We start from the raw sequence: 144,179 nt of genomic DNA on the forward strand, positions 1-144,179 counted from the left end.
TCCTTTGTATCCATGGTTATCCATGGGCTCTTAATTGCTTAGCTCACTTTGTTTGAAATGTTTGAATTGTTTGAAAAGATTTTCGAAGAAGAACTTTAGCTTGTAAATAAGCGTAGTCTTTTTGAATTTGATTTGAAAAAGAGGTGTAAAAAGTAATTTGAATTAGAGCAAGCAATTAGTAGCAACTACCCTAAGTATGAAAATTCGTTCTTTTAGCTTTTCAGGCGAAAGGATCTATCCATGCCATAAGAGGGCAGGAAGCCTTTTAATTGGATGTGAGGGTCATCGAGAAATCGTTCGCCATAAGACTGTCCCTTGCCATAAAGAGGGCAGGTAGTTTGAGGGAAGGACAGAATAGTCATATAAGGCATCATGCGAGGATACCTTAGCAATTGGGACAATCATCATGTTTTTACCGAGGCAACTTCGAGGGACAAAATTGATGATGATAATGAACCGAGGGCAACATTTGTTTTGCTTTAGGTATCCTCGGAATCGAGGGACTTTGACTATTTAGCATTAGCGGCAACATAATTATAAGGCAACAGGCAACAGAGGCAACAAGAGAGGTTACCCTAAAGGTGCGTGTGTGGCACAATCAGGTGGTTCAGTTCGAATATTTAATCTTATAATTAGTGATCTAATTTAGTTCAAGGCTTGCACTCCCTAAGATTACTAACCACAGCAGAAAAATAAAGGCAGAATGAAAATCCTACGCTATTACAATAAACACCTGCGGGGATGGGGGAAATTAAAAGGCGGAAAGTAGAGGCAAAAAATAAGAGGGATCATTAATTAATATAAACATCTTTGAATGCCTTGATCTTCCTCGAACCCTCGATCGACTCTGAAAATGAAAATAATAGGGGTGAGTGTATTATCAGTTCAATGGCGGATACGATTAACCCTAATCAAAGTAAAAAGATAAAAGAAAAAGAAAATAAGTATAAAAACTTAGCTATGATAGATAAAGTCAACAGTCGGAGGTTGTCTCGAGCATTGACTCTGATCGTCTGAGAATTGACAGAAAAATAATAGGACATGAGTGTATGGACAATTCTTTGACAATTGAGGCTATCCCTAATTTAATAAAAAGAGGCAAAATAAAATTTAAAATAAACTAAATCAAGAACTTAGCTTTTGATTTGATATGGCGCGTAGTCGGAGGTAAAATCCTGTTGCTAACCCTGAAAAAGTTTGATAAAGGCAAAGGCAGGAAAAAGAAGTGAGTGCAGAAAGAGTCCATTGAATTTTGAGGTCAACTCTGATAACCTTTTTATAATGCAAATAAATGCTTAAATAAATAAAATAACAAAGTCGGAACTTAGCTTTGTGAAGGGCATGGCGCGTAATTGGAAGGCATCTGATGATAACCCTGAAAAAATGCACAAGGGAATATTTTTCAGTGTAGGGCAAATCCTCGTAAACCCTGATTAGGGCACAAGTTAGCCATGGTTAATAGAATAAATAAAATCGAATTAATTAATTATTGGTTTTCAACCTAATTAATTAAATCGACGAAAATAAAGTTTCAATAAAATATCCTAACCCTAATATAATTTGATGAAAAATATTAATTGACTAAATTAATTTGAACATTTAATCGGAAAAAAACATTATCAATAACTACATCCAATTAAATATTTCAAAATAAATGTTTTAAAAAGAAGAACATTTAGAAGAAATTTTATTTAAAAGAACAACTAAAAGAAATTATTAAATAAGATAAAATAAATAAACAACATCTAAACTAATAGTTATTGAATAAATAAAAAGGAAAAGAATTGGGAAACTTAGCGTGAGTGATCCAACGTTGCAGGTCCCTGAAAGTCCATGGTAGTCTTGCACACTAGTGAGCGTTAGATCCATCTTTAGGGAGATCTGATGGTAGCTTCCTGAAGGTGTATGGCGAGACTTTATGGGTGTGGCGTATTGGATCCGTAAATGAATAATGTGGCAAAAATACATGTCGCTAGCCAGGATCAAACCAACGACCTGCAAGCCCTCTCTTGAGTTACCACTGGGCCATCTGCATACTATTGTTAACCAAGCGCCAGAATAACATAATATCTAAAAAACAAAACATCAAAATTTGAACCGGAATCGCGCGCCTTGGACTTCGTCTTCTTCCTTCAGACCAGTAGGTTCTGCTACGAATCAGCTATGGCTTAGCTACGACCTGCAATTTCACCATCATCAAAATAACAACAATAAATCAACCAGAAGGTAGCCATTCAACTCGGTTTTTCCTCCTGGATCCGGTGGTTCCATTCGTTTTGCCTAATTCCTCTTGTATTAACAACCCCTAATTTGCACCTTGGGAAACCTAACAATGGTGAAGTCTCGTCCCTGTACCTGCGACATAATTCAACCATCCAGAAAGCTTCTAAACAAGATTATGAACACAAAAACACAATCGAATTCAATTAATAACGCATGTATATATGTAAACGCGAATTGAAGAAAAGCCGGAACCGGGAACGTCAATGTTACGCTCCTGGATGTCTTGTTCGATCGTAAGCGTTTGGGAATGATCAGAAGGCATCGATAAACATGTTAGGATGCTTCGTTGGGCTTTAATCCTACTGCAACTCAGAAAACGGCCTTGACTTTTTCCACCCTTTTTGCAAATTCGGTTAGCTCCTCCATGCGGCCGAATCCTCTCCTTGCATCCGAATAGCCTCTACTTATGTATAGGAATGAATTAGGTCATCCAACTTGAATCAAATCTTGATTATTTGTCACATTGATACTTGATTGGATCTTGTATTTGATATTTCTAAATTGGTCCAAAATTATAGCATATCTTTCCACTCTTATATCCCACGAATTTTTGAATCAAATATGGAATGATTTGATGATTGGATTCAACTCCTATAATATCTTTAGCCAAACATTTGATATTCTTTTAATTTTCATGAATTAAATCACTTTTAAATGAATAAAAAATTCATATAAAATCAAATTAACATCAATAATTCGTGGCCACTTAAATTGGATGTCTTGGATAACTTGAAGATCAAGATTGATTCTTAACAACTTAGGCCCATTTGCAAGAAAATCCATTTTGAAGTCTTTTCCTTCACATTTTTTCCTTTAAAATCGACCAATTTTGACAAGGCATATCTCCTTCAATTTTTGAGGTATGGATGAGTTCTATGACTTTTTAGAAACCTTAGAGAGTCCTCTAACCAGTGTCTTTGGTCTCACATCAAAATTATTTTCCATGCTACTTGTGTGTCCTTTTGAAAAAAGTGACTTTTTGTTGACTTTTGAAAAAGGACCTATAATGTTTTGGTCCATATCTCTCAAATGGAGCATTTTTAGACTTGGCATGTGAGAGACAAAGTTGTAGAGAATCAAATTTCCTTCAAGATGAGCTTTGGATGGAAAATTTCTGATGTTCCATGTGAAAGTTATGGCTAGTCAAAGTTCAGTTGACTTTCTCCTATGAAAACCCTAATTTAGAAACTCTTTGAATTGTTGATTTTTGATCTTTCCTTGATGAACCATGATCAGTACTTGATCAAATGGTGAATGATACTTCAATATGAGGATCTTGACAAAAAGTCAGGAGTTTTGACTGTACTTTGACCATAGTTGACTTTTAGGTCAATTCAGTCGACTGTTGACTTTCTGAACAATTGAGTGATCAATTCTTTAAGCTAAGCCTTGATACTTGTCATAGAGATAATTTGAGATATCATAGGCCATATGGAATGTCTTGGAGATTTTGGTTCATTGATTTTCCTTTAGAGCAACAAAACCCTAATTCTCTGAGCCTTGTTTAGGAGAGGGTGCCTTTGAGCTTTATACCTTGATTTGAATTTGAATAGGAGAAATAGTGTGGGCAAATTTTGGGGTATGATAGTTGCCCCTGTTCAATCTTCTTATACCTGAGGATGTAGATTGGTTTGTGCGCTAGTCGGAATCTGAAGGTAGAAGAGGATTGAACACTAGAATACCCAGAAATTTGCCCTTGCTGAAGTAGGGAGCTTTGTCGGAGATGGGCTTGAAGATGCCATCCAGGTGTATGATGGGGATGGGCTTAAAGATGCCATCCAGTAGGTCATGCATAAGATTATGTTTAAAGTGTTTGAGAAGTAGTTGTTTGAGTGTTGATCGTGTCATTACTGTTCGTAGTAGACGAATTAGATCTTTGAGAGTTGATCGTGTCAGTACCGTTCGTAATACCTGAATTAGATCTCAGAAAGGGTGATTATTTCCGAACTATCTCTGGGGAATACCCGGAACTAAGTATCAGAATTAAATCTTCGTCTTGATTATTTCTGAACTATCTCTAGAGGAAACCCGAAATTAAGTATCAGAATTAAATCTTCGTCTTGATTATTTCTGAACTATCTTTGGAGGAAATCCAAAATTAAGTATCGGAATTAAATCTTCGTCTTGATTATTTCTGAACTATCTTTGGAGGAAATCCAAAATTAAGTATAAGAATTAAATCTTCGTCTTGATTATTTCTTGAACTATCTCTGGAGGGAACCCAAAATTAAGTATCAGAATTAAATCTCTATCTTGATTATTTCTGAACTATCTCTGGAGGAAACCCAAAATTAAGTATCAGAATTAAATCTTCGTCTTGATTATCTCTGAGCTATCTTTGGAAGATATCCAAAATTAAGAGTCAGAAGTAAATCTCTGTCTTGATTATGTCTGAACCATCTTTGGAAGATATCCAAAATTAGGTGTCAGAACTAAATCTCTGTCTTGAATGAGTGTCAGAATTAAATCGTTGACTTGATTATATCTGCACTATATCTAGAAGATGTATAAGTAGACTGCAAAAGGAACATTAGTTTTATGCAATGTCGTGATGCATGCATTGTAATTTTTTTTTGAAATGAACGAGAGTGTTATGCATATGTAATGAGACGTATGTATGTTATGAATTCACTATGATATATGATGTATGAACATGATTTATGCTATTTTGAGAAAATAAATCTATTTGTCTTTGTGATTTTGATGTCTGATCTTATTTGAAGATGCTCAGCTGGGAATTTATGATTCTTGCTTGGGGATGATCAGTAACTTGATGGACCCTGATTGGGGACAAAAGTATTAGTAACCCATGTTGGAGAAGAGCAAAGTGTTGGAGAACCAGTGGTGTTGAAGATGTAAACTTTGTTGGGGAGCCATGTCTTTGTCGGGACGAGAGCATTTGAAGATATCTTCTTAATGATTACTCTGTGGGGATATGATCTTGTGAACCCGGCTTTGTGGGGAGACATGGGTGAAAGTTGCCCCCAGTATTATAGTAACTACCATTCTTGGATTTGAGACACACCACTGAGTATTGATCAAGATGTCAAACTGGACTTTCGTAGATTTGCCCCTGCTAGTAGGAACTTTTGGAAAGATTCGCCTCGCGAGGAATTTATGAGATGTGCACTATGGGCGTCATGTCCCTAGTAATAATAGGCCCAGGATAGCGTCCCATGTTGATTGGGAAGTAGCTTCAGATCTACTTGGATGCATGCCCCTGATTTTTTTGGCACCCTTGAGAGATTCTCAGAATCTTGACTTGATTGCCCCAGATTAATTGAGCAAAACGTGCCATGCCCCTTGTATACATAAGAGACATTGCTTCTGAAGTGATTTTGTCTGTCGGAATAACTTTGATTCATTAGTTGTACCATGTGCAAATTCTTCCTGATGCTAACATTCGAAATTATGTAGCAAAATTTGTTTAATAATGAATTCATGAGATGCAATGCATACGTTTGTCTTGAGTTTTTTTGAAAAAATATTTAAACAAGAGATGTAAAAGCGTGATATTTGTAAAAACATGCTATTTTTGTAGAAACGAAATATCGACTCAGCATTTTAGTAAACCTTAAGGAGTCGGGATACCTTTTTGGTGACAGTATGCTTTCGAACTAACCATGCTTCAGTTAGGACTTTCAAGGGTTGTAACGTGGCTTGGTTCACGGTTTAAGAAACAAAGGATAATGGCTCAAAAATTTATTTGTACCCACCCCTCTTCGTGATGATCTTCAGTCCTAAGCTCAGTTAATTCAACTTATGCATTCAGGTTCCAAGAGACTTTTGGATTTGCACCTTTGATAATGACGATGGTTCACAAGCAAAGAGAGTTTTTGAGATGGCAGTCACTTCTTCCTTTTGGTAGTCACAGCATTGTGTTGTTCAGGAATTTATTGACTTATCATTTTTTCATCTTTTTGATATCCCTAACTTTTGCCTGAACTGTCTATTTTGAGCTTACAGTCAGCGGGATGCCTTGATTTTTGCCCAAGTCTTCTTTTTGATTTTTGACTTAGCAGGCTTTTCTTTGTATAATAATTTTTTTTTTGAAAGATATTGATTGCCTTGCTTAATGATTGATGAGCCATCATTGGCTTTTGATTGACATCTCCAACACTTCTTTGATGTGTGCGGATGGACGCTTATGATTGAAACCTTTGTTGAAAGGTGTACTGAATGATTCTCTTAAAATAGAATGCACAGCCAAATTAACTGAGAACTACTCTGCCCCAGGTTATGATCAAGGGTTTTAATTAGTACAAGAAATAAACTTCTACTTCTTAGGCTCAAAGGGGTTGACGAGGGATTAACATCCTTATATCTCCACTGTTTAGGAATCGAAACAATGCCTGTACATCATCAGCATAGTCCGTTCAAAAGCATACTGTTGTTAGAACAAGATTTGTTCTGATCAATATTCTTAGTTTTGATGATAACAAGGATATGAATTTTGTATGAGATAATGTGATACTCTAATACTATGCAATTTCCATTTCAGGAATTATAAAAAGAGTATGCACAAAATCAGCGCAAGAAGCAACTGACTCAGAAGGTTCAACATGCAACATCAGAACATGGTCTGGCAAGACATCAGAAGATGGTCAAGCAGAATCAGAACATGGGTCTATGGAAGCATCAGAAGAACTTGAGATCAGAAGCAGAAGCACTGAAGTTCTCATGGTATCACGCTCAGAAGCACTTCAAGGTCAGAAGACAAGAAGATGCTCTACACCAAGCTGTTTGACTCTGATGACATTCAAACGTTGTTTACACAAACATCAGATCAGAAGCAAGTACTAGACTGGCAGGCTACGCTGACTGACAAAAGGAACATTAGAAGCTATAAAAGGCAATGTCAGTAGACACAGCGGAAACAAGGCTCGAGGTAGTTGACAAAAGAGTGAAACATTAAATGCAATGCTGTACGGATTACGCAAAGCATTAAATGCTCCCAACGGTCATCTTCTCAAGTGCCTATAAATATGAAGTTCTGATGAGAAGCTATGTTACGAATTCTGAATACAACACTTGCGCATTAAACTGAAACGCTGTCAAATTCAAAATCTCTCAAACTTCATCATCAAGCTCACTACATTGCTGTTGTAATATCTTAGTGAGATTTAAGCTTAAACTTTAAGAGAAATATCACAGTTGTGATTATAGCTTTTCAGAAGCATTGTAATACTCTTAGAATTTGTTTACATTAAGTTGTAAGAACTAGAGTGATCAGGTAGATCAGAATACTCTAGAAAAGTCTTAGAGGTTGTCTAAGCAGTTTGTTCCTAGAGTGATCAGGTTGTGATCAGGACACTCTAGAAGACTTAGCAGTTGGCTAAGTGGAAAACCATTGTAATCAAGTGTAATTAGTGGATTAAATCCTCAGGTGAGGTAAATCACTCCAAGGGGGTGGACTGGAGTAGTTTAGTTAACAATGAACCAGGATAAAAATCATTGTGCAAATTGTTTTTATCTTACAAGTTTTAAAGCTACACTTATTCAAACCCCCCCTTTCTAAGTGTTTTTTCTATCCTTCAACTGTATGAGGTTGCGGTATCATTTTCGTCACCCTCCCTTAAAAGGCCTACAGCTTAGCAGGAGTTGAATATCACAAAACACATGCAAAGTAAAGACATAATTTAAAATGAGTGATAGCGAAATAAATAATTCAAGACAAGCATATGCAATGCACTAATGATGATTATTAAAACAGATAATGTCTATCATAAGTCGAATGTTTAAACAAACATAATAAAAATTGCAAATGAAAGCAAAGCTAATGATTAAAAGTTCATCCATTTAGACATTAATCAGTCTTGTCATGACTAGGCATAGGAGCGGTGATCACCACAGGAGTTTCGGGAGGGTTGAATTTGATTTCCCCGTTATCAATTAGATCTTGAATCTTATTCCTCAATGTCCAGCACTTGTTTTTGTAATGTCCAGGGATGTTGGAATGGTACGCGCACCTCGCATTGAGTTTATAGCCATAGGTGTTAGAATTCTTAGGAGCATCCTTCAAAGTAATCAACCTGATCTTCAATAGATGTTGTAATGTTTGAGCCGACGGCATATTTATTTTGGTGAATTGACGCTTAGGTGCATCTGGCTTGCGTCGTTGTTGTGGAACTGGTGTAGAGATTCAGAGTATCCGGGGTTCGAGCTTCCGGAACGTGTATCCGATATGAATGTTTCAGAATGTCCAGGGTTCGAGCTTCCGGAATGTGTATCTGATTGGAATGTTTCAGAAGTCTGGAGGTCAAGCTTCCAGAATGTTCATCTGATTGGAACTTTCAGAATGTCCAAGGTTCGAGCTTCCGGAATGTATATCTGATTGGAATGTTTCAGAAGTCTGGGGGTCAAGCTTCCAGAATGTTCATCTGATTCGGATTGATTTGTTGATGGTATTTTTCTGACCAGTTGGTCGACATTAGAAAATAGTTTGGTCGCGTCTTTGTCTGAAAAATTCTGACTTTTGTCGTTGAACGTCCTTCTTTGAGAATCAAGCTCACCATATCGAGTGGGTTATCGCCTCTGATTCGGGATACTCCTGAATTGGAAGGTACGTGGCCAGAGGAAAATAAATCCTCTTGCCCCTTGTTAGGTACTGAGTCTTTGAATTGGAGGGTGTGTGGCCAAAGGAAAATAAATCCTCTTGCCCCTTGATTAGGAATTCGGTCCTTGATAAGAGCATTTGAAATTGTGCGCCCTAAATTCCTAAGATCCTTGAAAGGGTTAGTTAAATCATGTTATGCGTATGATGTCATGATGTCATGATGTTATGTAATGCATCAGGAAAAGCGTAAGATAGTAAAGACGAGTGAGTCCCACAAGAAAAACCTGCAAGAAGACCAAAGGGTTAGTAGCAAGCACAGACAAGTCACACACGTATCCTTAGGTTTACAGGCTTGCAAAAGGTTCGTAGGTAAGTACCCCCCACTGAAGTTAAGTCGGTTCAACCTGTCCTATATAAAGATCGGGTTCTATGGAGCTCATATCATTGACCTTTCTCGAAGGCACTTATCTCAGTTCGGCAATCGAATCACCGACCGAGAAGGTCCTGAAAGTCCAGTCCAAACAAAATCCATTTTATATGAGATTATTATCCATCTCCTTGTTATAAATATAATGGTTTTGTCATGTTCGGTATTTTGGTTATATGTATCAATGAGCCTACTGACTGCATACTGGTATTACATTTTAGTTTGTATTTTGCTAATGTTATTACTGTTTTAGATACTTTTATACATATTGGTTTTAGGCCTCCTATTACTAAATATAATTATGAAGATATTATTATATTGTTTTGTAGATAAAGTAGTATTTACAGGGTCTATTTATAAAACAAAATTATTTGAACTAAATGTTGGTAAATTAGTGTTTGCAATGGTATGGTATGTATATGAAACAAAAAGGCTAGAAGAATGCTTTATTCCTTAAGTATGGTGATGTAATACGGTGAACTGACTTTTTATCGAAATGTCGCGGTTAAGCAAGAGTCGCCACCGACTTTTATTTTATCCAAATTAATTAGAAAGGCTAAAAGAACAGGAATAACCTTTTAAATAAAATAGGGTTCGGGGGTAAGTTATACAAAGGGAAGGTGTAAGGCATCCTTTGTATATAAGCGTAGTCTTTTTGAATTTGATTTGAAAAAGAGGTGTAGAATTTGATTTGAAAAAGAGGTGTAAAAAGTAATTTGAATTAGAGCAAGCAATTAGTAGCAACTACCCTAAGTATGAAAATTCGTTCTTTTAGCTTTTCAGGCGAAAGGATCTATCCATGCCATAATGAACCGAGGGCAACATTTGTTTTGCTTTAGGTATCCTCGATGGGCAACATTTGTTTTGCTTTAGGTATCCTCGGAATCGAGGGACTTTGACTATTTAGCATTAGCGGCAACATAATTATAAGGCAACAGGCAACAAAGGCAACAAGAGAGGTTACCCTAAAGGTGCGTGTGTGGCACAATCAGGTGGTTCAGTTCGAATATTTAATCTTATAATTAGTGATCTAATTTAGTTCAAGGCTTGCACTCCCTAAGATTACTAACCACAGCAGAAAAATAAAGGCAGAATGAAAATCCTACGCTATTATAATAAACACCTGCGGGGATGGGGGAAATTAAAAGGCGGAAAGTAGAGGCAAAAAATAAGAGGATCATTAATTAATATAAACATCTTTGAATGCCTTGATCTTCCTCGAACCCTCGATCGACTTTGAAAATGAAAATAATAGGGGTGAGTGTATTATCAGTTCAATGGCGGATACGATTAACCCTAATCAAAGTAAAAAGATAAAAGAAAAAGAAAATAAGTATAAAAACTTAGCTTTGATAGATAAAGTCAACAGTCGGAGGTTGTCTCGAGCATTGACTCTGATCGTCTGAGAATTGACAGAAAAATAATAGGACATGAGCGTATGGACAGTTCTTTGACAATTGAGGCTATCCCTAATTTAATAAAAAGAGGCAAAATAAAATTTAAAATAAACTAAATCAATAACTTAGCTTTTGATTTGATATGGCGCGTAGTCGGAGGTAAAATCCTGTTGCTAACCCTGAAAAAGTTTGATAAAGGCAAAGGCAGGAAAAAGAAGTGAGTGCAGAAAGAGTCCATTGAATTTTGAGGTCAACTCTGATAACCTTTTTATAATGCAAATAAATGCTTAAATAAATAAAATAACAAAGTCGGAACTTAGCTTTGTCTTGTAAACCCTGATTATGGCACAAGTTAGCCATGGTTAATAGAATAAATAAAATCGAATTAATTAATTATTGGTTTTCAACCTAATTAATTAAATCGACGAAAATAAAGTTTCAATAAAATATCCTAACCCTAATATAATTTGATGAAAAATATTAATTGACTAAATTAATTTGAACATTTAATCGGAAAAAAACATTATCAATAACTACATCCAATTAAATATTTCAAAATAAATGTTTTAAAAAGAAGAACATTTAGAAGAAATTTTATTTAAAAGAACAACTAAAAGAAATTATTAAATAAGATAAAATAAATAAACAACATCTAAACTAATAGTTATTGAATAAATAAAAAGGAAAAGAATTGGGAAACTTAGCGTGAGTGATCCAACGTTGCAGGTCCCTGAAAGTCCATGGTAGTCTTGCACACTAGTGAGCGTTAGATCCATCTTTAGGGAGATCTGATGGTAGCTTCCTGAAGGTGTATGGCGAGACTTTATGGGTGTGGCGTATTGGATCCGTAAATGAATAATGTGGCAAAAATACATGTCGCTAGCCAGGATCAAACCAACGACCTGCAAGCCCTCTCTTGAGTTACCACTGGGCCATCTGCATACTATTGTTAACCAAGCGCCAGAATAACATAATATATAAAAGACAAAACATCAAAATTTGAACCGGAATCGCGCGCCTTGGACTTCGTCTTCTTCCTTCAGACCAGTAGGTTCTGCTACGAATCAGCTATGGCTTAGCTACGACCTGCAATTTCACCATCATCAAAATAACAACAATAAATCAACCAGAAGGTAGCCATTCAACTCGGTTTTTCCTCCTGGATCTGGTGGTTCCATTCGTTTTGCCTAATTCCTCTTGTATTAACAACCCCTAATTTGCACCTTGGGAAACCTAACAATGGTGAAGTCTCGTCCCTGTACCTGCGACATAATTCAACCATCCAGAAAGCTTCTAAACAAGATTATGAACACAAAAACACAATCGAATTCAATTAATAACGCATGTATATATGTAAACGCGAATTGAAGAAAAGCCGGAACCGGGAACGTCAATGTTACGCTCCTGGATGTCTTGTTCGATCGTAAGCGTCTGGGAATGATCAGAAGGCATCGATAAACATGTTAGGATGCTTCGTTGGGCTTTAATCCTACTGCAACTCAGAAAACGGCCTTGACTTTTTCCACCCTTTTTGCAAATTCGGTTAGCTCCTCCATGCGGCCGAATCCTCTCCTTGCATCCGAATAGCCTCTACTTATGTATAGGAATGAATTAGGTCATCCAACTTGAATCAAATCTTGATTATTTGTCACATTGATACTTGATTGGATCTTGTATTTGATATTTCTAAATTGGTCCAAAATTATAGCATATCTTTCCACTCTTATATCCCACGAATTTTTGAATCAAATATGGAATGATTTGATGATTGGATTCAACTCCTATAATATCTTTAGCCAAACATTTGATATTCTTTTAATTTTCATGAATTAAATCACTTTTAAATGAATAAAAAATTCATATAAAATCAAATTAACATCAATAATTCGTGGCCACTTAAATTGGATGTCTTGGATAACTTGAAGATCAAGATTGATTCTTAACAACTTAGGCCCATTTGCAAGAAAATCCATTTTGAAGTCTTTTCCTTCACATTTTTTCCTTTAAAATCGACCAATTTTGACAAGGCATATCTCCTTCAATTTTTGAGGTATGGATGAGTTCTATGACTTTTTAGAAACCTTAGAGAGTCCTCTAACCAGTGTCTTTGGTCTCACATCAAAATTATTTTCCATGCTACTTGTGTGTCCTTTTGAAAAAAGTGACTTTTTGTTGACTTTTGAAAAAGGACCTATAATGTTTTGGTCCATATCTCTCAAATGGAGCATTTTTAGACTTGGCATGTGAGAGACAAAGTTGTAGAGAATCAAATTTCCTTCAAGATGAGCTTTGGATGGAAAATTTCTGATGTTCCATGTGAAAGTTATGGCTGGTCAAAGTTCAGTTGACTTTCTCCTATGAAAACCCTAATTTAGAAACTCTTTGAATTGTTGATTTTTGATCTTTCCTTGATGAACCATGATCAGTACTTGATCAAATGGTGAATGATACTTCAATATGAGGATCTTGACAAAAAGTCAGGAGTTTTGACTGTACTTTGACCATAGTTGACTTTTAGGTCAATTCAGTCGACTGTTGACTTTCTGAACAATTGAGTGATCCTTTGAGCTTTATACCTTGATTTGAATTTGAATAGGAGAAATAGTGTGGGCAAATTTTGGGGTATGACAGGTGCATTTAAGGAATGGTTAATTGAATATTACATATTTTCTTGTAGTGGTGATGCATACTCCATTACAAATCTATTATGATTAATTTGTTTGTCACGTCATTGCTTGTATAAAAACATTTCATTGACATGAGTATTAATCGATAACATCTATATAACATATATGTATTGTAGTTTTACGACAAACTTGCTTTTAGAATAAATAAAAAATTATATTTTCATAATATTATTTTTACGACAAATTGGTGTCTTTTAGGAACAATTATATTTTTAGTTTTTTACATATTATTTATTTTGAGAATTTTAATGATAATTATTAGTTTTTGATTTTGAGCTTAAGGCCCTTTTATAAATTTTGGGGCCTTATATTTTTGGGACCTATATATTTGGGGCTCATTATTCTTAGATATTTTTAGACCCCCTCATTAAGTGGGCTAGGGCTCAATTTTTTTGGCCCTCTAATTTGACACCTCTAATTTTAACCCAATTTTTGCGATTTTTTTTCTCTATTATTTTAGAAGATCAAGCATTAAAAAAATGTTAAATATAGATTTCTTATCTTTGTTTTATTCTTAAATTAATGGTACTTTCTCACGATGACGTAGTTGCAACGAGTTTTTCGGAAAAAACAAAAATTGAGTTTTTTGAAAAAAATAAAAAATCGAGTTTTTCAAAAATATGAAAAAATCGATTTTTTCAATAAATACGAAAAAATCGAGTTCTTTCGAAAAACAAAAAAAAAACGTGTATTCGGAAAAAAATCGAGGTTTTTTGGAAAAAAAAAGTTTTCGGAAATACAAAAAACATATTTTTCGAAAAAATGAAAAAACGAAGAAAATGAGTTTTTTTTTTGTTGAGAAAACGAAAAAAAAATAGAGTTTTATGGAAATATGATAAAATGAGTTTTTTTTTTTTCGAAAAAATTGAAAAAAAAACGAGTTTTTCGGAAATATAAAAAAAAACAAGTTTTTTCAAAAACATGAAAAATTAAGTTTTCAGTAATACGGAAAAATAGTTTTTCAGAAATATGAAAAAATGAGTTTTTTCGAAGAAATGAAAAAGAAAAAAAAAACAAGTTTTTTTCAAAAAAGCGAAGTAAAAAAATCGAGTTTCTGGATATATGAAAAAACGATTTTTCCTAAAAAATTAAAAATTGAGTTTTCGAAAACACAAAATATCAAATTTTCCAGAAATATATAAAAAGGAGTTTTTTTGAAAAAAAAAATCAAGTTTCCGAAAATATGAAAAAACGAGTTTTTTCAAAAATATGAAAAATCGAGTTTTCAGAAACACGAAAAAATTGGATTTTCGGGAAATAAGAAAAATCGAGTTTTTTCAAAAAAACGGAAATAAATTTTTTCGGAAACACCATAAATCGGGGTTTTCGGAAATATGAAAAAACATTTTTTTCCGAAAAAAGAAATTTAATTTTTGAAAACACAACAAATCGAGTTTTTCAGGAATATGAAAAAACGTGTTTTTTCGGAAAAAAATGAAAAATCGAGTTTTTTAGAAATACCAAAAATTTTGGTTTTGTTTGAAAGAAACGAAAACATCGAGTATTCAAAAACACGAAAAAATCGAGTTTTTGAAAAAAAAAATAAAAATTCGAGCTTTTTTGAAAAAACGGAAAAACAGAGTTTTTTCAAAAACACGAAAAAAATTAAGGTTTTTTTTTAAAAAAACTCAATTTTTTTAAAAATATGTAAAATTGAGTTTTTTCAGGAATACAAAAAATTAAATTTATTTTTGAAAACGTCAACAAAAGTATTATATGAAAAATATTTGAATATATTTAAATTAATTTTTTGAATACATTGGATGGGATTTATTTTTTAATTGATGAATTGAATTTTTTTAAAGAAGTTTTAATGGATTATTTGATCCATCCATTAGCAATCGAATCTATATCCATTCAATCTCTATATTTTGCCATCCCTACTTCTCGGATCCAGATCCTCTATAGTTTTATGTCTCCTGCTTCCATCATGCTGTAATCTCAACCTTCCATCTCTCTTTTTTTTTCTCTCTCTTTAAAACTCACTTAATTTATTTATGATTTATCTATTTTTGATAATTTCTTGTCCATAAGCATGAGGGATGGCAGAAGACATTAGCAGGAGAAGATCTGTTTCCCTACTTCTCATACTTACGATTAACACTTAATTTATTTCACCAACTGGTAATTTTACTTCATATAATAATATATAGATGGCACTTAATTTATTTCACTAGCTTATATTACTTCAAAAAATAATATATAGATATAAATTTCAAATTTCAAACAAGAACAAATATCACATGTTAGTTATTTTTTACTTCCAAACATAAGAAACTACTTCTATAAATATAAATCAAACAACCGCTATAATTTTTCAATTGTGCACATTTTCCATCAGCCTTCGAAGACATAACCACTGGAATATATTTTATTTACAACTATATAGTAACATAACAGACCTGGCCAAGGCTGAAGTTTAGTAAATATGTTGTATTTCTCGACTCTACCAAGTAATACTCTTCCAAGGACACAATCTCCTACTCAAATTTCAAAGTCCTTTAGTAAAAAAAAGAAAAGGGAACCTAACCTAACTTTTGATATTACAATCTTGATGGCTGTCTAGTTTTCCCCCCTCATTCAGCTTACTCTGGTGGAACAATTTGAAATTTTCAAAATACCAGCCAGAATATAGATACTTATTTAGAGCAATGTTGCTGTAAACCTAGTCCTGCACTTGATGGGCATCAAGAATCTCATGCACGTTATAATGTTTTATCGTAGGAAAACCATCTTAGTATGTTTCTACCCTCGTATTCACATGAAGTTCCTTTCCACAACCTTCATCAATTTCTCCAATTTTTCGATGATCTCAGGACTCATCAGATCCCTTGCTTCCCTAATGAGTGTACCTTCTTTGCTCAAATGATAAGCATCCACCACAGTCTTTATCCAAGTGTGAAGTTTCTCTGGTGTCCTGAAAAAATATATAAAGAAGTTTTTATCACAACTGAATTCTATTTCAAGAGAATTTGTATTCTGATATGTAATACATGTTGACGTACGTGTACAAACTATCCACATTGTTTCCTTCAAGTTCTTCTCCAGGTGTAAAAGCATCATTAAGGACGGACAATTGCTCCTTGGGGTCCTCAATTTGAATAATATACTTAACTATCCGAATCTCTTTCGGAACCAGTCTCTGAAGATTTGCCACTGAAGTCTTGTATAAATGATAGAGGATGTCTTTTACCTAAAAATATATGTTTTACTTTACAAGTTAAATAGGAAATAGCAAGTGATATATAATGCATACAAATTTACGGTATAATATCTAGCCAAGTAGAATATAGAATGAGTAGATTTGTTTAACAGACAAGGTCAAATTGGACATCCCATTATTATATTCAATCAACAAGATCCTCATATTTTTAAATGATATCACATGTGTTGTGACTAGTGAATTATTTCAAAGCATCCTACATCATATGAAAGAATTTAACAACTATAGCTTGTGAGTAGTAGATTTTTGTGTGAAAAAGAGTAGTGGATTCATATCAACCCACACTCCCTCGACTTTTTGTGTAAACATAGTAGTATGGCTTGTTTGCTTCTTATATTCACCAAATATGCAAACTCCCTCACCTCCTCCATTAAAATAAATCAGGTACAGAATAAAATATATATATATTATAGATAAGGAAGCACACTGCCGTGTATTATGTCTGGTAAAACCTGTGAGTAATGGAAAATTTATCTGTATTAAGTATAAAAATGGAGTAAATCTCTCCAAACTAACTCACTAACAATAATCCTAAATAGTTAATACCCTAACACACCAGCCTATCCATACATAAATACCCTTCCTCCAGCAAAACCACACGACCTCGTCTGAAACCTCATTAACTAACTCATTATCTCCCGCATGACCCCACTTCTAGAACATGCCTAAGTGTGTGTTTGGAAACTAAGTATGTGACCGCTACCGTGCGTTTAATGTTATACTCACCGTGTTTTCTCGAAGCAACAAATGTTAGCTTTTGGCAAACGTACGGTGTGACCGTGGCTTTGGACTAATACCAAACATAGGCTAAGTGTCCAATAGTATTGATGTCACACCACTGTAGTAAGAGGAGATGACTGTACTGTACGAGATACTGAATTTCTTTTTGGTTGAAAAATAAAAGTAAAACCAACAAGCTATCTACCTTATCTACTAGGTTCTTCCTCCATACTGTACATTGCACTCTAAAGAAACTAATTCAACAACAATTCAAAATTCCTTATCCTCCATATTCATGAAACTAAATTGGAGCAGCTCATGTAATTTTTAAAGGAAAGTTCAGAGGTGACCATCAACTTTACCTCATCTTTCGTCATGTTTGAATCTTTGGCAGCAGCCCAAGCCTTGGTGATCATTAATACCAATGTCGTATCAAGTTTTTTTTTTTCAGCCAAACTGTCTATCTTCCTACAGGCAGCATCAAGTGAGGGAGAATTGATAATATCTTGGAATTTCAGCTGTGCAGCATTTATCTGTTCAATGCTTTCTGTTGCATTATCATAGGCTTGTACAGCAGCCAAGCATGTCTCCCCAAGCATTGCCAGTTCTTCTCACACAAAACAAAAAGCATTTTAGCTTTTAAAATGCCAAATTAATCAAATATACAAACTTGAATTAACCAATTAAACACAATTCTTAATATAAGACATCCATCAGATGATATTGGTTGTATATGTATTGTAAGTAAAGATAACAATCAGAACTCTAACCAGATCCAACCTAACCAAGACAACATCCAAAAATTCTCCTAATTATAGTTATATTTGAACTAAGCTTCAATTTCAGGTATTTTGTTTCTACAAAATAAATATTTTAAGTTCCATACATTTCATAAATTTGATGTTCAACCTTAAAAAAGCACCATTGTCTAGTTATACTCCTAGAAAGAAAGAAATGCCAAAAATTCTGAACTGAATGAATGTAGTTCACGATCAGCCACTCAAGAAAATGCAATTAAGTGTGATATTACACACCATACTCAATAAGTTATCCCAAACATTAAATATTGATCTAGGTAACTAAAAGCATGAAAAAATAAATCACACCATTTTGCTTTTCTGCATCATCGCGATAAGATTCAGTCACCGCGTAAAGATGCTCAAAGAATTCATTAGTAAAATCCTTCCTGCGCTTGGAGACGATATTGCTAATTTCAGACAGATCCTTTCTGATTACATCCAGAAGATCATTGTGTCTCTGCACGTCCTCATTAATCTGCAGTTTAGCAGTTCACAACAAACATTTATCATGACTATACCATATTCCTGTTTCTTACATTCCAATTAACATATCACATCAAGCATCATATTAATCAAGTTTCAATTTGGATAAAGAATTCGACAATAATTACAAATGTCTTAAACAAAAAAACTTCTAACATAACATACATTGAAATAAGCTTATGTATCTCAAAATTTTCAAAAACCTTTTTCATTTAACTTCTTGATAAACAACATGTATAAACTCTTATGAACCAGAGTTGTCAAGTCAAATAGCAGCTATAAGTAACGTAGCAGATTTTGAACAAATCACTATTGTTTCGCGATACACTATTTACTCCAATTAACTGCTATAGCAACATTTCAGTGCAGCAAAATTTCAACAAACTGTTATTCTCTGCAATCTAGCATTGATAAGAACTTTTCAAGTGAAGAACCCTAAACATATTTTAAGCAAAAACCTCCTACAACAAAATTGAATCCATAATAACAATAACAACAACAAATTCACAATATCTAGTAGCATAAAACCTAAAAAAAACAAAACAAAACCTCTTTGAGCTTCCTTGCGAGACGGAGAAGTTTCTCCTTCATAGCAGGATTGGTTTCAGAAACTGCTTTATCATGACATCGTGCAAAGAAATGAGGCATAATATTGTTCCATTCTCTACTGAAAGCTAACAACCTTCTCCAATCAGTTGGAGTAGGTTTATCAACCAAGAAAACACCAATGAGTTTATCACACACAGGAATCATTCCGTTACCATCCAACACATCATTTGAATTATCTTCTTGTGAAGCAACATAGTTACAGGGTCGTAAGCCTCTTCCTCCTTCATAAACAATAAAAACATTGCATGATGATATGAAAAATTGATGTTGAAACCCTAGATAGTGGTGATTGAGAAGTTACTTACTTGTTGGTGTTTGAAGTTTGGTGAAGAAGTTGAAGCGCGAAAAGGGGAGTGAGGTTTTGGTTGGTGAAGAATGGGTTGAAGGAGGTGGCGGAGAGTGGAAGAAAGATGGTGGAAGTGAACAACGCGACGGTGGAATCGCTGTGTGCAACTCCATTGTCTGCTTCGATTTTGGGTTGTGGTTCTCTTGTCTCTGATTATTGTAATAACTGGGGTTTATCTTCCTCCGAACAATTTTATCAAATTTTCTCTTTTAATTCATTTTTGTTTTTTTTTGTAAATTACTAAAAATATATTTGTATTTATTAACAAGTTGGGATCCTTTCAACCAAACCACACTTCTATTTTGATACAAGAAAAAATGAAATTAACTTAAAAAATATTAGTTTTTTATGATAAAATGTTAATATTTATAATAAAATAAAAAATTATACAAATATTTATTCTTATAAAAAATATGAAACAATTATTATGATAGGCGAATATTCAAAAAATTTATAAAAGTACAAATTTATTATTCTTTTTATATTTATATACATTTTTAACCATCGGTATAAGAGAAAAATCATATTTCATTTTTATAACCAACAACCAATTAGAATTTTTTTTACGTCATCCAAAGCACTTTATTTCAAGAAAATCATAAGTCAAATGATTTTGTTTTTAATTTTCTTAATAAACATCATTTTGTTTTTTTCTCTTATAATTTGGGACAGAGGGAATATTTATTTACGAACGCACAGGTAAATAACCACTTAATTATTTCTTTTATTTTTTTACTAAAATATATATTTTCGACTGGTCGACACTACTTAATTTTATGTTATATATATATATATATATATATATATATATATATATATATATATATATATATATATATATATATATATATATATATATATCCACCATCGATATACCATATTTATTTACGATTTATAAGGATATTGTGCGATCCATGTAAACGCACGGGTATATAATTGATTTTATATATGTATGTGTGAAGTGTGCTACATACATTATATATTCATATATTTTTCAACATAAATTTTTTTATGTATATCCTACCAGCTATTATAATTTGACAAATTTGTTATTCTTTTTATATTTTATATATATTTTAAAAATTATTATATTATATTTATTTACTATTTATAACGACATTGTGTGGCTCGTACGAACGCACAGATAGATGACTATTTAACTATTTCCTATATTTTTCTACTAAAATATACATTTTTCACGGATCAACACTACTTACTTAATATATATATATATATATATATATATATATATATATATATATATATATATATATATATATATATATATATATATATATATATATATATATATATATATATATATATATATATATATATATATATATATATATGTGTGTCAACGCATGAGTAAATAATCGATTTTATATGTGTGTGAAGTGTACTAGACCATATACTCATATATTTTTCAACATAATTTCTATGTATATTCTGACAATTACTACACCTTAATAAATTAATATTTATGTGACAATCATCATTAAAACATTTTTTTCTTAATTTATTTATATATTTTTATATATTTTTTAACTATAACTATATAATATTTATTTAATATTTATGTGAACTTTGCGCGACTCGTACGAACGCACCGATCTTTTACTAGTATTTCGTACACAATGTTTCATTTACTTCATATTTTTTAAATCATCACCCCACAATTTGAAAACATAACTCTTATCAGTTGGGAAGGCAAAGCGGACGACCCGCCCCGTTTAAGTCAGTCCAAAAGTGGGGCGGGACGGGGCAGACCAACTTAGACGTTCGAGCTCAAAAGTCTAGCATGTCCCGTTTAGTAATGAGTTAGCGGGTTGGCGTGCCGGCCCGCCAATTTTTTATTTTTTCAATTTACAATTTGATTTACTACATAAGTTACAATTTTTTTTAATTATTACCAAAGAGGTCGACAAAATATATTTTTTAACAACGCATAATAGAACTATAACATGTCTTAAGTCCAAACATTTCAAAATTTAAAATAAATAAAGACTAATGAAATAAACTCAAGCACCATAAAAAAAACATATCCAAATAAATAAACAATACATATCATCCTAGTCCTATTTAAAAAATAATTACTAAAAGAACCTAATTAAGAATTTACACAAAAAAAAATTAAGAATTTACACAAGACAAACAATGTTTTGTCACCGTTTTCTTCATATAGACTCTTATATTGACTTATTTCTTAATAGCTGTATATCATAAATTTATCACTAGTTTACACTAATCAACTCCTTTCTTTTATTAAAATCAGTATCTATCTCTAAAGAAAACATGTGAGATATTGTATTGACAACTTAATAATTTTGCATGTCATACTATTGTTCTTTTATTTAAAAAATTTCCAATCAACACATGTACTAGTAAATTATTAAAAAAAACGTTACAATTATAATTTAATTTCTCTGTAGAATAATTTAGAATACGATTCAATCAACATAATCTTAAGAGAAGAGTGTTGTATTTATAGTTAAAGTTTTTTTAATTATAAGTAAAAAGTTAAACAAAATTTAATAAAAAGCCCGCGGAAAAAATCTGCTTTGTCCCGCCTCGGCCCACTTTTTAAAGCAGGCTAAACAGAGCGGGCCAACTTAAGATATCGAGTCAAAAACTTCAGTCCAGCCCGTCAAAAATGGCGAGTTAAACGGGCCGATCCAGCAGACCTGACCCGTTTTGCCACCCTTATTACTTATCCTATGTTTCATTTACTTCATATTTTTTTAAAGGTTCATGTTAAGGATACTATCATTAAAAAAATTTAATATAAAAATATAATAAAGTCATATTTAAAGTTTCGACACGTATTTCAAAAAAATATTTCTATTTATTAACTTGTGTTTTGGAATTTTTTTTTTTTTTTTAAATCATCAAACATAACTATTACGTTACACCTCATGTCAGTTTGAAGCAACAAATGTCATTTCATATGTTATTTCTGTTCACATAGTTCATATGTTATTTCTGTTCACATAGCCTGATAGGTTCTCACTACAATCAAACTTGTGCTTTACTTTCTTCATCTCTCTGTCTCTCCTTTCTCAATGATTTTTTCGATTTACATTATGTGAGATCTACAAAAACCATAAGATTTGTTTTGCACTATTTTAATTCGATTTACTGATTTTGTTTATCAGTAATATTTGAATGTTCTGATTTCTGGTTATTTAAAAAATACAAAAACTAAATTTTTGTAATAAGTGTGAAACTATTAACTTTTACTTATAAATTAATATGGAAAGTATATTTTATTACTTAGCCAGTTTAAAGTAAGAAACATAACTATCTTTGCACAACAAGTCTTCCATGAACATCCTTATTTGCAAATCATTTTAATCCTCTTGGTCTCATTTTTATTTAACTTTTAAGATCCTACCAAAGTATGTCCCAACTTTCCACTTGTAATCCACCATTATTTTAGAAAGATTAAAGATTTGGAACAAAAATATGTCTGAGTTTTAGTAGAACAAAAAAAATAGTCAACTCGGTAGGCATCAGTAAGAAACGCTACTCACCAATTCTTTACAATAAAGCTCAAACATGACATGTTCCTACCACGAGGTCTCAAACTCTTAGCAAAGTTGAATATCTTTTTGATAATACAACAACACCTACTTTTATGTACATGGTTATTTTTGGTTAAAGAACAGCCACGATATGATACAAAAATTCCGAGAATTGCATGAATACACAATGGAAATTGATTTAGCTCCCAAGAAAACAGTTGGATTTAAGGGAAGAGACCAACATGAAATTTTGTGATGACCAAATTTACAGACTATAGCCAGCAGCCATGTTACAGTTGAACTTGACCCTCGCTGCATTGCCTCTTGAAATTCAAGGCCTCCTCTGCCAGAAAGTCACTACAGAAACAATTTATATTAGTTAAGCTCAACAATATTGGAACAAGGAAATACAAGATTAAAAATAATGGTAAAAATCAAGCAACTGATACAAAACACTCACCTAGTTCGTTCAGCCATCAGGGATGGTTCCCATCTTGGACTCCATGGGTAATCAGATATAGAACGCGACTTCATAGGTGCCATTTGTGAATTAAAATGCTACAAAATAACATGAAGAACCTCACTGGTAACAATATAGGAAATAACTTCAATCTAAGTTGATAGCATAGATTATAGCTTAAAAAAGGATCTAATGTCAAACTCAAAATGCATAACCTCCCAAATCCCAATATGATGGAGGATAGCTAAAGATGTACTAGGACCCAATAGTCTGACTATATGGTCAGCTATAGAACAGCAAGATAATAACTAGCATGTACATCATAATAAACAAATATTTACATTTGTTTCCACAAACATGCTTCAAAGACTATCCTAAGTAACAAAGCAATTTTTGAGAAGAGAAGAATAATCACCTATCTTACAAACAACATTAACATGTTAGTGATTTAAAGTACAACACCTATCTCCGAGTACAGAAATCTAAAGAGTATCAATCTCTTCATCGCTGTCACTAACAACAAAAGACTATAATATAAAAACTAAACTAGACAATCACTTCACAAAACGTACTTACACTAACTAAGTGATTGAAAGAATTCAGCCCTATACAATTGGCTTTTTGCAACAAAATCAGTAAATTTGATAGAACCCCCATGTCCAATACTGCTAAGCCCAATATTGATATTGGGGTGGTTTCACCTAGGCCCATTATTTGGAAGGTTTATTCTAGGAAGAGGGGGAGCAGGAACAAGTTGGTTACACGACATGGATGTTGGTTACGATCTTTATTCCATAAATTTCAGTAGCCCTCTATTTACAGAATATGATGGTTACAATCAATAGTTCTGGTTTATTTCTTTGTAACCATCATATTCCATAAATTTCAGTAAATAAACACCTATATTCCATATCAACTTCTTGAGTTCCTATCAAAATTCCACTATAAAGAGCTTATTTATTTGCTGCTTATATTTCTATACAGTAAATAATGCTCAATCTAAAATTTTTGCACAAATATTTGAGAGAAAGTGGAAGCAAATAAAACCTGTGAACTTTGAAGAATAATAGCTGGCTGTTGCTTTGGAAACTGAGATGGAATTAGGATGTGTACCTAAGTAAACAAAATTATCAGAACTTTGGTCAAGTGCAGGGATCAGACAATTAGTAGAAGCTATGAAATGAAGAAAAATATCCATACAATTATACAACATATCAGTGTCAGCCTTAGAAGTTAGAACAAAAAACTACTTGGAAGACTAAATTCAAATATATAATTATAACACTGCAATTCATATGGAAGACCAACCCAGAAACATTGATTACAGTTATACAATTTAGCATCGATGAAAGAAACTCATAGGTAGTGTGTATCGGAAAGCAAAGAGTTAAGTGTAATTTCGAACAGACAGACTATCTATATCCTTCTTTTTTCCCTAGTGAATTTTCATGGCATTACTAGGAATCAAAGACTGAGCAACATGTTTCTATTTACAAACCAGAAATGGGGGTTGGATGAATGGATTAATGAATTCTGATTTCTAAGCATCCAGCCATAAAAATTGAACTAGTTTCAATGTCCTACAAGTAGGCCAGCCTCTAATTTCACAGGTAATATATGAATGTGATAACTATGTCTATAATACTCCTAGCAAGAATAAGTTTTGAGCATTTTATTAGTAAGTTGTGCATGATTTATGTCAATGCAAACTCGAAGGGGGTTGTTGAAATATTTACTAATAATTATCCTAGATACTACTATTTATTTTCATATTTATTGCATTTTATTATATTTCCTAAAATCATGCTTAATTTGTTGAGTGCTTTAATGTAATCTCTTCTGTAAAAGGTACACTTTATCATCGGAATAAACATACACTGAAATTGTAGAGTACTTTCAACAATTATTAATTACTATTATCCTAGCACTCTAGTACTTCTCCCTAAAACAAGTATTTGATTGCAGTTCCAACCAATGTAGGCAAGCACAAGATCTTAAGTAGTATCGGCCGGTCGGTGAAAGATCGTAAAACTAGGATCGGCCGGTCAAGCACAAGATCTTAGTATGGCACTTTTTTTTACGATCTTGACAATACCGGCAACAGAATCAATCTTGCGGTGACCGTAGCACGCTTTGGCAGTCATGGCACGTGAGAACTTACGACCTTACGATCCAGCACTCAATCTTGACTACACTGACTGGTTCCAACATTGACAGTCCAAGACATCATCAGATCCTCAAAAAGCCAAAACAATTAATATGGTTTGGGTACTCTAGGAGAAATAAGAAAATAAATGGCAAGATTAAGTATATTCTGAAAGTTATGCGGTGGAGTAAGTCAATTATACACTTTGTTTAAAATATGAAATTGTTCAACTAAGTCAATTATCTTGGAACGGATAGCATAGTTGCAAAAATCCTAAGCATATTTTCAACATCAACAGAAAAGGGCTGCCTTACCATAGTCACATATTACCTATGTCTTTAACTGACAGAACTTACCACAAATTATATGGTAAGCTCCATCATTCATGGAGAAAACATTAAAATTGACTTCCAAAAGCAAGCATATGTCACAATAAATGCACAGAAATCATGTATCAAGCAATGAGTGTGATAAATTACCAGAAATGCAAAAACTCCAGAAGCAGCCAGAAAAGTTGCCTTTCTACAAAAGATCTGGACAGATAAATCATAAATTAGCAATTAAAATGAAAACAAAGCAATTGTATCAATTTGAAAATAAGTGTCAGTCAAGGGAAAATACAGGATCGGCTTCAACTGGCCTTCCTAACCAACCGGCCAACGCTTCAATGAAGTGCCTTCTAACATCAATTAATGAAACAGCCTCAAGGACCTATGTTCAGAGTATATTTATATTAATTCAAACAAAAAACAATAATGTTTTTGAAGCACTAAAGAGTGCATATTAAATTAATAGACAGCACAGTAAAGATAATTCCAGCTAACCTGTTTCCCAAGATATTCTTCTAGATTTGGAAGATATTCTGCCAAGCACCTTTTGTAAGAGAACAACAACAAAAGCAGACACACCCTTAAAAATTATCTCAACCTTGTATATGAGTTGATTTGGGACAAAGAGAATATAACCAAAAATTGAAAAGCTTACATCCCATCCACCCAATGAGGCAGCTTGACATCATCGATGGAATATAGGGCTTTCAAGTCAGGAGAAGATACTAACTTCAGGCGAGGAGAAATATGTTTTCTCCCAACAGGATATACAACCTAGGTTTAAAATATCATAAATAGTTTGTTTGAAAGCAAGTGAAAAATTCAAAAGAATCTTAAAGAGAAAAGAAATCAACTTGCAAGTATATCTTCTGCAATAGCCTCCAGGGAGAGCCAGACACCATCTTGTTTATGTTCATGTCCAGTAGGGGCACCGCAAACTTAACCTCCCCTAACCCTAACTAAATTAAAATGTAACATCAAAGAAGTCAAGAATATTGTTCAAAGGTTACATCAATTTGCTCGACCATCGATGAGTAGATCATAGAAATAGTAGCACTTTTATTTCAGAAGAAATACCTTGTCAGTAGCAGAACAACTCATATGCATTTCTAGTCCCTGCAGCAAATGTTTTAAATTAAGTTAAAGGCTAAATAAACACTACCCACTAAATAAAGTTAGATCCAAAATTCAAACATGTGCTTTCCAATCCACACCCAGAGGAGGAAGGGCACAGACTTCACATGCTAACCCACAGTCAAATTGGATTTTCAATGCTTTTTCCTTTCTTATATTAAATTTTACACTAGCTTTTGGTTTTTTTTCAAATTCGTGTATGTTCATACACAAGTTATAATTAATATATATAACACAACTATCAGACGCGGGAACATGTCAAACTCCCATTAACTAGTTTCTTGCTCAAACACTTTTTCATTTCTTCAATGAAACTTAACACTAGTTAACCAATTTCTCCCAAGTTAACACCGGCAGTAGACATAGTAAAGCAATGAGTTGAAAGTTGAATACAAATATTAAAAATGACTTACCTCCCTGGAAACAATAGTGCTGACTTCAAATTTCAACCTATCATCATTAACTTCTCCGACACGCTTCATTTGATACAGCACATATTGATCCCTACCAAAACAGCCAAACAAAATCACCATCACCATGTGTATATATCCATTCATCCAAACTACAAAAAGGCCCGTACTGATTTGGTTATTTGAGCTTATCTAATAGCATGTAAATAGACCCTTAATTCATCTTTTGTTATACAAAATCAGTGCTTCTGCTATTACTTAATTATTATGTTAATGCAAACAAGGTGAAATCACAAAAAAGTGAAATTACCGCAAGAATTGAATAAGAGCCAAGAGACGCGTTGGGTCTTTGTAATTCCAATCGGACAACAAAGAATTGATGTTATCATCAGGCTCAAGAGAGTTTGCCATATGAAAGGGATGAAAATGTTCATCTTCCGGACCGAAAATGACATCAGGTGGAGTAGTAGGAGATTCAGCATCGTATATAACATCCCCTAAAACAAACAAAAATCACAAAACCCTAAGTTCATATTGACGAAAATGAAACAATGAATTCGAAAGAAATGATACATACATTTGATGAAGTCTAAGCAATACGGAATGACGAGCGTGAAGCGATCGATGAGTCCGAAATTGTATTTGTCGCTAGACCACATTTGATCAACCTGAGAAAGAAAGAAAGAAAGAAAGAAAAAACCCTAAATGTGAGTGATTTAGAAATGGAAATGGAAATTATGGAAAGAAAGAATGGAAGAAAGAGCGGTGGTTGTTGCCTTGAGGGGGAGGCGGGAATGAGAGAGGAGGTGGCTGAGTTGAGCGGTGATGAATGGAGGAATGTTTTCCGTACGTGCACCCATCTTTGCGATTCTGGTTCGCTTCTCTGGTTCTTTATTTCTTTCACACTTCTTTCACTGATGTGCTCACAAATCACTACTATGTTGCTAGTAGATTCTCCGTATTTATTTTCGAAATTGGAATAGTGTTTAATCGGGTAGAAGATCAATCTGACAAATTGCAGTTTAGACCCTTTTTTAGATATTCTATAGATTTTGGTCCCATTTTTTAATTTTACAATTTTTTCTTCAATTTCTAAAAATATATATTGAATAAATTATATATAATCAAGATTATACATAATATCCTTATGTGTCTCCAAATTATAAGGGAAAAAATCCAATGACTAAAACGCAATAGAGACGTCATCAGAGAAAAAAGAAGGTTGAGGGGAAAGCCTCGACGACACAGCAAAAGTATGTCGAAACCACTAAAGACAAAAAAACCGCACTCAAGGAAGTTGAATGAGGAAGAAAAGAAAATAGCCAATCATAGGCTATTTATAAGAGTGGTAAATTTGGGAAAGGACAAGTCTAAATCGATTGAAGCCCCTAAAAATACCCCTTAGCTTGAAGAGGGAAATCCTGAATACATCCCTCACCTTGAAGAAGGAGACCCTGAGTATGATCCTCTTTCAGAAGATGAATTGGTAGAGGATAACTTTGATATCGGGTCTAAAGACGATTTGGTTATCGATTGTGGCATTATGTGTGTACTACCAGCGGAATATCATCGTGTGTCAGAAGTATCAGAGGTTGATGATTACTTTGTGCAAACACGAAGCATCTAACGAAAAGCCTATATATTATAATGTCATGAGTAATGGTGTAGTCGTAGAGCGAAAAGCCATCTTCGAAAGACATATCCCAACAATGATGTGTCATCTAAAGCCATTATTCATAAGGGCAAAGGTGTACGATGTAGCGATGAACAAGGTTTTTGTAGATGAAGGGGCACTAGTGAACTTGATTCCCAAATCATTGTTTTAGAAATTGTGAAAGTCAAATGCTGAAATCCTACCCCATATGGCTGAAAATAGAATGAAATCGGCTCTAGAAGCCGAGAAATTGCAAAATATGGTGTTGGAAGCCCTGATCGACAATAAGGAAGATGGTCATTTTGGCTAGAGAACAACTTTAGAAAGTCGCAGGCTCGACTGTATTTACGATGATGAGCCTTTGGAGTTTGAGAAAGACCCATTAAATTCTACTAAGAGATGCAGGCTCAAGATCCACTCAAAGAGATAGAACTAGGTGATGGGGAAATCAAAAGAACAACTTATATAAGTGCAAAACTCGAACCAGACATGAAATTGAAACTGGTCAAATTGCAGAAAGAATACAAAGACTGTTTTTCTTTGGACTACAATGAAATGCCTGGCCTAGTTCGAAGCATGGTGGAATTGCAACTACCAATTCGTTCAGGGAAAAAGCCAGAAAATTAAAAACCTCAAAGGTTCGCCCTAAAAGTAATGTTGAAAATCAAGCAAGAGATCGAAAGGCTGCTAAATAGTAAATTCATTCGAACTGCCAGGTATGTTGAGTGGTTAGCTAACATTGTACATGTGATAAAAAATGGGACTCTTCGAGTCAGTATAGATTTTAAAGATCTGAATAATGCAACACCTAAGGATGAATATCCGATGCTCGTGGCAGAAATGTTAGTCGATTCAGCCACATCTTTCGAATTTCTAAGTATGTTCGATGGTTATTCTGAAGGATAAAAAAACACTTAGAAAGGGGGGGGTTTGAATAAGTGTAGCTTTAAAAACTTGACAGATAAAAATAAATTGCACAGTTATTTTTATCCTGGTTCGTTGTTAACTAAACTACTCCAGTCCACCCCCGCAGAGATGATTTACCTCAACTGAGGATTTAATCCACTAATCGCACGGATTACAATGGTTCTCCACTTAGTCAGCAACTAAGTCTTCCAGAGTCTTCTGATCACACACTGATCACTCCAGGAACAACTGCTTAGATACCCTCTAAGACTTTCTAGAGTATTCTGATCCACACGATCACTCTAGTTACAACCTGCTTAGATAACCTCTAAGACTTCCTAGAGTATTCTGATCCACACGATCACTCTAGTTCCTTACAACTTAATGTAATCAATTCTAAGAGTATTACAATTGCTTCTTAAAAGCTATAATCACAAACTGTGATATTTCTCTTAACGTTTAAGCTTAATCTCACTAATATATTACAACAGCAATGTAGTGAGCTTTGATGAAGATGAAGATTCTGAGCTTTGAGTAGAACAGAGTTTCAGCAAGTTAATATGAGTTGTTTTTGTTCAGAATCGTTAGAATCATTAACCTTGCTTCTCATCAGAACTTCATATTTATAGGCGTTGGAGAAGATGACCGTTGAGTGCATTTAATGCTTTGCGTGTTCCGTACAGCATCGCATTTAATGTTATACGCTTTTGTCAACTACCTCGAGCCTTGTTCACGCTGTGTCTACTGACGTTGCCTATAGTAGCTTTTAACGTTCCTTTTGTCAGTCAGCGTAGCTTGCCACTTGTACTTCCTTCTGATCTGATGTTTGTGAATACAACGTTTGAATATCATCAGAGTCAAACAGCTTGGTGCAAAGCATCTTCTGATCTTCTGACCTTGAAGTGCTTCTGAGCGTGATACCATCAGAACTTCAATGCTTCTGATCTCATGTTCTTCTGATGCTTCCATAGACCCATGTTCTGATTCTGCTTCGACCATCTTCTGATGTCTTGCCAGACCATGTTCTGATGTTGCATGCTGAACCCTTTGAGACAAAGCTTCTGAGCGCTGAATTATGCATACTCTTTATATATTTCCTGAAAGGGAAATTGCATTGGATTAGAGTACCATATTATCTTAAGCAAAATTCATATTATTGTTATCATCAAAACTAAGATAATTGATCAGAACAAATCTTGTTCTAACAATCTCCCCCTTTTTGATGATGACAAAAACATATATAAATGATATGAATTTGCGATCAGAAAGAGCAGACGGCAAAAGACAAATTACACAGCTATAGCATAAGCATATGAATATGTCTCCCCCTGAGATTAACAAACTCCCCCTGAGATAAATAATCTCCCCCTGAAATAAATACTCGAAGAACTTTAATAAAAGACTTCCCTGATTATTTCGGTAGAGACGATCACATAAGCTTCTGTCTTCAGAGAATTCATAGCTTCTGACTTCTGCTTCCATTGGACAGCTTCAGAACTAGAATTTCTTTAGATCCCTAGAACACTCACAGCTTCTGATTCCTGCTTCCATCTAGGACAGCTTCAGAACTTGAATTTCTTTGATCTTCTGAACATTCACAGCTTCTGACTTCTGCTTCCATCTAGGACAGCTTCAGAACTTGAATTTCTTTGATCTTCAGAACATTCACAGCTTCTGATTTCTGCTTCCATTTAGGACAACTTCAGAACTTGAGTTTTCTGGATCTTTCGAACATTCATAGCTTCTGATTTCTGCTTCCCTCGGATAGCTTCAGAGCTTGAATTTCTACCAACATCACTTCATGCTAGATTTGTATCAGAACATTGTTGAATGTACCAGAGCATCATCAGAGCATCTCTACATCCTGAAATGTTACAGAACAAAAACTAAACGACAAAAGTCAGCATGAACGAGTCAGAACATAAAATGTATATTCGAACACATTATATGTATCAGAGCCATATAGGCTAAAATAATGTATCAGAGCAAATAGAATTTTGTCAGAGCAAATAGACAAATATGGATCAAATTCTATTATCAGTGCTTCTGATTCATTCTTCTTTCTTGCTTCTGATTTCTGAAGCTTGACAGCACTCAGCTTGCTTCAGTTTCCATGAGCTTATTCTTTTTACAGAATAACACTTCTTATGGTTTTGCTTCTTGTGTTTGCTTTGAAGATTCTCTTCACTTCTTTATACCTGCAAAACACTTAAACCATATAGAACTTGCAGTTCTTGTTAGAAAATGTGTGGGAGCTTTACCCAGCAACTGATAGATTAATCAAATCATTTATCATTTATCTTCTCCCCCTTTTTGTCATAACATCAAAAAGAATATTTCAAAAGATTCAGATGAATAAAACGACAAATAAAATCACTGGAATGTAAAAACAAAGAAACTTTTCATTGATAATCAAAAGATATTACATGAGAAGATGTTTAACAAGCAGATGCAACAAGGAAAGAAAAACTACTAAGACCAAAGCCTAAGACCCTAGCTAAGACAAAATCTGTGCCAGCATGCCATGAAGGAGTGAAACGCATCATTGACTGCTTCTTGGGCTTCCAGGCGAGGGGTCAGGGAGACTTGGTTCTGATGCAGATCTTCCACAATCTTTATCAGAGACAACATTCTCAGCAGGTGAAAATGAAGAGATTTCTTTGGAATGGGTTGAGGGAGAGGAAAGGTTAGATGAGGAGGAAGTTGAGTCTTGAAGGAAACAAGATGAGGAAGAAGATGGAGATGATGGAGGGCTTTCACCAGGGGGTTGAAACACACGTCTAGAATAGTTTCCAGATAACATTGCTTCGAATGGATTCACCTTGAGAGGGTCATAGGTGATCTTTATCTTTTTGGGTTTGGAAGGAGATGTTTCAACAGCTTTTCTCTTTTTGTTTTGATCATTTTCATGGTTTCCTGGGCTTGATGAAGAGTTCATGATGGATTTGCAGATAATGAACAGCTAGGGTTTGATATGAATGCAAAAAGATAGAGAAGGAAAACAAAGACAGAGTGTAATAGAGCAAATATAAGAGGGAAGGAGAAGCGTTTGAAGAGTATTTAAAAGAAAATAAAGTGAAACAAATGATGGATAGCATTTAATGTTACGTGACATGAGGAGAGATAATAAAGACAAATGAGGTGACTAGCACAGTTACCTATGGTCGGCGTCCCTTCAACTGCACGCGCGCTTATCCATGAATAGTAACGACAGGTTTACCATCCCGAGATAAAACGTTACAGCTGTTTTGCTTTAAAAGAGGTTCTGAATCAACTTAGACAATGAAACGTTAGTAATAACCGAATCATAATTTCTAAAAGATTTCAATCAGAACTTCTGATTAAAAAAAAAAATCCACATTCATTTCAGAAGATACTCATACGTAAGAACTTCTCATCTTCTCATTCTGGGCATAAACCCATACTGATGTTCTTCAGAATGAACTTAAACCTATCTTCAGCCAGGGGTTTTGTAAAGATATCAGCCCATTGATGGTCTGTATCCACAAAGTTTAAAGATAAAACACCCTTCTGAACATAGTCCCTTATGAAATGATGTTTAATCTCAATATGTTTAGCCTTTGAATGAAGAATAGGATTCTTAGATAAACATATAGCAGAAGTATTATCACAGAACATAGGAATGTAACTCTCATATATCTGATAATCTTCTAACTGACTCTTCATCCAGAGCATCTGTGTACTGCAACCAGCAGCAGCGACATATTCTGCTTCTGTTGTTGATAGAGCAATAGTTGCTTGCTTCTTGCTATACCAGGAGATCAAATGACTTCCAAGAAATTGGCAACTTCCTGAAGTACTCTTTCTTTCAATTCTGTCTCCAGCATAGTCAGCATCGCAGAATCCTACTAAGTTGTATTCTTTAGATTTTCTGTAAACTAAGCCAACATTAGTAGTACCTTTCAGATACCTTAGAATTCTCTTAACAGCAGTTAAATGAGATTCTCTAGGATCTGATTGGAATCTAGCACACAAGTAAACACTGAACAAAATATCAGGTCTAGAAGCAGTCAAATATAGAAGAGATCCAATCATACCTCTGTATAACTTCTGATCTACCTTCTTACTTACCTCATCCTTACCTAGGATGCATGTTGGATGCATAGGAGTTTTGGCTTCTTTGCAGTCTAGAAGATTAAACTTCTTCAGAAGTTCCTTCACATACTTGGTTTGGTGAACATACGTTCCTTCTGATGTTTGATTTATTTGTATTCCAAGGAAATACTTGAGTTCTCCCATCATGCTCATTTCAAACTCAGCCTGCATAGACTCAGCAAACTCCTTTCCAAGTGTAGCATTAGATGTTCCAAAAATAATATCATCTACATATATTTGACAAATTAAAATATCCCTTTTAAAGGTTTTACAAAAGAGAGTAGTGTCCACTTTTCCTCTAGTGAAACCATTATCCAGAAGGAAAGAACTTAAGCGTTCATACCAAGCTCTGGGAGCTTGTTTCAATCCATACAACGATTTCTTTAGTTTAAAAACATGATTAGGAGACATAGAGTCTTCAAAACCAGGAGGTTGATGGACATAAACTTCTTCATCTATATAACCATTTAAGAAGGCACTCTTAACATCCATTTGATAGAGAGTGATGTTATGTTGAGTGGCAAAAGAAATTAATAGACGAATAGATTCTAACCTGGCCACTGGTGCAAAGGTTTCTGTATAGTCAATCCCTTCTTGCTGACTATAACCCTGAGCCACGAGTCTGGCTTTGTTCCTTACCACTTCACCTTTCTCACTGAGCTTGTTTCTGAAGACCCATTTTGTACCGATTATATTGAATCCATCTGGTCTAGGAACAAGATCCCAAACATCATTCCTTGTAAACTGATTCAGTTCTTCTTGCATAGCAATTATCCAGTCTGGATCTTCTAGAGCATGATCAACAGAAGTTGGCTCGATCAAAGATACAAGGCCTAATTGACAGTTTGCATTGTTCTTAAGGAAGGCTCTTGTTCTGATTGGATCATCCTTCTTTCCAAGAATGACATCTTCTGAATGATCAGAGATGAGTTTGGATGATCTTCTGACAGATGGTTCTTCAGAAATGCTTAGATTCTCCAGAGAAGCTGATACTTGATCTTCAGATTCTTTGCTTCTGAGAAGCTCTGCTTCTGATGCGTTGCTTCTTGGCTCAACAACTTCTGATATATCAATATCACAATCTGCAAAATTATCAAACTGCTTTGGTTTTTCAGAACCAAGCTTATCATCAAACCTGATATTGATTGATTCTTCTACAATCAATGTTTCAGTATTGTATACTCTGTAGCCTTTTGAGCGTTCAGAATATCCAAGAAGGAAACATTTTTGTGCTTTGGAATCAAACTTACCAAGATGATCTTTAGTGTTCAGAATAAAGCATACACATCCAAAAGGATGGAAATATGAAATGTTGGGCTTTCTATTCTTCCACAATTCATAAGGAGTCTTATTTAGAATAGGTATGATAGATATTCTATTCTGAATATAGCATGCAGTGTTTATTGCTTCTGCCCAGAAATGCTTAGCCATATTGGTTTCATTGATCATGGTTCTGGCCATTTCTTGCAGAGTCCTATTCTTTCGTTCTACAACTCCATTTTGCTGTGGAGTTCTAGGACAAGAGAAATCATGGGCAATACCATTTTCTTTGAAGAATTCTTCAAAGGATCTGTTCTCAAATTCACCACCATGATCACTTCTGACCTTTATGATTTTACACTCTTTTTCAGATTGAATCTGAATGCAGAAATCAAAGAACACTGAATGAGACTCATCCTTGTGTTTCAAGAATTTTACCCATGTCCAGCGGCTATAATCATCTACGATGACTAATCCATATTTCTTCCCTCTGACAGATGCTGTTTTGACTGGGCCAAACAGATCAATGTGCAAGAGTTCTAATGGCCTTGAGGTAGAAACAACATTCTTGGACTTGAATGCAGGTTTGGAGAACTTGCCCTTCTGACATGCTTCACAAAGAGCATCTGATTTGAATTTCAGATTAGGGAGTCCTCTGACAAGATCCAGTTTGTTAATCTGAGAAATCTTTCTCAAACTAGCATGACCTAATCTTCTGTGCCAGACCCACTGCTCTTCAGAAACAGACATAAGACAAGTCACCTTCTGACTCATAAGATCTTGCAGATCTGTCTTATAAATGTTGTTCTTCCTCTTGCCTGTAAATAGGATTGAGTCATCCTTCTGATTTACAGCCTTGCAAGACTTTTGATTAAAGATTATATCATAACCATTGTCACTCAATTGACTGATAGATAAGAGGTTATGTGTTAATCCTTCTACAAGAAGTACATTAGAGATGGAAGGAGAGTTACCAGACTTTATAGTTCCAGAGCCAATTATCTTGCCCTTCTGATCTCCTCCAAACTTGACTTCTCCTCCGGACTTAAGCACCAGGTCTTGGAACATAGACCTTCTTCCTGTCATGTGTCGTGAGCATCCAGAGTCCAGGTACCACGACATGTTGTGCTTTGCCCTTTTTGCAGCCAAGGATATCTACAATAGGAATAATCTTATCCTTAGGTACCCACATCTTCTTGGGTCCTTTCTTGTTAGATTTTCTCAAGTTCTGATTGAACTTGGGTTTAACATTGTAAGCAATAGGAGGAACAGCATGATAATTTTTAATGTGAGTTTCATGATATTTCCTAGGTTGTGTCACATGCTTTTTGGTGTGTGTTATGTGAAAACTTTGAGCATGTGAAGTGTGCCTAATATCATGGGAGTGGCCATACTTGAACTGATCATACAATGGCTTGTATGTGAATTTCATTTCATCAACAGGTTCAAGTTTGTATGGGGTTTCACCCTCAAAACCAATGCCGACTCTTTTGTTTCCAGACACAGCATATATCATAGAAGCTAGCTGACTTCTGCCAATACTTCTAGATAAGAACTTCCTGAAACTTAAATCATATTCTTTCAGAATATGGTTTAGACTAGGAGTGGATTTTTCTGAATCAGAAGGAGATCCAACATTATTGGATAATTTTAAAAGTTTTTCTTTTAATTCAGAATTCTCCAACTCAAGCTTCTTTGTTTCAAATTCAAATAGCTTTTTCAGCTTTTTGTATTTGAGACTAATCTGAGACTTGAATTCCAAAAGTTCTGTTAGACCGGAAACCAACTCATCTCTAGTAAGTTCAGAAAATACCTCTTCAGAATCTGATTCTGATGTAGATTCTGATCCGTCATCTTCTGTCGCCATCAGCGCACAGTTAGCCTGCTCATTTTCAGAGTCTGAATCATCTTCTGACTCATCCCAGGTTGCCATAAGACCTTTCTTCTTATGAAACTTCTTCTTGGGATTTTCCTTCTGAAGTTTTGGACATTCATTCTTGAAGTGTCCGGGCTCATTGCATTCATAGCACATGACCTTCTTCTTGTCAAATCTTCTGTCATCAAAAGATTCTCCACGTTCAAATTTCTTTGAACTTCTGACGCCTCTGAACTTCCTTTGCTTGTTCTTCCAGAGTTGATTTAGCCTTCTGGAGATCAAGGACAGTTCATCTTCTTCTTCAGATTCTGATTCTTCAGGATCTTCTTCTCTAGCCTGAAAAGCGTTAGTGCATTTCTTGATATTGGATTTTAATGCAATAGACTTACCTTTCTTTTGAGGCTCATTTGCGTCCAGCTCTATTTCATGGCTTCTCAAGGCACTGATAAGCTCTTCCAGAGAAACTTCATTCAGATTCTTTGCAATCTTGAATGCAGTCACCATAGGACCCCATCTTCTGGGTAAGCTTCTGATGATCTTCTTTACGTGATCAGCCTTGGTGTATCCCTTGTCAAGAACTCTCAATCCAGCAGTAAGAGTTTGAAATCTTGAAAACATCTTTTCAATGTCTTCATCATCCTCCATCTTGAAGGCTTCATACTTCTGGATTAAAGCGAGAGCTTTAGTCTCCTTGACTTGAGCATTTCCTTCATGAGTCATTTTCAAGGACTCATATATGTCATAGGCCGTTTCCCTGTTAGATATCTTCTCATACTCAGCATGAGAGATAGCATTCAGCAAAACAGTTCTGCATTTATGATGATTCCTGAAAAGCTTCTTCTGATCATCGTTCATTTCTTGCCTTGTCAGCTTTACGCCACTGGCATTTACTGGATGTTTGTAACCATCCATCAGAAGATCCCATAGATCACCATCTAGACCAAGAAAGTAACTTTCCAGTTTATCTTTCCAGTATTCAAAGTTTTCACCATCAAATACCGGCGGTCTAGTATAACCATTGTTACCGTTGTGTTGCTCAGCAGAGCCAGATGTAGATGCAGGTGTAGACTTTGCAGTTTCATCAACCATCTTTTACTGAAGCAATTTTCTCTTCCTGAATCTTTTCTAAACACGGTTAAGTGCTTGCACCTTAGAACCGGCGCTCTGATGCCAATTGAAGGATAGAAAAACACTTAGAAAGGGGGGGGGGGTTTGAATAAGTGTAGCTTTAAAAACTTGACAGATAAAAATAAATTGCACAGTTATTTTTATCCTGGTTCGTTGTTAACTAAACTACTCCAGTCCACCCCCGCAGAGATGATTTACCTCAACTGAGGATTTAATCCACTAATCGCACGGATTACAATGGTTCTCCACTTAGTCAGCAACTAAGTCTTCCAGAGTCTTCTGATCACACACTGATCACTCCAGGAACAACTGCTTAGATACCCTCTAAGACTTTCTAGAGTATTCTGATCCACACGATCACTCTAGTTACAACCTGCTTAGATAACCTCTAAGACTTCCTAGAGTATTCTGATCCACACGATCACTCTAGTTCCTTACAACTTAATGTAATCAATTCTAAGAGTATTACAATTGCTTCTTAAAAGCTATAATCACAAACTGTGATATTTCTCTTAAAGTTTAAGCTTAATCTCACTAATATATTACAACAGCAATGTAGTGAGCTTTGATGAAGATGAAGATTCTGAGCTTTGAGTAGAACAGAGTTTCAGCAAGTTAATATGAGTTGTTTTTGTTCAGAATCGTTAGAATCATTAACCTTGCTTCTCATCAGAACTTCATATTTATAGGCGTTGGAGAAGATGACCGTTGAGTGCATTTAATGCTTTGCGTGTTCCGTACAGCATCGCATTTAATGTTATACGCTTTTGTCAACTACCTCGAGCCTTGTTCACGCTGTGTCTACTGACGTTGCCTATAGTAGCTTTTAACGTTCCTTTTGTCAGTCAGCGTAGCTTGCCACTTGTACTTCCTTCTGATCTGATGTTTGTGAATACAACGTTTGAATATCATCAGAGTCAAACAGCTTGGTGCAAAGCATCTTCTGATCTTCTGACCTTGAAGTGCTTCTGAGCGTGATACCATCAGAACTTCAATGCTTCTGATCTCATGTTCTTCTGATGCTTCCATAGACCCATGTTCTGATTCTGCTTCGACCATCTTCTGATGTCTTGCCAGACCATGTTCTGATGTTGCATGCTGAACCCTTTGAGACAAAGCTTCTGAGCGCTGAATTGTGCATACTCTTTATATATTTCCTGAAAGGGAAATTGCATTGGATTAGAGTACCATATTATCTTAAGCAAAATTCATATTATTGTTATCATCAAAACTAAGATAATTGATCAGAACAAATCTTGTTCTAACATATTCTAGATACAACCATATTTTTATAGCAGAAGAAGATGTGCCCAAAATGGCTTTTTGATGCCTAGGTGCTTTAGGGACCTATGAATAGGTACTAATGCTCTTTGGTCTAAAAAATGCAAGAGCAACCTATCAAAGGGCCATGAATTCAATGTTTCATGACTTTATAGAAAACTTCATGCAGGTGTATATTAATGATATAGTTGTCAGTCAAGCCTTCCTCTAAAAATGGTCATTTAGACCATCTTCAACAGTACTTTGAAAGGAGGAGGAAATATGGATTGAAAATGAATCCATTAAAATGTGCTTTTTGTGTCCATGCAGGAGATTTTCTATGGTTCGTTGTGCACAAAAAAGACATCGAGATCAATCAAAACAAGACAAAAGTTATTTTAGATCTCAAGCCTCCTACAACAAAGAAACAACTTCACTCTCTATTAGGAAAAGTAAACTTCTTGAGAAGATTTATATCCAATTTAAGTGGCAAAACAAAAGTTTTCTCGCAATTACTTCGACTCAAGGAGGAAGGTGAGTTCTAATGGGAAACGAGTAACAAGAGCCCTTCTACAAGATTAAAGAGTATTTGCCAAAGCCTCCAATTCTACTTCCTCCAAGTAGGAACAAAAGTATGAGATTGTATATAGCTGCGTCAGACTCGACCATAGGCATTACGATAGCACAAGAGAATGATAATAACGTCGAAGGAGCCATATATTACCTCAGTCGAGTATTAGTTGACGCTGAAACTAGGTATAACACAATAGAAAAGTTGTGCCCGTGTTTATACTTTTCTTGTACAAAATTAAAGCAATATATAAAGTCAGTTGATGTGTATGTTTCGCCTTATTTCGATGTTACTAAGCATATGTTGTCCAAACTCATTTTGCACACTCGGATTAGAAAATGGGCACCTGCATTAACTGAGTACTCCTTGACATATGCGCCTTTAAAGACCATGAAAGGACAGATAGTCGTAGATTTTATAGTAGACCATGCGATAGTCGAGCCATCCCAAAACTTGGTACGTGAAACCTTGGAAGTTATACTTTGACGGTTCAAGCCACAAGAACAGGACTGGTGTTGGGATTTTAATAATTTCTCCTAAAGGGATCCCAGATAAAATTTAAATTCAAAGTTGAAGGGTTCTGTTCGAACAATGAGGCAGAAAATGAGGCTTTGATCAATGGTCTCAATATCCTATTGGATTTGGGGGCAACAAGAGTCGAAATTAAATGTGACTATGAATTGGTAATCAAACAAATAACAAAAGAATACAAGTGTATAAAGAAAACTTAATAAAATACTTTGCAATCTGTTTACGCTAGAAATTCGTAAACAATCACTAGTCCTCCAAAACGAAAGTTGTTGGCTGCTCGCAGGATCGACTAGATTGATCCTAGAACATGGTTTGGTTTTTTAGATTTTGTGATGTTCGTTTGGTACATATCTTTCGATTGCTTGGTTGTTTTATAAGTAAAGGATTTGTTTAAAAGACAATAAAAAGTGCAAGAAAATTAAAGGTAACGTAAAAGGCTTCGACAAAAAAATGTAAAAAGAAATTGCAAGACTTTTGATAAAGTAAAACAGGAATAACTGGAAATTTGATTAAGTGGTGGTGAATTATACGTACATTTCTCAACACTCATTTCTCGATATACTTGATACTTTGAGTATGATTGAGTATTTTGTACAGATTGAACACACTAAAATCTAACGCTAAGATTCTAATTTATACTGATTCGACCTTAACGACCTTTTCCTAATGGAATGTCACGTCTTTCGTTTGCATGTTCCTCTATCTCTAAGGTTTCCACACGTCCTTTTTGAATAAGATCAATCATTTGAATTTAAATCTTCTTCTGTTTGAGGCCCCAAACCCTATCAACGTGACTGTCGAAGCTTGTTAGAAGAAGCTCCAAAAATATTTTAAGTCTTTATCTGCGCCTTCGAGGATACTCTCTTCGAATAACATTTTGACAAGATAAAAACCTCTTCAACATGCTTGATATTTCGAATCTCCTTCATAAACTGGATTTCATAACTCTCTTCAAAACATCTTCTTTTAATAATCTTCGTCTCATTTCGCCCGTTGAAATTTCCAATGATATATTTACTTACTTCTGAAATTAGACATTACTTTTGCCTCAAACATACATAAGGAGTGATATATATGACAAGGATTGAAAATGAAAAAAATCTTAATGCAGTTTCATATTCATAAGGAGTGATATATATGATAATGTTGAAAATGAAAAAAAATCTTAATGCAGTTTCAAAATATGAAGACACATCAACAACATTATAATCCTTATATATTAAGTTTATCTTCAATTTTTTATATACATAAGTATTTTTTTGTTGTAGTGCATAAGCTTTTATATACTTATTATTTGATTTTTATGTTTGTATAAAAAAGAAATTGACCTTGACCACTATTAAAACTTTTGGATCCGTCTCTAACTGTCCAATGTGTTCCTGCCAAACTATTCAATCTCCCCATTTCTATGTATAATTTGATTGTAATAGGTCATGTCGACATAAGATAACAACAAAACACTTAGTGTCTATACCCCACATTTTCTAACCACACTCCTATATTTTGATGTAACATTTTTTTGTTAATCAAGGCATCCTCTGCGTGCCAAAAACCAAATTATAAAACATAACAAATTGTTCATAAAATTTGAAAAGTGTCAATAGCAAGACTATTTAGATGCTAATATATATCTAAATATAAATAACTTTCCATTCAACCAAAATTTACAAAATCAATTCACTCAAAAATTAATTTTTCAAAGGTTTTCAGACTTTCTTTCAGCCATTGCTAGTTTCATTTGATGATGCAAAGTGAATTGCTTCTTCAAGACATCACAACTAAGTACATTTCAGATTTGCAATGACTTTGGCAGAATCGCGGCTTGTCACTATGATTTTGTTAGAAATTATACTTTAGAACTTCAACAAAATCAGTGTTACCGTAATTTTGCGAAATCCATTATAGAAATCAATATAAGATTCAGTCACAAGAAGCTCAACCAACATGTGAATTCTATTATCTTACTGAGGCAATAAAGCAACAATAAGGTTAATCAGTATACTGCAGTCAATTTTCTTTTATCTACTCATAGAGCATTTATGAGACTGCTTGAAAAAGCTTATGAAAACAACTTATGACTTTACTTTCATAAACTCTTCGGGATAGCTTACGAAAACATCTTATAGTTAATATGATAGACTGTGTATGCTATAAGCACTTAATTAGGTTGTTAATCCAAACATAGGTTAGCAAAAATCCAGCAATAAGGAATTATATGCATGAAACTAAACAAACCAAATCAAGAAAAAATGCTTTGAAACATCAATAGAAAAATCACAGCAATAGCTCAAAAGAAACCAGAATGAAAGATCTTATTTAATGTCAAATAATCTGCTAAAATATTCAAACAGTAATCATCATATTCTAAAACTTCCTCTATTTGTTTTTCTCCTTCTATTTCTCTAACTACTCTTTTCACCTTCAATTTTCTTTGCTTTCTTAGCAGCAGTAGCTTGTGAATACAGAAAAGTCCCGAGAATCGCTATAGCAGATCCAAGACCATTAAGCGGCCGAACCGGATTCCTGAACACCAAAACTGAAGACACAATAACCACCACTCTCTTCATTGTATTTCCGACCGAGAAAGTTAAAGGACTAATCTCATCCAATGCTTGGTAAGATGATTGATTATACAGATGATAGAAAACACCAGAAACCAAAACCCAAACATACAAAATTGAAGGCTTTCCAATAGCTTCAATTGCTTTATAATACCCCGGAATCCATTGCGACCCTTCCACGAAAATCGCGACAGGAAAAAGATACAAAAACGAAAGAATCGTAATCCAACCATACAAGTTCAATCCATCAACTTCTTTGAAATTCTGCAAACTCTTTTTCGAATAAATGTTCCTCAACACAAAACCAACATTGCTAATAAGAGCACACCATAACCCTTGAATATTGAAAGAAACCTCAGTAACAGCAGCTAAAGAACAACCAAGAACAATAGGTAAAATCGAAAGCCAAACCTGAATTGGATACCTATCACCAATAACAGAAGAGAATATCACAGAGAAAACAGGTTCTGCAGACTTGATAACATGTGTGAAAGACACAGCAACCTTAGAGAATGAAACACAGGCTGAAATGTGGCCTATTGTGTGAAACAAAGCAGGTCCAAGTAGTGCAAAAATGAAGGGTTTTGAGATTTTTGGACAAGGTTGAAGCTTTAGAGACCAAAGAACAAGCATCCAGATTGAGCCAACAAAGAGCTGAAAAGAAGCAAGAAGCCATGGGAAAGAGAAAATGTTCAACACTTTCTTGTTGTAGATGTTGAAAACAATGTTTTGGAAGTACCAAAAGCCAAACACCAAAGCAAGTTTCTTGAGATTCTTGGGTTTTGATGTACTTGGAGATGAAACTTCACCTTCACCTTCATCAGATACAGCTTTCAAAATCTGGTTTCTGGGTTTTGGAGAGAACGGTGAAAACTCAAATGGGTGTGAGAGGAAACCGTTAAAAGATGAAAACTTTGTGGTTGAACGATGGATCTGAGACGTGGGTGTGAGAGAAAGATTGGTTTTTTTGAGATGTGGTTCATGGTGAAACCGGTTGAGGAGATTTGGTTTGAGAGTGTGAGATGATGCATTGATGGAAAAATGGTGATTTGGTTTGGTGAAAGGGACAGAGGACGATGATGGGAAAACATTGAGAGAGAGCATTTTTTGTGGTTGTTTTTTATGAAGCCGGAAAAAATTGGGACAGTGTGAAGGGGAATAGGGATTGAGTTGTTGAAGTTCAAAAACCTAACATGTTTTTGAAGTGATTTAGTTTCGAAAGTTTGACATGTCAATTTGAAGAGAATATTCTTAGTTATTTTTAAAAACTTTAATATTATTTTTTTAATTCTCTCATCTTCTCTTCTTTTTTCATGCTCTTTGTAGGCATGTTTGATACAAAGAAGAAATTGAGAAGAAAGATATGATACGGAAAAAAAGAGATGAGTCGTAAAAAAAAATCAATTTGGAGTAAATTATAATTTTTTTTTAAGGAGTAAATTTATTAACTTTGTTTTTTTTCAAAAATTAATTTGTAAGGTGTTGTACGTCACTCTATATTAATTTTATTAATTTTTTTAATATTGTATTTTCAATAAATATGAGATTTATAATATTTCTGATACGCTCTCTCATGTTCAACACTTTTTTTGGGATTCGTGTATGGATTTTAAACGGTGGAAGCCCCAAGGTCGAATCGATATGCTCTGATACCATTTTAAAGTTTGATCTAACTTATATTTACAAAACTGACTTGTAAAATGAGGAGTGTCACTCTATATTAACTCTTTTAATATTATATCTCTAACAAATGTAAGACTTAGAATATTTCCAATAGTTTTATAAAAATATTTTTTATTAAAATATTTGAGATATTATAATTATGATTAATATCTCTTCTAAACTTAAAGTTAGCTCAACAGACACAAAGCAACCATTTTAGGTGTTTACCTCAATGACACAATATGGTCTTTTACCTCGTGGTCATCCTTCTGAACGAATAAGCCTATTAGTCATGTATCTAGAAGTATTGAAATGCTTGCAAAATTTTGAACTACATATAGCAATTTTTGACTAATTGAATCCATCATTATCTTGACATCACTTACACTAACAAGATCACATTTATCCGCAAATGGTTCTTCAGATCGCCTCAATAATGATAACATTTCTTGGAGTGTATTAAAGTATAGTCACTCTATAAATAGAGGCTCGTTTTCTACATGCTAGTGCACTGCCTAACTTAGGCATTAGAGAAGCACTAGAGTAAGAAGTAGAATAGGATATTGCAACAGCGCAACCAATGAAGTAGGGTTTGCATCATTTGTTCAGGCGATTCATCTAACAAGTTCGTATAGGAGAATTGTCGTCCATTGTGGGGCCTGATAGAAGACTCATCAAACCTTAAAGACTAACTGATGTGGGGGTAACTAGAAGTCAAGTTCAATTTTCACGCTCGAAAGACAAGTGTAGTCATCATAGCTATAACTCTCAAAATAGTGGATCCAACACATGGATAGTCACCACTTCGGGGACGTGATGATGGAGAATGGGATCTTAACCCTCAACATTCTCGTTCAATAAGTATGGACAATGACAAAGGAGTTATGAGATGTGACACTTCATAGCCCAGTTACCATGAACAAATTCCATAAAACATGATTGACAAAATGGAAGAATATGATAGAAAGATGGACCCATAAAATCCTCTGACCTCATTTAAATCCATAATGAAGCTTCAAAAAGGCATATAATTCCCTCAATAGCATGTCTTCCAATGCACTTTGAAGATTTATACACTCATATGATTCTCTCACTTCACTTGCAAGTCCCTATGTTATATAGCTTATATGTTTGCCTCACAATTCTTCTTAAGTAGATAACTCAATAAAACTGGATGTGCCTCTTTGAATCCAGGTACAAACAAAGAGAATCCTTCACCTCCTTCACAATTCACTTTGGCTACAAGATATTTCAAATTAATAACCTTAATCTAGTTGTGGTCCGACTTATAGTGGTGACATGCCTCAAATCGAGACCATTCTCTAACTCTATATTACGCCAGTGAAATAATATGCTAAGGAAACTAAAATGAGAACGAGGGAAAACATAGCCATGGAGCTCATAGATGCAACAAAGTGAGGATACTAAAAGAGTTTCATTCATAATGATCGTGATTGGAGTTGAGGTTGGAATGATTCTGGGAAGGACGAGAGGAAGAAGTATTACTCCAACTTTACTCCATTTATGGTAAAATCTCAAACCTTTTGAGACGCATATGACTTCAACCTCATTTACCTATAAAAGTACGCTTAAGAAACAACATATGTATAAACACATAGAGGTTCAGACCTCTTCATAGGATAAGTAGGTCACCAACACCTCACAGGAAGTTAATGAATCTAGAAAATATGTAAAATTACAATTAAAGAAATGTGAAGCACTCAACTCCCAAGCTAGAGAAATCAACTTGGTCTTTGGAGGATTTATAGGAGGATAACCTTCCAACCGTACTAGGAAGAGATACCTCAGAGCCTGGAAATTTGTTTGCGCCCTTACACATCCAATGAGTGTTTTTTCCTCTATCGCTTTTTTGAAATATATTACGAATGAACTGATAAAAAGTAAGACGACCATGTGGTAGTGTCAGCATGCATGAAAAATTGTAACATTAAGAGAAAAGATATTTTGAGCTGCGAGTATCGGATTGACGCTTACGAATATGCATTAGAAATCTAAGAGAACAGATACAAGTTTTATGTTGATGTCAGAGACTAGTTAAAAATGTAGATGAGTCAAATAGTTATTTTTCGTACCATATTTGAAGCCTCATAATAAAACTATGTTTTGTTTTTGTATTTTTTCCGGTCTGGTGCTCTTAAAGCCCAAACCACTAAACTATTAAAATTTATTTTTGGCATAAAATAAGAGACGATAACACTAAACTCAAAATATTGTAAAAGAATCGAACCAAGGTTTAGATTTTCTCCTCGTGGCATACTAAGATCAAGATCGACCCACTGATTCGACAAAACTTGAATTTTTTTATATTATTTCTTTAGTTTCATTGATTCTATTTATTTTTTATCTGATTATATTATTATTCTAATACTTAATTCGAACGTCAATAAAATTGATAGAATTTAGTTTTGGTAGAATTCAATTTCCTTAGGAAAGAATCAATATGTTTTAGTTTTGGAATTATTGTTTTCTTAATTATAACTCACTATCAGCTATGATGATTTATCCGGTAATAGAAACTCAAATTTCACACGGGTTGATTGACACTTGTATAATCTATTATATAGTCAAACAGGAAAAGAGTTGAAATTAGAGATGAGCCGTAAAATTTTGATCGGTCAAAGTTGGCAAATCAATAAATTAATCCTTTTTTACTCGTGTTTTTTTAATCGAAATTCTCAAACTACCCGGACTCAACAACCCCTATTTAACTTTTTTGATTCTAAATTTAAGTTAATTGAATTAGGAGTCCATATGATACGACTCAAGTGTCGCTACCCTAAGTTGCATTATATTATTTTCCCTAAAGGTACATTTTATGACAAATAATTTCTAAATATACATAGAGGATGGATACTCTTACTCCAATAGTAAGTTATCAAGACTTACTCCACATCTTGACCATTAATTCTACTTAATCTAATGGTTAAAAATAATAAATAATTAAATATGGAGAGAGAAAACTAATACTTATTAATTTTAACCATTAGATTGAGAATAATTAATGATCAAGATGTGGAGTAAGTCTTGATAACTTACTCTTGGAGTATATATTTACTCCAAGAGTAAGTTAAGAAGAGTTACGAATAAATTAAAAAAAGTTACTCCAAATCTTAACCATTGATTATTATTATTATTATGTGAGATGCTCATAATAAGTGTAAATACCAGAAACTCTCATTGTTTGAGTTTTTACCTATTGTTAATTGTTTTACGAGTGAAGTGAGCTCAAGAAGCCTGTTCTCCATATTCTTGTTGGAAAGTAGAAGAAGCTTGAGTATCATTCAATAAGTGCTAATAGTTAAGTGACATATTGTGAATCAAGACTTTAGTTTCTTTTGAGTTTTTATAGACAAGTGCTCGAATTAGAAAGTGTTCTTAGAAAGATTTTCTTCATGCCTCAAAAGTTGCTTCAATTAGAAAATAAGTATATGACATTAGACATAATGACATAAAATCTTTGAATGAGTATTATGAGCGATTCAAGGAATTAATGTCTAATTGTCCTCAACACAAGATTTTTGAACAATTGCTCATCCATTATTTCTACGAAGGTTTGCTACCTATAAATATAAACATCTTTAATATTGGTAGTGGAGGAGCCAATTGTCAATAAGACCCTATAAACAGCAAAGTTTTGATTGAGTATATGTCACTTTCACAACCAAAAACAATTTAGTATTGACAAGAGAAGTGAATGAGATTCAAACTTCTTCTACTTCCAACAAGAATTTAGAGAACAAGTTTGATGAGCTTACTTCATTGGTTGGTATAGCAATTAGCATTAGGTAAAACTCAAACAACAAAGGTTAGTGGTATTTGTACTTCTCATAGGCACCCAAATTTATGTCTCACTTTGCAAGAAAATCCCAATGTTGATTTACCTCAAACAAATGCAACAAACATATACTAAGCCAACAACTATGACATGTACAACAACTTTTATTTGTCCGGTAACAAGTATCACCCCAATGAAAACCATTTAAACTTGAGGTATGGAAGTTGATCTGCACAACAACAAACTTTAGTTGCAGCAAAACAACCCACAAGTTGCTAGATTTGAACCTTCATTAGATTACTTAATCAAGCAACTGGCTATCCAACATCTCCAATTTCAACAAACAGATTTCACCATTCTGAATTTGGATACAAAGATTAGACCGTTGGTCACTTCAATGAATCATATGCATACTCAAAGATCCTATAAATCCAAATTGTTTTATCACATACTAGTAAAAAACAATTCATCCCATTCAGAAACACATTTTCAAAAAAATGTAGGATTTTTTAGCAGCAAGGACAAGGTAAAAATGAAGTCCCATCAAATAGTGCATCACAGCCCCAAAATAACAAGTTCAAAGAATGCATTTAACAAAATCGTGTGACCTACACAACATAATTCATTCCCCATTATAGAGTAATTTTTTTTAAAATATAGACTACACCAGAAGGTTTATAAAAAAATTCTGATATTTTTATCAACTATCTTCGTCGACAAGGATAACCGAATCATTGCCAACCCCAAGGTCCATAAGAGATGACGAGTCATTGTCAAGCAGCAAGGGCAATGGAGATCCCTGCAAATTCAAATGCATGTAACAAATAATTTCAACCACAAGTTTGTTCTCAGCATAGCAATTTGAACTTTTTTGCATTGATTGTAGCAGATTAAAAATGATTTTTAAGATTGTCCTGAGGTTGTTGCTCCCCTCAATAAAATTTGAAGTAACAAGGCAATCATGATAATAAATAGCATAGTGTATTCTTAATAGAAACAAACCTCTTCTTGAGAAAATAATTTCAGCTTCATTGACTTCAGCTTAAAAAAGCTTTCACAGAGAAATTTTAGCTTGCCAACCTGAGAAAAACAAAGTAATCAGAAGGATTGTTTAAAAGTCTTGATAGACTCCAGTTTCAACATAATATTACTAAGAAGGTATTGATATCTAACTGTAGTTGTTGCTGGCAGCTTCTTTGTCAATGGATCTTTCTCACCCATGGATGCTCCGACACATTTCAGAGTGATAGCTGCATAAATCTCTAATCAAGTTAATTAAGCATGGCAATTTCAGAAAAAGAAGCTGATGATCAAAACTAATATCCAGAATCCATACACAAGAATCCCGAGCTCATTGCCCGTGGGCCACCAGAAGCTCCAACTAAAGGCTTTTGATCCTCAATTCCGTAAAAATTCTTAAGCTCAGAAAACCTGTAAAAAAACTGCATCAGTAAATCTGCAAAACACTTGCAATACGAGGTAGAATTTTGTTGATGCTGAACATAACTGAGCATAGATCATAGATCATACCTGGGGTGCTGTTTGATTTCTTCGGGACTAACATGCAACTTTGATACCACAAGCCGGACATACCTGCTCCAATGAGGAAATTTATGTAGTTCAAATATAGAATAGATATATATTAAAGACCAGAACTAAATGATCTCAAAAATATACAAAAATCCAATACAATAAAGTTAAGCTAACTACTAAAAAAATATAAGGTAAAAACCATTGACAAACAATTAATGAATAGATTTATAATTATTATAAAAGGATGTTTCAGCTGCTTAGTGGGTATTTACTGCAGAAAATTTTAAGAGCGTACCTAATCTCAGAGTCCTTTCTTTCACGAGAGGTAATCTGAAAGGTTAATCGGATGTGAATGCATTACATTTAGTAAAAGACTATATTAAAGATGCACATAAGCAATAGAGATATCTTTCATCATACCTCGCTCCCATTCAATATCTGAATGTTTGCTAAACGAGCGATTGAAACAAATCTTGGAACCCCACCTCTTGCAGTATCAGTTATTGGGTTCCCGGAAAGCCTGATTTCCTTTATTGTTATTAAAAAAATATATATATATACAATTAGAATAGAAGCTCGTTAACATAACTATGACTATGCTCTAGCAAAATAGAATAGAAAAAAGAAAATCAGAGGAGAGAATAAGGGAAACAAAGGAAAGAGTATTCCTTGTATGATACAGGGAAACAAGTTATGCAAAATAGATCATTTACTTTCCTAGAAAACTTGCAATGGTAAAGACCCTCTGTTGAAAAAGATAACTACTTTTTAAAAGGAAATCTGCAAAAGTTCGCACATAAGCTAGACAGAGATAGTCCTTTATTTCCAAGTAGTGTATGGTAAAGGAAGCAGCTTAGTATTGCCTGTGTGTGATAAAAAATGTTTTAAGGTTTCTTTGGGATTATCATGCTCGGTAATTGATTTTTTGAAGAGATCTAAGAGTAAGATATTCAGATATATTAGAAAGCTAGGCTTTCTTTTGTATGTCTTTTTAGCTATTTTTTCTCTTTAAGGGGCACCCAATTCATTTTCGTTGTAATTTAATATTCTCTTCACATAAAGTATAGTGGAGTAATAGGTTATGCATAAACATCAATAACTGTCTTTTTCATTGAGCATTTCCTAATATAAAGTACAGTGGAGCAATAAGTTATGCATAAACATCAATAACTATAAACCATTAAAATATATAGCAACATAATAGATCACAGTATAACTATAAACCTTACCACCAAGTTAGGAAACAAATTTAATGAATCAACAGATGCTAGATCACTAATGTTGTTGTCACCTGTATGATAATTGAAAGACATAAAGTCAGCAGACAGCCACAATTCACATTCCGTTTCAATATGATGATCTTATCAAGAGATACATTATATTACCCAACAGAAGACAGCGCAAATTTTGAAAGGGCTTGCAGTCCGTAACTTTTGAATCATAATACTGAGAACCATTATCAGGATAAAAGAGAGAACTCAAACAATTCTTGTTCAAATAAAGCTGCTCCAAACTGAAACAAAAAATATTAATCTCAAAATTATATCAATTCAACTGACTATAGAACTTATCTAACCAAATGCAGAGGTATTTTTCTAGGGGGGAAAGAATCATAAACAAAAAGAACTGAATAATAAAGGCCAGTTCTAAGACGCAATTACCACTTCTAGAGATACTGATACAACATGTGATGAAACCACATTTCACTTTAATTATACAGCTAAACTATCATGGTGAAGTTGAACACTTGCAATAAATCAACAAGTGGTTGACAGAAACAATAACTGTGGCTAAAATGTGAAGTTTTTATTAGATTAATGAGCCGAAAATTTAGGTTGAATCCACATGGAAGCAAATTTTATTATTGAAGTCAGAAATGCGTAAAAGTTAAAAATGACATCGTTCTAAGCTATAGTCTGGACTGCATTGTAGAACTAAACAAGATTTTATTACCAACCATCTTAGCTCAGAAAGCTTCATGATTTCACTCCATTCCGCTATACAATTATCTTCCAAATTCAACAGGCGCAGAGTATCAAATCCTTGAACCATAGAGGATGACACAGGCTGAACAGAAAAAGGAAAATTAGACAGCTTAAAATTGTTTGTGGTTTACTTTATGAAGTTGATAAGTAGTAGAGCTACATAAACATGATATTGAAAACCTAAAATACAAACCTATCATATTAACTAAGTTCAAATATTTTTTATGTCAAAACACAAGAGTGTAGCAGAAAAGAGATTACGTGTTTAACAAAAGCATTGTAAACCCCAAATATAACTGCAACAGCTACCATAAAATTTTAGGGAAAAAAGATCTTTATTAGCTTCTTTTAATTGGAAACATTTTTCATCCCTTACGTTAAACCAAAAACGTTGAGGACAAGGATAAACATAATACGATGAAAAATAGTAAAGACTGTGTCAACAATACTATTTCCTACTTAGGCTTCCATGTGCTACAATCACTTATAAATTCCCCCGACAACCGTGTTCGGAGAATGTTTTCCTCTATTTTGCTTTATTTTGGATGGAAGTGGGGGGAACGAGGAGATCATTTGCTTACATGCCCCAAATAAAACATCAGAAGTTCAAGCTCGGCGGTACTTAAAGGCATCGCCAGTTTCCAGTGTTTATTAAAATGCTCTAGTAAGCCAACATATGCTAGGGGATGAAATCTAAGCCTAAAGCTACGAACATATTTAACAAGCATGCTGTTATTGAACCAAATATAACATACCAGTATTCTGCTTATATTGTTTCCCATAATATGTAGCTCTTCAATTGCTGTCAATGACAGTCTAAGCAGTTCAACCTGCTCAGTTACAACGCAATATTTAGCAATTCTTAATTAAACGTGATGAAAATCCAAAAAAGAGACATATGTTGAGAAAAGACAGAGAAGATAACCTGCTCCCAATCTACGCCGGTATTATTTAAAACTAGAATACGGATGCTTTTCAGTAATGGAAGCTCAGATTTATATGGTGACATTAAGTTGTAAGATAAGTTGATAGCCTTCAGAAAAGGCAACTGTTCACAAATGATGCCAACATCCTGCCAAAAGATTAATGAAAATGGATTAAACGGCAATTGATAACAAGATAGTGGGCCATGCAAAATAAAAGGGAGTTTTGCAATTGATCCTAGTGCTATTTTTGGAATAGAAAAAGAAGTATTACATGAGATAAAAGACAACAGTGACAACTATGCAGATAATGAGAACCTAGAAAATCTGTGATCGTACACCATAAGCAGATTCAAAGCTGCAGTAGTAGCCAGGAGAGAATAGTGGACAAAACCAGGTTGCGGAACATACCTTCCACTCCGAAAGAAGATTCCCAGACAGATCAAGTTCTTTTATATCTATGAACAGAAAAGTACAGTTTCAAAACATGGATTTTGCCCGAAATATAGAAAATTCCAAGTGAACGATTTACCCATATTCAAATTGCCTTAGAGGGTAAAAACAGGTATCAAAATTTATAAATTCCAATCGTAACCTCAAGTAAAGGAATCTAAACCAGGGTTGTAAATAAAGGTCCATAATCACAATCTAGGCCTTGACATAACAATTTCCTAAGTTGCCAAAATTGCAACACAGCCGCAATGGAGGCCACATTTGATTACAATTCTCCGCAATCTCGAGGATTGCAATGCGACTACAACCATTACCGTTACCGCTATTTAAAAACCTTATGTTAACCAAGTTAAAAGCAACCAATTCAATAACACCACAATGCTATCAATCCTCCCCACAAAAAAGGAAACAGATTCCACTAGTTTGATAATTCATTTCTCTCTATATAAGCAAAGAAACAAGAGTGTTATAGAGTTAAGCTTACTCGGCACCGTAGAACTAATTTGACCTGGACTTCCAGGGAAACCAACACCCATAAACGACAATGACACATTTGATAACTCCTCAAGTCGACTTAGCTTATCATTAAGTTCACTTTCACCCAATAACTGAATAGAAACTCGCTTATTGCTAGATGAAAACACATACATTTCATCTGCAAAAACAAACAAAACCATACATTACTTCCATAACCCTAAATACATATAAAATAATGTTCACTGGTTTGATATACTCAGTTTAGTTACTCACCTTCTTCATCTTTAGTAGAGTTACTTCGATACCTTTTTTCAATAGCTTCAAGAAATGAAATCCCTTTAGAGAGATTCTTAGGACGAACAAAAGAACCTGATGTTTCGGATTTAGCATTGAAGTAGCGAACTCCATTGAGGGATCCGTCGTGTTTTCCTTCTGCATTGTCCCAATCGATTCCGATCCATGTGTCTGAGTAGCCTTCTACAGTTCCGAGATACTTCACTGTGCCTATTCTAGTTGGATTACCGGATGTGTGTACTCGTTGCCCTAATCGGAATTCGTTTGTTGAATTGGGAGGTTCCTGCATCTTTTGTTTTGGTGTAGAGAGTGAGAGAGTGGTGGAACAAAACGTAGTGACGCGTTAATGGTGTGTAGTGTATGTTTGACTGTGTTAGTTGATTTTTGCGTTGCTTCGCCGGAATGTAGATCACGGCCGGCTTGCGGTGGCCGGCGAAAGTGGACGACAGCGTCGCAGGTTGTGAAAATCTGTTATTTCTTACAAAAGATGGTCGGTCGTAAATATCAAATCCCTTTATTTAGTTTAGAAGTGCTTAAATTAAAAGTTTAAAAATAATGCAATGACAGTATTTTAAAGCTCGGTTATACATGAAAACCAAGTCTTGCATGTTTAAGCTTATTTATTTTATATTATAATGTAAGTGTTACTTTAAATTGTAAATATGCAATATCAATAAATTTTAAGAAGCTTACTACTATTAACTATTTATTTGCTCAAAAGTACTTCAGCTACGCTCAGAAGAACTACAAATCAAACTCAACATTCTAACACCATCCACAATGGTTTCAACACTCAACACTCACTTTTTCAACTCCCAACACTCCACATCATTTTCTCTTTCTTTCACCTAATAACTCAACACCCATTAAACTTTTACCCTCTCCAATGGTTTTTCACTCAACACCCTACCCCACCACTTTTTATTTTCATATTCTTATTTAGATTTTATTTTTATTTTTATGATTACATAAAATTACAATTATCGATTAAAATTAAATTAAAATAATAAATACTTTGTATTCAGCCCATTCTTTGTCCACCACCTCCGAGGCATATTCCTTGCTTTTCTTTTTACCCTTTTTTTTAGCTGCCTCCCTTCCTATAGGACGAACACTGGATTCTACAGTGTTTGAGCCACATGCATCACTCTCGCGAGATCTCTTAGATCCACTACTTCCTGAGCCAATATTTCCTCCTACTTGACTACCATAACGTGGTTGATCACGGAGAGCGTGCCATTCTTCCATTAAAGTGAATCTAACATTCTTCCCACATGCATATAATTCCTGCGCTTTTGCCAAAACATCATTCTCCGACCAACCACTTCCTTGCATACGCTTAGCGCCATCATAAGCGCCAATCCATTTACCCAACATTTTGTTCATATAATTAAAACGGTTTCGGCATGCAGGTCCATCACGCGGAGGATCGAATGAGCAATGCTCATTACAATACTCAGCAATTTTACCCCAATATGTTTCACCTTTCTGGTTTCTCCCGACAACACTGCTTGTTCCAAATTTAATCCACCCACTAATTAGCACCAAATTTTGTTCAGTGTTCCATGCTGGTTGCTGAGTTTTCCTGCTCTTAGGAGTTGAATCATCTGAATTTGGTGCGACTTCATTAGAAACTATCATGCCACCAATAGTTAGTTGTGTTGAAAATTCGGGAAATTCAGGTACACCACCACTTGGAAAATTTGCATTCGCCATTGTCACATAACCATTAAACGGGGGTGTTTGAGATGGATTTCTCGGCATAGATCCATAATATGGTTGAAAGTTTGGAACAGAGGATGACTGGTTGAAATTTGGTGGAAAACCAAAATTAGGTATGTTTTGAGGATGTTGGTTGGAAAATTGATTTGGATTTTGATAATAGTTGGGATTTTGATAATTGTTAGGATTTTGAAAATTGTTGGGATTTTGGTTAAATGGAAAATTAGCAGAATTTTGAGTGTTAAAATGATTATTGGATCCATTTCACTAAAAAAAGACACTTAACTTCAAAAAAAACACAAGATGATAATAGAGAAAGATAGTGAAAAACTTGGTTTTTTTTCTGTGTCCAAATCAAATGAACCAAGTCTCTATTTGTAGAGAAAAAAAATCATGAATTTTGGTAAAAAAAAAAATTAATTTGCAACGAAATAATTGAGTTCAAAGTATTAAATGGATAAAAATCTGGCCAGCCAATCAAGACCAGCCACGTGGCTGCACTTATCCCCTTTCTCTTTCTCTCTCCGCGTGATAAAATGACCCACTCTCACTGCCAGCGCGTGGCCCACACGCACCAGTCTTGAACCAACCAGCCGCTGCCACGTCAGCCCCTGCGTCAGTTTACATGGTGTTGAGTTTTCTCAACATCTCTCTCCTCCAACACACACTCAACACTACACTACACACACCATTGCACATGATTTTGTGGTGTTGAGTTCAAATAAACCCACCATTACACATGGTCCAATAGTAAGGAGTTGAAGGTCTGGTGTTTGTGATCCATATCTCTTCCATCATTCGAAGTTATTTTTATTTTTTCATACTTTATCTTAATTATTAAAATAAACTAATATAATACTTATTAAAGTTTGAAAAATATTTTTTTCCTAAAATTCTCAAATTATTATTTCAAAACTCATCTCTCTCGACGGTGTTTTATGTGTTGTGACCTAACTAAAATCATCTCTCTTCTATATCCTCACTCATTAATCCTATGAATTATTCTTGACTTTATATCTCTATATAATCTGTTTGATTTCACGAGTTCAAAATTTAGTGACATGTTTCTATGGGACTCAATATTCTCATATTATTCTTTAAAACAATAAGAAATATTTGTGAGTCTTCTTTAGGTTAATCCACCCACTAAATACAACTACTGTCTTTTGTAGAATCAAGATCGAAAATGAGAGAGAAATGATGTTTTGTCTTATGTAGAATCAAGATCGGATATGAGAGAGAAATGATGTTTAAGTTAACACAAGTATCAAGTTATAAGAGGGTCTCAAACAAAAATTTTGAATTTTTCATTAAGATTTTTGGGGTTTTAGGACTAAAGGGTCTGAAACTAGTATATATGTACCTCGAGATGTTTATGGTGTACATGTGTTAGCAGTGCATAACTTGCAGTTGTAGCTCTATTATCATGCATTCATCGTTGGAATAACTTGGGTTTACAAGATATATTGTAGCTGCTACTTGTTGATGTCTTAGACACATTTTATGCAACAAAAAAAATGCATCCAAAAATATGTTGAGCAATTAGAGGACATAAACTTTTAGACATTAAGGGTCTGTTTGGTTGGGGGGTTTCGGAGGGGAGTGGAGGGGAGGGAATATTTTAAGTTAAGTATGTTTGGTTCAATTTTTTATGAGGTGAGGGGAGGGGATCGGAGGTAATCAGATTCCCTCCTGAAGCAACTTTTCGTTCCCCCCAAATCGGAGGGATTCGGAGGGGAGGGGAGGGAGAGGAGTTATGATAAAATCTATTTTTTCTATATTGACAAAATTACCCTCACTTTTTAATTAAAATCTTAAATTGTTTTTAATATATATTATACGTTAATTTTTATCGTCTAATTAGAATTTCTCCATTTTTTACGGTAACTCCATTATTTTATATTAATATAGTGACTCAACTTTCTTCATTTTTTCATGTGTTTTATTATATTCATTTTGATTTATTATTTTGTAAAAATTTAATTGTTTTATAAGTTATTGTGTTGTATTACATATTTATATATAATATAATTGTAGTATATGAGCTATATATATTATCTAAAATTTAATTTTATAAATATTTTATGGAATTAGATGGATCATCAAGATGATAAAATAATTCATCTGATCATGGATCATATGATTATTGTATGAAATTTATCAATATTTTATTTACGCTTTAATATATTTTAAAGTATTTGAAATAGTAAATATTTTGTTTTGATTATATATATTGTTTTTGAATTGACAAAAAAAAATTAAGAATATCACATTGTTTTTATTTGATTTAGCATGGGTGTTATGCTATTTTAAGGGTTAAAAGGTAAATTTGTTTTAAAATCCCTCCCCTCCCCTCCTGAACCAAACATATTTTTAATTAAAAATTCTCCCTCCCCTTCCCTCCCCTCGTTTGAACCAAACATACTTTTAATTAAAATACTTCCCTTCCCCTCCCCTCCCTTCCCCTCCCCTTTATTAAATTCCCTCCCTTCCCTTCCCATCCGTTGAACCAAACAGACCCTAAGAGTAAATTTACCTTATTGTTTCGGGATGAAAAAGATGAATTCTATTTTGATGATGGTTAAACACTAGGTATATACGATAACCTCAACTAAACTTTAAAAATTATGTCGTTTTTTTTTTTTTTTTTTTTTTTTTTTTTGAGTAAGCAAGTTGTATTAAAAAGAGAACTAAGGGTTCTCAACACCTGTTTACATCAAAAGAGCGGAAGAAATCCCTCACAAAAAAATCAACAAGAGATTACAAACCGATTTGACACTACGAAATAAAGAACAAAGGATCTTTGTTGAATTCGTAAAAGCCACAAATAGGATGAGTAATATCTCCTATAAAAGCCCACTTCCACACCAAAACCTTGATGCTCCAAATAGTATTATCCACATTCCACACCTCATTCCGAAAACACACACCATTTCTATACAACCAAAGAGACCATAAAGTTGCTAACCAAACTACTCCTAATTTACCTTCTTTAACTTTCTTCATTTTACAAAAGGACAACCAATCCAAAAAACCACCCAAACAATTCTCCTCCATCCCACCATAAGGTTTGCCTATCCACCTAGCCATTGAAGACCAAACCAAAGCAACCGAAGGACACAAAAAGAAAGAGTGCATCATACTTTCCGGATGAACACCACAAAAAACACACTTGGAAAAATCTCCCGAAAAAGTAATACCTTTCCGAAGCAATAAATCCTTTGTAGGTAGTCTATTAACCAAGACCCTCCACCCAAAAGCCTTAATTTTAAAAGGAACTTCCATTTTCCATATCAAGCTCAATGCCCCATCAAATTTATTTGAAGGACCAAACGGAATACGGAACCCGGCAAAAAACTTATAACAAGAAGCAACGGAAAAGACACCATCCGCTTCGGCCATCCACTCCACGGTATCGGACTCCCCACTACCCGGACCGCGGCCTTCCAACAAAACCCCCAAAGAAGCCAAATCCGAAACCAAATTATGAGCGCTCAAATCCAACGGATTGATCCCTAAATTCCCCCACGACCACACTCCATCAACCCATCCTCCCATGCCCGCCACCGCCACTCTCTTCAACCCCGACACCTCAAACAAACAAGGAAAAACCTTCTTTAAACAACAAGAATCCAACCATGAGGCTTCCCAAAACGGAGTAGAAAACCCATTCCTAACTCTAAACCGACAAAAAGACTCCATAGGATCTCTCTCCCCATAAACCCCCTCCCTCCAATAGACACCAAATCCCTCCACCAAACGGAACCAAAAGAAGGAGAAGAAAAAGAAGAAAAAGAAGAAAGAGAGGAAGAAGGAAAAGTACCTCCACATAAGATCTTCATGTTTAGATCACCATATTTTGCTTTTAACAAATTGAGCCAAAGCACATCCTCACCTCTTAAGATTCTCCATCTCCATTTATTCAAAAGAGCCAAATTAAAATCCGAAATATTTTTAATGCCAAGACCCCCTTTATCCACCGGAAGACAAACATTCTTCCAACTAACCCAACTAATCCTCCTTTTTTCCTCCATACCTCCTCCCCACAAGAAGTTACCTTGTATACTAGAAATTTCCTTAGCCACCGTTGCCGGCATCTTATAAAATGACATAGTAAAGATGGATAAAGAACAAATAACCGATTTCAAAAGAGTAATAGAAAAAAAATTATGTCGTTGATAAAATAGAAAAAAAATCAGTTCTTTAGATTTTGCTTTTTTTTATGAGGTTTTTCAATTATATTGGTGAAGTGCAATTGAGAATTGAATTAAAAAAAAACACTAAGATGATGTTGATTTATACATTTGTAGTAATTTTCCTCCTTTATTTCTCTACTGTTTTAGTTTTTCTATTTTACTCAATATTTTTGAAGTTCTCGTGGATGATGACAATCTTCATTGTGTGAGTGATGCTTTTATCCAAAATTGCAAGAGACAGATTAAGAATTAATCCTTTTTATATTATACACATATTTACGTCATCTACAAAATTATATATATTTTTCTTTCACTTTACATTCAATCAAGAAAAGGAATAGAAAACTCAGAAATACACCCACTTTTACATCTACACTGTATTATATACGGTACAATTCATTTTTTTCTTTTTATTATATTATTATTCTCTGCATTGATATTTGTGTCCCATTTAAAACAAGATATAAATTTACGGTGTAAACAAGTACGATGTCATACTTTGGTGTATATATAGCATGCCTCTAGAAAAATCTATCTCTCCTTCCTTTACTATCATTTATATAAAAAAAACTAAAAAATCATCTTGCTTTCTTCTCTTTTGTTCATTTTTTAATCCAAACATAATACAAAAACGAAGGCTAAAAACATTTTATTCGTTCCATATCTTTGACTTGGGGTTCAGTTTGGTCAATTAACTTTAAAAATACCATTTGATCCTTTAACTCTGCAAAGTGGACCATCTTAGTCCTTTCCATCCAAATATCACTGATGAAGTGAGATTTTGCTGATGTAGCAAATGACATTTAACATTCAATTTTGTAATTGATTTTGCGACCAGAAAAATCAGTCGCTAAAAGACGGTTATTTATTTATTTTTATACCTTCTTTATCTTCTTCAAAAACTCAAACTCAAAATGTATTTGAAAACCATAACAAAATTAGGTGTAAGGACATGAAGTGGAGGCAAAACCTGGGATCAAATTCATAAAATTGCTTTCTAGAAGAATCCTCATGTAATTTATGATTTAAACTCTCCATGTTAATAGATGGGTTAACAATATTTGAAGAGAAAGATTCATAAGTGGGTTAGTCATAGTTAAGCAATTGAACAAGACATTTTTAATATTCATCATTTCAATTTGCAAAAAGATAAAAGTGAGTCATTTAACCTCCATCCAATATATAATCAACCATGTAATATGTCTTAAATAAACATTGATAAACTACTATGAGTGTCCTATGAGAAATGACAAGCAAAAGCTAGCTTTGTTTTGCTTTATGTGTAACCTTTTATCTTTGTTGCAACGACGACAATTCATTTAATAATTCTAAGCATTTATTTATTTGCGCAAATAATATTTAGAATTTTCTACCTGTGAGAATTCTCTTCAAAAAGGAGTTTTGTGTTTTAGGGTTTGAGTCTTTTATTAGGACAAAAATATTGAAGAATTTGTCAAAGAAAAGGTAGAGAAACGAAGGAAGAAGAACATGTACATATAATAGGGTTATGGTCTTGTAATAATGCCTCTAATAATGCAATTGGGATGTTGTGATAATAATGTATGGGGTGCGTATACATCTGTTATGCGCTTAATTAGTTATGCACATCCAATACCTCTTGTTACACACTTTTAACACAAGTTGTTATGCACCTCTAAAGAAAAAGAAGCAAATAAGGAAGATGAATTTGTTTTTTCTTCTTTTGGATTTTATTGATTTCTATGAAAGTGAATAGATAAGGGAAGAAGATAAAAACCAAAGATAAAAATCTATAAAAAAACAAATCAAATTAACTAAAAAAACAAAATGATTAATGTAAATTAATTTGCATAGTTAACAAATCAAATTAATTTTAAAAAAAATTAGGAGACCAAACTAAAATTTAAAACAAAGATAAATGACAAAAAATTATATTTAGCCAAAAATAAAATTTTCTTATATATTTATTTTGAAAAAATAAAAAAGAAAAGAAGAGCTTTCTCTAAAATAATGAAGAAAAAAAAAAGCTGGGACATAAAATTACAATGTAACAATTTTGCAATTTGTTATAATCAGGTCTATCACGTAAACATGGTCGGGGTAAAAAAGTCAATAAAGTAATTTTAAAGTCAATAAAGGTTTTGGATGAACAAGTTAAAAGAGGGAAACAATTAAAGTTTACAGATAAGTACTTTGCGAACCGTCGTTTATACAATTTGTATTTTCTTTTGGTTATTAATATATCTTTCTTCTAATTTTAAAAATGTTGCATTTTGAATTGAAATTTTAGGGTTTGAGGGTTTGAAACAAGAATTTTGAATTTTTCATTAAGACTTTTGGGGTTTTAGGATTCAAGGGTCTGAAACTAGTAAATATGTACCTCGGGATGTTTATGGCGTGCATGTTTTGCATTGCATAACTTGCAGTTGTAGTTCCACTATCATGCATTGATTCATCATTGAGACAACTTGGGATTATAAGATATAATGTAGCTGCTACATATTGATGTCTTAGACACAATTTAAGCAACAAAAAAAATGCATCCAAAAATATATGCAGCAATTATAGGACTTAAACTTTGAGACATTAAGAGTAGATTTACCACGTTGTTTCTAAATGAAAAAGATAAATTCTATTTTGATGATGGTGAAATACTAGGTGTATAAGATAACCTCAACTAAACTTTACAAATTATGTTGTTGATAAAACAAAACAAAAATTGAGTTCTTTAGGTTTTGCTTTTTTTCCCTAGGGTTTTTCAATTACACTGGTGAAGTGCAGTTGAGAATTGAATTAAAAAGAACACTGAGATGATGTTGATTTATACATTTGTACTAATTTTTCTTCTTCATTTGTCCACTGTTTTAATGTTTCTATTTTTCCTCAATATTCTTGAAGTTCTCGTGGATGATGATGTTCTTCATCGTGTGAGTGATGCTTTTTATCCAAAATTGCAAGAGACGGATTAAGTATTAATCTTTCTTAAATTGTACACATATTTATGTCATTTACAAAATTACATATTTCTTTTGTTTCACTTTTCATTCAATCAAGCAAAGGAATAGAAAAATCTCTCTTTCTTTTCTTGTACCATCATTTATATAATAAAACTAAAAAAAAAATCATCTTGCTTTCTTCTCTTTTGTTCTTTTTTTAAATCCAAACATAATACAAAAAATGAAGGCTAAATACATTTTGTTCGTTCCATATCTTTGACTTGGGGTTCAGTTAGATTCATTAACTTTTAAAAAGATTGTTTTGATCTCTTAACTCTGCAAAGTGGATCCACCTTAGTCCTTTTCATCCAAATATCAGTAATGAAGTTAGTTTTTGCCAATGTGACAAATGACATGTAACATTCAATTTTTATGATCAATTTAGCAACTGGAAAAATTGATCACTAAAAGAGTTTTTTTTTTTTTCTTCATCTTCTTCAAAAACTCAAACTCAAAATGTATTTGCAACCCATTCCAAAATTAGGAGTAGGGCGGTGAAGTGGAGGCAAAAAAGGGATCAAATTCACAAAAATGCTTTCTATACGAATCCTCGGGTAATTTATGATTTAAACTCTCCAAGTTATTAAATGGGCTAACAATATTTAAACAAAAAGATTAATTAATGAGTTAGTCATGGTTTAGCGGTTGAACAAGGCGTTTTTAACATTCATCATTTCAGTTTGCAAAAAGATAAATGTTCAAAGTCATTTAACCTCCATCCAATATATAATCAACCGTGTAATGTGTCTTAACTAATATTTATAAACTACCAATGGCGTCTGTTGAGAAATGACAAGCCAAAGCTAGCTTTGTTTTGCTCTACTTGTGACCTTTGCTCTACTTTGTTTTGCTCTTAAATAATTATAAAATGTTTTTTTATTTAAGAAATCTTATCCCGTGTCTCGCACGGGTATATACACTAGTTCCTTTTATAATTCTAGACATTCATTTAATTGCGCAAATAATATTTAGAATTTTCCAACCGTGAGAATTCTTTTCAAAAAGGGGTTTTGTGTTTTAGTGTTCAAGAAAACTAAGGGAAATGAATGAAGAAGAACATGTACATAGAATGAGGTTATGGTCTTGTAATAATACCTGATGCTATTGTAATAATGTATAGAGTGTGTATAACTCTGTTACACGCTTAGTTATGCACATCCATCTAATCTAATATCTCTAAAGAAAAAGAAGCAGAAGGGGAAAATGAATTTGATATTTTTTTCTAGGTTTTTGGTTTTCTATGAAAATGAATAGGGGTGTTCGCGGTGCGGTTTGGTTCGGTTTTGGGCATAAAAGTCCTCCTAACCACGAGATAAAAATACATGCGGTTCGGTTTGGTTCGGTTGATTTTTAAAAAGTCATCCAAACCAAACCAAACCAATGCGGTTAGGATCGATTCGGTTGGCTGCGGTTTATACCATAAAAAAAATTACTGAAATTAAAGGAAAAAGGAAAATAATTACTACCAAAATATTACACTACAGTATCAAAATTACTGCCAAAATATTATAGTACCATAATTACAATACCACAATTACCAGCAAAATAAGTATTCATTACTACCAAAATAATAATCAATTCTGCCAATATAGTACAGTACCATATAAGTTTCAGCATCACATACTAATTACTACCTATTACAATACCAATTACTACCAAAATAATAATCCATTACTACTAAAATAATAATCCAATCTGCCAAAATAGTACAGTACCATATAAGTTTCAGCATCACATACTAATTACTACCTATTACAATACCAATTACTACCAAAATAAGTCTCAATTACAATACCAATTAGTAACAAAAATAAGTATCAAAACACATGTCAGATTACACCAAAGTAGCACTGTCTCCAATTCTCCATCTCCATGACTCCATCTACATATCATAATTGAGCAAATTGTGTTAAATTAATTTACTTAAGAATAAAAAGATTTTAAAATTTTTGAAAAATGGAACATACCATTTCATTTCCTTTTGAAGCACATATACTAATCAGATTCAATATCAGAAAGCCCCTCATTCAATTGTGGAATCGGAGCTAATTCTAAGAATGTATCAAATATAACAAAAGTTAGACATAACAAATAATTAAATTTGAATAAAATAGAATTAATTATATACATATATACCTTCTTCGAGCTTCTCTAAATCTTCCAAATGCTCCTCAATATCAACTGACAAAGGTGAAGATCTTAACCAATTTTGTGAACAGATTAAAGCTTCAACAGTGTGAGGTGTAAGAGAGCTCCTATAAAAACTAAGAACTCTACCTCCTGTGCTAAAAGCAGACTCGGAAGCAACAGTGGATATTGGCATAGCCAATATATCTCTAGCTATTAGACCAAGGGTAGGGTATTTGGTAGAATTCACCTTCCACCAATTTAAAATGTCAAAATCAGGATTTTTCTTCTCCCTAGGCTCTGTGAGATACAAATCCACTTCATTTTTACTCAAATTTGGATCTTGATCCATATCCATCTCAAATTTATCATCCACTTCTGAAGATGTAACAAATTCTAATACTTCTACTTCTTGTGCAACACTTTCTGCTTGGCCTTTCCGACTATAGATTTCAAATATTCCAGTTAAAGTATCCTTTACCTTACCACACAAAGAATCAACAATCTCCTTCCCATAATATTGATGCAATCCCCAGCTAACAAATTGGAATTTACGACGAGAATCAGCAATCTCCTTCCCATAATATTCTAGGTTGTGTAACACTCATAAAATAACGAAATCCTTCATTCTCAACAAATGAAAACGGCAACTCATCCACAATTAACATTCTAGCTAAAGCTTGTCCACACAAATCACCATCAAAATGGACAGCAACAACCCCAGTACTACTAGTTCCTTTATTATCTTGAACACTAAGAACAGTTTGGGTAGGATCAAGATTTTTGGGAAATTTTTTACATTGTATTCTTAAATGATTTGATAAATTGGAGGTTCCATTTCTGTGAGAATCGGCAGCATAAGATGTATTTTTACACCACTTACACACAGCCCTACCACCTACTTTTTCAAAATGCTCCCAAACCCAAGATTTAGGCCTACAAGGTTTTTTTTACCTGGCTCATCAGCATTACAAACATCCTTTTTCTTTGTAGATGCTTCCCCGATTTTCCTTTTCTCGATGCTTTGAACATTGCCACATTGATCTTTGTCACCTTGATCAATATTTTGAGATGGTGGTTCTGTTGTAGGCATTGATGATGGATTATTTTCAGCCTACAAATAAGATGAACAAAAACGGGTGAACAATAGTTTGATGATGGATTATTTCACAGCAGAAATATATTATTTATTAAGATATACAAGCACATCTTCATCTAAACTATTAGGACATTGAATTGATGATGGATTATAAAATGATTTAATACTACATTTTTTAATACTACATTGTTTAAATATGAGACAATAATGCTGCAAATTTCAAATACAAGTAAAGAAGTTAAGAAAAGAAAAAACATTCCACATTCTGTTATACAATTTCAACTTAAATGTAAGCTTACATTCTGTTATACAATTTCAACATAAAGTATGTTTTCATTCTGTCCTTTTGTTAGTACTTGAATGTAAGCTTACAAGTAACATGAAACTTCTCATAGTCTGCTTATAGCCATAATACAGGGAAAGTTGATTTGAGAGCACAAACAGTCTGCGACAAGTTCTTTACATTACATAAATGATGCATACCTAATTAATTATCCAATATGCTAAATTTAGATATCAACAATGATGCACAAACAGCCTGTGACAAGTTACTAATACAACTATTCATAAAACTATTATAGATGTCCTTATCATTAAACTTTTTGAAAAGGGTAAGAACACAACAAGCAAAGTAGACGAGTATCGAAGGACATTCCAGTTGATAAATCTTTGTCAATGTTACATTCCTGTCTAACTCGTTTAATTTACAACATTGAAACCATGACAAAACTATTACATGGGCCACTCCCTGTCTCATAACTATCAATCCATATATAGATTCAAGTCCCTGTAAGAATAACAATCAAAAGAAAATACGATTCATTTCTAAAATACGAAATCCCAAATAAATCATATTCAGTACCTGATTTTCGGTCATCGATATGGAAGCACCAGCATGAGAGCCAACATCAGAACTCACTTCCTTTTCCTTATCAATAATGGTCATATCTAATATCTGAAAACGAAAAATTGAGTGAGGGATGAAGAGAACAACATAAGAGCCAACGAAATTGAAGAAACAATATTGAGTGACGGATGAAGAGAACAACATAAGAGAGAACACACTTTCACCTTTGTTGATTGTAGATACAAATTGAGTGAGGGATGCAGAGAACGAAGTTGAAATGATGGTGAGCGAGAGTGAGAGCACGAAGTTGAAACGGCGGCGAACAATGAAGAAAACCCTAGAGTTGTAGTTCGTGAGAATGTGAGATATTGAAGTTGAATAGGTAAAATGAAACCACGTGAGTGAGGTGTGCAATATTGTAGTTGGATTTGGTAATATAAATTAAATATGCGGTTCGGTTCGGTTTGGTTCGGTTTTGTAAAATGAAAACCGCCAACCGAACCGAACCGCGCGGTTCAGTCAAAAAATTGTCCAAAATCATCCAAACTAAACGCGGTTTTTGCGGTTTTCGGTTTGGATTGGTTCGATTTGCGGTTTTGCTTTTGGATTGGTTCGGATACGATCACCCCTAGTGGATGGAACTAATTTCTTAAAAAATTTAGAGACCAAATTAAAATTCAAATCAATTATAAGTGACGAAAAATTGTACTATTTCGCTAAAAATAAACTTTTTTATATATGTTATTTTAAAAAAATAAAAATAAAAGAAGAGCTTTCTCTCTAAATGCAAGGACGTAAAATTACAGTGTAACACTTTTGCAATTTGTTATCATCAGGTCTGCCACGTAAATGTGGTCGGGGTAAAAAAGTCAATAAAATAATTATAAAGAGGAAGTGTTGCCCTAGCGACCAAGATACTGCGCTTTGTACCCAAGGAACTAAACGAACGGCTGAGATTAACTAGTCCTCACAATCCAAGGGCTAATACAGTCACTCAATAAACACCATTTATATTCAAACCTTTCACGAAAATCACTTCACTCTACCAGCGCCCCATCTTCTCTAGGTTTACGTATCAAGCCGGCGGCGCAAAAATGGTGATCCACTCTCTCTTCTTCGCCGTATCATTCCATTCTCGCTAACCGTTTATCGCTAACCGTTTCCGATTCTGATTGTTACTTTTTCTTCTGATTTTTTCAGGTTCTTCAAAACGATATTGATCTGTTGAATCCACCCGCTGAACTCGAGAAGAGAAAGCATAAACTTAAACGACTTGTTCAATCTCCTAATTCATTCTTCATGGTAATTTTTTTCGCTAATCTTTTTCGATTAGGTTAAGTTTTAGTTTTCTTATTTGATTTGTAATCTGATTTTTGTTTCGTCTGTGTTTGTTAATAGGATGTCAAATGTCAAGGTTGCTTCAATATGTAAGTTCCTATTACGATCTTTGTTATTTTCCTTACTCAGGAGCATTTGATTTAGAAAAAAAATACTTTTTTTAATGTGATTTTGATTATGATTATACAACTTTTTAGGTCTAAATATGATTTAAGCGTCTTTAAAATTGACCTTTTCACTTGTTAATCCTTGTATCCACTTTATAGTTGTAAGGGCCTGTAGTGTAATTTTTTAGGGCTAAATATGATTTAGGTGCCTGGAATGTGACAAATGGAGTGGAATGGAATGGAATGATATGGAATGGTGATCATTTGAAATTGGATGGAGTGGTATGAATTTCATTCCATTCCATCACTTACTCTCATATTTCTTCCCTTCCGATTTGGGCGGAATGGAGAAATTGTCTTGCTCGGTTCGGTTAGAAAATACCCAAGCGATGGATTCCACTCCATTCCACTTCTTTCCATTCTGCTCCGTAAAATTCATGATATCCAAACATAGCCTTAGGGACTAACAAGGAAGAGTTTGTAGCTTTTGTTATTTATAGCGACTGAAAAACCAGCACAGCAGCTGGTTAGTATTTTTCTTCTTCAAAGCTACTTTTTAGTATTTTGTTGTAGAAATAAATTCCCCTTTTAAAATTGACATTTTAACTTTTTAGTTTTGGTTTGGATAAACAGCTTAAAGCACGAGTGCTTATCAAAACAAGTGCATATGTATAAGCTTACATAATCTATTTTTATAACAAAAAATAAAATTTAGTTGAATCGTTTTGTTACATGCTGTAGGTTATTATCATTATTTATCGTCTTTCTTTAAAGTAAGTTAACAAGTTCATAAACCAAAAAAAATAAGCTTAAGAATTTCATAAAAAGTTCATGAAAAGTTCATAAGCTTTTTTTTAGAAGTTATTGTAAACAGTGTCACAAAATTTAATTCAGTAGATAACAAGCTCAACTAAACCAATTCAAACAGGTCCTTAGTCCTTGTAACCATTTTAACGTCTTTCTTTTAGAGATAGACAAAGTAAGATCTTGTAGTTTGGTTATTTATAGGGACTGAAAAAACTGGCTCTGTAGCGGAAGAATTTTCTTCTTGAAATCTACACTGCAGTCCATTGTTTAAGAATTGAAGATTTGTTTTGTTAATGATAAAGTTATTTTTTATTGAAAGATGATACAAATTTACTAAAGGAACCTTTTCAATTTGAATGCCTTGTTCATAATGTTTTTTTTTTGGATGCAGAACTACTGTATTCAGTCACTCCCAAACCGTTGTTGTCTGTGGTAATTGTCAGACAGTGTTGTGCCAACCAACCGGTGGCAAAGCAAGACTAACAGAGGGATGCTCATTCAGAAAGAAGGGAGATTAGAAATGAGATTAGTAATGGAGTTATTGTGTTTTTTTAGAATTGATTTCTGAAGAAATTTTGAGTTATTGAATTTTAATTTAATAGAATGTATTTGAATTGTTGAATGGTAATGGTTGTCTTTGCGTGTCTATGCAATTGTGTTCTCTTAAGTTGAAAAGATTTGAGGAAAATGATACTTTGGTGTTATTTGACATTATCTCTATTTTATACCCAGTAATTTATTTGATAGGTCATAGTGTGCATTAATTTGATAGTTTATCACGATTTTTTGATCCCTATAATCAATGTAATGTGCTGTGTACTACTAGTCTTGGCCGAGGAGTTTCCATGTTGTAGAGCATTAAATATTTTGAGGAAGTTATAATCTCTGTATCACCGACATTTTTGAAACTGAAAAAATGTGAATGTGTTGCACGTGTTTGTGTTAGTGTCAACTGACATCTTTGAAACTGGAAAAATATGAATGTGTGTGTGTTGGTGTTGGTGTTCAACCCTCATACTTGGAATTACATTTAATTTATTATATTTTCAAATTAATACTGTCGTCAATGTGCCAGATTTGTGTGTTCAAATTAATACTGACGTCAACGTTTCAGGGTTGTCTCATGATCATTCATGCGTGATGATGATATAAAATTCTAACAATGTGTGAGGATATAAAGATGCTAAGTATTAGATTATATCACGTGGTTGTACATAGCTTAGATCACATTATTATTCTACCAATAGCTTAGTGACACTTGTACAGCAAACATAGGCTTGTTATCTATCTTGTATATATAGTTTGTACCTTTACTCTTTCACAATCAATGAAGATATTTTTCCTTTTTCATAACTGTTTCATTCTCTTCCTTTCGTGGTGTAACTGATTCTGTTACATTCTCTCTTCCATTCTTGGCTCCTTCAATGGAAGGAAAGCTTGTATCACGCAACCTCAACACTAAGCCTGATGATATAACAATAGCATTCTTAAGTCTGAGTTAATGTTATAATGTTTTTTATTTTGAAATAGTGGTCATTTTGAACTATTGTTTATCAACATATTGCGTAAACAAAGCATGATTTACAACTCTAGCCTCCGGGTTGAGCTTTTGACTAGACAAACTCTTAACTTGGAATTAAACATGTCGGCCTGATATTGTCTTGTAGTAAAAAAACTTTTTTCTCACTTCTTCCTAGTAAATTAGATTTTCAGAATTTGTTGTAGCATATTGTTATTAGGTCTTTGAAACTTGTTGCAGGCACATGCACTTGTTCATAATAAAGTGCAAGCTATACTATTTTTTGACCTAGGCACATGCACTTGTTCATAATGAAAACAAGCTATAATATTTTTTTTTTACCTGTTTGTATCTTTATTTAAGTTTGAGCATGTATAGTACATCAAATATGGATGGATTATAATAGAACACCATGGCCTAATGGATTAAATAATAGTTAGTTGGAACTTCTATTAAATTTTAGGGAGATTTTTGGTATAAAAGAAAAAGGAGTTAGTAATCAATTAGAAGAGGTTTCTCTCAGGTTTAGTAGTTTATCTTTGATTTAAGAGTTCATAAAATTCAAGTTTATATCTTCTTGTTCGGTTTTCCACTATTGTAGAGCTCTTAAGCTCACCATCTATCAATTTAATAATAATCATTTGCTCATTATTAATTATGAGTTTTACCATTCGTCTGACTTGTTAGATCAAATTAGGAGAGTCTTAAATTAGGATCACAAATGTCGCAAAAGATGACAGATCATCTAGACACGTTAGAGATTAGAATGACGTCAATGAAAGATTTAATGTGAGAAGTATTGGAAGAACTGTAACATAACATGCTGGCGGAGTTTACAAATTGTTGAATTGTCCCATACTATAGGCACAACGTCTAACTCCAAGGGATGAAATTTGGTCTGAATTCAAGATGGAGGTTGAGTTGTCGTCGTTCGAAGACGAAGATCCCTTAGGGTGAATTACATGTGCAAAAACGTACTTTAAGGTGCAACATTTTTCGACTGCGTTAAGGATGAAATTGGCGAATTTAGGCAAGGAGGGAACAAAGGATTATCTCATTTAGTTGAAATTGAAGAAGCCGTTGATTGAGCGTTATGAAGGAAGAAAAAGTGATAATACATTTAAAGAGTTGAATATGTATCTTCTAAAGTTCGTTGAATCTTTAAAAAATAATACCTAGGGTATTTCTAGGAGGTCTCAAGCATGATGTTCATTTGAGGGTGAGAACTTTCAATCCTTAAAACCAAAGTGAGGCTCTGAAACTCGCTTGAGGCGTGGAATTTCGAGAATGTTGGTGCCAAGAAGATGAAAGTGTCATAAAATTCACAATGGAAAGGAGAGAAGATGAATATGGATTCAATGTAAGGGATATTGATGGGTCGAGTTATAACCTGGGCCTAACTCGTGGGAATTTTGATAGTGGGTTGATATAGATTTCTCAACCTAAATGGGTTTTAATAGTGGGAATCTTAATCGGAGTCTCTCTCAAAATTCAGACATGGAATACTCGACTAACCGTGAATAGCAAAAATGGAGTAAAAATCACATCATGGGTGTCAAGCAACTCTCATACTCAGAGCTTATGAATCACCAATCCCGCAATCTCAACTTCAGATGTAAGGAACACTACCACCCATCCAACCAATGTATTGGAAAACAACTCTACTTAGTGTTCTTGAGTGATGACGAAATGTTCAATAAATAAAGTGATGTGATTACTCTGGAAGAGAACAACGATGAGGAAGAATGTGTTGTTCAATGTACAAGCCTGAGTCACCTGAAGTACGAGTCACGTAAGAGAGATATAATTTTAAAGGTTCTCTAAAAAGATTGGACAACACACAATCTCTTAAGCATGAGTCATAAATGAGAGAAATTCTTTTCCGAGACGACTTAAGAAGTCAGGCGTTTACAAAAAGGAAAACCTTTGTTTTTATTATTTTTTTTCTAGATTTTAATTGAACTTATGCAGTTTTATAGTTTGTTTGGTTGATTATCTTTGATTAGTTTGATTTGGAGCAGAAAAGTCATGTTTTTTGCTTATGAAATTTTTATTTATTTTTTGTTTGTAGATGTTACACAATTTCAACTCATGTAAAAAATGCAAACTCAACTTATATAATATTAAGAAATTAGTGTGAGTTGGAAGTCCCATATTGCTTGAACAAGTGGAGGTTGAGCACTTTATAAGTGGGAAGACCAATATACATAATGTCTTAAGGTTTTGGATGAATATGTGGCGTCTCTCTCACTTGTTTAGACGTGTCTTTGATCCAATGTGGATGCTTCCCCTCATGATGAACCATCAGTGGTATCAGAGCCGATGATTCAAGTAAAAGACCAACTTCTTATATCAAAAGTTTTTCTCACGTGATGGTGGTCAGATGATGTGTCATGTTGAAGTGCCCATGATGTGGTAAAGGTGTTAATGGCGGTAGAAATGTTTGTGGATGAAAGAGATTCCGCTTGAACGAAAGCATAATAGATGAATTCACACTTGAGAGGGAGATTATTGAGAAACAAGTGTGAGTTAGAAGTCTCACATTGCTTGAAAAAGAGGAGGTTGAACATTTTATAAGTAAGATGACCCATACACTCAGTGCCTTAAGGTTTTGGGTGAATATGTGGTGTCTCTCTCATTTGTTAGGATGAGTCTTTGACCTAATGTAAATGATTTCCCTCGTGATGACCGATCACATAAGTTATGCAAATTAGTATATTATTAATATTACATTTCTTCAACCCAGTTATTTATATAATACAATGCTAGATATTTTTTGATTATTTGTAAAAAAGATAGTTTGTTACCAATTCAAAAGTTTGTTTGAGTATTTAAGGATATTTTGTGAGCACAAAATTCTAGCATGTAAAATCAATTTATTTGTGATACACTTGTAAAGTTAACTCGTTAATGTTCCTTATTCTTTTCCTCCTTCTCCATAAATTAGTTGGAGGCGATATCACAAAATTAGGCTCTAAATGAACATGTTAAAATGGATAAAACTCATAGATATAATTAACTTATAAATATTAAAACTATAATGAAATAATTAAAAAGAAATAATTGCGTACTTGTAATTAATGACAATAATTAACAAAAGCAATTATAATGAGACTAAATGTTAGTGGGCTTCTAAATGGAAAAAATGAATTCATTGACCCACATAATAACAACACAACTATGGTGAATTATAGTTTAAAGTAATCATACATTCCACTGCATACAATATCATTTAATTATCCCTAGTTGCACATTTATGAACATATAATCATTAAATCATATTTTGAACATGATCTTCCACAACAAACATCCCTGCATATTCTTCTATTCACTCTTGAAGCTATGTTACATATTCCTGACATAATAAAATCCATAAGTATTCATCTATACTAGTAAAATCACTAACAATATAATATCTTGAATAAATATCTTAGTATTCATAACATTGTCTATGAAATGTTGGATTTCTATTCTTTATGTAATCAACTTGTAAGAGGTAATATTATAGGTTGACCAATATTATTGACTAAAGGTTGAGGTAAGCTTATACTCTAATGGTCAAGATATAAGTTTCTAAATTTATTGTCGAGGTGTAAGTTTTTGGACTAATATCTAAAATTTAATAGTTGCATCTACATGTTCACACTATGATGAATTACATTTTTTAATTTCCCTCTCTCTCTAACATTTTTTCCTTCTATTTATTATGTACCGTTTGTTTTTACTTTGTTAAACGTAGACTCATTTTAGTGGTTCACATACATGACATAGGTCACAAGTCATCATAATAATCGAACTACAACTACACTTATCAATACCAACATATTTCACACTATCAAACTCATTGATAATATGCAACAATGCATGTCTTGAAATACAATCATTCAAGTGAGTGTATAATTTGGTATTGTATCAATTTTTTTTGAAACATGTTTCTTCCAAATGATGATTTTATCCCATTATATTATTGTGTGATCATTCTATAAACAACCTGTCATACACAAATCTTTTTCATATACTCTTCTTGATATCTTACCATATCTTTTTCAAACTCTAATGTGTAGATTTAACCCTGTATATTATTGTGTTTCCTAAGTACAAAATCTTGTGCACCCATGCCTTAACAAATATTTAATTTTGAGGAATAAATAACTATGCATGTACATAATCATAAAAATTGACGCAATCAATACAAATATCATCGAATACTTTCATTTGTTGTTGCTTTTTAGTTTCGTCAGAATGATATACCACACACTTACATGTCATTATAATTTTTGTTTCTCATTCATAGATACAATCATATTGAGTTCTATTTCCACGTTATTGCATACATGAAATAGACACAATAAACTTGGCGTATTGAGAAAAATGAGTTGCATTGAATTCATTAGAGCAATGTTTCCGTCAATAATGAGACGACCATCACCACATTATTTGTTCTTTAAATATCTATAGTGCATATACAAAGTTATTAACACACTCAAATTACAAATAATAAGACTTCATTAAATATTTGTTGTGCATATACAAAGTTATCAACACACTTAAATTAGTCAAGGTAACACCAACAATCTCAAGTAATAACGATCAATATTTGTAAATTTAATGTGTGCTACCCATAATCAACACTAGGTGAGTTGTATTCATAAGTGAAATAAAATTCAGATGTGCCTATAATATGTCTCAAACTTATCAAAATCATCAACCTTTCTGATACACATACTTATCACGTTTCATCAATAACCAGGGCCGGCCCTGGCCAGGGCAAGCAGGCCCACAGCCCAGGGCCTCAGAAAATTGGGGGCCTCAATTTTGGGGGTGTAATTAAGAAATTATAATAATGAAAAATAAAATATATATTTATTGGCGAAATTATTTAACAACTTAATGTTTGTAGCTAAGCGGTTTGGTCTGTGTATTGGAAACTTAAGGTTAAATTAACAACTTAGGGGTGTGCAAAATATCCGGTTTTGATGTCCAAATCCATAATCAAACCTAAACCACTTTTAAATATCCGGATATAATTGAATGGTTATTAACCGGTTTAGTTATTAATGGTTTGGTTATCCATTCATATAATCCGGATATAATTAAATGGTTATTAACCGGTTAAATTATTTTGGATTCGGTTATAATCCGGTTATTATCCAACTCCAAATATTTTAATTCTCAAAATATTAATTTTTTTTTTGAAAAAAATATTTTTGAACAAAATAATTTTTAAAACTGAATTTTTTAAAAAAACCGGTTATATAATCATAACTAAATTTATAACCGGTTTTATAACCATTTTTGATTAAAATGTGGTTATGGTTATAAATACAAACCATTTAAATGATTTTAAAATAGTTATGATTTGGTTTTTGAAAATAACCAACCATGCACATCCCTAAGATTAATGGTTCGAATCTTCACTTTCTCCCTATTTTTTAAACTTATATTTTTACATGAATAATATTTTTTAAACTTATATTTTTACATGAATAATATTTTTTTAATGTAAACTAATGTTAAGTAATTATATGAAACTTATATTTTTACATGAATAATATTTTTTCAACGTAAACTAATGTTAAGTAATTATATGGGTTCTAATAAGTAACATTTCTCAAAATTTGATTATAAAATAAATAAATTTTATTTTCAATAATTTTTTATTATAACCCTTATATTCATGTTTTAATATTTATTTATTTATTGTAATATTTATATTTTAATTTTGTGTTCGTGATTTTTTTATTTTAGAGATAAATAAAAAATCAATTTTTTATAAGGGGTCTATTTCTTTTATTTGTCCAGGGCCTCTGAAAATTCGGGACCGGTCCAGTCAATAATCATGATATGTTGTATTTCAATGTTGTTTCCCCAATGAATTAACGATATATTTGACGTTCATTATAACTTTTCTCAATGGTAGTTAAACTCTCTGCATTTTGATCCTTAAATATTATCAATATATTTCTCAGTTTAACCATATTCTTTGCTATGTCACTGGATACATTTCTTATTTATGATTATTTGTTGGTATTTTCGGTCTAAGAAAAGCATGCCAAATTTGAACCACAAGTAAATTTTTAAGCAGTACAACTACGATGTTGTGACTTATGCTTATACCATAGTTTATACGTTTTATAGCGATTTTTAAAATATCTACAAATTAGTTCTAGAGGTTGAAAAATGTTTTAAGGTTTGGGCTGCAAGTAATATAAATAAATGTGATAAAAGTGATAATTTAATTTAAACGACATAATAGTAAAAGTGATAAATACAAATGAGTTGAAAATATAATTGTTTTGAATTGTAAAGTGCATACAAAACAAATGAATTCAAAAGACAAAACTGCTAATGCTAAATTTGCTGAAAATATACGATGGAAGCATGCTTAAAGTTCTTGAAAACTAAAGTCAGTTTCTAGTTAGGAGTAGGCTTTAGAATTTAAGTATTCAACCATTTGTTACTCGTGACACTCTTATTTATATGAAAAATAAACTAGATAAATGTCATTTCACTGACAAACTATGATCATGACAGTTATTTCAATGAGTCAATCTTAGTAGTTCATATGTGGCGAATCGATATACGATCTAAAAATTGCTCTTCCTTAATTGATACTCAGTCAAATTTGTACTCGTTGGTTGGTATTCTGTTGAATGTTGGCTAATAGGTAATATGTGTAAGAAATACCCACTATCTCAATTACCCGTACAAATAAGATGCACTATGAAGTTCATAATTTCATAAACCATGAACTACAAGACAAACATTATATCCATTTAACTCTCGTAGTTAAAACCTTCTAATTTTTCTTCTAGAATCTTGCATTGTTTTGTTGTCTCTTGGCCCTTTGCGACAAGACTAAAGTTTTGTTAGTAACAATAAAATAACCAACCAAAAAGTGAATTACCGGTAAATAGGTCATATAAATCATGGTTGAGAATATTAAATTCTACCGGAAGAGTTCATCTTTCACCATCCACTAACATTATTCCTATCAATCTAAATTTTTACTCACATGTTTAAATTGAAGGAATACTTTTAAATCTCACATGTTTAAGGTTTTCCAAAGTTTATACTTACCACTTCTTACATAATCGAGAATTAGTTTAATCTGTTTTCTTTTTAATTTTACAGTGTGTGTTTTAAACATATACCCCCTCTGTTTTTTATTATAAGTTGTTTTGACATTTTCACACATATTAAGAAAAATAATAATTGTTGTATGAAATAGAGAAATTATAAAACATTTTACTCCCTCTCTCCCAAAATAAGAGTCTTTTTAGCCATAAAAAGTTGTCTCAAAATAATAGTCTCTTTACTTTCCCAATGCATCATTAACTAACTTTTACCAATTTTACCCATTATCTACACTCTTTTCAAGTCATGACAATATATAACAACCAATAGTAATTAAGGGTAATTTTGTAAAATTGTTATCTTTATTAATTCAATCATTACTTTTCTTAATTTGTGTGTAACAAGCTTAAAAGATATTTATTTTGAGACGGAGGTAGTACTAAATTTTCCTTCATTAATTGTATGAGAAAGACAAATTAAAATAATCTAAAGAAAGAGAATAATAAATGCTTAAGGGTATAATAGAAAAAATAGTATTAATGATTCATTGAAATTGTAAAACGACTTATAATAAAACACAGATTTTTTCTCCAAAACGACTTATAATAATAAACGGAGGGAGTAGTTTATAACAACAACGTCATTTTCATTTCCAACTTTTCTAACTCATTTCAATAAATCACCACACCTAGTAAACACTTTGTCAATGATAAATACACCCATTAAATATACTAATTATGCATTTTAAAATTGTACTATTTCGTTAACTACATCAAAGTCTTATTCTTAAATGTCAATTTGATGAAAGAAAAACAATTGTGAAATTGATTGAAACTCATATATTGTTTTACATAATGTGTAAACTATCTTGTCAAATGATTTAGCTAAGATACACAATCTGTAAAACAATAAATATGTCAACTTGTTTCTAAGTATTAAGTATGATAATATAGGTTAAGAAGAATTTGAGTTTTGAGACATCCCTAAACTTAAATTAAGTAAATGTACATGAATCTAGAATTTAGTTTAGGTAAAATCTAATGTTAGAATGTTAAACAACATGAATTTAAGTTCGATTCATAGAAAAAAAAAGAAAAAGACGAAGACACAAAAAATATCCTACACGAATTTTGTTTATTTTACATTACCGTTAATCACCGCCATTAATTTTTAAAAAATATTTTCCTTATATTTTAATTTCTTTAAAAATGATTAAACTCTTTCTAGATCAGTATTAAATTTAAATGTTATCAGATATTTTTTCCAGAGTATTTAAAAAATTCTATATTTTGCTCTAAAAAAAGGTATGGGTTGGTTAATTGAATGTGATTAGCACGTGTAGTTGTAAACCAGTCAAATAGAATAAACCAAAAGAGACTCTTGTATTTTGCTTGGGGCAGCATCTACACAAGAGTCACACCACAATCAAAGAATAGAATATACATACAGTATTTTACTTGCAATACCAAATTCGAGATCCAAATTTCAAAATTCATCATCATCATCATCTTCATCATGGGAGCAACAACCGTTGATTGCTGCGCCACGCAACTCATTGACGGTGACGGAGTCTTCAACGTCTCCGGTCTCGATAATTTCATCAAAACTTCAAATATGGCCTCGTGTGGACTTTCTTACGCCGTCGTTGCTATCATGGGACCGCAGAGTAGCGGTGAGTTTTTTTTTTTTTTTTTTTGAATTCGATTGCTGTTTGTTTGCTGATTTGGATTTAGCTTTTTTTGAGAAGTGATTATTTGTGTAATTATGAACTTGTTGAGTTGGATCGAGAGCTTAATTTTGGTTTGAGTTGGTGATTTAACTGAGAATTAAGTTTCGGTTAGGTTTTTGATTTGATTGAAGTGAAATGTGGCGAGAGTGAAGTTTTATTATTATGCAGTTTTAGTTGATTATTAATTTTGATTTTTTGTAACGGTTATGTGTTTCTGCTGTGTGATCTGAACTTGTGGTTTGATTTTGGTTGTTTGAGCAGGGAAGAGTACTTTGATGAATCATCTTTTCAACACTTCTTTCAGGGAGATGGATGCTTTTAGGGGAAGGTTAGGTTTTTGAATTGATTGAGCTAAGGCTAGAGAAAATAATATTTGAAAGGGAGAGATGAAAACTGAAATCCTGAATGGTTTAATTTTTATGGTTGAATATTGTGGTCATGTTGTTGCAGATCTCAAACTACTAAGGGTATTTGGATGGCTAAGTGTACTGGAATTGAGCCGTGTACTATTGCTATGGATTTAGAGGGTACAGATGGAAGGGAGAGGGGTGAGGTAATAGATTCTATTCTAGATGTTTCTTCATATTGTGCTATAGATATCATTTTATGCTTGATTATCAAATCGAGATTGAAATCGTGAATGAAATCTTGTTATGAATCACAAGATGCATTGCCATTAAAATACATCATTCTTAAATAAAAACAAGTGCATAACAACGTTATAATCTGATAGATCATCTACTCACCTCAAAATGATTCAAGATTCAAGTCATAACAAAGTGGTTTGCCATATAAAATTGAGAGAAAAAGTGGTTGACTACACTAAGTTTACATAGTGATTCATTAGAATGAATTATAATTCACCTAAATTTATCGGAATTCAAGATGAGATTCATGTTCAAAATAGATACACACTAGAGATTGTATTGATTGGATTTAGCTTTGTATTGAATTGAGATATGATTAGCATGTATCATAAGATAATGATAACCATAGTTTTATGTACTAATATTAATTACTACCTCTGTCGCTAAATGTAAGACCCTCTTGAGAAATTTTCTTGACCCTTATAAGACTCTCTTTGAATTTCAACATTAGTTATTTCTTTACAAATATACTTCTATTTATTTTACATTTTTTCCTACAATCAACAATAAATACTATGAGGGGAACCAATTATTTCTCTTGAAGGATTAACTTGTAAAAACAATATCAATTATCAACAAATTTAATACCACCAACAACTTTTTTAATTCCTTTAATTTTGTCAAGAGGGTCATATATTTAGGGACAGAGTTAATAGTTTGGTTTAGTGGTTTATTAGTTATTTTAAGTTGCCTTTAGGATATCAGATAGGACTGACTTGCCAGTATAAGAAAATACTATAAGTTATAATCACGTGTTTAGTGTTGACACATGTTAGTATAGCCAACTTTTAAAAACTTTTTATGGATGTTCTAGCTTCACTTTACTGACTAGCCTGTTTGCATATTTGTCTGTTAAGTGCTATTGACATATTTGATATTATTGAGCTGTTGTATCTCTTATTTGATATTATTGAGCTGTTGTTTCTCTCTTATTTGATGTTATTGAACTGTTGTATCTCTTTGTTTCATGTACATTAGAACTCACTATTGTTTTCTTTCAATTTATATCTCAGGATGATACTGCATTTGAGAAGCAGAGTGCTCTTTTCGCTTTGGCAGTATCCGATATTGTTCTGATAAACATGTAAGTTTTTAGGCCTAGATTGGTGCTTGATAATTGATAAAATGAATGAAATTCTTGGACGATCCTTTAAATTTAGGCTTCATGGTTAGTTATTAAGCAACTTTACTTACAAGTTCCAACATTATTTTTTTTGCAGTCCTTATAGTCTAGCTTGATATAAGTCGAGGTTGAATCACAAATCTTTCTGTCTAACTTGGTATATTTGATGTTCGCAATATTCTTGCTTGTAACTTATATACTTGACAGTTGGGATCATTGACATTGTATACTAGTGATTGTAGGATGAAATTTAGTGTTGTATATTTCATAATACAAGGTGAGGAAGTAGATGATATACATTATGGCATTTTCCTTTTGTATTTTCTGCAGCATTATCCTCTGCACCTTAAAAATCCTTTTTCCTGCTTCCTTTCTTTGGAGCCTAATTAGTTATCAAAATTAATCAGAAACTAGAAACTAAAAGAAGCCTTCTTTTTTGGGTTATCTATGCTTAGAATTGACTTATAGACTTATAGTCTTATACAGACAATTCCATTTTGGACAGCCCTTGAAGATTTTATATTAAGATAAAACTTAAGAATCATTCTATAGATGCTGTTTATGTTAATTATAATGAACCATGTGGATTAATTTTTGACTTGATTTTAAATTCGAAGTTGTCCTAATGATACTATTAGATACATAATCCTTGTACCGAATTGTAATTAGAGAAAAGTAAAAACAGCACATAAGAATTTATATCTAAGTTGTCTTTTATTTTATGGACAGGTGGTGTCATGATATTGGTCGTGAACAAGCAGCCAACAAACCTCTTTTAAAAACAGTTTTTCAGGTAGTTTGCACCCATGAATTTGCCCGTTTAGTATTCAATGTTTAAATTCATACACTTTGACCTTTCTTTTAATTTTAGGTCATGATGCGCCTATTTAGCCCTCGGAAGACAACGTTGCTTTTTGTTATACGTGATAAAACAAAGGTCGATACACTTTATCCTTTATTGAGAATGCGTCCTTCTGTTCTATACTTCTATTCAATGATTTATCACGTTTTTTGCTCTCTACACAGACTCCATTGGAAAATTTGGAGCCTATTCTAAGAGAAGATATTCAAAAGGTGTTTATTTCATTTAATTTATTAGTTTTTCATTTGTCTGGCTTCTTATTTTATTCATCATCAATTTTAAACATGATATGAATTCCTCAGATTTGGGATGCAGTTCCAAAACCTCAAGCTCATGTACACACTCCTCTTAGTGAATTTTTTAATGTAAGAAGATCTATCTATTTCCCCTTTTTCACACGCTTGTTTAATTGTTTATGTATATGATATGGCATATGATTAATGACTCTTAATTTGAAGGTGGAGGTTACTGCTTTGTCAAGCTACGAGGACAAAGAGGATAAATTCAAAGAGGAGGTACCCTTTCAGGAGTTTTTACTGCTTTGTCATGAGTTTTTACTTTGCTTTAAGGAGTTTGTTCTACTTTTCTATTTAATCCTAGAAGGATTTCTAACTCCTATTGCTTCCAAATATGTTTATCCAGATTTACAATTTTTTGGCTATAAATACGCATGCTCATAATGATTTTTTGAAACTATTTCCATCAAAACTTCTTCATCCTGACTTTTGTCTTATTGCAATATCACTTTGTTACTTTCATACAGGTTGCTCAATTACGACAACGTTTCTACCATTCTATAGCACCTGGAGGTCTCGCTGGTGATCGGCGTGGTGTTGTGCCGGCATCTGCTTTTTCTATTAGTGCACAACATATATGGAAAGTCATACGAGAGAACAAGGATCTTGATCTCCCAGCTCATAAGGTTTTTAGTTATCTCATTTTTTGGATTTTACAATGGTTTATCTTCCCAATAATTTGATATTTAGACGCTGCAGTGGTGTGGTTTTCTTATTGATTTGCATTTTATAACAGGTAATGGTTGCAACTGTGCGTTGTGAAGAGATTGCTAATGAAAAACTTGATCTCCTACGTTCCGATAAGGTGTTGATCTATATCTCCTCTACTTTACCCATCTAAGTTGCATCAGTTATTTTAAAAACCAGTCACCATATGAATGAATTTGGCTTAGGGTTGGCTGGAGTTGGAGGAAGCTGTTCAAGTAGGTCCTGTACAAGGCTTTGGGGAAGCGTTGAGCTCCATTATTGACACTTACTTTTCTCTGTAAGTTCCAGATGCTTGTAGACTTAATTATTCATTCTCAAAATAAACCTGTGCTCAGTAGCTACTTGATTTGATGTTTAGTTTCTGAATTAAACCAAAATTTATCCACACCTAATAACTAATGTGTATGTTTATGCGTCAGTAAAGAAGTGTAATAATTTTTGGAATTGAATTGAGATGTTTTTTTCGGCAAAATTCTTTACCTTGTTTGGAGCTTTGTTAAGTTTTGCTTGCAATTGTGTCAAAAGGTATATGTTTGATTGATAAGACTCCCAATAAAAGGAGATAAAATGGGATTCGTTGAATGTGTTACTTTAATATGTATTTGTCCTTGCAAGCTTGTTACTAGTCATTGGAGCCTATAGAGCTATTTGATATTGAGGGTATTTGTTTGACATATAATAGATTTTTTTAATAAATTATTTAATTGTCTCCAAATGTTCCATTTTTTAAATTTTATTTTCATATTGTGATAATCTATGTTTTCAACAGATATGATGAGGAGACGATCTTCTTTGATGAAGCTGTGAGAAAAGCAAAACGGAAGCAATTGGAATCAAATGCATTGGATGTAAGGCTTTATTCATATTTAGTTTTGGCTTATGATCCATTTGGACTGAATTTTGATAAACACAACCTTCTTTTAAAACATCACACAAACTTAAATAAGTACTTTTTTTAAAAATTTAAATAACTATTTTGGGTATAGAGAAGTGCAGAAGTACACCTGGGTGCAGAATAAAAACATCTTAAAAAAACCCAATATGGAAAACAGAGCCAAAGAGGCTTAAAGTTGAAACTATCAGAAATGGAACTCCTTAATAACATGCTTTGCAGAGTACCAAACAAAAGGCTATCAACACAATACTGCTGCCTTCAAATTTTCGGGGCAAGTGGACCCACTTGATAATTGGTTCTTCTAGTCTTGGAATAAAATGACATTGACACCCACCAATTCGAATAAGAAAAAATATCCTGAACCATTTTCAGGTTTGGTAGCTATAATCCCACTTGTCTGGGCACCAGTTGACTTCCTTAATGTAGCTTGCTGCCCACCTCCTCAAATAGTCTCTTGTTGCTTCTGATGATATCCTCTCTCCTCCACCAGATCCGGAGACAAAAAAACTGTGGGGTGCTTTGCTTTAGCCTTTAGGGGATACCACCAGAAAGACATTCCCAACTTGTTGATTCCTAGTAGCATCCCAACTCGTCGATTCATGCTACCTTTCCCTGATTCTGTAGCACAATATTCCATAAGCCTAAGTTTAGAGTAAATGAGTACAAATACAAATATATATCATCGATAATGAAGCAATATTCTGTTCAACATGCACTTGCTTTGCTTGGTTATTGATCTGAAAAAATAGCAAACAACCACCTAGGATTCTGCTGAAATATTATTGGCAAGAGATTTTGAAGGGAGAGTATGTACGTGAAGGACCTGTGGGTATATTATATAAAGGAAAAACACTTTTCTTTAATTGAAATATGTGTCTAAATATTTTAAAATATTATGTATTATGTGTTCTAAAATATTCTCGGAATCTGAATATAATGGCCTATGATAATGCCTTGAAAATTGTATCCTAGATCTTTCTTAAATTATAAACTTTTCACTTAAGTTTTGTTTTTGCTTCAACTTTTCAGATAGTGCATCCTGCTTATACAACAATGATAGGGCTTCTACGCTCTAAAGCTTTAGATGATTTTAAGACTAAGCTGGATCAATCACTAAACAATGGAGAAGGATTTGCTTCATCTGTTCAAACATTGACTCATTCTATTTTGCTCGAGTTTGATAAAGGATCTGCTGGTAATAATCAGATAGGATTCTTCATAGTGGCATATACATTTTCTTAAATTTATATCAGGTGTCATATGGCCATTCCCAAGTGACTTTATTATTTTTACTTTACACTATTTATACATTTTCTGTGTAATGTGGTATGAATTTCATTATTTAATCTTAAGCAGAATCTTTAGGAATTTATGAATCTTCAATTTCATAGATATAGAAAGTCTGGCTCTTGATTTGCTTTTATAGGTGTGCTATTTTTTTTCGTGGTCATATATAAATAAAAGGAAAGAAAAAACATTACCACCTTTGTACCAGTCTTTCTTCATCTTAGAATTCATGATATAAATCGTTCATTCATAACATGTCTTTGTTAACTTTCTTTAAAGGAGCACATTCTCTCTTGCATGGTTTTACTTCGTATGGAGTTGTTAATTTGCCTTAGTCATCATGTAAACTGTTTTCTACAAATGCTCATTCTTATTTGTTTTGTTTTATCAATATTTGCATTTTTCAGATGCTTCTGTAAGGCAGGCTAATTGGGGCGCTTCAAAACTGCGAGATAAGCTTCGTCGTGATATTGATTCACATGCTTTATCTGTGCGCAATGCAAAATTATTGGAGATAACAACTAATTTTGAGGTAATAATATTGTTGTCGGTACAATCATCATCAAAATACTTTTCCACTATTTGGGCTGGGTACATGTATCAAATGATGGGCATTGATGCCTGACCATTAAGCTTTGAATCTCTCTTAGGCTGTAAGCTATAGGCTAGTTGATAGCTTATATATCTGGGAAGTTAGTCAATTGAAATCAAATTGTTCAGTAAAATTAACTATTTAATTAAGTGATAAAGATAAAATGGCATGAAAGGAATTGTTTATTTAAAACTCTTTACATAAATTCTTTGTATTATGTGTGTGTGTATACACATTATTTGTTTAATCTCATTCTTAAATATATTTATTAAATTAAATAGATAAAATGACATATTTATAGTTATGCTATAAATTTGTTTCAATAATAATTATACTATAAGCTTATATGCTATTGGGTAAAAATGTTTCTTCGAGGAGTATCTAAAAAAGGCTATAGGCTGGTGAGATAAACTAGTTTACAGAACACTTTTCTTTTGATCAAACAAGCTTCTAAGCTAGTCCATTAAGTTATAAGCTAGCTTCTTGAACTTACCATACAGAGCCTTAGTAGTTTGACCTTTTGTTTCTCTTGATCTTCTCTACTATCAATTGGACTGCTCTCTATTAAGTAACCTTCTTTACATTACACAGACTTCTGTAAGTCGTTCCTACATGTCTAAATCACCTAAAATAAGACTCTAGCATCTTTCTACACGAACTATTCCAACTTTCTCTCTAATGATATTGTTACTAAAACTGCATTGTTGTCAATATTTTAGATTAATTGGTTGAGTAGAGGAATGTATTATTAGTATCTGCAATATCTTTGTCAACTACTAAACCATATCCTTTTGCAGAAACAACTGGCCAAGGCATTGGCTGAGCCTGTAGAGTCTCTCTTTGAAGCAGGAGGAAAGGACACGTGGCTTTCAGTAAGAAGACTTCTTAAACATGAAACTGAAGCTGCTGTATCAGAATTTTTAGACCGCATTGCTGGTTTTGAGCTGGATGAAGAAACTGTTGAAAAAATGCAACAAGGCTTAAGAGATTACGCTAGAAAATTGGTGGAGAATAAAGCACGAGAAGAAGCTGGAAAGGTTCTGATTCGCATGAAAGATAGGTAATATTGTTGAAAAGATATCTACAGTCATTCATTTGCTTAATATGGTAGAACTGAACAATTAACGGAATAAAAAGGGAGTAAAGTTTGGTCGGTTTTAAAGTTTGGGAACTCGAGATTTGTACTACTACTGATAGTCTACTATCTTTGTATTCATTGTTGTCTTTTGTTGGAATAGAATGCTAGAAGCACAAGTTGCTATAGGTTTTTATTTTAGGGAAAAGTTGTTTGGGTGTTATAATTTGTTCATTGAATGTGTGCTTTCTAAGCATTTCTTTGTAAGGCATGCAGAGAAACAGAGATTTGCACTTAAAACTTGTTAAAAGCAGTAGAGAGAAACACAACATTTGTGGAAACATTGAAAAAACCTTGCTTTAAATGATATAATAATGGTAAAGGTTTTGGAATCTTAGCTGATCCACGAAATGAGATAATGTTTGATTGTTAGTTATTTACATTTGTTTATTTTGGAGGGTGCCCTTTATTGTACTTGTACCTTTTCTGTTATGATGAAATAAATTGCACTATTCCAGGTGGATGTTATTAATTTTCTGATTTAGTTTTGCGGCTTACTGTTTTCTATAATAATTTTCAGGTTCTCTACAGTGTTTAATCATGACAATGATTCACTCCCTAGAGTTTGGACTGGGAAGGAAGATATCAGAGCTATTACAAAAGATGCTCGCTCTGCGGTAATTGATAGCTAGTTCAATGAATCTTTCAACTCGCTCATACTTGAAATTATATTGTAAACAACACTCTTTTTAATCACCATGTAAAATATGTTTTGCCATGCAACAGTCTCTGAAACTTCTATCGGATATGGCTGCTATACGCTTGGATGAGAAGCCAGATCTAATTGACAGAGTACTTCAGTTGTCTCTCATAAACAAAACCAGTGCTGCAACATCTACCCAGTATACAGACAGAGAAGCTTCTGTGGATCCACTGGCTTCAAGCACGTGGGAGGAGGTACTATATTGTGTGTGATATTTGTGCTTCTACTAATGTTGCTGTCAGAGTTTTTTTTTATGTGAGAATCTATATAAATGCAGGTTTCTCCTGAAGATATACTTATCTCTCCAGTGCAGTGCAAGTCTTTGTGGAGACAATTTCAAGGTGAAACTGAGTATACAATTACACAAGCTATTGCAGCTCAGGTAAAACCATTAGATTACTTTCCTGTCTATGTTTTCTGCTTTTCTTTTAATAATTGAATTTGTCTGCAGTTTTGGCAAACTTCTCTGCAGTTAGAGATATAAAACTATTTATATGCTTTAGCCTAACAGAATAAGCTCTTGCGATAAACAGTACTTATTGACATATTAATAGAGCTTCTATGATCAGGTGGTTAGGAGCTTGATCCATACCACCCCTATTATCGAAACTAAGGTTAAATTCAATGTAGAGTGGGCGTAGACTTTGTACACGCTTCAGGTGAAAAAAGCTTGTAAGTGAGGGAAGTGCGTTAGAACTTTTTGGGGAGTTGGTTAATGACAATGTACAAAAATGAAGTCATTATTACCACCTAGTTAATATTTTGGCTAAAATTGGAAGCTATATAAATTATGTGCTTTATGTATACTCTGACAAGAGGTAAAAGCTGAAGAGGAGACCAATAATGAATATGCACTTCATAACCATGTGTATCATGATATTTTGGTGGATGCAAGAATTCTTTATACAGCCAAACCAATTGATATGGCTATTGGTTGTTATATTATTGCTTTTGGATTAAAACTTTATCCAGTAATTTCAGAATCCTGAAAACCTTATAATTTTCTAAAGCCTTAACAAACAAATTTGCAACAAAATGGGAATCAAAATCCTTATTTACAAATTTTAGATACAAAAACAGAAATGCAATTAATGCAACATTTAATGCTCATGCAAGTCCAATTATCCGTGCAAGCAATCTTTGTTAACAAACTTGTTTTGAAGGCCTTGTTCTATAAAATATGTGAAATTTTGTGGTTGAAAATAATAAACTGTTGATTGTCTTGTCCGTCTTGAGCAATGTTTTCAAAACTAAACCAGAAGTTGTACTTGCAAAGTTCAGTTTTTGATTCGGCTGGCTTAAGTAGTTAAATATTTAAATTTTAGGTTGAATTGGATTATTGAACTAGATTCATAGCTGATTCATGGTCAAATCAGTCAATCCGGTTTAGTATTTATAACATTGGTCTTAAGGTTTTGATCCTTCTATCCTTTGCTGTTACTTTCTGATTTTGTTCCACTTTCATGATAAAACCGGTTTGGTTTGATTATTTCTAGCTGGTAATATGAGAATGGTGCAAGCTACTAGATTTCGGTTTTTTTCCCATTCATTAACACTTGTTTAACTCTCTGCTGTATGCTACACTTTTTTTTTTAAATGCATTCTTGTCCTTTCTCTCTGCCTTGTAACAAATCTGATTTGGGACATACTAACAAATTTGCTATTTGCTTTTTTGTTCTGGATTCAGGAGGCCTACAAACGAAATAACAATTGGTTACCTCCTGCATGGACAATGGTGGCATTGGCAATATTTGGTTTCAATGAATTTATGATGCTTTTAAAGTAAATACCACTTTCAATGTTGAATTGGGATATTTTATTTTTTTGTATTTTATGACTCTTGTTCCATCAATTTCATAATTACATCTTACTGATTCTGAAACAGAAACCCTCTCCTCATATTGGGTTTATTTGTTGCCTATCTACTCGGGAAGGCACTTTGGGTACAAATGGACGTAGCTGGAGAGTTTCGACATGGCACTGTGAGTAAATTGATTTTTCTCTTCCTTCTTTCTTACTATTTTCGAAAATTTCTTGTGATCGCTTTTTCTGTACACCTGTTAGAGGCACAAAATTCATCATGACTTGCACTGTTTTATTTTTCCTACTTGTGCATATTTCGTTCACAGCTGCCTGGGATACTGTCAATTTCGTCAAAGGTTTTTCCCACAGTTATGAACCTTCTTAAACGTCTTGCGGAAGAAGCTCAGGGGAATCCAGCACCTGAAGCAACGGAACAACATCGTTCAGATTCTCAGATATTCAAAAGTCAAGCGCAAACACCTGACTCAGTACCAAGCTCAATCTCCAATTCGGCTCTATCTAGTGTTGGCTCATCTAATGATGACAGTGAATTCTCAACCACAAACTTGTTACAGAGGCAAAGAACAAACGTTTCTGAAGCTGAATTATGATCATGGTAATTTACATTAAAGAAGGTCGGCATCATATTATAATATGCACGTCTTAGTTGCTTTGAGGGATCAGTTTTGTATTTTACATCTATATATTTTGCTTATCTTATTTACTGTAACGTGTAAATTATATGATAATATGAAGAACCCCTATTTGGGTTCTGCTCTGATAATCTTACTAGGGTTCTGTTCTGATAATTTCATCTTTGCCAAATTTGAATCTTTCCACAATTTTGATAGCTTTCAGATTTCTAAATAAACATTTATTTTCTCTTGCAAATAAAAAAAAGAAGAAAAACAAATACTTATTTTGCTAAGAATAAACTAAAAACTTTAGTGATATTGAAAAAGTACTAATCTCAAAAACATTGTCTAGTTAACAACTTAACAACACTATCTGCATCTTTAAATTCACATTTTGCAATAGACAAATATTATAGACAAAGTAGATGTTACATATTTGAGGTAGAATTACTTATTTAATTTTATTTTCTATGAAGAAATACTAGCAACTTTTATCAATTTTTATTTTCTATGAAGAGTGAAGTCCCTCACAAAAAATTGTAAAGGTCAGAGAAAAAAAAAGTCCCTCGAGTTCTGAATAGTTTCTGAGAAAAAAAAAAGTCCCTATTAAATTACTTACAAAATTTAACCGAGTCATGTTAGTCTCTCTAATATTTTTTTCAAACAATTTTTTTTTTACTTTTGAACCGTGACTGGACCCAGTGAAGACTCATTTTAGTTCCTCAAAAAAGGGAGAGTCCAAATTAGTCCCTGAGAAAAAAAAAGTCTCTATTTAATCCCTTATAAAATTTAACTGAGCCACGTTAGTCCCTCTTTTAATATTTTTTTCAAACGATTTTTTTCGTATTTTTAAACTATGACTGGACTTGACAAGATAGACCTGCTTTCAGAAATTGAGTACGGGTCAGAGGAATTCCTTTGCACATGATCTTCAGAGTCTAAGTTTCCACAGAAGCTGAGTTCCCTAGAAGTGAGACATTAAAATCTTATCATTCAGAATTTGAGTCATCAATTCTGATCTTTCATAATCTGAGTCTCAAGCTTCTCTTCATATGTTCCTATCAGAGTCAGAGTCCGATAAATTCTTTGACTAATGATCCTGCACACTTGAACATATTCTAGTGTATCTAATTGTTCATTAAACAATTTGTTATCATCAAAAATTAAGTGATATGGTATAAACCAATTTTCTTCTAACATACCATGTGTATTATTTTTGCCACAAGTATTATTTACAAAAGCAAGAAATTATCCTAAATCACCTTAGTAACAAAACTAAACCTTCCTAAAAGATCATTAACAACTAAAAAATAAAGACACCTAATACACAAGAATACATAACAACAAAATTCATAGTCACTCACCCATAAGCCTGATAATAAACCAAACAAAGAAAAGAACGTCGTGGTATCGCGATGATTTATCTACAATCCTTTCATAAATAATTTCAATTCAACAGTCGTAAAATAGGGAATACAGTCACAATTTTATAAAAAAAAATCGAGTTGAAAAAAATACTAAAAGAGGGACTAACATGGTTTGATTAAATTTTGTAATTGATTAAATATAGACCTTTTTTTCATAGGGACTAATTTGGAATCTTCCTTTTTTGTGAGAGACTAAAATGAGTATTTATTAGTAGTCCAGTCACGGTTTAAAAGTAAGAAAAAAACTGATTTTAAAAAAATGTTAGTTGAAGGACTAGTATGACTCGGTTAAATTTTATAAAGGATTTATTAGGGATTTTTTTTTCTCAGGGACTAATCTGACCTCTACAATTTTTGTGAGGGAATAAAATGAGACTTCACTCTTTTATTTTCTATGAAGAAATACTAACAACTTTTATCAACTTTTGTTTTCTATGAAAAATACCAGCATTTTGAAATAAGTGGTATGTACCAAAAATTCCAATTTTTTCCAGTAGATATTGGGATTTTGCTAAATAAGATGATAAAATAACTATTCGATAATATATATACATAAAAAAATTATATATAGGAATACAAAATAAATTATGATGACTTTTTAATTTTGTCTTATTCGATAAAATAAATACATAAAATAAAAAATATATTATATATAGGAATACGAAATAAATTATGATGATTTCTTAATTTTGTCTTTTTAGTGTCTATGCTGCTTCTCATGCTTTTGCATCTTCAGTATAGTTCTGTCGTTGACGGTCAGTGACGGGAAGTCATGGACAATCGGATTTTGTTGATAAAACCAACAAAGATTTTATGCCTACTTGTATACATAGATAGAGCTACGACAAGAAGGAAAAATGTGATGTTAAGTTTTTTGGACAAGGAGACAAATATGACACTGTATTTACAAGCAATATAGTAACTCGTATCAGGAATCGTCATTCATTATCTCTACCCTACACACCTAAGGTAGCTACCCGCAACGCACTCCTTTCTGTAAAAACTGTGTCATAAACAAATTGGAATACAATTAAGGGTGTTGATGAACTTGAATATCTAATTGCGTATAAAATAAAAATCATGACTCTTCGTCCCATCCAGGTAGAGCTGCAATAGCATGGAAATCACATTTTCCATCTTTACCAATATTGAAGTTGGTATTTGTGTTTGTTAGAGTTTGTTTGAAGTCCCATGCTAAGGTTCCCGGACTGTTGGACATATAATCTGTACAGAAATCTGTAGATGAGCCTTTTGGTTCTGGACGCACAAGTAAAGCATTAGTCTATACTACCAAAATTTTTAAATATAGCAAAAAATTCTCTAGTATGAATTGGCCCAACACAAAAAATTGTTAGAACATAACAGGATTCGAACCCGAGATCTTGAGAGGAGCAAACTCTCAAGACTTTCTCATATTTAATGACAAATATATTAAAGGTTAATTTTTCCATATATAAATACAAGCGTGAGGAGAATGGTGGTACAATGGAATCAAATTATCTCTTTTCAATGATACACAAGTAGCATGTTTGGTTTGACTTTTAAATGAATCAAAAACAATTTTAGATGTGTAGAATTGTTTCTGAAGTGATTTTGAGATGTTTTGATCTTCTAAAACAAAATTGGTTCTATTTTAAGTTAGAATTTGTAGTTTCTGAGTTTAAATATGATTTTTTCACTAAAATTTGTTGTTCAACTTACTTTTACATAAATATATCCAAACATAAATTAATTATGATAAACTCAATTTTAATAAAATTAATTCTACCAAACTCAATTATGACAAAATCAATTTTACTCACCGTCAATCCAAGCACACTAGAAGATTCAAAAGTTCAACTTGTATAAATCTATTTAGAAGATGATAACTCTTAGAAATATATGAATTATTACTCTTTAATTTAGTTCAATTTTAAGAGATATTTGAGTTGATATAATGCATTATTTTTTTAGTTATTGAATAATTTGGTTAAGATCATTTAATATTTTAAATTTAGTAGATTATAATGTTTTAAGTAACATAATATGTTGGATTTATTTTGTTGACATGATGCAAGTAGTGTTTTATACTAGAAGTTGATACGAAGATTAGCTTGTAAAATTTGAAATAATGATAGGTTTAAATAAATTTTCTGTCTCTATAAATTGACGTGTTTTTAATTTTAGTTCTTAAATTTTTAATTTGAATGGAGTCTCTACCTGTTGATTTTCTTTTGGCATTAGTCTCTGATGTTAAACTTATGTTAAAAAAAATGATGTACTAACGATGATGTGGAATTATTTTTCTATTTTCCTCTTCTGAAACTCTATTATTACGTGAAAACTTTTGTTTGATGGTTTTTAAAAGCAGGACTAAGTCTAAAATTGCCCAAAATTGTATTTTAACTCCTCCTTCTTCTCCCTCCCTTCTTTGTCTTCCTCTGCTCAAATAAGTGTTTTTATAGGTTGCCTTCCACTTCTGCACATTGATACATGGATACGTCCTCAATTGAAAACTCTAATCCATTTCAAACCCTAGCATTTGGTTGCAATAAATCAATGAGAATTTGAAAACTCTAATCCATTTCAAACCCTAGCATTTGGTTGCAATAAATCAATGAGAATGTACATTTTGAATTTCACGAAAAACCTTAAATGGAGATAATGGAAATGTGTGAATTCCGAGGTAATATTCAATGTTCAATGTTCGTCTGTTAGTGTTTCATTATTTTTATATAATTTTGTTTATTGTCCAACAATCGTAGGCATTGTCAAGTTACAAGTTGTTCATGTGGGATGATGAACTTGAACGCAACATGTCAAGTGAACCCACAAATTCATGCGATAGTAATTGCTCAAAGGTTGTGAAGGATTTAGGTTGCATTATCAAAGACCCTCTGTCTAAAAAAAGAGAAGATGAAGATGAAGTTGGAAAATGAAAGGAAAAAAGCCAGCATGTTTAAGTTTTTGTTGGTTGTTTCATGGTGTTTCTTCATTACTTACCAAAAATGATGTTGAATTGTAATTTTATTGAGTCAGTATTTTTTGTTTTTGTTTTCATTCCTCTAACAAGGACAATTTATGACTTCTATCCCTGTATTGTTGAATTAATGAATAAAAATGCATTTTTGAATTTTATGATTTTCGTTCCTATAAGTGCTTAATTTTTTAATATATTTTTCATCCTTGTGACTTAATGAACTGAAATAAAGATTTGCGCAAAATGATAATGTATTACATAACCAAAATACATATAGCCCAAAAGGCATATGAATTTGTCTACAAAACACAAAATGATAATGTATTGCATCTTAACTACTCATACAATTTGGTTCATGTCTCAAAATACATTTAAACCATAATAAAAATTCACTAAGATGTTTGATGTCTATAATTTTAAAGGTTGTGCATGATCACTTCCTTCTCCCCCGAGTTTCTTGCATTTAATGACCATTGCTCTATCGCTTCTCCTCAACTCCAATTTTCTTGCAACTTTTGGTTTGATTTTCTTTTTTTGCTAAACCCAAACACCAGAATATTAGAAGAACATTTTGATATAATAATTCCATGAGCTCAACTAGTTTAAGAAACTCAACTCGTTTTAGAGATGTAGGAGTTACAAAAAAAGCCACATCAGGTACATCATATTGAGCAGCTGTAACAGGTGCCAAAAAAATATAATCAGGTGCAGAAAGAGTGATACCAGAATCAAAACAATAACATATGCATTTTGAATCATTGGAACAAATGCATTATGAGTTGCAGGAACATGTAAAATTTTAGCAGTTTATGATGTGACATCATTCACATTTGGTTGTGGTTGTGTTGGCTCAAATGTTGCTGCAAGATTTGTAGCAAACATTTCAAACTCACGATCAATATCAAGTTGAGTTGCTGTAGGTTGAGGTTGAGGTTGTTCTTGAGTTGCAGGTACAAATTCATGAGGTTAAGATTTAGGTTGTTCTTGTGTTGCAGGTACAAATTCATTAGGTTGAGGTAGAGATTGTTCTTGTGTTGTATTACTAGATGGTTCTCCTATAGCAGTTTTCTTTGTTTTTCTCTGCACGTAAAACTCAAGAAAATTTATATGACATCAATAACCATAATAAATCATTCATAGTAGGACCATAATTAAATACATTTCTTTTTTGAGTTTTAGGGTCAACCACAAGAATAATACATCTTCTTGCATTATGGCTATGTATACCATATCTTGTGCAACAATAACTTATTTGTGTTCTTCCCTTTATTAGGATCCTCATCAGGTTCCCTCCTCCTCAATTTCTCTGGCCTTCCAGGTCCTCTTTTGTATGTTCTAGCCACATGTCTTGTCCATCAATAGACTTAAATTATAACTATAACATGTAACATAAGTATCCTTGGAATAACAATCATCCACAAAATCTTCAAGGCATAGAATTTATATACACTAAAAGTGGCATCTTTATGCATCATAAAAAGTACATATCATGTAATTTCTTTAAGATTGGCATGCATTTTGGTAAAACCAACCTAGCTGAAACATATTGAATAAAATGTCATATCATACAGTTTTCAAAATGTTAAACAAGATGTCACAACATGACAGGTATGACATCGTGTTTACTGGAGCATGTATGCTGAAGCTGATCTGTCAAGTATATCAGCTGTTTTATTAGCTACAGAATATTGTGGAATATTCAGTTAGCTTATGTATCCAAGATTGATTCAATCAGAGATATTTGTTGGTTTTCACAATCTCTATAATTGGAGACAATTTAGAAAAGATTGGATGGCAAACCTATTTTCTTGGAGATCAAGCAACAGACTTTATGCAGCCTCCTTGCTGCGGTTTTATGCCCAATTCAGTCAATACTAATTCTATAAATAGACTGGCATAAACCTAGTTTTATGTGGAACTGATAATTGTATTTTTAGAATTCTAGGAATCCTTATTTTGGTTGTGCTGTAAGTTTCATGTTTTTTCATTCACAAACCTGTAGGTGTTGAATGATGTTTAATCTCCGAAGCTGTTAAGCAAGGAGGGTAGTGATTAAGTGAGAAGTTGTAAACGGGGGTGTTTAACTTTGAATTGATACTATCATATATTGATTTCATCCCTGACTTGGTAGCCCCCAGAGTAGGAAGGTTGTTCCGAACTGGGTAAACAATTCCTTGTGCCTTTTATCTTTCTGCACTATTTTTCGTTACTGCTTCCATATTGTTCCATAAACGTTATCAACAAATATTTGTGTCATGACATCTCATTCGACATCAAATATCTGATACTAGAATTTCATATCAGAAGTCATAAAGAAGTTCAAAATGATGGGGTGTAAGCCAGTTGAGACACCAAATGAGTTAAACGTGAAGCTGACAAAAAAGAGGATGAAGGGCATGTTGATAGAACCATGTCCAGGCAAATAATTGGCAACTTAAGGTATATTTGTAATAGCCAACATGAGACAACTTTCCGTGTAGGTCTGGTCAGCAGGTTTATGAGTGATCCTCGACACTCACAGCTGACTACAACCAAGAGAATTATGAGGTATCTGAGAGGAACATCAAGTTATGGTATTTTGTTTCCCTACCACACTAAAAAAGACAATAGTCTACATCTTGTAGTCAATTCTGACTCCGACTGGTGAGGTGATCTTGTTGACAAAAGAAGCACCATGGGACAAGTATTTTTGTTGCCGGGTTCCCTCGTATCTTGGAGTTCTAAGAAGCAATCTGTGTTAGCTCTATCCACCCGTGAAATTGAATACATTGCAGCTTATTCAGCTACTCGTCAGGTCTTATGGTTATCAACACTACTCAAAGAATTGAAGTTGTTTAATGAAGAAGCAATGGACCTATTGGTAGATAGCAAGTCAGCAATTGATTTGGCGAAGAACCCTGTGTCACACGACACAAATAAACACATTGACACCAAATTCCACTTCCTTAGAGACCAGGTAAGCAAGGGAAGGATCAAGCTTCATCAAGATTGGATTGTAGCTATTAGACATGTTAACAAAGTTATTGAAGAGGAAAGATTCAAAGAGCTAAGGGAGCTTATGAATGTAGGGTCTTTGTAACAATTTTGAATCAAGGGAAAATGTTAAAAGTAATTCAAAACTATATGTAGTAGAATATGTGTAATTAGCTGTCCAATAGAGTGTTGCCAAGTGTGATGCATTGTGATCTTATTATATAAGCTAAAGCTCTCACTTTGTAATAAGTTGCAGTTGCTGATATATGAGAAACACAATTCCACCATTAAAGTGTGTATGCTCTAACAGCTGGTGGGTTGTTTGTAGGTGCTGACTCTGAATTAAAGGGCTTTATTTTGAATGAACTTCAACTATTTGTTTGAAAGGAATTATTCTTGAATTTTATTGTAGGTATCATCAACCATGAATTTACCTACAAGTATTGCAACATAATCAACCACGAATTTACCTACAAGTATTGCAACACATTGAAGGGCACTATCAAATAGTTTAGGTACACCATCAACATTATTGATTATTGAATATGTTAAGAAATATAGTTGAGTCTAACTCAATCCTACAAAACCGATTTATAGATTGAAAATTACCCCCACTTATAAGTACATGTTCAGGTCATATATTGTCTGATATGAGACTCTTTACAGAATCAAATAAAACTTCTTATCAATCATGCACATGCAAATAAGAGTATGTCAAATGTTGGCAAGAATCTGTTTAGAGAGAATGAGAGGGAGGTCGTAAAGGGAGAGACAATGGTTGGTACCGTTGTAATAAAGATGGATAAATGAGGGACAAAAGAGAAAGGATCAAGAGTGAAGGAGAAGAAGGATTGAGAGCACAAAGGCATGAAATAGATTTTGATGGTGCATGATGATTTAGCATTCATATGAACATTGAAATCCAACTATCAAACAAGGCCGCACATCTTAGACACGAGCCTAAACATAAGTCACTTCACATTTAATTTATTTTTTATCAAAAAATTAATTCATTATTTTAAAACATAACACACTAAGATCCGCATTTAATTTTTAACTTGCCAAGGTGCCACATTCAAGTGAGAAATACATAATCATCATGTATCTCAGCTCTGTTCAAATTGCAGCATCACATCAGATTACAATGATATTTACTCAGCAACTGCAGTTAAAGCTTTTTTGCAGCCAAAATGACTCATAAGAATAGTTTTTTCTTAGATCTCACACAGAAAAAACTAAAAGTCACATGATAAATTATTATCGTTTGCTTCATCCTATAATGTGGATTTGCTAATGAAGCACCAAATATCAATACAAAATGATAAGAATCATCGTACCAGCAAAAATTGTCTCCGAAGACACCTATCTTACACTCCTTTTCTAGAGGCACGTTCCTTTTGCTTGCCGGCTTCAAATCCAGAGCAAGTGGGTACTTGGTTCTTATTTTGAATTTCTTGCGAGTAATGGATATAAAACTCTGGCCCATGATAATATAAGGGAAACTATTCAGCAACAACACAAGTTTGATTCATGTAAAAGAGCATGTTAAACAATAATTAAACAACGGAAATTGTAGCTTACAAAAATTACCATTCAATCCTTTGGTTGTTTCTTCTGGCATAGATTGCGTAATTTTGAAATGGTCAGATCTCCACCTCCAAACCCATCCATAGTGGCAATTGCTAACGGGAACTCAGCTTTAGATGTCAAACTACAGGAAACAATTAAAAACAAGAAACATTTATATCATTTCAAAAAATAAATAAGTCAGAATTCTGTTGATGTTAAGGAACTTCTGTTTATATCTGCAACAGACATGTTTTTTGAATTTGTTCATTGAACTTCTAAGAACAGAGCAATCACCTGCTCCGTAGAACAACACACGGCATGCCTGCCCGTTCAGCTCCAGCTGCTCCAGATTGGCTTCCTGCAACAAGGACACAGTTGGAGATAGGTAGCCTTGCACATTCGGCTCCCGCATGTAGTGCAGTCACAATCTTATCTAGACTGGACAGATGATCAACAGATTAAATTAGTATTTGTAAGAGAAATAAAACTCCACTTACTCTATTCTGTTTTTACTTTACTAGTTAGCTTCTTGTGAAAGCTGTAAGTGACAGCTGTCCATTACTTAGATGATTAGTTAGCCACTCGGCCTATATATAAAGGACTGAGCAATCACATTGTAACAAACTTTTCAGATCATTTTATCAATACAAAATGAATTCTAACAAACTCCCTCTAGAAATATTTGATTATAACATTAGTATTGACTATGTTATTGAACTCCAGTTCAATCAATCATTCATTTCCCAACTGATAGTTGTCAAATGCTAATATATGTTTGTCAGTTCTTATTCTGGCAAGCTTAAAAAGTGTTTTAGAATAGCTATGAGATGACAGAGAAAGATATTTCAATATGCCTGTGCAAATTAATCACAGAATTAAGAAAACACAATTTTTAACGGTTATTCAAATTTATGAAGTAAATTTAAAATCAAACATGGAAAATTTATAAAAAACTGACAAAGCACAATGATTACATAAATCTGAAGGAACACTTTCTATCCACTGCCTCTAAAAAATTCTTTCACGATTTTTAGTTCCTCGGCCGTAGTTATTTGGCCTGCCTTGTCCAAGATCAACTGAAAGCTGTCACCAATAATCTTTTGTTGGACATTATCACTTTGTATAACGCAGTGAGCCATAATTTAGCTCACTTAAGGGAATGAATATTTATCTTAACACTATGCACAACAAAAATAATAATGAAGAGGACAATAAATTCTTATTTTTATTTTGTGCAAAAATAAGTCCAGAGAAAGGAACTAACCTTTCAGATAAGCCAGTATCAATCGCAACACTCAAATTTAGCATGGATGCTACCTCCTTTGCCAGTCTTTGTTTCTCAGCAGAAGCTAGACAAAATAGCAGAAACACAAAGCACCACAGCAAACAACAAAGTGAATTATATGCATGCATGAGGTACACGTGCATAATGAACAACTCAAGAAGCATATACCTGCTCTTCTGGCTTCCTTAGCAAGCTCTTCATCCAAACCATGAGCAATCACCTTTCCTGAGATGAGTTGGCCATATAAACTTTGCTCAGCCTCCTTAATCCCCACAACAGTCACCTTGTTGCTTCGATCATTACCAAGCTTTTCTAATATGGTCCTAAAAAATTGGTAAACACAGCAAAACGAAGGAAATATTAGTATGCTTGCATTCTCCCTAGGAAACTAAACTGGAATGCTAAAAAAGCAAAGAGCAAAAGTAAAAATAGTGGATTGTGAACTTCACTCAGATCCCCTCAAATATTTAAGTTTTAATAGAGCTCAAAGAATATCTGTTATATAAAATTTTCTTGTAAGTACAAAAATAATCTTTATTTTATGACTGAGAGAGGACAAAGAATGGCAGGGTGGACATATATCACGTGTTCTAAATTTATGCAAAACAAACCCAAGCACATTCATCCTCTCCACCATAACATTGGCCTAGTTAGTCCTATACTATTGTAAAGTTTCAAAACTAAATAGAAGTACCTCGCAATATTATCACCACTTTTAGTGTAGGCTGTTAATACTACCACTGGAATTCCTTCATTGTATGCATCATCAATAAACCTGTTAATGGAGATGTTATTCTGTTGAGAAATAAAAACAGAATAAAGTTAAATATGCGCAATTGGAACATAGTTCAATATTAAGAAGCAATGAAAACAAGGAGAAACATAGTAAAATGAGACTTCCAGAACCTGAAACCTTCTGAAAAATGAATAGATGACCAACTACAAATTCTAAACCTCATTAAGACGATGACAACAACAATAATCAAGCCTTATCTCACTGAGCAGGGTCAGCTACAATGCCATAATTTTTTTTATCAAATATCACGCTTCATCCAACTCACAAATCTCTAGATCTTTCTTAGTTACTCTTATAGTTTTTTTAGGTATTCTTCTACCTTTAGCAGTTAGACTATCCTCCATCTGATCAACTCTCCTTACTACCAAATCCGCAAGTCTTCTCTCTACATACTCAAACCACCTAAGCATATTTTCCACCATTTTTTCTACTGTATGTGCTACCCCAACTCTCTCTTTAGTGTTGTTATTTATAATCTTATCTCTTTTGTGGTATGATATGATCTCCAATTTTCCCCTCTAAACTAGAAATGCTTCACCTATTGCTAAAACTGCATTCTATATACTCTATGTTGCTTCTCCTCATGCAAAAGTTATATGCTTCCAATTCCAAGGCTCTCCCAGTCTCCAACCTCCCATCCAAATTTACAACTAATAAAAAAGCACCAAACAATATCCTAAGACAAAAACCTATACGACCAAAAGCTATACCAAAATTGTGAACTAAAATAAGCTCCAGCAAAATGATAATTTGACTAAGAAAATAACCACTATGTACAGGATGTCCTGGTATGATTTGAAATACTAGAAAACTCTGATATTATTCACTAACTAATGTGAGGTAACAGTACAGTACTTGTATATGTAGTTATGCACACAATTTACAGATTCAAAGAATCCTTGAAATTTAGGGTTGAAAAGGATAATGACCATGATATCTATTCTAACTATGGAAACTACCATATCAAAGAATAAAAGGGAAGTAGACAAATCATGGATGCATGAGTTATAATCAACACTCTCCTAGGTGGAGTATATGACATTTGCATCCTCTTGCAGTCTTGCTACAAAGTATGCCATCTGAGGACTCCACAAGGTTTTCATAAAAAATGCCTGCTAGTGGATCCTTGAGACTCATAGAGGAAGTTTTGGTGATGCCTTCAAGAACCCTTGAAATTTCTCTTCAACTAATGTACATTTTGTTCCCCTAACTTTGCCTAAAACATATAGCTCCTTTAAGAGATAGATCCCCATAAATAAAGGACACTTGGTGCCATAAAGCTCTTTTATGGCTGGGTCCTAGAAAGAGTCAGACTGATTAAAGGACACTTGGTGCCATAAAGCTCTTGTGTTTGCAAGAAACTGATTCCGCAACTCATTCATGTGACTTCTAGTCACGAGTTCAATAATTAGGAGGTAATGAGTTTGTGTTGATAACTTGATATTAAATAACACAACAAGAAAAACACACGACTCATACAAAATCGTATTCAATGAGTGATAGATAACTCACTGTTCAACACCAGGCCGTAGAGGTAGACTTTTTGATGTCACAAACTCTTCCAAAGCCTTTTCCTGCCAATTTGATATAAAGAGTTAAATAAGAAGGTTAACAAGTTCTTGTCATCTCACTTTCAAGCCATCTTATCATCAACGGGAGTAAAAGAAAAAATATAGGTTATTGGGATATAAACACACACACACACACACACACACACACAAAAGATTAATTATGAATATACAATTACACGAATCATAAATAGGAATATAACATTTCCCAGAAAACACACACACACACACAAAGGATTAATTATGAAGATACAATTACACGAATCATAAATAGGAATAAAACATATCCTAGAGCACACACACACACATATCAAATGGTTAATCATGAATATACAATTACATGAATCATAAATAGGAATAGAGCATTTCCTAGAATATTAAAGTTCCATTGTTGACATCAGTTACGACTTCAATAGAAAATTCCAACACAGTATATGACTTATAAGAATCCATAATCAAAATTCTTCAGCATGGTTTTCTCCCCTCGAAGTTCAGGATTCATCTTGAGAACCAATGTGAGATGTCTAATCAAATGATTCGTTCCTAATTACATGTCTATATCTAATCCAAATTCATTTGACTTGCCCCACATCTGCAAATAAGGTGTTATGTTTCCACATTAAGCAGTCAATATGAATTATGAAATACAACTAGTTTGGTTTTTGCCATTGAGGTTGATTCTACTACTAATATCCATATTGATGCCATCTAACTCTTAAGGATGTCTTCCGCATAGAACTTCCTTTGATTGCTCAGGTACATCGAACTAGTTGGCCATTAAAAAAGTGCCCTTTTCCATAAAAAAAAAAAACTTGTGTATGAGATTAAAGGGAAACTCGTGATTAGGTTGCTGTTGGTGTAGCTGTCTTCATTTCTAAGTCTTCATATATTATCAACTATAAATAAAAGCTTTAAACAGACTGATCTTCTAAGTTACAATATATTTTTGAATTAATTGATGTAAGGTGAAAAGGCCGCTTTAAATTTGTAAACAAAAAATAACATCGACTTTTTTTTATCAAACTGGTCAACAATGGACAAACTTTTCTGTCTAACAACAAAATACTTCATTAAATATTTTAAATAGCAAAAGAAAAAGGCCTCTCTAACTACTACTATAATTTTGGCATATAAATGCACAATGTACATTTCCAAAATAGGTGATATTAGCTAGGCGTTAATACACCAAAACTATAGTAATAGATCTTTCATTATAAAGAGAACATTCATGGTCTAAGTAGTAGCACGTTAATAAGTACACGTAATATGCCTCCCAGTCCTCATAGACCAAAGTAAAATCACGTTAATTTTTTTTAATAAACATTAAAAATTAGAAGTATACAATTCTTCAAGACCAAGTGTAAGAATGTTCACCTTTTCCAGTAAAACACTTTTTGTAAAGAGTCCCTTCTCATTTGTGGGTAATGACGAAGGCCACCCGATCTGAATGTTAGAAACAATGACAATAGAATATGACATAAGTAATGTTTGCAATGAAGAAAACTACTAATAAACATGCTTTCTCCCGCATGCATCAGACAAAAGATGAACAGCTTACTCGATTAAAATACAAGAATAGCATTTTTTCCTCATCTCCAATGCTTCTTCTGAAAAGTTATTAGAAATTTTCATTACTCAATGTATTTGTTCATGTAAATTTTCATTACTCAATGATTGATGATTCAATACTAAAGATGTTTCAATATTAAACTACCTTGCCAATTCCAGATTCCTTGTGGTCAGGAAAAACATGCAGTAAAGGGATCTCAAGCGTTAGTTGAAGATCACACAACTTGAATTACAAGATGTATATTTTAAACCCAATTTGGTAAAATCATAATACAAGCTATCTTATCTTCATCTTACAGCTGAGATCCATAACTGCATGACTGCACAAAATCCAAATCCTTACCAAACTGAGACTTCAATGAAATTCAATGCATTGATTAACATGAACTCATGAAATCTAAGTCTGTCATAATCTTTTCCATTGGAACACATGCATAGGCAAGAAAATAACATAATAATAACAAAAAAACACCTTAAAAGATCTGAATAGACAGGTTCGTTCCAGCTCGCACAATCAAGTCCAAGTTTCTCAAATGCTGTAACCACAATATCAAAATCGAAAAACAACAGCTCATTACACTCCATGAAAACAGAATAACACACCGAGAATATGGAATTATAGATGAGCAGTGACAGTAAGCACAGTATAACTGTTCATACCTTTATTGAAGGCTATGCGATTCCCTACACGGTATGCATCCACAAGAACCCTAAAAATAAATTAACAAACACAACGGTTCAAACAAGCTGAACAGAGTGAAACTGAAACGAGATTGTTCGAATAAAGAAGAAAAGCGAAAATTTACCCGTCGACTTCGAGAAGAACGGCGAGATCTTGAGACGTGGTCCCGCTGTCGTCGGCGGATGAAGCGGCGATGACGGCGGTAGTGTGGCGCGGAGATTTACCGGGAAAATGGAAAGGGGAAAATTGATGGGAAACGGTTACGTTCGTTGTGGCTTTGGGAAAGTTACACGTGTTATTGTAGTTGAATATGCGGGGAATGCGAATGCGTTGTAGAGATATATGCGGAGAAAGAATTGAACATGAAGTAGTTAGTGACTGTGTTGCTGTTGTTGCCATTGTAACCCCTATTAAGCAACTTACCTACTAGCTAAAATTCTTTTTCAGTCTGATATTTTTCAATGCCAAACTCACGATTGACTCGCATCGTGATATCTACTCATCTTTTCTGTTTTGGTAATATATTGACATATATTCTAGTTACAGTTATTTATTGATATAATATAAGTGAGTCAAAACAATTTATTGATAAAAAATATTCTAATTATGTTGTAACTTTCATTTCATTTTTCGTTCCTTCTAGAAACAGTTATCTAAAAACTTAACTCTATTGACAAACAAAAGATTATTAAATCCATAGAGACAAGAAAAATGTTGGCGGTTATATCATACTCCCTCCGTTCCACATTAATAATCTATTTGGAATAAAATGATGTCCCAAAATGAAGATTCGTTTTAATTTCCAATACACTTTTCTAATTCTACCCTCTAATTAATAAAAATTTCATCATTCTCAATACATGATAAGGTACTAATAAAAACACTATTCTCTCTCTCTCTACTGCTTCATACGAATTAAGAAAGTGTACTAAATAAAAGAGAAAAAATGTGACTTTATCAAATTATTCTGATTAATTATTCATGTATTCGAAATATTAAATATAATTGTATTTATAATATAAAATGACAAGGACAAATTTTTTTCTTTAAATATGACATTTATTTTGGAATTGAGGAAGTACCAAATATTGAAAAATACGGTGATGAAGGATTAGTGTTATTGGAATGAACAGAAAAAACCGTTACATTTTTTTTGGTTACATTGCCATTTCTTTTATATTTACTTAATTGGGGAGAAATTTTTGCATAGAAATAACCTTAAATTCATATTCTTAAAAACAACCCATAAGAACTGTCCTAAATTTTATTGTAACCGTAGTTCTGAATTTAATACTATTATTCTTTCAATTTAGAGATTGCTGAGGCTCATTACAAACTTTGAGGTTAAGTTTATTAAGCGTCAAGCAAATATGATCGTCGTCTCGTTAGTTAAGGCGGTCAATTCTTAGTCTAGGCATAGTTTCGTTAATGTTGTTTTTCTTGTATTGACATATATTTGTTTAATGATATGAGTTATTCTGTTCTTGTAAAAAAAATCAATAAGATATAATTTTTTTAATTTATTTAAAATTTTATTTCTTTATTAATTGAATTTATGTAGTGGTTCGTTGTGATTATGAAAGAAAAAAAATATTTATTTTTTTAATTAATTAAAATTTTATAATGGATTGTATGTAAAAGATCTTTTGTCTTGTGTTTACCTAAGACTTTTTCTTTAATTGAGTTGGTGGTTGTTTTATTGGTTTTTTTCACAAACAAATTTGCTTATAAAAAATGGTTATGAAAAGTAGAAAAAAATGTAAGCAAAATCTTTAAAAGCTTTAACTTTATATCCTTAGAATAAAAGTGAATAAACAAACACGAGTTTGTTTGATTTGTTTTTATAAAACTGTTTTTTAGTTTTTAAATTTTAAAAATTATTTTTAAAAAATTATTATTTGTTTAAAAGTTTTAAAAATTAAAAAATTAAAAAAGATTTAAAAGATTTTAGTTTTTAGTTTTGAAAATTAGAAAGAGAAAAAAATAGATATATTATTTATTAATGATAAATTTGTAATATTTTACAACTTTAAAATTGTTTTTAAAAGTAAAATTATCAAACATGTTTTTCCCTTCAAAACTAGTTTTAAAAATTAATTTATAAAATAATTTTTAAAAACTAAAAACTAAAACTCATTCAAACAAATAAAAAATAAATAAGAAGCATGACTAGTTTTAAAAATTAATTTAAAAAATAATATTTAAAAACTAAAAACTACAACTCATTCAAACAAATCAAAAATAAATAAGAAGCATGACTAGTTTTAAAAATTAATTTATAAAATAATTTTTAAAAATTAAAAACTAAAACTCATTCAAACAAATCATAAATAAATAAGAAGCATGACTTTCGGTAATTTCATGGACTAGCGAATTTAGTAAGTTTGGTTTTAAAAGATTTTCTAATAAATTGAAATTTTTCTAGATTAAATTTTCGAAGAAGTTTTAGGGTGGGCATATAAAAAATATATAATCCAGTACTTTGATAGAGAAAATGGGTTAGAGTGGAATTTAGAGTAGTGATTGATTCGTAGTTATGGACTCTTGATACAGTGGTGTTGATCGCCAACACGACCGCATGGAGGTGGACTTGTAAAATTAACACTCTAACATTGAAGTCAATTATAGAGTCTAAAATGAGAAAAAAAAATGTAAGTTTGAAAAGAATGTGTGTATCTCGTGTTTTTTGTTTGCTAGTTCTATATATGATGGACAATTTTAATGGGTTTCTCCTTATTGTACATAACGTTTCAAAGTCGAGGCTAGTACCACATAGTTAAAGTCGACCATAAGGAGAAGTGGGAATGTCGTGGAACAGTTGCAGAAGTAGTGGAGAATAAGTGCATTAAATGTGCTTCCCATTATTGAGATGTTTTGCATATTTTCAAACATGTGGCTTTAGGCTCACAGGTTAGTGCATGACGCTCGTCTCTAAGGCATTCGAGTGCACTCAAGTTTACTTGTATTTCCAAGGTAGAATATGATCGTTGATTTTAACTTTACATCTTCCTTTTGATCTAACACATTCTTCACTTCCTCGATATAAAGGTTTCCTGGTTCTTTGAGTGATTTTTTCACAATTTCTTTATACCGAAGATCAGCCTCCCCATGCGAGAGCAATTTTTCCTTTCCATTTAGAATTCTTTGCCTAAGGTGTTTGCTTTCCCTTTGGAGAAGGATATTCTTCAAATTTCATTTAACTTCCATTTTCTTCAATTCGCTCGTATCCTTTCCAAGTATCATTCTTATCTTGAACTCATTTCCCTATTTCACCATGGCTCATGTAGATGATCACCCTATAAGCCTATATAGTGATTCTGATGGTAGTGGCTCCTCTTCCTTCGTTATATCATAAACTTCTACTAGTTCATGTCCCAGCTTTTCACTTATTAGTTGTTTTGTTCTTGTCGTAATAAATGTGTTTGATAGTTATGGATCGAAAAGGGTTTCTAGTGGATTCCCTTGATAGGGAAACTTCTTTCGATGAGTGTTCTTTCGACGAGTTTGTCTCTGACAAAAGTGGCAGAAGGTCTCTTGAGGGTGATTGTATGCTTAGCTCAACGCCCTCTCCCTCCATAGCCATTAGGAACACCCATCTTCCTGCTCTAACCCCATTGGAAGTGGGGATTGTTGCTTTGAACCGAGAAAAAGTGCATTTGTTTATCAAAACTTATAGGTCCGCCTTTACCTGGGACCCAAGCGATGCGGAGATTGAGGATCATCTTAGACTTATGACTCAATTTAAATGGGGTGAGAAACAAGCATTTGCCACCCTTAAAGAAAAACTGACCCAAGCAACAATTCTTGCCACCGTTAAGGAAGAAAGGTCAGTCACATTAAAGGTATCACTTATACCATAGCCACCAGATAGCTCAAGTTTTTAAGCATTATCATTAATCCTTTCAAGCACTTGGAATGATACATCACCCCTTCGTTGAAGTTTGTATTTTCTTTATGTATGAAACATTTATATCCTCATACGTATCTAAGTCCAGTCAATGGATTCAAAAACCATTATTTTCCTCCCTTTGTTTGCATGCATTAAGATGTGTAACAAAAATACTATAGTCCTTTACAAACCTTCTATAAAAATTTCCTAAGTCGTGAAAGTTTCTTACCTTACTTTCATTTTTGGGTGGAGATCATTCTTTGATTTCTCTCATCTTTTCTTCATCAAAATGGATTTATTTAGAGTTCACAATAAAACCTAAGAAAATCACATGATCCGTGCAAAAGTCGTATTTTCCAAATTTACAAATAAATATTCTTGTCTTAACACTTCTAAAAAAGTCATTAGGTGATTACAACGATCCTCTAAATTCTTACCCCCTCCGTCTCATAATAGGTGTCCTCTTTGAGATTTTCACACTTTTTAAGAAAATGATTAATTATGTTGATTTCAATGATAAAATGAGACTCATTTACTAAAATAACCTTATTAATAATAGGTAATGGAGTACTTAAATGAATTAAAATATAATAAATAAGGGTAAGGTAATGGAAAGAAATGATAAATATTACATTGGTATTCTAAATTGACAAATAATTTGGGACAAATAAAAATAAGAAAGATGACACCTATTGTGAGACGGAGAGAGTACAATATATATTTAATGTTACTCCCTCTGTTCCAAAATAAATGTCACATTTGAGAAAAAAATTTGTCCCAAAATACTTGTCATTTTACATTATCAAAGCAATTTTATATTTAATCTTCCAATTGTACTCTATAATAAATATTCTTAATTTATTGTTTCCTCACTTAATATTAATGTTATTTCAAATACACCAATAATTAATCAGGATAATTTAGTAAAGTCATCATTCTCTCTCTCATTTATTACTGTTTTAAAAAGTGGATCATTGCGATAAATAATTTGGAAGGGAGGAAATATCAATTTAAAATCAAAATAGTTCATTAATTTAAAAAAGGAGTTTAAATAGAATTAAATAAACAACAACAAACAAGCAAGCAAACAGTCACCGTATACCTTTTGGATTAACAAATCCACCTAGTACATTCATGACGTTCATGAACGGTGTTTTGAAGGAATTCTTGGGCAAATTTGTTATATATTTTGATGACATTTTAATATATAACAAAAATTTAGAGAACCATTGTAATCTTCTAAGAGGTGTTTTAGTAGGACTAAGACAAGAACATATATTTGCAAATTTAATAATTTGTTTAAATAAAGTTTATAGGAACAACAGGAGAAAGGTATTAAAATTTCTGCATCACAAGTGATTGAATGAGATTTCTGCATCACAAGTGTAATAGAGGTGGTAAAATGGATGGATTGGATGGATATGGATTAGATCCTTAAGGGATGGATCAAACCAATCCATTAATCTATTACAATCCATTAAACTCTCTAAATAAAAATCCAATCCAATCCATCCATCAAGGAATAAAATCCATCCAATCCATCCATTAACAAATTTCTAATGGATGGATATCCATCCATCCAAAAGATAATTAAAAATATTTTATTTTTTTTAAAATTTCATAAAAATAATAATTTACGTATTTTAAAATAGTTTTTTCGTTTTTCTGAAAAATAATTGATTTTTTCGTTCTTCCGAAAAAATTTGAATTTTCGTTTTTAAAAAAAAAAACTCGATTTCTCGTTTTTTCGAAAAAACTTGACTTTTTTCGTTTTCTCGAACAAAATATCGATTTTTTCGTTTTCCCCAAAAAAACTCGACTTTTTTCATTTTTCCAAAAAAACTCAATTTTTTTGTTTTTCGAAAAAAAAACTCGACTTTTTTCGTTTTACAAAAAAAAAAACTTGATTTTTTCGTTTTTCCCCAAAAAAACTCGACTTTTTTCGTTTTTCCGAAAAAAATACTCGTCTTTTTTCGTTTTTCCAAAAAAACTCGTCTTTTTTCATTTTTTCGAAAAAAACTCGATTTTTCCGTTTTTCGAAAAAACTCGACTTTTTTCATTTTTCCAAAAAAAAACTCGATTTTTTTCGTTTTCCCCAAAAAATCTCTACTTTTTTCATTTTTTCGAAAAAAACTAGATTTTTTCGTTTTCCCCAAAAAAACTCGACTTTTTCGTTTTTCCGAAAAAAAAAACTCGATTTTTTTCGTTTTTCTGGAAAAAAACTCGACTTTATTGTTTTTTCGGAAAAACCTGATTTTTTTGTTTTTCGAAAAAACACAATTTTTTTTGTTTTTCGGAAAAAACTCGGTTTTTATTTTTCTTTTTTTCGGAAAAAAACCAATTTTTCAATTTTCTGAAGAAACTCGTAAATAATTTATACCATTTAAAGTATAAAATAAAAATAATCCATTGGATTATCAAAATGTGTTGGATGGATTGGATTCATCCATGTATATAAATGGATGAATTTAATCCATCCATTAACTTATTTTTTATTTGGTGGATGGATTAGGTGGATTTTTTGGTGGACGGATTAGATGGATTTTAGCTTAATGGATCTAATTGCCATCCCTAAAGTGTAATAATATACTGACTTTTTTAGATGAGGGAGAATGAGGTGGTATTTTATTGGTTAGATCATTTAAATTAGATGGAGCGCAGCAAATAAAATAATATTGATTTCATTTCATTCCACCACTTAATATACTTAACATCGTATTTGTTTCGAGTTGAGATCCTCTCCATTTCTCAAAAGAAATGGAGAGCTCTATTACCAAAATTTTGATGAATAATGCATGTTAAAAGTTTTATTTCAATTTGTTTCATTTCAATTTGAACGAAATGGAGGATTTGCCTTCTTCTATCTGAAAAGTTTTAAATAATAGAATGAAATATTCATTTTGTCAGACTTTAAAAAAATGGTTTTTTTCTTTGTATTTTTCAAAATAGATTTTTCAAAACCGTTTTTCAAAATATTACAAGTTTTTTATATTCGTTTTTTCTAGAATGAAACACTAATTTTGACATCCTAGAACATAAACATAGACTATCGAAGACCAAAACTTAGTCAAAATTGCAATTTTTTCAAAAAGTTATATTTCAAAAATGATTTTTATGAAAATCTATTTGAAATAGCTTCAAAATTAAGTGATTTTTTGAAATTTTGATATCCAAATTTTTTCTCCACAAATAGATGAAATACCTAAAATCACATTTTAAGAATAACTATTCAAACAAAATTTTCATTTGAAGCTTTTATAAAAAATTTCTTTGTAAAATTTTTTTCACTAAATTTTGTAACACTATAAAAATCATTTTTAAAAAAAGTCAAAAGTTCAAAACAAACGGGCCTATGTTCCACTCCACTTAATTCATTTTACAATACCTTACTGGCTCAAGTAGGCTAACCTCTTTCATTTTGTACCACACCTTCCTAAGACTTATAAATATTACTGTTATAAGTGGAATAGTTGAAATGAAGTGAAATAAAATGTCGAAATTTTAAAATATGAATGCTACTATCATATTTCAGAGCAATTTTTGCATGGACACGGTCATAAATATATATTCTTAGACACAACCAATAAGAAGAGAGTAATTTTTAATTTAGTTTTATTTTAATTTTGTTTTTAATTGGATTCATGGAGTGGTTGAGATTATGAAGGAGAGAAAAAATTTTTAATTTATTTTTTAATTAATTAAAATTATATGATTGGTTGTGTGTAAAAGAATTTCTTAGGTCCGTGTCCACCTAAGAATTTTCCCATATTACATTCCATTTCACTCATTGCCACCGTTTCATACATACTGTAAGTCACTCATCTCCATCCTTCATTTTGTATTAGCTAAACTCAACTTTTTCATGAAGAAATTAAAGGGTGTGTAGAGCTTATTAATTTATGGAAGGTCATCCTAAGTTAATTACTCAATCTCACCGTAACTTAATCCACATTCGAGTTAAAAATGAACAAAAACTCAGATCAGTTTGATTGCATTTCATTTCATACAATACATTAACTAGTTCAAATTTACAATATGAGCACATAAATAAGTTTTATAAGATCAACAATGAGTCAACAATAAAAGCATCCTCCTCTCTCGTCACACCCTTCCTCCATCCATGATCAATATCATCCTCTCTTTTCTGAAAACCACCATAAAAAGATAAAGTTATCAATTAATATCATCCAAATAATCAATTTTGCCCTTAAAATTGCAATTCACTATTAACCTAGTTCATAAATATTTATAAGGCAGAGAATGTCCACCATTTGTAAACTCGTTTTAGGTCTTATTATTACTTTTTGTATAGTCGAAATGATAATAACTATTTAACTCACACAATTGTAAGTATCAGAATATAAACTTCTAATACTAATGATGATGTCCAACTTAACAATATTAACTTTTCTCGGTTGAACTAATGATGATGTCCAACTTAACAATATTAACTTTTCTTGGTTGAACTAAGATTTGCAAACCATTTTTAGGTCATATCTAATCAAACATAAACTCTTTTACCCATAATTTTCAAAACTAAATGTATTACACCACACCCTACAATTTTAATAACTATGTCATGATTCAATAGACAAAATTTCTAACAATAATACAAAAACAGAAGAAAAAATTAAGAGTTTGAATTGGACCTTGTTGGAAATAGAAGAAAACTAAACATCCTTGGCAATGAGTTCACCATTCAACAACTCTCTGTAAGCAGCAATAGGCCAACTGAAGCCTCTAAAAACCAACCTAGAAGCAAGCGGAACATCAATAATAATCTCTTTCTGAGTCGGTTTCTTCTCATCCCTGATCGCAATCAAGTAACTCCTTCCAACCCATCCAATCCACCCCGCAATATACAAAAACAAAATCCCCGGAGTGATGAACTCACCCCAATGCCTCTGATCACCGCTCACAATCAAATGAGGCAACCCATCAGCACCGCACAACAAGCCTTGTTTCGCGTAATTGTCAAACCTCCTCTTCGTCTTCTCAATCGTCGCGTTTATCGCCAGCGCCGGAGCGGAGTCCGGAGCGTAAATCTTGAGAGAGGACTCGAGTTTTTTGATTGACTGTTTCTCGCGTTTGGCGAACTGTTTTGATTCTTTGCATGGGGTTAGGCCGGAGATGTCGGCAACGGCGGGGAGTGGGGAGGAGATGAGGATTGAGGAGAGGGCTAGTGCGGCGGAGAAGGCTTTTAGGTTTTGGTTTGCATGGTCGGTTGTTTGTTGGTTGTTGGGGGTTTGGTTTATGCTGCAGTGGATGATGTTTGAGGAGAGTTTTGGTTTTTGGGTGAGTTTGGGTCTTAGGGTTGAGGTGGGTTTGGAGAGGTTAGTTGGAATGGTGAGAGACATTTTTGGGAGGAAGAAGAATGGTGTGTGTGATGGAGTTGATTTGTGTGATGATATGGGAAAGAGAAGAAGAGAAGGTTTTTAGATTCTGTGTGGAGAGAAATTGGTGGTGGGAAAATGGATTTTGGATAAGGTGAGAGAAGTGAAGATGCTGAGGTGGATTGTTGTTATTGGTTTGGATTTGTGGTACTTTGTGTTTTGTTATCTCACTTGGTTGGATAAGAGATTTTAGATTTTGTGAATTGGAGATTTCAAGTGGGTTTGTTTGATGGAAATCAAACGGTGCTAGTTTTCAATTTGTTTTTAGAATTTCTTTATTGAATTTATTAAATATAATAAATATTAAGCTTAATTAATATGTGGTCCCTTAGCTGAATTATTGATTTCATAATATTCTTTACTTTTTCCCTAACTTAATTATTGACACTTTCTCATCCTACTCTATGGCCTTCTTACGCACCACTGAATTGACCAAATTATTCTTGTGCTTCTGTAGATGTATTTTTGAAAGTACTCTTTTGTTGTCTAACGTTGTCTTATTTCGTAGATGCATTTACGGAACACTTCCATAGATACATCTACGAAAAAGTGTGACGTTATAACTCGCGTCAGACTTTTCCCCTCCCTCATTCTCTTCATTTCAAACATCTATCTCTCAAACTCTCTTAAACTCCAAACACTCTCAAGCTCTCAAACACTCGGCCTATATTGTCAACATCAAGTATCAAGACATTCCATCAAGTTCAAATCGTTATTTAACCAGTAAGTTTTTGACATTTTGACTTATTTTAGAGTATTTTAAAATCAAATTAGAATATGATTTTTAGGTGTAGAAATGATTGGATAGGATTAGAGATATTGTTTAGAGATATGTAGGTGTTGTTTGTGGTTTATTTTGGACGATCAATAAAAAAATAGGATTTTTGGGTGACTGAACAGTGCTTCAGGGACTTTCGTAGATGCACCTACGGAAGAGATGAACGTTATGGCATTCCGTAGGTGCATCTACGGAAACACCATACATTTTGAAACTAAGATGCTTCCGTAGGTGCATCTATGGAAAAATATTTTTTTTAATTTCTTGTTTATTTATAAATCATTGTTTATATATAGATACCTATTAGCTAAGTAGACGTTATCACAATGCAGACATTATGACTCACGGGCCGGATAGAAATATACATAGGATGGCTGCACAACACGCATCCATGCGCCGTGAACGACATGTGTATTCTCTCAAGTGACTGATGGAGCTGCTGTTCCACCTGATACACCTGCTCTAGTCGGGCCTTCTACATCTGTCTCAGTTGAGGGGCTCTCAACTGCTGTTCTAGTTGATACACCCGCTCCAGCCGAGCCTTCTACATTTGTCCTAGTTGGCTGAGGCAGAGGTCGTGGTGAAGAGCATCAGGATGATGTCCGACACACACAGTAGTGATACCTATGGTCTATTTTTATATTTGTATTTTCTTTGCTGATGTATGTATGTATGTTACTTATGTTATTTTGATGATATATTCGACATTATGAGCGACATTATATATACGATGTATTTTTTTATTTACCTACTATAGTATTTAAAATGCGTCTCTTTAGTTTTACATTTGTATTTTAAAATATTATTGTAACCAAAATTGAGTTTTGGAGTGAAATGATTTGAAAATATAGCAGACTGTTCCGTAGATGCACCTACGGAACACTCCTTTCGTAAATGCATCTACGGTAGGAAACACATTTTTTTCAAATTCAGAGTACTTCCGACAGTACATTTACGGAAGTTGGAGACAAAATTGAAATTTTACGTGGTGTCTAAGAGTTTCATGGGGTGGATTGATATCTAATTATTGGTTCCATAATTATGTATAGATTATAATCTTACCATTTTTGTAATGAAAATTTTCAGCCAAAACTGATTTATTTTAAATTATTATAAATTATTTATAAAAAAAAATGGAAAGTGAGACTTGTTTATGAGTTATTTATTTATAATTAAATTAAAAATGAAATTGTAAAAATAAAAGAGTGGAGTTTATGGAATGTTATGGTTTAATACATTTAATTTAATTCTTATAACAATTTCTCCACTCCTCTAAAAAATTTATTTAAATCCCCTCACCACTTTCTGTACAAATATACGTGGCTTTCAAAGTTAAACTCTAAATTCAAAATTTGTATTTCTTAACCCAACTAGTAATTGTCAGCTGAACCATCCCACACATCCCTACTTCTTTCTATTATTATTAACTAATAGAAGACTCGTGCGTCCGTACGAGTAATTCATATCTTAATGTGAATAATATATTAGAAACAAAATTTAAAACTTTAAACATTTAGAATGAAGAATATTGAATTAAGATTCACAAAAAAAAAATGAAATCAATATTTAGTAAATTTGTTTTACAGAACAGTAGTATAAAAATACCAAAAGAAAATCCAAGGATTTGATAATATCCTGAAAAGTATAGAAATACAATAATAAGAATATATGTAATATATAAATAGTGCATTTGAGATTATAAGAAAAAACTATTTGACCAACTATTTGAATGATCATAGTAAAATAATTAGTTTGTTGCATACAAGTGTAAAAATTATTAGAAAATTTTACCTTATAACCCTACCATTATCATCAAATAATTTAATTATTTAATATTTATCATTTAACACCCCTAATAAAGTGCACCGGATAACTTGCAATCAAGTTTTCTGGCTTGTTATTTTTCTTCACCGGATAACTTGCAAACAAGTTTTCTGCTTTGTAATTTTTCTTCACCGGATAACTTGCAGTCAAGTTTTTCTGTTTGTAACTATTATTCACCGGATAACTTGCAATCAAGTTTTCCGATATGTAATTTTTCTTCATCGAATAACTCATGCAACAATCAAAAACCATGTCCTAAAGTAAACAAAATAGTGGCCTATTCTAATTGACATGATTTTTGCAACTTATGAAAAATTGTATATCCCACACTTGAGAACCGTTGCCTAATATTGTAGATAACGATTTTATTTACTTTTGGCCACGGTTTTTTCTTGTTGCTTAAACATTTTTTTTAAAAAAAAATCCGGGTTAGTTAAAAATTATGCACCATCATCATTTCTAAATGACTTTAGATCTTTTTCCTAACAACCCTTTTCATGTTTCCATCACATTTTGACCTCATCAAACTACTTTCAGAATTACCGACTAACCCCACAAACCAACGCGAGTCTTTTCATCATGTTTTTTTCTCACTCACACGCTTTTCGGGAAATTTCCCAGAATGTCATCCATCCAAATATTATTCCAAGTCAAGCATGCTTAACTATGGAAAGTGTGTGGGTGAGGAAAAAGCATGATGAAAAGACTCGTGTTGGTTTGTGGGGTCAATCAGTAATCTTGAAAGTAGTTTGGGGTGTTACAAACACTACATTTAATCTTCATGAAGTCAAAATATGATGGAAACATGAAAATGGTTATTAGGAAAAAGATCTAAAACCATTTAGAAATGATGATGGTGCATAATTTTTAACTAACCCGACAATTTTTAAAACAAAGTTTAGGCAACAAGAAAAAACTGTGGCCAAAAGTAAATAAAATAGTTATCTACAATATTAGGCAACGATTCTCAAGCGTGGGATATACAATTTTTTATAAGTTGCAAAAACCATGTTTATTAGAATAGGTTACAGTTTTATTTACTTTAGGACATGGTTTTGCATTGTTGCATAAGTTATTTAATGAAGAAAAATTACATACCGGAAAACTTGATTGCAAGTTATCCGGTGAATAAAAATTACAAATCTGAAAACTTGACTGCAAGTTATCCGATGAAGAAAAATTACAAACTGGAAAACTTGACTGCAAGTTATCCTATGAAGAAAAATTACAAACCGGAAAACTTGATTGCAAGTTATCCGGTGTATTTTGGTAGGCGTGTGAAATAGTAAATATTAAATAATAAAATATTTGATAAATTAAAAGGGTGGAATTTGAATATTCAAAAAAATATAGGGGTAGAGGGAAAATGGTGGGAGTATGAGATAAAATTTTCAAATTATTAAAGAAGATTGATGTTGAAGTAACAATAAATATGAGTGTACTAGAGCACATATACCTTAAGGCTGTGTTTGAGAGTTTGGATGGGAGGAGAATGAAAGGCTTTCAAAATTGATATATTTTTTTTAAATATAGACAAAATTTTAATATTTTTTGAAAAAAAGATTTTATTTAGAATGATAAAATAATATTTATCATTAATGTATATTTACTTTTTGAAATACTACAACAACAAAAATTATATTTGAACATTTTGTCTAAGCCCTCCAAAATTCTCCAAAACTCTATTTTAATATAAATTTTGGGTTCCCTCAAATTAGGGGGTTTTTAGTGTTATGAAGAAAATCAAATTCTCCAAAACCCTCCAAGCTAAAATCTTTCTATTCTTTTCTCCCAATCCTTCCTATTTTTCAAAGCTCTCCCCTCCCTTTCCATCTAAACTCCCAGACATAGTCTAATGGTTCTTAGAAATATACTTAGAAATGTTAAACATCATCCTTAGAAGCAAAATATTACAAATATCACTAATAATTATAAATATGTACAAATATTTTGTTAAATAAAAAAAGTATTGTGGTGATAGTGACCCGTGAAAATAGTGACTTTCAGTAATAAAATTCATAAGAGTTAGTAAAAGTTACATAAAGTCTATTACTTAAGGACTTGCTACAAAATTTATAAATTTTCAAATACATAATTGGTAAAAACTTAAAATTTTAAACTCTAGCATCTTTTATTGAATTAAAGGTTAAAAAGGTATTGTGATGATAATGACCCGTAAAAATAATAAATTTCAATGACTAAATTCATAGATAAAACATATGAAAAGGTATTGTTATAATTAATATTGTATATATGTGTTCACCATTCTATACTTGTAACAACATATTTGTTTTTTAGAAATATACTTTATATGTTTTTTTTCTATCTATTCAGACCTTGGTATAAAGCTCCAATCAAAGTAAACAAATCACATCAAAGCAATTTTATAATTCAATCAAAGAATTGAAGTAGGATGCAATTGAGTGAATGATATATTACTTCATGAATTGCATAACTAAAGTATGTGATATGATTTGATAAAAAGAAATTATATATAGACTAAAATTAAAATAAATAAAATGCAAAATCATACATTCTAATTTAGTGCTGGGTTTAGTTAATAAATTGTATGATTAAAATTAAGGGAAAAAGGAATATGCACTGACAGTGTAAAATATTTTTAAATTATCAATCAATCACAACCATATATCCAATTAAAACACAATTTTAATTTAAAAAAACTAATATAATATGACAAGTGTAAGGATTTTGATTGGTTATATGTGTAAAGTTAGTTTACACTTTCAGTACATTTCCTTTAAACTCTAAAATTAAATACGTAAGATATATTTTATTATTATATACTCAATTAACTAATAGATAGTTAATCTTTGAATTTATATATATATATATATATATATATATATATATATATATATATATATATATATATATATATATATATATATATATATATATATATATATATATATATTTCTTTTATTGTATACTAAAATATTTGATTATGAGATATTGAATTAAGAGTTTCACTATTTTAATTTTTTTGATAAGACATTATTTTAATTTTTAATGCAAATAATAATGGTGATTTATGACATATAGTTTGAATAATGATATTTTTTTGTAGTATTGTTTATGTATTTAATAAAATTAATTTCATTAATTATTACTTGATTCTTATTTATTATCATGAATACAAAGTTAAAATAAAATAATTAATGAAAGTCAAATATAATATCACCATTATTAAAACGTTTCTTCTAAAAAGGTCAATCATTCACAAATATCGTTGATAAAAATAACTTTGACTTGAATATTTCTTTTACAAATATTGTGACTAAAATCAGCCATACTTTGCTAGTTAACTAATTATTGCATAAATTTATTTAATTTGTGTAACTTAGTCGACAACATATATTGCGTATGATTATATACCCATGTAGTTGTATTGACAACACCAATGTATAGCAATCTTTTACTTAAAATATAGTATAAAATATAGTGTTTAAAAAAGAATTTCCCCAATGTATAGCAATCTTTTATTGAAATTCTATTGCATGCTTAAGTATACGTGTTTAAAAATAATGTGTAACTCTGTTAGTTGCTTTTTCCATGCCACCACATTTTTACCTAAACTATGTATAGCTCTGCACAACTCTAAAACCTGTGCAATTTTCGCAATTTACAGAGTCACAAACATAGTTGTACGTTCATACTTTAATATCATATTTGAATAGTTCTTTTTTTTTTATAATAAATATATACATAAAGACCCTGCAACAAAAAACAAAAGAGAAACTCAACCAACAATATTCAAAATTCTGCACAAGATAGACTAACAATTTTTACACCCTATTAACTACACCAATAACCTATATAATACAAAACCAGTTCAGCACCAAAACCAAAATAAACCAGATCAAAGTCTGCTTCACTAATACAAAAAAACCGGCACATAAGTTCTGCAAAACTCAACCTAACTACATCGGTTCGGTACCACATAAAATTCGTAGCATAATGGTGTAAAAGAAAAGAGAACTTAGCAAAACAAAATCTCAGCATGAAGAGAATTTCATGGAAAAGAAGCAACCCAACTGCAGAGAGAAAAAGAAAATCCTGCACCAAAAAGTAGAATACAAAAGCTATAAACTGATATATCCATAACATAATTTCAGACAAAAAAAAGAAGAGAAGTTACAAAATATATAATAGAAAAAACAAACTTTCTAACCATTTTTTTGGATTGAATCTCACCATTAAATTATAACTGAATCAGATCCAACCATTTTAAACATCCATTGGTAGAGCTAAGTTAAGATCAAGATTGAGAGCTGTCTTCGGCCGACAATCCACAATAGAAGATAAATCCGAATCACTCTGAACCCCGCCACTATATCCAAACCCGATGTTAAACTCAACGAAAGAAATATGTCTATTGGCTTAAAAAAAATACTAAAGTCTAAGTAGGAAAGCTTGTATTTGATAAAGTAATTAAACTAAAGAGTTTGCAATGTCACTACAAAAAAGCACGTAAATTGTGGCGGTTAATTTAATAAAATTATGGCGGTTTGAACTGCCATAATTTTTTCAAATACGATGTTTTATAAATGCCGTAATTTTGGCTGCCGCAAGGAAAATAGTGGCGGTTTAAAATTAAACGCCGTGCAAACCGTCGTATTTTACACAGTTTAAAATGGCGGTTTCTGTTTGGAAATAGTGGTGGTTACAAACGCAATATATATCACGGAATAAACAAATAAGTTCAAATTTTAAGTCGGTTGAAACCGCCGTAATTTACTTATTATACTAGCTTAAATGAAATTGTATAAACTGCCACAATTTTCAAATTAATTTGAAAAAGATGTCTTAGAATTATGCTAAAATAAATTTAAATTTTTGTCACAATTTAACACCAACACTAAAAGTAAATTAAAATAGATATAATAACTTTACATTTATTCATTCTTGTAAAAAAATTAAAAACAATTGGTATTGACCGTTGTAATAAAATATATGAACATTTATTCATTCTTATAGTAACATATATGAACAATTACAAACCCTTGTAAATATCATTAGTCAATTTGTATATAATTAGTTGCACTATGATACAGTCCTGTGGTGCCACAATTTAGCAATAACTGGTATTGAATTGCACTACAATAGTAGTCCTCCTTGGCTTTGACATTGCTGCATATAAAATAAAACAGTCAATTAAAAAACGTAACATGAAGAATTTGTAAGGAAGATGACGTATATATTTATAGAAACATCAAAATCATAACATAAAGTATAAATCATCACATCAAAATCCCACAGACTTCACATAACAACGCCAACATCAAAATCCCACAGACTTCATATAACAACACCAACAATTGTAATTAACATCAGAATGCAACATCATTCACTTATATTTAATGTACATGCCATGGGTTTAGGTTTAAATGTAGCAAATTAACAAAACCATAAAACCACTTATAAAATAATAATGTATTTCAGAAAAGGTGAGGGTAAAAAATGGAGTCATCTTGTTGCTATACCAGTAGGGAGTCACAATTATGCACAACACTGCACACATTTTAGTGCAACGTAAAAAAGTTAAGTGGAATCACTAAGATACAATAATATGTACATTATTTCGCATTTATACTTGATCTTTCACCATGCCATCTCCAAACTTTGAAATAGTTTGGAAAAAGGTCTATTTTTGAGGTGTACATAAACCTCATCCCATGTTCCCGACTTCTTAAGACCGTCAATAGATTGATGGTGAAATGCAAAATTCAAAAAATTAATTAATCCATTTTCATATTTAAGGGTGTCTTTTGGTTTTTCAATCCATGATTTATCAATAGGCATGACTACAAAAGAAACCAAAATATGCATCTTAAATTAAAGACTATCAAATCATGAGCAGTCCTAAATGTAGAATAAAACATGACAAGAACTATATAATAAAAACAATATAAATGTGTAACACAATATAAATGTTCAAACATGATAAGTTGAATACATAATAAGTACTTACTTCAATAGTTCTTTGACAACAAAATCATGTCCAATGAAATTTATACGAATCTTCCTTTAATTTCTGCAAAAACTAAATAAATTTTGTAAGTATGATTAGAAAATGCGAGGATAGCCGATATTTGTATTCATCTGGATATGTGATCGGGTTCCACACACATTTATAAATATATGTAATCTAGACACATGCACACTATTTTTTTATTATTAAAAAAATCCAATGTTTTTCATATAATAGTAGGAGGAGTGTTGTTACGAACCACTCGTTAGAATAAATAATTACTTACTCTCTTACAACTAATTTTATACAAATTAATATGATACAAACACCGTCAAAATATTTTAAACTAACTTTTCCTTGTTTTTTGACATTTTAGACTCATGCACAATACTGCAAAGATATTAACTTACCTCTTAAAAAAAAAAGACTACCACATGTATTACAATTTCCTTAGGTTTGTGATTATCAATTTCATAAGTCTCAAATCTCAATATATATTTATATAGAATGACATTTAAAAGCATACAAATATGTTATCTCAGGAAAACCATATTCTATAAAGTTGAATTATCTTGGAGTAGCATCATTTTAAAAGTTTTAAAATTGCTATAGCACTATTAGCAGAATTTCATAAATCACTATTGTTCTGCTTATGCTATTTAGTACAAAATATGGTTAAATAGTAGCTGTTGCCTCATTGTAACTCTGCAGCATAACAGGATTTGAGCAAACTGCTATTTTCACTATCCACAATTGACAACATTGCTTCTTGACCATCTTGGTTCCAGAAAGTTTTATGTTTATTATTTCTGTGTAACGTACATGTTTTTTGAACTTGTCGTAAATTGATTCTTTCTCTTTTTCCTCATTTTTGTTTAATATAGAAAAGATTGCAATTCCCCTTGATGGACAAAGGAGACTATTTTTGTTTAAGAAGATTTGTAACGCCGCTTAAGTTTCTGTTTCAGAACAATTTTTTGAGTGAAATTAGTGTTAATGGAAAACTACTTGAATCCAAGGACCAACATTCATGCAGATTATTACAAGAATGTACTCTAATGACATAAGTTTACAAAGTCCTCATTGAACACACTAGTCCTCATAATTGAACACAACTAGACGAAAGGAATACGTCCTCATTGAACACAACTGGACGGGAGGAATAAGTTAACAATATTGAATTAAATTTAACCATATTCAAATACTAACACTATGCACAAATCCATACCTAGATCATATTTGCAAAGAAGGAGGGAATTGAGAATACATTGAATCTAAATCTTTACTTAAATACGCATATAGCAGGTAACTATTTAGCAAGAAATTAACAACCCAATATGAACATGGTTAGAGAACTTACCTCAAACCGGAAGTAGTCGTTAACTAGCTAGTGGTTCAAGTTGGTGAAGTCAGTGAGATAATACTAGTGACTCAACCAATATTTTTCTAAAATTAAGAGAATATAAGTTAAACGCGGTCCAATATGGCATTTCGTCGAATAGTTGATGTGCATCGTGCATTGAAGTTATATACTTATGCATCAAACTACAAAGATAAGGAAAGACTCACAAGCTAGGAAATAGAGTTATGAATCCAACAAGGCATTTCATCGAACAGTTGATGTGCATCATGAATTGAGATTATATACTTATGCATCAAACAACTACAAAGATAAGGAAAGATTCACCAGCTAGAAAATAGAGTTATGAATCCAATAAGGAAAGCACAAAATTACCTTGAAATTGATTGATTGTAGGATTGTGGATTGTTGAGTAGAAGAATTAAGCAGTAGAACGACCGATTACAGAATTGTAGATTACGGAGCAGCAGAACAGAACACCAGAAAACCTGATTACAAAATTATGGGTCGAGGATTTGCGATTGAACAAAGCGAAAATGACGGTTCAAATTATTGGTAGGGTTGATTATTAGGGTTCCATATTGATTCTGACACTGAAGAGGTGTGATTCTAATTTCAAATAATTGTTAGGGTTTGAATTTGAATGAAATGAACGAATTGAAATCGAAAGGGTTTACGAAAAGGTAACGGAAAGAAGGAATCATATTGAAATCGTATCGTTGAACAGAAAAGGTTGAATACGATGGAGGAGATGAGTACGACTTTGTTTTCTCTCTTTTTTTAATTCATAGTACTGTAAGTAAGATTATTATTATTATTAATTTTTTAAAATAAATTAACTATTATTTAAAATTAATAAAAATTTGTTTTATTATATATTATATAGATAAGTGAATGAAAAATAGGGAAGAGTTAGACAAACGCACGCTACACGGTTTTGGGAAGTTTTCAGTAAATAGTGGCGGTTGAAACCGCCGTTTTAGTACTAATATTACGACGTTTGTTAACACCGCCATAATCAAACGTAAATTGTGGCGTTTTAATATAACCGCCGTAACTTAACCGCCATAATTTACCTGGTTTTTTGTAGTGTGTTGAGATGGAACTATAGTAATGAAAAGACATGTGACTGAATTTATAAGAAAGCATTTATAAAAATCTTACTTAAAAGATTATGGATGTACTTTTGAAGTAGGTATGTCAGGCTATAGGTGTAGTAGGTGTTGTACTTTATATAAAATGCAGAGTGTGTTGCAGAAAGTTAGTATTATTATACAATTTAATAGTACTTTTGCACCAGTTAAAGGGCATCAATTTAATAGTAAAACATTGAAACCACTTCGTGCAAACCAATTTAATAGTGTATTAAAATTTGTTATAAAAAAATCATAAATCATAAGCATATCAACATAATATGATGTTAAGGTGTTTGAGTCCAAGTAATTTCAAATATGGTAGAAACTTACTCAAGGCGATCATTGTTTCAAACACATGAACAAAGAGGATACATATCCTCTTTCCACCAGAGTTTTGAATTGCCCATATCAGATTCACCTTACTCTCTTTTACATCCTTTGATACATCAACATAGATTGCCTCATCAGCCACAACTGTATTAGGTTCCTCTTCAATTTCTCACCCGACTTCGCGAACCGAACTTATAGAACCTGTACTTTGTATTGTTGCTGGCACATGAGTTGTTACCACAACAATGATAAGAGAGATTCAAAATTATTGAATCATGTAATTATCAATTATCAATATGAAACAAAAACATATCCATAAACTCAAATCAACTTTCTATCTCTTTCAGACAAAAAAAACTCAACTTTTTCTCTCAATTACAATCAATAGCCAATTGGTTATCAACCCAAAAAGTTGTATTTTCTAGTCAGCAATAAACAAACTGGAACATGTGGAGTCAGATACAAATCCATTTTCAAAATAAGCAATGTTTTCAATAACTAAAGAAAGGATTGGAAATAAGGTTTATCACATTATAGATAAGTCTTATGGTCATTATGAGGTAAGAGACTTAGAGTAAAATTGATTTCATTCTCAGTTCAGTTAATGGAAGTCATACAGAAAGTATTTCTCTAACTTTAAAAATCAAACATAGTTAAAAACTTCGCTATTGTTTATAACATATAACCATGTGTCTTTCACCTACCAGGTATAGTATAGGCTCCAAAGGTTAAAATATTTGCATATGTAAGCCACATGCTATGATCACATTTTTGGTGACCCAACTCATGAGCCAAAATAGCTTGTAAAAGGTAAATTGATGGCAAGTCAATAGTAATTTGGAACCGAAACAATGAATATGATAAAAAAAATATGTTATGACTAACAAATTGACAAGGAAAAATGGAAGTGAAGAATAGGGAGAAAGCTTCTTGAACTTAAGCGTCAAAATGTCAAAACCATATGTAAAACATAATAAACACTTATTCCAACCCATAAACCAGATTTAGATAACGAAAACCAAAATGATAACCAAAATGCAAAATAAATCAAAAATAAAAACAAAATAAACACTTATCCTTGGTGCTTGATGTCTTTTGTTTCTTCTACCGTTTCACCTCTTTCTCTCCATTCTCGTTCATGAGATAAAATCCAGAAGAAGAAAAAACAAAATGTAAGAATACAATAGAGCTCTTCAATATTATTCTCCAGTAGAAAAATTAAACAAAAAAAATTAAAAAAGGACTCATGGTATAATTAAATATAGATCTATTCTCTAATCCGGACAAACCTTTCTTCTTTATTTTCGCAGCTTTACCGAAATAGCTCTGAGTTTGTTTTTTCCTAAAGAGAAAGAAAGAAACCGGAGAGAGAAAGGTGAATTGAAACAAATGGGAGGGAAGATGGAGGCGTTTGGAAGATGCTACGACAGCTAGGGTTTGGAAGATGGAGGTGGTGATGAAATTAGGGTTTTGAGTGAAATGAGAGAATGCGGAGAGATAAAATGGGCAGCCGAGAGATAAATAGGGAGAAAGAGAGAGAATGTCAAGTGAAGTAGATAGTTGAGAAATGAAAGGGGTGTAGACATAACCCAAAAGTGAACTTTTTTTATTTTCAAAAGTTGGAGGAAAAAACCAAATGGATATTAATAAATAACCTATAGGAATATGAAAAGGGAGTGTCACGGAGGAATGGATAAATGTGATTGGTGGAAATAAAACTTTGATTTAACAAATTACAATAAAGGGCTTTGTTAAGGGCAATTTTATTTTTCATTAAGGGTGTTTAGTGGTATGCCTGATTATTAGTTAGGTAGTTGATGAGAGCATTATAACTCTTTTATTGAACATCAAAAATAGGTGGTTTTCTATTTTTCTTAGGTTAAGTTACAGTTTGTTTTCAAAAAAGTAAGTTAAGTTATACTTTTGGTTCCTCTATTTTGTTCGGTTCAAAAAATCAATAATCTTATTTTATTTTTAAATAATTTTGGTCCCCCATCTCCAACTCTTTTTTCAAAAAATGCTGTGTATTTGATGTAGCATATTTCATTAAATAAACTTAAACAAACTTATTAATGGATTAATACTTGTTCTCCTATGCTAAAACCATCATATCTTAGTCAATTACATTGTTTTCAAGAAATCTCAATCTTTAGCTCTAACATTTTTCAAGTAGGTTTCTCAACTACTTTAATAGTTTCCCTTTAACTAAGAAGCATAAATTTTCACCTTGAAATATGTGGCTTTATGAAGTTAGGATGAGTGAAATAATGAATTCTAAAATGTAAAATACAAGTTTAAAATATTTAAAAATCATGCAAGTGTTTATTTGTTACACTTTATTAGTCTCTATATTATTTTATGGTTGGACTAGATATTATGCTAAAATTGGCATTCCTCTATTATTTTGTTTAGCATGTATTTACTATAGAATTTGCAATGTCTCCACTTCTGTCTCATTCTATTATTTTGGGATAAGTTTTGACCTTTCATTTTCTTCAATGTTCTAAAAAAGTATATATCATCTTTCAAATTAGATAACCCCATCATTTACTCTCCATCAATTATTCTTAGTTTACAATATTTCATTTTCTATTTTCTCTTAGAAGTTCTAGAAAACCATTGGTTCTAATATAACTAATTTTATGAGTGGCAAATCCATATTTTTGGGAACACCAACCACTTCAAATGGAATACAATTATTATAGTAAAAACATCTGTTATCAAATTATGAAATGCTAATAATAATTAGCTATATTTATCTTTATCCTTTTCTCATTGTATATATTACATTTGTCCTAGTTTCAAACACTTTTCTATTTGTCTCTAATCATCAACAATCAACACATTGTCCTAGAGAAGAGACAATATGGGTTTCACAAGTAAAACAATTTCCTTCACCTTAGCCCTAACCCTAACCCTAGCCTCATTCCTCTTTGTTGGAAATGCCGAACCCTCAGAGGATATCCACGTTGTAAACCACAATCTCCGATCCGATCTCACGGCGTTATGCCAAAAAACTACCAATCCTAAACTTTGTCTAGATACAATTCAACCACACTTACTCAAGGGTGTAATTACTCCCATTAAAGCTCTCGATGCTGAAGTCGACGCGACTCATGATCAAACCGTAAAAACTATGGATGTCATTGGTACATCACTTGCCAAACATAGTGTTTCCAAATCATTGAAGGATTCTCTTGCTATATGCAAGGAACAATACCAAGGCATTTTGGATACTATCAAAGAAACCAAACAAGCGATTGCTAATAATGATCTTAGTACCGCGAAATTGAAATTCAGTTCTGTCTTGTCATACCAAGGATCTTGCAAAGATGCATTTGAAGGGATGGAGAAGGAATTCTCCTTTTCTCATGACTCTGATGCTGTGTTTCAGTTGGGAGGAAACTGTTTAGACATCATTGCTGATATGGAAAAAGCTATGCCTAAGCCTGAAGTACCAACCGAACCAGCTCCTTCTACAGCTACAACATTTAGCAACGTAATTGGAACCATAAGTTAAAGTGGTTGTGGATACAATATCCAACTTTTTTCGATGGTAGAAAATTTTAAAAATTTAGTTTTATTATTTGTAAGTGAATAGATGAAGTGGTAATAACCACTAAAACTTACACACATTATTCTGAGGTTTGAGTTCAAACCCGAGTAATATAATAGTATCTAAGTATTAATATCAACTTTTGTCTATTGAGTTATGATTTGTGGACTTAAATGAGCCAGCTTTATTGGTACATAATACAAGTTCCACTAAATGTAATATTATTTTATATTTCACATATTCATGATTTTATAATTTTTTTCTTTTTTGTTATATAAATATAATTAAGTGAACTATAATTTAATTAGATATAGATCTATTATCGAAATCATTTTATATTATGTCATATATTTATATTAATTCATTAATAAATAAATGTAAGCTTTAAATCAGTTTTGTCTAGAATGTATCCATATAATTAAAACTTAAAAACATCTAAAATTTAATATTAACCAAACTTTTAATTTCCCCTTGTCACTCCCTTGTCACTTATCATATGAGAGATATGAGAGAAGAGATAAGAAGGATGGCTAAAACAGATGTTTTATTCATTTTCACAAACAGCATTAATTGTTTACAAGTGAATCACAACATTCTCCTCTCTAACAAGTGAGAGAATAATATTTTTTTAGAATACTAGCTTATGTATCTAATATATAATGATTAACCAATTACATGGCAAACATAGCTGGTTCATCTAGAGAAACAAACATGTTGAATTGATGTAATATACATGAACAGAGTTCGACTTTTGCATACATGATTAGACTTCGGCAACTGCATTTGAATTTTGACTATGTCGAATCCTGAAGCCACCCTTAAAGTTTTGAGTTCGATCGAATACCAGCTTATTACAACAAAGCTACAAATCTCCTCCTTAGAACAAATTCCAAAAAAACATAGGACCAATGCGAAAGTATTAGCACCCCTCACATCCATCACACGGGCTTCAAGGTTTGAGCCTAAAAGCTGAAAGCTGGTCTCAAGACCAAAGGCCACTGGGTCGGGTCTGGCCCGAAGCCCCCTAACTAAAACCGGGTTTGCCAAAGAGACAAACCCTAATCTCAAAATGTTCCTCTCTCAACGTTACTGTTCCTCGTCTCTCATGTTATTCCCTCTGTTTTTCCACCTTTGTGAAAACAACTCTTCATCTCTCTCAATTTCACTTGTTCTCCCTATAGTCTTTTACGCTTATTTTCCAGAAAACAACAAATAAATAAAGCTTTATCCTCTCTCTCAGAACTTGGCCTCGCTCTTTCTGCTTCACTTAACGTTTCGGTGAAGATGAACACGGAACAAAAACAATCAAACAATAATAATAAACCCTCATCCCACAATACTCATTATGCTTTTCAGAAATTTACAAATTGCAAAGGGGGTGACTCAGTAATGAAGCGATTTGATTTAAAAAGTAAATGAAATTTTACTGACCTGCAACTTCAGTGACGAGTTTCTCAGGTAATTTCCTTAGTCTTTCTGCTTTGATTTTATTGCTCTTTCAGTTTGCCTCTTCTTATGCTTAGAATCAAATCCTTCTGTTGTTGTGTTTGTAATAACCGTTGTCGTTGCTTTGTAGTGAGCTTGTTTATGTATAGAGAGTTGCTTGAGTGTTGTTTGGGCGGCTGTGGGCGTCATTTTAGTTATTGTATTATGAGTAGAGTTGTGTGAGTTGAAAATTAGTTGTTGTTGTGCGGTGAATGGGGGTAGTATTGAGGTTGAAATTTGAGAGGAGTTTTGTTGTGTGATTGTTGGTTTATGGTAACGAAAAAAATGAAGTTGGGTATGAAGAGGGAGAAAGATGGTACTCCCTCCGTCTCATAATAAGTGTTTCATTTACACTTTTTCTATGTCTCAAAATAAATGTCGCTTTAAAAATACCAATGCAACAATTATTATTTTTTTCCATTACTATACCCCTATATATTAACTTTCACGTTTTTCAACAACTCTACTACCTATAATAAATAAGAGTATTTTAGTAAATAATATTATTTTTATCATTAAAATCAACACATCTAATTATTTTCTTAAAAACCGCGTAAAGCTCAAATAAGACACTTATTGATGAAGATGTGTTGTGATGATTCTAGGTGTGAAGGTAAGTTTAGGTTTTTTCTATGTTATTCTTGCTTGATTTTTCTGGATTCTGTTGTTTTTGCTTGCTGAGTTGTGGCTGCTGATGTTTTTTGTTATCACTATTTTTTCATTTCCCCCTCTCGAATGAGAATGAGAGGTGTGTTAAATAGTGCTTTGCTTTGGTTTCACTTTTAGGGTTTGATGAATTTTTAGGTCTGTGGATTGTGGTTCAGATTTCAGGTCTGTGCAGAGGTGATGAGGGTTTGCAGGGTTGTACTGAGAGGATTGAAATTGCAGCTGAGCTGCAGAGTAGTTGAGTGGTGGATGTTTGTTGTGCAGCAAAAACCAAGGGCCTGTACTTTTGCCAATTTTCAAGTTTTCACTTTTTCCAATTTTGTCTCTTTGTGAGCCTTTGAAGTTATGATGGTTTTTTGTCTTGGATTATGCTAATTTTTTCTGGTTGTACCATCTTTTTAGAAACTATTACCCAATTCACCATTCTTTTCACCAATATTCCCAATATACTATCTTTTGCTTACTTTTTCGTTGCTGTTATACAACCTCTGCCAATTGAATGGGCGGAGGTGTGAAACTATTTATCTCTCCGCAAAAGCAATGGGTGGACATGTTAAAAAATTAGAAGGCTCCACCCAATGGATTGGCGGTTGGCGGAAGTCTGTAAATCTCTTTTTTTCTAAAAAAAAATCAAATTTTAAATTCATATAAACATTAAAATTAATGCAAAAATAAACGATTTTTAAAATTAAAATTACCACCTCGACCCGGTCGGCGTAACTATTGGCTGAGTAGAACGATTTTTAAATTCATATAAACGGCAAAAATAAAATTAAAATAGGATTAAAAATAAATAAAATTACCATAAAATAAAATAAACAATTTTTAATTGCCACCTGTTAGCTGGAGATTTCGTTTGGGGAAAGTATTCTTTGAAGAATTAGAGTTCGAAGAAGAATGGTTTCTGATGACTATTTCTGAGAATAAAAATGGCTCCTGATGGCCATGATTCGAGGATGTTGTTTAAGATGAAGTAAAGATAGTGGAAATTGAAGCTAGTTCGAAGTAAATTATCTTTAAGACTTAAGCGTTTTTACGAAATACGAAGAGTATTGAAGCTTGGCGTGTTTTCGTAGCATTCTCGGTTTTGATCACGTTGCCACGCATCGAAAGAGAATTTAGGCGGGAGGATTTGAATTTCGAAATATTCTGTGTAACCGAACAAGGACAGATGGCGCCCCAGGGATTCGAAGCGTATGCATGTGAGCAACGTGGCGTTCCGCTAGTGTAGGACCGTTAGGGTCGAAATTAGTATAAATAAGGATCTTAATATCAGGATCCAGTGTGTTCATTTTGTACAAATCACTCACAAATCACTCAAGTATCAAGTGTGAAGAGAACGAGTTCGCTAATAAATGTACGTATGACACCACCAATTTAAATAAATTTGTATTCATCTTTATTCAAGTATCTTTTAGTTTCTTTCATATTTCTTTATATTTTAGTCATTTACATTCTTGCGCTTTTATCTTTCGTTTAAGTTTACTTCGAAGCATTTACATTCTGCAATTTACGTTCCTGTACTTTAAGTTTCTTGTAAGTTTATCTTTGTTTCATCTTTTGCCTAAGTTGTATTTACGTGTATAACAAGGCAATTATCAGTCTTTACATTTCGTTTATTCATTTCTTATTTCAAAGCCAAACAACTGACAGAATATGAATCAAATTATCGCAAAAGATAAGCTTTTTGACTATGTCCTAGGATCAATCTAGTCGATCCTGCGAGTAACCAAAGTATATTTTATAGTTTGGAAGACTAGCGGTTGTTTACCGGAAATCACCGTAAACAAATTGGCACGCCCAGTGGGACAGTGTCAAACAGATTGTCATTAATTTGTTGCTTTATTTTGTCTAGAATATATCAAGACCTTGTATGAACCTTAGGAACGGTAAATTAACCAACAGTGCGCCACCGATTCCTAAACAAAGGTACAACAAGAAAATGGTCAATTCGACCAGTGGAAGGGGAGATCAAGATCCCCCACAAGGGTCAGGGACAATAGCAGCAAATGCTACACATGTTTCGACATCTACATCACAAGAACAGGAAATACCCATTTAGGGAGGATCTGCGGCTGCAGTTAGTTCCCAAGCCATGCCCGAAAGCACAACAGGAACGATCCCAATTTCCAGTTCGACTACCATGCCTCATGTGACAGGCACAAACGAGATGCTTCATTTCTCGACAAGTCAAGTACATTCTCCAAAGCCATTCTCATCTGCATTCGATAGGTGGAGACCCGGAAACCCTTATGGAATGCCGTATTCTTATATGGCAGAACCTACATATACTGCACTTATGCCACGACATTTTCGCCTAATACAGGTTCGGTAGGTCGAAGTGCACAAAATGCAGGCACATCGAGCCAGATGCCTCTCTTAACTACCAACAGTCAAGCAGCGTTTAGACAAGAAATGGACGCAAGTAACCGCGATATGCTAGGTGCTCTTGGCAAAGAAATAGGGTCACTCTTTACCCCATTAGTAGCAAACATGACCAGGACTAACAGGGACAATGTAGAAACCTTCCAAAAAATATCATCACAAATAAATCGAATGGCAGATTTTATGGGAGTTCCAATAACTAGGCGAAGAAATAACCAACCCCCTTATCGAGAGGGTGATCTGGTATTAGAGCCTGTTCAAGATGCGGTTCTTCCGCCTAGGCCAACACCCGGTGATACAGTTCCCCCACCTAGACCTCCACCAGTTGGAAGAAACCAAGTGATAGATATGGAGAATCCAGGTCGAAGGACCGACTTTGGTCAACAAGAGACTATCGAAGAGGGTCCCAGATTGAGGGTAGTTAGTAGGAACGAACATCCAGATGAAGTAGTCCATGTAACACCCCATAAATTTCTTTATTTAATTTAATTAATTTTTTTAATTAAATATTAGAATTAATTAAATTATTTGAGAAATATGGATTAATGAGGCTAATGGGCCAGTGTCGCGAGTAGCAATTGGGGGGTGTGTCAGTTGCAAATCCTTTTTACTAAACTAAGGTTATATTTTTCATAAAATAGAAAAGAGGAAGATTTTGTGAAAAGAGAACCAAAAAGGAGAAGAGAAGGCTGAACGTGAAATTGGGAGAAGAGCAAGTGCGAAGAGCAAGAGTACCCAAGAATTCGACATCGAGGTAAGGGGGGATTCTTCTCATTAATCTCTATTATGGGTATTACGAATGATTCAATTGAGTTTGTATGTTAGGATTCTGAATTGGATTATATGTCGGTGTTTGGGGTTTTGTAGAACTTAGGTTCAATTTATGATGTGTGATGCAATTGAGCTGTTGTGAATGATGTTTGATGTTGGATATTAATGTTAAAACATGTTAGAAGTATGTGTAAATGTGCATTTTCGTGCTGTTATGAGATTATGGACGTTTTGGTATGATTGGGTTCGCAATTGGGATGAATGAAGTGCTGCAGAAAAGTGATTTTTCTGCTATATCAGTAATGTAACCGGTTACATGAGGAGGGTAACCGATTACATGGTCTCAGAATGGGCGAAGAACTGCATTTCGCGATGATGTAACCGGTTACATCATTTAGGTAACCGGTTACCACTAGGCAAAATTGAAAAATAAAGGTTACTGTCAGTGATGTAACCGGTTACATCATTTAGGTAACCGGTTACCACTGAAGCTTTTTGAAAAATATTTATTTTAAATATCCGTAACTTTTAAACCGTTAATTCTTTTTGTACGCCGTTTCGAGAACCCGTTAGATGAATTAATCCCCTATTTTATGAAGTATATTAGGGAGTTATAACTTAAAATCATTTTGCTTGGTTTTGAGAATTGGTATTTGGTGGTAGATTGAGTAACGGTACGAACATGCTATGCGGTGTTTTAGCTAGTATGAGTGCTGAGATGATAATATATTGTTGTGTTAAATGTATTATGTTGTGGTGAATATCAAATGGTTGTGATATTATTATGCTTGTATGTTGTGAATAAATGATTATGAATCGTTGGTAGATGTTAATGATGAGCATGTCGTGGTTGATGCATGCATTTCATAATCATGTTGCGGGCTGTATCCCTTATGGTGGTGGGACAATGGTAGCTAATTCCCATCGTGTGGAATTAGTGAGAGAAGTAGCCGAATCTTTATGGTGGTGGATCGGTGAGATGGGTTATCCCATGTTTGGTACCACATGCATTTAGTTGCATTGCATTAGGTTGTTGTGTATAATTGTAACATGAACGGAAGTTGTCCAATGTTATAATTTGTGTGTGTTTGGTATGAATGACTGTACTTGATGAATGTTGCTATACTATCTGAATATAATTGATTTGGGTGAATAAGGTATGGATGAAGTTGTATTGTTTATATTCCTATAACATTTGTTAATGCGAATGAAACTCACCCTTACTGTTGTTATTTTTCAGATTGAGGAGTAGCTTGTGTACTTGGTAAGGATTAGCTCGTCAAGTAGTTCGTTAGAGTCAGTTGGGTCTGTGTCATGCTCTGGTCGTGTAACACTGGGAACGTTATTTTAGAATTGGCTGATAAACCCTTGTTTTGTTTATGGTTTATGGTTGAATCACGAGTCTCCGACTCTGGATGTTGATTATTCAGTTGTTAAGAATATTCCGCTGTGTTAACATGCTATCTGAATAATTTTTGGTTTATCGTTCCTTTATGGCATGACATGAATATTTGTTTACTTTATTGGAGTTGTAATACCCTTTTTCATGTTTTACTCTGATTTTTGTTAAATTTTCCGCGGGGTTTAGAAGGGTGTTACAGTCCACAGGGTTAGGAGAGAAAATATGGCAACAGAGAATAATTTAACTGCCATGATAGAGAGAATAATGGCCAATAATGGCCTTAATACTGGACTTCGACGTCCAAACTACACATCCCCTATAGCAGAATATATTATGCAAACGTAATTACCAAGAGGTACCAAGATACCTAAATTCACAAAGTTTTCAGGGGACACTAGTGAGTCAACCGTAGAACACATAGCCAGGTATTTGATAGAAGCCGGGGATTTAGCGGGCAACGAGGATTTGAGAATTAAATATTTCCCTAGTTCGTTAATGAAAAATGCTTTTACTTGGTTTACTACCTTACCCCCAAATTCCATAGATGCATGGGCACATTTGGAGAGATTATTCAACGAACAATTCTACATGGGCCAAACTAAGATAAGTCTAAAGGAATTGGCTAGCATCAAGAGGAAGTTCACGTAACGTATAGATGACTATTTAAACAGGTTCCGTTTGTTAAAGTCAAGATGCTTCACAGTCGTCCCAGAACATGAATTAGTCGAAATGGCTGCAGGCGGTCTAGACTACTCAATCAGAAAGAAACTGGATACCCAACACTTAAGGGATATGGCCCAATTAGCAGACAGGATTCGACAAATCGAACGACTAAAAGCAAAAAAGGCCAGAGCAAATAAAAGTTACAAGAAGGAGAGGGTAGCGTATATTGAAGCCGAAGACGCTGAGGGCGAACCCTTCGAAGATTCGTACAACGTTGAAGAGGTCGAAATAGACCTAGCCGAATTAAAAGAGGCACCACCTTAATCTTGCAAACTGCTCACCCCTTCGAATGGAAAAAATCCAGTCGAGAATGATAAAAGCGATAGATTTCCAAAGAAAACTTACACTTTTGACGTCACTAAATGTGACGAAATATTTGATTTGCTAGTAAAAGATGGCCAGATGATAGTGCCTCCTAATTCCAAAGTTCCTCCATTAGAACAACAGAAAAAACGAGGCTTTTGTAAATATCATGGTTTTTTAGGCCATAAAACCTCACAATGCTTTCTTTTCAGGGATCTAATTCAGAATGCTATCAAGGATGGACGTTTGAAATTCGCTGATAAGACAAAGAATCACATGAAGGTTGATGTTGACCCCCTGAATGTTGCTGACACTAACTATGGTGAACCACTCGATGTCAACATGGTAGATGTGTCTGAAACTGATATTGCTAAATGGGAGTTGATTTCATCTAGAAAGCATGCTACTGAGGGCCTAAATGACGATGCAGCCTTCAATACTGATGTTGAAGAATCTGTCAAAACCAAAAGCAATGAGAATTTGAAGGAAAATACTAGCGAGGCCACTGAAGACCTCAGGATGAAACTCCAACAGATAAAGATCTATGAAGCTTCCCCAGCGGGTGTCAACATGGTGAATGTTAGACAACCTCTATTTGAACTAGAGGAGTTAGAGAAGCGCTTGTTGAGAGAACAAGGGAATGTCAACGTGATAAAGTATCCTCAGAAAGGAGAAAGTTTGAAAGATTATCTTTGGAGGTGTCACGAGAAGAATGCTGGACGGATGATAATGTGTCCAAGATGTTCGATCATGCTGAATCGAAGGGTCCAAGCTAACTATGAAAGGGCCCAACGAGAAAGGATGAAACAACCCTGGAGAGGCGGAAACCTATTGCTGAAGGTCTATCCAAGGCCATAAGAAAGCTTGGTGGGTTTCCTAGTTAGGTGTCACAAGGAAAGGACACAGATTGTTATGTGTCCCAGGTGTGGGGAAGTCTATGATAACCTTATGGCGCAATCATTCGAAAGAACGCTATTCACTTCTGGTAGGGAATCTCAAGGACTTCGTCCCAACATGTATGTGTTCGACAATCGAACGCCATCAAAAAGGCCTGATAGTCCCCATCCTAAAGCTCGAAGAGTGACATTCAAACTCCCTGCAGACATACCCATGGATAGATGGACACAAGCAGGTGCAAGAAACAACAAGTGGCGAAGTTGGGACCAAGGAGGAATAACTGCAAGGGCCTATAGAAGGCAATTCCAGACCTCAAATCGAGAGATGTACAGGCTGGAGAATTACAAGGGTAAGAATCCTATGTCCAGATCCCAATGGAGAAGATACCAGAGGATGAAGAAGGCCCAGAAGGAATACCAAGCAAAGGAGGTTGGAGAGTCTAGCAGTACCAAAGTCCCAATGCAGGGGGCACGATCTAGCAAACCTCCGGTAGAACGCAAGCTATTCAGTTCTGAAAATGAGAAAGAAGAAGAAAAGATGCACTCCAGTCCTTGGAAAGAGGACGATAGAATGACAAATGATTTTGACTCCGACGGAGTGTCATCTATAAACTTTAATTGCAATGTAGTATCAGTGCTTCCTCACGAGTTTAACCAAGAAACAAAAGCAGAAGATTGCGAGGAAGCTGATGCAGAAGAGATGGCAAGACACAGACCTATGTGTTATTATGTGCTAAACAACGGGGCCGTCGAAGAGCAGAATGCCTTCTTTGAGAGGCCTGACGAAGGCATGAGAAACCATCTAAAGCCACTTTACATAAGGGCCAAGATTGAAAATGTTGGCATTAACAAAGTCCTAGTAGATGGGGGACAGCAGTGAATCTAATGCCCCAGTACATGTTGAAAAGAATTGGTATGTTTGATACTGATATAAGGCCACATAACATGGTTTTGTCTAACTACGAAGGCAAAATAGGGCAAACTTTGGGGGTCATCCAAGTGAATTTAACTGTGGGTTTAGTCACAAGGCCAACGATGTTCATGGTGATACCAGCAAAGGCGAATTACAATATTTTGCTAGGAAGAGAATGGATCCACGGAGTTGCTGCGGTGCCTTCGACAATGCATCAGAGACTAACCATCTGGAGAGAAGATGGTATAGTGGAAAACATTGAAGGAGATTAAAGTTACTACATGGCTGAAGTCAACCAAGTCAACAAGACCAGTTTCGATAGAAATCTGGCCAACATAGGGCCATGCCATGCAGCGGAAGATATATACACCCCAAATAAGAATGCTTTATACTATTTATCCTTACACCCAAATGGATTTCAGTGGAATAGGGAAATAATGGATGGTCCAGATGACACAAAACCTGTCGAAGGAATACCACCAATATGGCCAACTGGCTGGGATGAAGAAGGTAATTATGCCTGAGTCATCCTTCTTCGAAAAGATTTCGGCTTACATAGCCGAGAACAAAAGAAAGGAGGCTCTCGAAGCCGAACTATTAAATATGACTGTTGAAGCAACTCAGAAAGAGGTAGAAGCACCAGGCCCTGGGATACATTTTATCCCTCAACCTCCTGACGACACAGTTCAAGGAGTGAAGGTTTCAGGCGAAGAAATACATCAAAGGTTGGACGCAATATATGATGAAGAGCCCTTGGGATTCGAGAAAGATCCAATGGCGTCAAAAACAAAGATGTTAGCTCAGGACCCACTTGAAGAAGTAAATCTTGGAGATGAAGATCAAAAGAGGGTGACATACATCAGTGCAAAGTTAGGGCCAACTTTGAAGTCAAAAGTCATTGCATTACTGAAAGAAAACAAGGATTGTTTCGCCTGGGATTACGATGAAATGCCTGGTTTAGGAAGAGATTTAGTCGAATTGAAGTTGCCTATAAAAGAAGGGAAGAAGCCCATCAAGCAGACTCCTAGGAGGTTCGCACCAGAGGTTCTCTCGAAAATCAAAATAGAGGTCGAAAGACTTCTCCGTTGCAAGTTCATTAGAACTACGAGGTATGTTGAATGGATTGCTAATATTGTACCTGTTATTAAAAAGAATGGTTCATTGAGGGTATGTATAGATTTTCGCGATCTAAATGCAGCAACCCCTAAAGATGAATATCCCATGTCTGTGGCAGAAATGCTAGTAGATTCAGCCGCAGGCTTCGAGTACCTAAGTGTGTTGGATGGATATTCTAGGTACAACCAAATCTTCATTGCAGAAGAAGATGTGTCCAAAACAGCTTTCCGTTGTCCATGGGCAATAGGCACCTACGAATTGGTTGTAATTCCTTTTGGTCTGAAAAACGCTGGGGCAACTTATCAAAGAGCAATGAATTCTATATTCCATGATTTTATAGAAACATTTATGCAAGTGTACATAGATGACATTGTTATAAAATCTGTTTCAGATTGCAGTCATCTTGACCATCTGAGCCAATCATTCGAAAGAATGAGAAAACATGGCTTAAAGATGAATCCCCTCAAATGTGCTTTCTTTGTGCAGGCTTGAGATTTCCTGGGCTTCGTAGTCCACAAAAAGGGAATAGAAATCAATCAGAATAAAACAAAGGCTATTATGGAAATAAAGCCTCCATCCACGAAGAAAGAACTACAATCTTTATTGGGAAAGATAAACTTCTTAAGAAGATTTATTTCTAATTTGAGTAGACGCACACAAGCGTTTTCCCCCTTACTTCGACTGAAGCAAGGAAGGTTCGAATGGCATGTTGAGCATCAAGAAGCTTTTGAGAAAATTAAGCAATACTTGATGCATCCACCAATATTGTCTCCCCTAAATGGGAAGAAGCACATGCGCCTGTATATATCAGCTTCAGATAATACAATAGGTAGCATGTTAGCTCAAGAAGATGTCAATGGAATCGAAAGAGCCATTTATTACTTAAGTAGAGTACTCAATGATGCAGAGACTAGGTATAGCGTAATAGAAAAGCTCTGCCTTTGTTTATATTTCTCTTGTATTAAACTCAAGTATTATATAAAGCCAGTTGATGTTTATGTTTCATCTCATTTTGATGTCATTAAACATATGCTATCTAAACCAATATTGCATAGTCGAATTGGCAAATGGGCTTTGGCCCTTACTGAGTACTCTCTAATCTTTCAACCCCTTAAGGCAATGAAAGGACAAATCGTGTCAGATTTCATTGTTGACCATGCAGTGGTTGAGAATCCGCAGCAATACGTAGATCTGAAGCCTTGGAAGTTATACTTTGATTGTTCAACACATAGGGAAGGAAGTGGCGTTGGGATACTCATATTTTCTCCTGATGGAATTCCAACAAAACTCAAGTACAAAATTGAAGGCCCGTTGTGCTCCAACAACGAAGCTGAGTACGAAGCGCTGATCACCGGACTTGAAGCCTTGTTGGAATTGGGGGCAACCAGAGTTGAAATTAAAGGAGACTCAGAACTAGTGATTAAGCAACTGACGAAAGAATACAAATGTATCAAAGAGAATTTGATCATGTATTTTGTCATAGCAAATAGATTGCTTAAAAAATTCGAGTATGTGGAGTTAAAACACGTCTCAAGGGTGAACAATCAAGAAGCAAATGATTTGGCACAATTAGCCTCAGGATACAGAGTATCAAAGGAAAAACTAGAAGAACTGATCGAAGTGAGAGGCAAAGGAATGGCCACAAAGCTATCTCCAAGTGATTTGGAGAACTCACAATTAGGTTTCGCTAATGAAGAGGAATTTGAAGTTCTAAATATAGACTCCCTAGCAGATACAGATTGGAGGAGTCCAATTGTAAACTACTTGAAAGATCCTTCGACAGATACAGATAGAAAGGTGAAGTATAGAGCCTTATCATACTTCTTGATGGGAAATGAGTTGTTTAAGAAAACCCCTGAGGGAGTTTTACTAAAGTGTCTAGGCGAAGCCGAAGCATACTTGGCACTTTCGAATGTGCACAGTGGGGCATGTGGTGCTCACCAAGCGGGGCACAAAATGAAATGGATTTTGCAAAAGGATGTCAGGAATGTCAAGAACATGCAAGTATTCAACATGCGCCTGCAAATGAGCTAAGTTCAATAATAAAACCATGGCCTTTCAGAGATTGGGCATTAGACTTAATTGGAGAAATTCATCCCACATCTTCCAGAGGTCAAAGATATATTTTAGTAGGAATAGACTACTTCACAAAATGGGTCAAAGCGATACCACTAGCCAATGTGGATCAGGAGGCTGTGATTGAGTTTATTCAAAGACACATTTTATACAGATTTGGAATCCCAGAAAGTATAACCACAGATCAGGGATCAGTGTTTACTGGTCGAAAGATGCAAGAATTCACCAAAGAAATGGGGTTCAAGTTATTTACTTTTACACCTTATTATGCTCAAGCTAATGGACAGGTCGAAGCATCCAATAAAGTGATAATTGGTCTTATTAAGAAACATGTAGGGAAGAAACCAAAAAATTGGCATAAAACTTTGGACCAGGCACTATGGGCTTGTCGAACATCACCAAAAGAAGCTACTAATACTACACCTTTCCAGTTGACGTTCGGACACGATGCAGTACTCCTAGTCGAAATATACTTGCAATCAGTTCGGATTCAGAGACAAGCAGAAATTCCCCCAAACATGTATTGGGAAATGATGATGAACGAATTAGTTGATCTGGACGAAGACAGGCTTCGAGCGTTGGAAATGATAAAAAGACAAAAAGAAAGGGTGTCGAGAGCATACAACAAAAAGGTGTAAGGTAAAACATTTATCAATAATGACTTAGTTTGGAAAGTTATTTTGCCTATAGATCGAAAAAATCAGGCTTTAGGCAAATGGTCCCCACACTGGGAAGGACCTTTTCGAATCTTAAAAGTATTCTCAAATAATGCTTATGAAATAGAAGAGTTGGCAGAAGATCGCAGGATTTTGAGAGTGAATGGGAAGTATCTGAAAAGATACAAGCCACTCATGCATGAAGTAAAAATAGCAAAAACGTAGACATTAAAAGTGTGCGCCGTGGGCCAAAATGGTGGAACAAGCACCAAAATGGCTTTGTATCTAAGTGAGATATGTAGTAAATAAACTTAGAAGACAACAATGACTTTTGGGGGATCGTAGTCGGTGGTATAACAGTTTAGGAGTGAGGAAAGCCTCCCAAATAACCATGGATTCGGCTTGTTGATCTGGAGAAGTTGCTGGAAATTCTCGAGTAAACCACTCAGGACCTACTTTCCTTTTTACAAATGGAGCCATGGAAGGACTAAACTGATAACGTTTAGCGAACATCATCATGTACGCTAAAAAAGATTCCTGAAGTTTTCCCGTTTCTTCTTTTGGAGTCAGGTGAGCCAATCGAGTTCCTTCTACTGTTCGATTTTTAATGGCTGTATCTTCTTCATCCACAATACCTTTATATGGAAGATGAGCCTCGAAAGTAGCATTGAGCCATAGCTGCAACAACCAGTAGGGGCCAGCGAAAAGGAGAGATCCTATTTTGTAGTTCTTGACGAGATCTGTTGCTTCACCAAGATTCTCGTAAAGGAATCCTAGAATTAACTGGCTTAAGTTTAACTTTTTCCCGGCATTTATCTGGTTAGCCATACAAAGATATCTCTTTTCTACTTGGATAGACCTAGAACAAAAGACGCATCTCGAAAGCCAGAGTGCTAAAAATGCAATGTGTTCTTCATCTGTGACTTCTGTAGTCGTTTGGACATGGTATCTT

General features: G+C 33.2%; 10 protein-coding genes, 1 long non-coding RNA gene and 1 pseudogene across 13 annotated transcripts; 3 read left to right on the forward strand and 9 right to left on the reverse strand.

The window, feature by feature from the left end:
- Positions 1–15,660: 15,660 nt before the first annotated feature.
- On the reverse strand, positions 15,661–19,723 carry LOC131625715 (uncharacterized protein At4g37920-like). Its single transcript, XM_058896556.1, has 6 exons — positions 19,491–19,723; positions 19,126–19,406; positions 18,400–18,568; positions 17,656–17,900; positions 16,356–16,543; positions 15,661–16,267 (listed from the first exon to the last, which is right to left on the reverse strand). The coding sequence occupies exons 1-6, from the start codon at positions 19,642–19,644 to the stop codon at positions 16,108–16,110; spliced, it is 1,197 nt and encodes a 398-aa protein (XP_058752539.1). The 5' UTR covers positions 19,645–19,723; the 3' UTR covers positions 15,661–16,107.
- Positions 19,724–23,043: 3,320 nt separating this feature from the next.
- On the reverse strand, positions 23,044–28,529 carry LOC131625716 (uncharacterized). The gene is made up of 13 exons (XM_058896557.1): positions 28,311–28,529; positions 28,112–28,202; positions 27,845–28,031; positions 27,538–27,628; positions 27,068–27,106; positions 26,845–26,949; positions 26,646–26,764; positions 26,486–26,534; positions 26,283–26,372; positions 26,141–26,194; positions 24,563–24,628; positions 23,516–23,613; positions 23,044–23,412 (listed from the first exon to the last, which is right to left on the reverse strand). The coding sequence occupies exons 1-13, from the start codon at positions 28,392–28,394 to the stop codon at positions 23,346–23,348; spliced, it is 1,140 nt and encodes a 379-aa protein (XP_058752540.1). The 5' UTR covers positions 28,395–28,529; the 3' UTR covers positions 23,044–23,345.
- Positions 28,530–43,123: 14,594 nt separating this feature from the next.
- Positions 43,124–44,610, reverse strand: LOC131625683 (xylulose 5-phosphate/phosphate translocator, chloroplastic-like; annotated as a pseudogene).
- A 4,078-nt stretch (positions 44,611–48,688) lies between these two features.
- Positions 48,689–55,048, reverse strand: LOC131625684 (tubulin-folding cofactor E-like). The gene is made up of 15 exons (XM_058896523.1): positions 54,500–55,048; positions 54,234–54,404; positions 53,708–53,754; positions 53,299–53,445; positions 53,129–53,203; positions 52,346–52,455; positions 51,774–51,901; positions 51,618–51,679; positions 50,809–50,916; positions 50,684–50,718; positions 50,386–50,448; positions 50,192–50,286; positions 50,029–50,105; positions 49,858–49,935; positions 48,689–49,654 (listed from the first exon to the last, which is right to left on the reverse strand). The coding sequence occupies exons 1-15, from the start codon at positions 54,807–54,809 to the stop codon at positions 49,556–49,558; spliced, it is 1,605 nt and encodes a 534-aa protein (XP_058752506.1). The 5' UTR covers positions 54,810–55,048; the 3' UTR covers positions 48,689–49,555.
- A 3,972-nt stretch (positions 55,049–59,020) lies between these two features.
- LOC131625668 (uncharacterized) lies at positions 59,021–59,800 on the reverse strand. The gene has a single exon (XM_058896508.1). It carries the CDS (start codon positions 59,798–59,800, stop codon positions 59,021–59,023), a length of 780 nt encoding a protein of 259 aa, XP_058752491.1.
- A 59-nt stretch (positions 59,801–59,859) lies between these two features.
- LOC131625669 (uncharacterized mitochondrial protein AtMg00310-like) lies at positions 59,860–60,339 on the reverse strand. The gene has a single exon (XM_058896509.1). It carries the CDS (start codon positions 60,337–60,339, stop codon positions 59,860–59,862), a length of 480 nt encoding a protein of 159 aa, XP_058752492.1.
- Positions 60,340–65,070: 4,731 nt separating this feature from the next.
- LOC131625686 (uncharacterized) lies at positions 65,071–65,870 on the reverse strand. The gene is made up of 3 exons (XR_009290921.1): positions 65,550–65,870; positions 65,381–65,464; positions 65,071–65,295 (listed from the first exon to the last, which is right to left on the reverse strand). It is a non-coding gene; the product is annotated as an uncharacterized LOC131625686 (long non-coding RNA).
- A 2,581-nt stretch (positions 65,871–68,451) lies between these two features.
- LOC131625687 (small ribosomal subunit protein eS27y) lies at positions 68,452–70,452 on the forward strand. Its single transcript, XM_058896524.1, has 4 exons — positions 68,452–68,583; positions 68,687–68,788; positions 68,885–68,913; positions 70,130–70,452. Exons 1-4 carry the CDS (start codon positions 68,581–68,583, stop codon positions 70,254–70,256), a joined length of 261 nt encoding a protein of 86 aa, XP_058752507.1. The 5' UTR covers positions 68,452–68,580; the 3' UTR covers positions 70,257–70,452.
- Positions 70,453–79,687: 9,235 nt separating this feature from the next.
- Positions 79,688–90,964, forward strand: LOC131625717 (protein ROOT HAIR DEFECTIVE 3 homolog 2-like). The gene is made up of 22 exons (XM_058896558.1): positions 79,688–80,006; positions 80,325–80,391; positions 80,514–80,616; positions 81,724–81,794; positions 82,563–82,626; positions 82,705–82,770; positions 82,860–82,907; positions 82,998–83,060; positions 83,154–83,210; positions 83,459–83,617; positions 83,728–83,796; positions 83,885–83,976; positions 84,469–84,547; positions 85,624–85,789; positions 86,289–86,413; positions 87,271–87,533; positions 88,129–88,225; positions 88,335–88,505; positions 88,589–88,693; positions 89,999–90,093; positions 90,197–90,293; positions 90,441–90,964. The coding sequence occupies exons 1-22, from the start codon at positions 79,850–79,852 to the stop codon at positions 90,723–90,725; spliced, it is 2,499 nt and encodes an 832-aa protein (XP_058752541.1). The 5' UTR covers positions 79,688–79,849; the 3' UTR covers positions 90,726–90,964.
- Positions 90,965–99,134: 8,170 nt separating this feature from the next.
- Positions 99,135–106,093, reverse strand: LOC131625719 (CBBY-like protein). 3 transcript variants are annotated; one of them, XM_058896559.1, is made up of 12 exons: positions 105,702–106,092; positions 105,556–105,605; positions 105,368–105,431; positions 104,885–104,933; positions 104,701–104,769; positions 103,271–103,332; positions 101,657–101,737; positions 101,131–101,285; positions 100,942–101,026; positions 99,972–100,115; positions 99,699–99,819; positions 99,135–99,585 (listed from the first exon to the last, which is right to left on the reverse strand). In XM_058896559.1, exons 1-11 carry the CDS (start codon positions 105,974–105,976, stop codon positions 99,702–99,704), a joined length of 1,152 nt encoding a protein of 383 aa, XP_058752542.1. In that variant the 5' UTR covers positions 105,977–106,092; the 3' UTR covers positions 99,135–99,585; positions 99,699–99,701. The 3 variants fall into 3 exon arrangements, 2 of the variants coding, with proteins under 2 accessions (XP_058752542.1, XP_058752543.1); XM_058896560.1 differs by lacking the exon at positions 99,135–99,585 and having other exon boundaries at positions 99,972–100,035; positions 105,702–106,093; XR_009290926.1 differs by lacking the exons at positions 99,135–99,585; positions 99,699–99,819 and adding an exon at positions 100,175–100,278 and having other exon boundaries at positions 100,019–100,035; positions 105,702–106,093.
- Positions 106,094–113,430: 7,337 nt separating this feature from the next.
- On the reverse strand, positions 113,431–114,903 carry LOC131625720 (photosystem I reaction center subunit III, chloroplastic-like). The gene is made up of 2 exons (XM_058896561.1): positions 114,116–114,903; positions 113,431–113,610 (listed from the first exon to the last, which is right to left on the reverse strand). The coding sequence occupies exon 1, from the start codon at positions 114,821–114,823 to the stop codon at positions 114,137–114,139; it is 687 nt and encodes a 228-aa protein (XP_058752544.1). The 5' UTR covers positions 114,824–114,903; the 3' UTR covers positions 113,431–113,610; positions 114,116–114,136.
- A 14,181-nt stretch (positions 114,904–129,084) lies between these two features.
- Positions 129,085–130,090, forward strand: LOC131625688 (uncharacterized). Its single transcript, XM_058896525.1, has one exon. It carries the CDS (start codon positions 129,146–129,148, stop codon positions 129,797–129,799), a length of 654 nt encoding a protein of 217 aa, XP_058752508.1. The 5' UTR covers positions 129,085–129,145; the 3' UTR covers positions 129,800–130,090.
- Positions 130,091–144,179: the final 14,089 nt, after the last annotated feature.

Source organism: Vicia villosa, unplaced genomic scaffold, assembly GCF_029867415.1.
Source record: "Vicia villosa cultivar HV-30 ecotype Madison, WI unplaced genomic scaffold, Vvil1.0 ctg.000233F_1_1, whole genome shotgun sequence".
NCBI lineage: Eukaryota > Viridiplantae > Streptophyta > Magnoliopsida > Fabales > Fabaceae > Vicia > Vicia villosa.

Coding starts and splice junctions, on each gene's coding strand:
- LOC131625717 (XM_058896558.1), top strand. CDS start 79,850: ATGGGAGCAACAACCGTTGATTGCTGCGCCACGCAACTCATTGACGGT. Junction 82,627..82,704: donor TTTTAAAAACAGTTTTTCAG/GTAGTTTGCACC, acceptor TTTTAATTTTAG/GTCATGATGCGCCTATTTAG. Junction 88,694..89,998: donor CACAAGCTATTGCAGCTCAG/GTAAAACCATTA, acceptor TTCTGGATTCAG/GAGGCCTACAAACGAAATAA.
- LOC131625716 (XM_058896557.1), bottom strand. CDS start 28,394: ATGGGTGCACGTACGGAAAACATTCCTCCATTCATCACCGCTCAACTC. Junction 28,203..28,310: donor ATTCCCGCCTCCCCCTCAAG/GCAACAACCACC, acceptor TTTCTTTCTCAG/GTTGATCAAATGTGGTCTAG. Junction 27,629..27,844: donor GCTCTTATTCAATTCTTGCG/GTAATTTCACTT, acceptor CTGTTTTGGTAG/GGATCAATATGTGCTGTATC.
- LOC131625668 (XM_058896508.1), bottom strand. CDS start 59,800: ATGGGAGGATGGGTTGATGGAGTGTGGTCGTGGGGGAATTTAGGGATC.
- LOC131625687 (XM_058896524.1), top strand. Junction 68,789..68,884: donor CTCCTAATTCATTCTTCATG/GTAATTTTTTTC, acceptor GTTTGTTAATAG/GATGTCAAATGTCAAGGTTG. Junction 68,914..70,129: donor TGTCAAGGTTGCTTCAATAT/GTAAGTTCCTAT, acceptor TTTTGGATGCAG/AACTACTGTATTCAGTCACT.
- LOC131625684 (XM_058896523.1), bottom strand. CDS start 54,809: ATGCAGGAACCTCCCAATTCAACAAACGAATTCCGATTAGGGCAACGA. Junction 53,446..53,707: donor ATCTTCTTTCGGAGTGGAAG/GTATGTTCCGCA, acceptor ATCTTTTGGCAG/GATGTTGGCATCATTTGTGA. Junction 50,106..50,191: donor AATGAGCTCGGGATTCTTGT/GTATGGATTCTG, acceptor AGATTTATGCAG/CTATCACTCTGAAATGTGTC.
- LOC131625719 (XM_058896559.1), bottom strand. CDS start 105,976: ATGGCAACAACAGCAACACAGTCACTAACTACTTCATGTTCAATTCTT. Junction 101,738..103,270: donor CTACGGCCTGGTGTTGAACA/GTGAGTTATCTA, acceptor CTCCATTAACAG/GTTTATTGATGATGCATACA. Junction 100,116..100,941: donor GATACTGGCTTATCTGAAAG/GTTAGTTCCTTT, acceptor TCATCTGTCCAG/TCTAGATAAGATTGTGACTG.
- LOC131625715 (XM_058896556.1), bottom strand. CDS start 19,644: ATGGAGTTGCACACAGCGATTCCACCGTCGCGTTGTTCACTTCCACCA. Junction 18,569..19,125: donor TCGCAAGGAAGCTCAAAGAG/GTTTTGTTTTGT, acceptor GCTAAACTGCAG/ATTAATGAGGACGTGCAGAG. Junction 17,901..18,399: donor TGATGCAGAAAAGCAAAATG/GTGTGATTTATT, acceptor TTGTGTGAGAAG/AACTGGCAATGCTTGGGGAG.
- LOC131625720 (XM_058896561.1), bottom strand. CDS start 114,823: ATGTCTCTCACCATTCCAACTAACCTCTCCAAACCCACCTCAACCCTA.
- LOC131625669 (XM_058896509.1), bottom strand. CDS start 60,339: ATGCCGGCAACGGTGGCTAAGGAAATTTCTAGTATACAAGGTAACTTC.
- LOC131625688 (XM_058896525.1), top strand. CDS start 129,146: ATGGGTTTCACAAGTAAAACAATTTCCTTCACCTTAGCCCTAACCCTA.